Source organism: Falco cherrug, chromosome 13 (assembly GCF_023634085.1).
Source record: "Falco cherrug isolate bFalChe1 chromosome 13, bFalChe1.pri, whole genome shotgun sequence".
Taxonomy (NCBI): domain Eukaryota; kingdom Metazoa; phylum Chordata; class Aves; order Falconiformes; family Falconidae; genus Falco; species Falco cherrug.
In genome coordinates, this window is record NC_073709.1 from 27,674,165 (window position 1) to 27,815,345 (window position 141,181).

General features: G+C 45.2%; 5 protein-coding genes across 12 annotated transcripts; 4 read left to right on the top strand and 1 right to left on the bottom strand.

Annotated features, from left to right (window-relative positions):
* Positions 1-330: 330 nt before the first annotated feature.
* Positions 331-62,613, top strand: MARK1 (microtubule affinity regulating kinase 1). Of its 7 annotated transcripts, none has more exons than XM_055725830.1 (18): positions 331-699; positions 25,374-25,577; positions 26,262-26,315; positions 34,155-34,203; positions 35,366-35,431; positions 36,423-36,493; positions 37,492-37,548; positions 41,387-41,623; positions 41,713-41,832; positions 45,933-46,032; positions 46,607-46,719; positions 47,893-48,067; positions 49,185-49,378; positions 52,027-52,127; positions 54,312-54,473; positions 55,269-55,523; positions 58,331-58,375; positions 60,507-62,613. In XM_055725830.1, the coding sequence occupies exons 1-18, from the start codon at positions 649-651 to the stop codon at positions 60,859-60,861; spliced, it is 2,409 nt and encodes an 802-aa protein (XP_055581805.1). In that variant the 5' UTR covers positions 331-648; the 3' UTR covers positions 60,862-62,613. The 7 variants fall into 7 exon arrangements, with proteins under 7 accessions (XP_055581805.1, XP_055581806.1, XP_055581807.1 ...); XM_055725831.1 differs by having other exon boundaries at positions 55,272-55,523; XM_055725832.1 differs by having other exon boundaries at positions 47,893-48,046.
* A 3,322-nt stretch (positions 62,614-65,935) lies between these two features.
* Positions 65,936-70,150, top strand: C13H1orf115 (chromosome 13 C1orf115 homolog). The gene is made up of 2 exons (XM_055726126.1): positions 65,936-66,238; positions 68,644-70,150. The coding sequence occupies exons 1-2, from the start codon at positions 65,969-65,971 to the stop codon at positions 68,761-68,763; spliced, it is 390 nt and encodes a 129-aa protein (XP_055582101.1). The 5' UTR covers positions 65,936-65,968; the 3' UTR covers positions 68,764-70,150.
* Positions 70,151-77,591: 7,441 nt separating this feature from the next.
* On the bottom strand, positions 77,592-78,163 carry PFN3 (profilin 3). The gene is given in 2 exon segments (XM_014287255.3): positions 77,592-78,043; positions 78,045-78,163. Coding segments are annotated over 2 exon segments (402 nt in total). The 5' UTR covers positions 78,110-78,163; the 3' UTR covers positions 77,592-77,706.
* Positions 78,164-78,806: 643 nt separating this feature from the next.
* Positions 78,807-89,262, top strand: LOC102048579 (mitochondrial amidoxime reducing component 2). Its single transcript, XM_055725902.1, has 7 exons — positions 78,807-79,230; positions 79,398-79,571; positions 82,984-83,146; positions 84,817-84,957; positions 85,967-86,028; positions 86,117-86,188; positions 86,729-89,262. The coding sequence occupies exons 1-7, from the start codon at positions 78,968-78,970 to the stop codon at positions 86,853-86,855; spliced, it is 1,002 nt and encodes a 333-aa protein (XP_055581877.1). The 5' UTR covers positions 78,807-78,967; the 3' UTR covers positions 86,856-89,262.
* A 38,593-nt stretch (positions 89,263-127,855) lies between these two features.
* On the top strand, positions 127,856-132,174 carry HLX (H2.0 like homeobox). Of its 2 annotated transcripts, XM_055726132.1 has the most exons (4): positions 127,857-128,845; positions 129,422-129,601; positions 130,071-130,255; positions 131,080-132,160. In XM_055726132.1, the coding sequence occupies exons 1-4, from the start codon at positions 128,272-128,274 to the stop codon at positions 131,425-131,427; spliced, it is 1,287 nt and encodes a 428-aa protein (XP_055582107.1). In that variant the 5' UTR covers positions 127,857-128,271; the 3' UTR covers positions 131,428-132,160. The 2 variants fall into 2 exon arrangements, with proteins under 2 accessions (XP_055582108.1, XP_055582107.1); XM_055726133.1 differs by lacking the exon at positions 129,422-129,601 and having other exon boundaries at positions 127,856-128,845; positions 131,080-132,174.
* The last annotated feature ends 9,007 nt before the right edge of the window (positions 132,175-141,181 follow it).

The following is a 141,181-nucleotide window of genomic DNA, read 5'->3' on the forward strand; positions in this document are numbered from 1 at the left end:
CCCCCTCACGAAGCCGCACACCTGCCCCAGCCCGCTTCACCGCGGGCCCGGGCCCAGCGCGCCCTCCCGGCCGGCTCCCGCCCTCGCCGGGCCCGGCGCGGTGCCACCCGTCACGGGTGCCGCGGCGGGAGGGACGGCGGCACCGGCGGAGCCCGCCCGCCCGCGTTTGCCGCGCCCGCCCGCACCGCCCGGCGCTTCCTGCGGCGCGGGGCGGCGGAGCCTGGCCGGCGGGGCCGTGCCCGGCGCGGCTGGGCGGGGAGGGGGAGGAGGAGGGGGAGGAGGGGAAAGACGGGGAAGGGAGCGCGGGGCAGCGGCGGCAGGAGGAGGAGTCGGTGCCGCCGGATGCTGCGAGGAGGCGCCGCGGCCCCCCTGCGCTGCCGGCCGCTCACCTGAGCGGGCAGGAGGGAGGAGGAGCCGGCGGCCGAGCTGCGCGGAGCCCGGCGGCGGCGAGGCGGGCGGAGGGGCGGCCGGGCGGGCGAGGCCATGGCGCCGGGCGCCTAGCGGGGCCGGCAGCGCGGCAGGAGGCCCGCGTCCCGCCGTGTGCGCCCGGCTGCCGGCGGGGGCGGCCGGCGGCCTCCGCCGCGGCCTAAACAGAGCGGGCGGCCTTCCCCTCAGCGCGCCGGGCGCGGCGCCGCCGCGGCCCACAAGATGTCCACTCGGACGCCGCTGCCCACCGTCAACGAGCGGGACACGGAGAACGTGAGTGCCGCGCCGGGCCTCCCTCCGCCGCGCCCCGTCCCCCGCCCCCCCCGCGGCCGCCTCTCCCCGGCACCTGGCGGCGGCCCGGCCTGCCCTGCCGCCCGGGCCAGGTACCCGAGGGGTGGGCGGGCCGCGGCCGTCCCCAGCGCCGGGCCGTCCCCGCCGCCTGCCCGCGCCTCAGGCTCCTCCGTGCGGCGCTGCCGGGGCGGGTCCGGCGCGCTGGGCTCCACGTCGCCCCAGCCCGCCCGCGGCCCGGGCCTCCCGCGGGGTCGGCGGCCGGGCAGCCCCTTCCCCGCGTTGCTGGGCGGGCCGGGCCGGGCTGCCCTTATATGTACTTGGCTGGAGCCGGCGGCTGCGGGCGCGCACGGGCGCTTGGCGTCGGGCCCCCGCGGGGAGAGGCCTCCGGCCCCCGCGGGCTGCGGGCCGGGCCCCCCAGCCCCCGCGCTGGCACCCCGGGGTCGGGGTCGGGGCACCCACCCCTGGGCTCTCTAGCTGCCTGGCACTCGACCCCGGCTCGCCGCCTGGGAGTCAGCCGTACTTGGCTCTTTGTTTGCACCTCGAAGGTGGTCCCCGGCGTTGCTGTTTTCCTCTGGTTTTGCTTTGTGTTGCGACTGAGCGGGGCTGTCGTCGTGTGCCCTTGGTGCCTCCCGAGTTGATTGTTTGTTTCTTCCTTTGTGCTGTTTAAACATCTTTCTGCTCTTCCTCTGCTCCACCCGGACTTGACGGAGTAGGAGCATGGCGGTGTTCTCCGTTGTGGTGGTCTTCCCGCAGAAAATAACCAGTCTTGGTGTACCTGAGAAATCTTAAGATCCTGGCCCGTATCTGGTCCTATCTGTCAGTGGTTTTTATTTAAAGAGAGGGTAGTATAGGAGGTGTGAAATTTTTGTTTTAGGTGAGGGGACCAGTATTAAGAGGTATGTTTGGAATGTGTGCTAGGTATCGTTAGTTGCCTTTGGGAAACTGGCAAAATGCACAGGAGGGGAAAAAAGTCATACGAGATTTGGCGCGTGCAGTCACACTCAGCTTCCACTTGGGTGGAAACTGATCAGTAAGAAACCTGGTGGGTTGAAATAGGTTGAAGAAGATGTATGCTTGCATTGCATCAGTCTGAAGAGGTCAACAGTAGGAGCTCATAATGTTTGTTACTGTACGAGCCAAAGCAGCAGTGCCTGATGAATAGGTTACTGAATTCTATGAAAAGTGGATATGAGAAGAGAATTTGGAAGACAAAGGTAACAAGTGAGATAATATAGTTAAAGAAGTGAAACCCTACCTTGGTGTCTTCATTGTAATGAGCTTTTAGTATCAGTCACTCAGTGGAAGTTTAATTGACAGCAGTATCAGCCTGGGCACAAGTTAAAGCAAGTAGATGCATTTGGTCTGTCCTTACTCTTCGTGGACTGATGAGTCCTGTATTACTGTCAGAATGAAAACAAGTCCTTGAGATGAAAAAGAAAGTTTAGATGTAATTAAATGACAAAGGCCAGGTTTGAGCGATACATGTTACTCCTGAGTGTCCATTCAAGCATGTATAGGAATGTAGATGAGAGAAGACAGGAAGGGAAATATTTATGCACATATCCAGTAATATAGTACATAAGACTCGCAAAGTACATTTACATAAGGCAAAAGGAAATATTCTCAAACATCACTAACTTCTGTAGAATGAAAACTTCAGCTACAGTGTTAGTAGTTCATTTAGCAAATGTTATGCTACTTTTGAATGCTCTATTTTGATACCTAGAAATAAGTAAGGATTCTTTTATTTTTATTATTTCAGAGAGTGTGTTGGGTATCTAAAAAAACAGGTTTGTACAGGATATCAAAATACTCTAAATTGTACATTTGCTTCTGAAAATCTTGGTATTAGTCTGTAACCGAATACTAATGAATATAATCCTCCGGTCAGATGAACAGTAAAGAGCTGTGCAGTAGTAAGTTCCCAAATCTGCACAAAGTAATTGTAGTGCTGCTATTAGTATGGCATCTGCTGGGTTTTGGAGCAGAGATCTGGAGGTTGTTGGTTCTGCCTGTCAGGGAGCCTCGGGAAGCCCCTCTTTGCTACCTGAGGTCTTCCTTACATCAGACCTTCTGCTAAAGTGGCAAAATGTGGGTGGAGGAGGTGGTCCGTTGTAGCGTTTGTTGATTTAAAATGGACTCTGTCAGGGTGAGGTGAGACTCTTAATTTACTTTTAATATGCTTCCTCCTGCTAATAAACGCTAATGGACTGGCAAGTGTTTATGCTGATGGGTCTTGATGCGCAGAGTGTAGCTAGTAAGCTCTGGGTAACTGGGGTGGTAAGAACTTGGAAATAAAGGGAGAAGTTATTGGAAGGAGTGAGGAGAGCAGAGTAAGTATGAGTGGTTTTGGCCTGGTAAGTAAATCTATCTTCATAGTGCATATTTGCAGTTCCTGAGTATGTATATTAGCAAAGCTCTCCCAAGTTCTACAGCTAATGGTGATCTTCAGGAGATCGCTCTTTTCTTCCATCTCATACGCGTGGCCATCTCAGCAATGTTGCTCCATTGTGTGACTCTCAAGGGACAGACTGTAGCTCTGTATCCCGGAGAGAGCTGATTGATGGTTCTGAGTACAAACCTACGTACGCGTCCAGCTGTGCTTTGCACGTGGCGTGAGGTCGTTGCATGAAATCATGGCAAACTAGCCTACCACCCCCCCTCCCCGTCTCTTGGCAGCTGCTTTCAGTGCTCTTTATAATAGAAAATAAAAAAAATGTCAGTGTGTGCTTTTCTCAGTGAGTATGCAAGCATATGTTCTGATTTTTTGAAAAAAAAATTACAATAATTGCATATATCACCTATTATAAGAATATACGTTCCTTGAGGAATTACAGGAGTTCCTGGTGGGATGGGTGAAAAACATGCTTATTTCCATAATTCTTTGTACCTTTTATCCCACAGGACCCTTTGAAAATAGTCTAGGAGGGGTAAGATCATGCAACAGATTACTTGATAAGTCTTATCAGAAAGCTGGATGAAAGGTACAGGGACTTTTTGCCGACAATGGACAAACAACAGGTGGAGGGAAACAGCAGTTGTGAAACAGTATGTGTATAACTGATAGGTCTGCGTTACAGAAATTCACACCCTTCTTTTTCTTTTCCTTTTTACTATTCTTTACATCTCCCAGTGCTATATTTAACTTTTCTAGCATACATCCGTAAATATTTTTCATTGAAAATGTTATTTCTCTTTCATGAAATTTATGTTTGGGGAAATGAAATAGAGTATGATTGTCAATCATTTATTCCTGTTGAATGGTTTATTAGGAAACTTGGGGAAATTAATGGGTGGAGGCAGTATGGTAAAGATTATTTTCATGCTTGTTACTGGATTTATTTTTTTCAAGTGAGGGGTGAGAGTAATATTAAAAATAATAATTTTTCTGTGTTTTGATTTTGTACATGTAGCTATTTACAGCTTCCTCTTGATACATTGTAAGTAGGCTGCGGTAGGTATTGTTTCAGTGCATTCAAACACTTGCAGTTGGGGTGAGTTTAGGTAAACTGAGCTTCCCATTTCTTCTGAGGCTGGAGAAGGAGAGGGACACAAATCAAAAGCTTTGAGCTAGAGTAGCTCTTCTGTTTTCATTGAGTTGGTATTAATTGACGAAAGAGAGGCTTTTATGTTTTTCATACTGTGTTGTATCATGTCATTAAGTCGGGGAATGTTTTTTTCTGAATTAAGGGAAAAGAAAAGAAATAAGCTGGTAATACATTCTCTGTATAAGGAAAGACTAGAGATTCAACAGTCAGCTACATACAACTTTAGTAAAATTAATAAAAATGAGAATGTTGTAGTTAGCTTTTTGTGACATAAGGACCTCTTAGTCTGGCGTAAGAATACTATTTTTTTTTTCCCTACAGTGAGTGTAGTTTAATCTTTTGAAGGTATTACTATTATTTGTGAAGGTATTACTCTTTATTTGTGTTGTGATGTCACCCATTAGCTAAGTTTTAAGGAATTATTTTGCTTTGTACTTTTCAGACACATAAAAGTCTGTTAATTCCGTTGCAGAGATCTTGCATGTTTACAGCGGAAGAAAGACCAAACGAGGCAGGAGTGCTGGCTGGTAACACTGGCCAGGGCTGAGGAGGAATGTGGGAATTGTGGTTGGTCTTACCTAGCCAGTGCCGTATGAGAGTGATTAAGAGATGTCATGGCAAAGGGAGTTTTAAGGAAGGATAGTACAGTGACCGATGATCATGTGATTTGCTTAATTATCATACAAATAATTATAATTTTGACACACGCACACCCATTTGCAAGCTAGCGAGGGAAGGGCGATGGCTGGGATGCCAGCTAAAGTAGGTGTGGTTAAAGATGACTTTCTGATAGGGGAGGCTACTGGACAGCTGCATTTTAAAGGGGAAAAAAATTGAACAGGGCAAGAGATGAGAGGATGGAATGGAGTGGTCAGGTCGGTGTAATAATTAAACTATGTTTAATTTCTTTCTCTCTTTTTCTTTTTTTTCTTTTTCTTCCTTCTGGATTTGCTTTTGCACAATAAGAACACATGGTTTTGATTTGGGCAGAGGGGGCGTGGGAGAAAGTATCTGACAAGAATTCTTTCGTTCAGTGCCTTAAGCAGAAGAATGGCCTAGTTTCCAAGCCTTATGGGTTCAAGAGTACAGCTGTATCTTTCTTATCCACAGGAGATGGGCCTTAGCAAAGTAGAGAATGCCTGGGTTTTTTCGTTGTAAGATTATTTTCTTTGATCATGAATACACCATTAGGTGTATGTTTGTTTGAATGGTGTGAACTGGGTATGTTCTTCTAATCTTTATTTTGAAGGTTTGTGTTTTCTCTGTGCAGACTTTTTGGTTTGGTTTGGTTCAGGTCTTGAGCAAGCTCCGATGTTGTGGGGAAAAACGCATTTAGCTAGAGTATTGTGCGCAGAGAGAGCAAGGTTCATTTTGTTATGAAGTATGTTATCCATTTTGAAGTTAATCTTCTGTGTGAATCATAGAGAGTCACGGAACAGGTGGCACAGATGTTTAGTTTCGTTTTCCTTCTGTAAAGAGAAATATTTCAGAACAAACAAGTGAAAATGTAGCTTCACATTTCAGTGTTCTTTCTAGGTGTCATAAAAGACTATAGTGTTGAAGTTCAGAAAGAGTTAATGCAGTTTGATTGTAGTACTTTTTAAATTTCATACTTCATGGGGTTTTTGAGGTTCATAGGTAAACATAGATTGTGGTTTGTGTTCTGAAAACTACTTACACGGTCAGTGGAGTTAAACGCTGAACTAGAACAAGGAGATTATGTTCCATGGAGCCTTGCTGCTATTGGTGGGGTCTCAGCTATCATTTTTCCAATGATGTGGATTTACTGTTTATATTAATATAGCTTTTAAAATTTTCTAAGTCTGCACTTAAAATGTTTTAAACATCAGTAAAGGCAGGATTCCCCCCCCCCCCCCACCCATGGCTCCCTATTATATTTTGAAATTAATGTTTCTGCTATAAATGTGGTAAGTTTCTATCATCACAATTGCGGTTGTTTAGCAGAGGGAACTCCTGCTAACTTCTAATTGACACCAATAGTTTAAACACAGAAAAAGTAGTTATTTAAGTGCAGATAGTGATTTCTGTTAAATTATGTTGTTGATCAATTATTTGTATTTGCAGTTGCAGAGGTTTTTTTCTTGTTCTCAGAATTCAGTATAGACCTAGCCTTTAATATCTTACTGATGTTTGAGAGAGAACTTCAGACACTATTGTCCAGATTCATTGAGAAACTATCCTTTAAAAAGGAGAGATTATTTTACTACTAATGTGGAGCTAGAAATCTGATGCAGCTAAAGCCCTAAGACATTTCTTACAAATCGACCTACTAACAACTTCAGAGTTTGAGCAAACTTTTCAGATTTTGTGATATCAGAGAGAAAGCATTTTATTGCTTCTGTTTAGAGATTATCTTTTAGTAGTGTCAACCTCTCTCTCTCTCATATGTGTTTATGCTCTGTTTTGCCCTCCAGGTTAAATATACTACTTGTAAACTGTTGCAGACAGTGACATGTTTCAAACTTAGCTTATTTGTGTTGTGGTCGTGAAATGATCTATTAAGTTGTTGTTGCTGTTGGAAATGTAATGCTTGCTTTTTGTGGCGTTCTTTGGGTTTGGGGTTTTTTTGACTTTCTGGAATTTCAGAATCACAAAAAAAAAAATCTTTTTTTTTCACAGTATTTTCTGGGTCTTCATCCTTGAATGTTTACTTACCTCTAGGTAGTGGTAAATTAAGAAATGTTCTCCACAGCTGAATGTTTCTGAAAACAGCTATGAAAACAGGAAAGTTCTATTGAAACATTCACATTGTTCAGTGTAATGGATATAATGCAACTCAATCATCTGAGTTTTAATAAGCTCTTTCTCAACATCAACTACCAAGCCTGTTTAATTGTTAACATTTTTCTCCTTTTTTCACATTGAAAATTAACATTTTTTTGTGTGCTCTCTCTGCTCAGTGCTAAATTAAACTTTAAATGGGCCAATTGTATCTCATTTAAGAAAGAAAATTTCTCCTTTTTTGTTTTTCTGTGAATAATTTAGTAAAATAGTAGAATCAAAGGATTGGTGAGATCTCGAGGTCCATTTAAGACTTCATAGCTGTATGTGGTGATACAGTTTAGTCTTGGTGAGCATCCTAGGAAATCTAAGGTTAAAAATTCCAAGGGGATAAGATGGTCCTTGTTAAGGCAAGTTTCCCTGTGCTTGTTTCAGCTTTTTTTTTCCCCCCTCTTCTCTCTAAGTACTGACCAAACACACTATAGCTATCGATGTAAAATAGTTTGAGGCAGAAGCACTGAAAGGCACTCTCTGTGCTTAACATAATCCTGCTGCTTTTTGAACTGATGGCAATTGGAAAAGTTTGGTTGTTTGTTTTTGGGGATTTTTTGGTTGGTTTTGGGTTTTTTTCAGATGAGCATTTTTCCAGGGATTTCTTTATGTATGCTTTCAAAGAAAACACCAACTTATGCTGAAAGACAGATGTTCGTAGTCACAGTAACTGTGTCTGCACAGTTAAATTCAGCTGGGCTACAATTAACCTTTAAAGCAATGAACTGGACGTGCTCATGGAGCAGTGCCATGGCTTAGGCTGTAATGATTGATCAATAGTGTGTATTTATGTAAAACCCAAAAGCACAGGTTTTCTGTGCATCTCTGTAGAATAGAAGATCATTACATTATTCTGAAATTCTCCATCTTAACAGGACAGCTGATTGACAGTCACTTTACATCACTTGAATCATTGTGGAAAGCAGGCACTCTTCTGTTGGAATGAATGAATGCATTGTCTGTGTGTTTTCAAGTTCTGGTATTCTGCAGTTTGTTGTATACGGATCCCAGGAAAAAGGAATTTTCCTTATCTTGCTGTTCCTATGCTTATGAGACACCTTACTACACTTGTTTGGTTAGCATTAACATGGCTTACTATCAAGATGACTTTTGTAAAGACTCCTGCTGAGCTGTTCAAGATTTAAGTGCTCAATACCAATGACTCTTGGTCCTTTTGTGTGCAAACTATTTCAAGTTTGCAATGTTTTAGAAAAATGCAAGACGTGTTATAGAAACCTGTAATCATAGTACAGTAATAAAACATGGTTTGAAAGGGAAAAAAATGCGTTCTTTTTCTTTGCACTTGCATTCTTCAAAAGACTGGTGGCAATATGTCAGAAAGAGGACTCTTGGTTACAGTTTTTAGCTGTACAGGCTTTAGCCATTTTCATTGTTTAAATTTCTAATCTGTATACCAAATCTAAAGAAGCACTTGCAAAAAAGGGAGCAGTAAAACATTCTTTAAATTGTTCAGTCATTTTGAATGCCCAGTAGGTATAATACCTTGATATGTGTTCATAGTTCAAATGATTTCTCAGATAAAGGTTGATAAACATAGTTAAGTTAACCTGAGGAGAGAATGAAACATGTTCATGATTTCACATCAAGTGTCTGCCTTGTTCACCATGACCCTAATGGTGTGTTGGCAGTAAGTACAGTAAAAATCCTGTTTTACATTTAAACATGTGGCCTGTAGAATTCACAAAAGTAGAAAAACATAGAAAAGCAGAGGATGATATCCAAACTTATTGTATATTTTAATTGATTCAACATAAGGAGCTTTGTCCAGTTGTGTTGCTACATAGTTGTGATATGAATAGGTTGAATAATAGGACAGAACTTTATTTCACCTCTGATGAAAGCACTTGTGTAGTACATTGATGTTCACAAAACTGAACATACAGAGTTACTGGATAGCCCATGGCAATCTTTTGCAAGAACAGGTAATGATAATATTACTGGTGACAAAGTCTAATTGTTTTTGTATTATAAAGTAATAGTAGTGCATGATAACTTTTAAAATCTCAAGCAGAGACAAAATTAGGCAAGGTTGTTAGAGGGAAGTGGTACCTTTCATTAGGCAGATGTGGTTGGAGGAAATAGATTAGATTTTGATAGATTAGGCTTTAGCAGGGCTTGCTGTAAAGTCTCCTGCCCAAGGCTAACCTCATGGTAAAACCTGTAGTGCCTCTGCTCCACTGTGCTTCTGTAGGAGGACCCACGCCTTACTCATGATGCAGTAAAACATGCACCTTCTTGTAAGTGGAGGCACAGCCTTAGTCACTGTGATAGAGAGCTATTTTCAGCTCTCTTGGAAGCTTTCCTCCCAGCTTCCGCCTTTCCCTACTGTTAGTTCTTATCTTTGCCATCTTAACCCAATACTTGGGAAGAAAGTTAAAGAAAAATAAAGTAAAATATCTTTCACTTGTCTCCAGGCACCCCCCTTTTTCAGAGGGGAAAAAGGCCATTGATTTGTAATCTTAATGTTAAAGGTTATCACATAGACCATTTTTCTTACCTAGTCCTTCAAATATTTGACCAATTTCATTTTAAACCTGGTGATAGTCTATAACCTGCCTCCACACCAGCTTTATCCTTATATACGTAACAATATTCATCTTTCTGAGATTCCATTTACCCATTGTGAAGTTGCTGGCCATTTAATGTCTGTAATTTCCTGGCCTATCACATTCTTGCCCCTCTCCCCCTTATTTTCCCCCACATTTTGCTTACTAACATGCTTTTGTGCTTGTGCTTGCATACTTGTTGCCAGCTTCCTTATGCTTCTCACTCTTTCTGGGACCTTTTCCAGTTTTGCTCATTTAATGACATAAGCAAAACCAATACAAAGCTTTACTAAAGCTATGTAGTTGTAGCTTCTGTTTATCCTTCAAATAATACCCTTGTGTATGAATCCCAATGAACATTTTAGTATGGGAATAATCTGAACTGTAAAGCTAAAGAAAGTGAAGAAATGCTTTGCTGTGGGTGGGTTGAGCGGAGCTGTTTCTGTTTTGGAGGCTCTTCTTGAAATTATTAGCAAAAAGGATTGTTACAACTTTAAATAGTCATGTTAGATTATGTTTTCCTCACTCTACCTTTCCTTCCCTCCCCCAGTAAAGTTACTGTGCTTTCTTCTCTCAGATAACAGCAGAGAGTAACCAGAGCTTTATAATGTTTATTTAGAAAGGACATACAATTTTATAACGCTCTTTGTAGAGAGAGATTGTCTTAATAAACTCAGTAGATCCACAAGGAATTTAACGTGCAAGAATTGCAGAGTTAGGGAAGTGAGGTGTAGGGTGTACTGCAGTACGTGTAGCAACAGCGTAAATTACTTGCGCTTAAACAGTAAATATCTGAAATTCCTCCTGAGAGTGCGTGCTTGGCTTCAGTTGTATAGAAGTATCTTTCTAATTCTTAGATGTTTCTGTCATTACTTTAAAAAAGCAGAGGCATAGCTCAAAAATTTAGAGAATCATGTGTGTTAAGAAGAGTCCGATTTTTGCCATAGAAATTACCTTATCCTGTTAAATGCTACCTTGAGCTCTTGCAAAGGATATGGTTGTTCTCCACAAATGGATTACGTGTGTAATGTATTTACTCGTATCTCTATTCCAGATAATATCATCGATTGAAGGTAATAGAATTCCTTAAAGCATTTGGGGTTTTGTTTAGTAATTCTTCTTTTTCCCCAACAGTAATCAGATTTTCTTCCCCTTGCAATTATTACAATAAGGACTGTCTACTGGTCCTTAAAAAAAATCAGGAAAATGTCATTACTTGGTGAAGGACTAAAATAGCATTTTCTCCGTAAGATCAGACTTCAGAAGGAGTAACAATTGTAATCATTCAACACAAGGAGATATAACTAGAAAATATTAATAATACTGTCTCTGAGTAGTCTTTGCCAGGTGTACCTATGAATAATAGTTTTTCAAATTTTCTTTTCTTAATTTGATATTAAATGAACAAGGCTGGCTGATTTTAGAGTTCTTCCAGTGATGGACGTAAGATGCATAGGAACAAAGAACATTTATGAAAGCACTTCACAATGAAACTCTTGCTCCATCTACTGCATAGTGCAGAGAAATCTTACCTACAGAAAGTTGGTATGAGCAATGAGGGTCGATCTAATATAGATACTGGAATTAGTCAGTGGAAGACATAATTATTAGAGAATGTATGCCTACAGCAGTGTTTGTAGACAGGCTAAGGGAAATCTAATCCTTCAACCTGTGCAAAGTAGGCTGATAAAATAAAAACTGCATTTAAAGGTCTTAAGAAAATTATTCTTGCTTATCCAGTGATTGCAGCAGTATAGCACTTATATAAAAATAAAATTGGGGGCTTATAAATACTACAAGATAAAATATTGATGATGATTATTAATATTATTATTGCTGCTGCTATTTGTGAGTGTGTGTGACCTTTTGTAAAACTTTATATTTCAGTACTGTGTACAAGGCTCTTCACCATTACTCATTAAACGTCTTTCTTAGTGGCATGTCATATATTGTTTTGATAGAATTATTTTCAAAGTGAGTGGTGTCAGGCATTCTGGAGTAGCATAGAAGAGAGAAACTGGATTCCTGTATCCATCTCTGTTGTTTTCATTCCCTTCACATAACAATTGTTAATTTGAAGCTGAATTAAATGTAGCGGTTGACTGTTACACTAAAGTTACTATGATAAAGTGAAATATTAATGGTGCATGAGCCATTTTCCTAATATTGTCTTAATTGAAAAGATTTCTAAGACTGGCTCAGTGGGTGACAAACAGGAAAAAAAGAAAGCAAACTGGGAGACTGTTGGAGTTAAGTTTACCTCCAGATAATTCTTGAGAAAGAGGAGAAAGCTGTGCCTGACTTCATGTCGGCTGTTGGGTGGTAGGAAAACAGTAGAAAATTAATTTATTCTTTGTTAGCTGCTTGGTGAAATGAGAAGGATATTTAATGCGATAGCTCTCATCCCCTGGGATCAGAAGGGTTCTAGTTAGTTTGGTAAATTAAGGAAAAATATTACAGACGGAGCTTCCAGTGAGCCTGTGATAATTCAGGGATCATAACATGGCACAAGGGGATATGTGATCGTCTCTCTTACAGTGCTGTGGATTTCCTCATCTCTTACGAGGCAGAGAGCAATCTGAGGACTGAGAGGGGCCCTTGGCAGGCTGATGGTGGAAGAAAGAACATAACACTGCTGTCTGACCCATCCTAAGACTTGGAATAATTCAGTGATGTCCATTTGAAGTCTGCATAAGGGTGACTTTCTTTTAAGGTTTTGAGGATGGATTCTCAGTTGCTGGTACAGAGATTGATAGTCCCTGTCACCTGCTGACATTGTCCTTGGGTTCCTGTGACTTCTCTGCTTTCCTGCCTTTTCTTTAAGGCTGAATCAAATTAATTCCTATTTTAATATGAGAGAGCATTGGATTAGGTAAGTCACCTCAATTTGAGATTTGCAGACTGTAAGACTTGTTGCTTTAGTGTTACCCAAACTGTTTTGATGTCCGGCTCAGGCCAGAACCAAATTACCACTGCTAATGGTGGGCTGGAGGCCACCATTGCTGCTACTGGTTATTTAAATCAAATTAATTTAAATGGAATTTAAACTGAAAGAGGGTAGACTTAGATTAGATTTGAGGAAGAAATTCTTTACTGTGAGGGTGGTGAGGCACTGGAACAGGTACCCAGAGAAGCTGTGGGTGCCCCATCCCTGCAGGGGTCAAGGCCAGTTTGAATGAGTCTTGCAACAACCTGGTCTAGTGGAAGGTGTCCCTGGCCACGGCAAGGGGGTTGGGACTAGGTGGTCTTTAAGGGCCCTTCCAACCCAAACCGTTCTGTGATTCTCTTTGCTGTACCTCACAGTGTAGGTAAAGAAGTCTGGAAATGCCTGACTTTGACAGCTTGCAGGCTGGGGTACTGTCTAAGGACCATAGCTGGGCATCTGGGATTCCTCACCCACTGATTGTCAAAGACTCAAGAGAGAAAGTCATACTTTTTGGTTTTATTATTTTTTTTACTTTCTGTTGGATTGGCTGCTTGTTTTAATGACTATATATTTTGAATACATGTTAGTTTTTGTTCAACCCTTTAATCATGAATTCTTTTGCTTGTATTCTTAAGCTTTATCTATATACATGTACATTATTTCTTCCATATTTTCTGACCTTTTTATTTTAATGGGCTGGGGAAATCCAGCATCTATTGTTTTTAGGATTTTCTTTGTATCCTGTGATGTTTTTTCTTTCAATTCCTTTGCTGATTTACATAACGTAGAGTATTTCATTTGTTCATTCTTTTTTTTGTGCTTGGCATTTACATCTCAGCTATACTCACACATGATTTCTGTTTATGGTTTGAATTCAGTACATTGACAGATATCTGCAGTATATGTGTGATTGTCAGTGTTAATTATCTACTGTATTACCGTGTTTGCCGGTGTAAAACATACAAAGAAATACATTCTTTTTTTCTAGCTATGTTACATACTTCGCAAAATCTTTGAGGCATGTTGCTGCTGTTTGCTTTTTCTTTTCCTTTTTTTCAATTTAGCTTCCCAGTTGCATATATTTCTGAAGTGCTAAATCATGGTAGTCTGTGATCATAAATAATTGAAGCTCAAAGGTTAAAATAGGTGGTTGAATAGGGCTCTGAGGAGACTGTAGTCTGAGCTCTCTGTAGAGCACACTCTTTGATCATAAGATATGAGCAGGTCCAAGGGGCATACAGTGTTTGGACAGCTTAAAGTTAAGCATAAATCTGTGCAAGGCTGGGAATGTGTTTGCTGAGTTGAAATGTGGTGTAGCATTATCCACATAAAGGTAAATAGTTACTACAGCCCAACTAAGGACATTTTATTTGTTCTGTTAATTAACACTTATATCAAAAACGGGGCAGAGAGCACTCAGCAGAAGACTGTCTTCATCTTGCTTTGGTTTTTTTCCTTTGAGTTCACCATGTCCCATTACATCAGCTTGCTTGGATACATCATCGTAATCTTGCTCTGTGTGTAAAACATGGGTTATGCTTTCAGAAGACCAAGTTTAGTGAGGTCCTTATAACTTACTTCACCTGTGGCTCCTGCTGTCAGATCAGACTCTGCTAGACTGTTCTTGGTAGACAAAACCATTGTAACTGAATGCTGCTTGAGTGCAGGCTCATCGGTAGAAGTGTCCTACACCATCTTAAGGTGTTTCTTCCTCTTACGAAGGTGGCTGGTTTTGTGTGCCAAAATATGTGTTACTACTCAGAGGCAACCTTTGTATCTATGCTTATGAAAAAAAACCTAATGTCTGCAGAATGCTGAGTCTGATTGTATCCTGGCTTAAATATTAAATTGCATCTCCTTGGCAGATGGGGTCCAGTAGGCACTCTGCACTTCAGCCTTCTGAGGTAAGACTTGTTAATGACATGAGGAGGCCTTGCTGCAGAGAGATGGAACAGAAAATATTATCAGGCCTTGAAGGTGAAGAAACTAAGCTAGTATGCTCTAGTGCAAGAGGCCATCCCTGAAAGTGCTTTCCAGGTGAGGAAGAATTCCCTGCCCCTCCCTTGAAGGCCGTATCTCCTGTGGAAGGGATGAGAGAGGCCCTGGTAATTTACTGTAGGTCCATGCATTTTTTTTCCTCTTCTAATTCTCAAATTAACTGGTTGCCCAACTACTTTAAATACATTTGTGTTGTATGTACTGTATTGTATGAAGGGAAATATTAATTAAGATGAGTCTCCGTACCCTTTAGTTTAGACTTCCGAGATCCCTATGTCAAAAGAATACTGGAAAATCCTCCTGAATATTGGGTAACTTTGTTTGAAGCATAGCTTGACATGTTCCTCAGAGTCCTGTACTGCCCCACAGTTTCCTTTCTAGGACATGTGTGCATCAATTAGGTTATATTGCTATCAGGTTGGATATGTTAATTGATCATCTTATCACTTTTTAGAAGCAGGCTTTACTCCAGATAGTTAGTAAGACCTTGAGGTAAAATAGTCTGCAAAATAAGATGGTGATCTGTCTCGATGGATGTATCATTGGATGAATCCAGTAATGGGGCTGTAAAGACTTTGGAAATGCTGTCCACTTTGCTAAGTAGTAACTTCATTTTCTCTTTTATGTAGTGGAAATGTTACAGGTGCTTTGCCCATGCATGTCACTTCTAAAAGGTAGCTTCTTAAGCTCACATTGTCTGCTCTTCTGTCTCACACACCCAGTGCAGGTAAACAACACAAACAAGCAAGTCTGCTAACTTGTTTGTGGTATTTCTTTTGTTTGGTTTGAGGGTTGGTGGTTTTTGTTGGTTTTTTTTTCTGTCGTCTTTCTGGGGTTTTACCTTGTTTTAGAATGGGAATAAGTATCTCCTAGCTAAAGTTTCACTACTGGTGTCAATTTGCCTCTGGATTATCAAGAAAAGCGGTGTGATCAGTTTTCTTTCCCATGTTGTTCCTGTCCTGACAGTGTGGTTCCAGCAGAGCTTAACATGTGGCCCTCTCTTCCCAGTACTGGATGTTCCCCTTCCTCCTTGGGCCTGCACCGGTGCTTGGGAAACTGTCTGTGGGTACACATGCTCAGGGAGCTGGAGGTTACCCCGGCAGAGGAGTTGCTATGTTTTCTCTGGTTTGCCTTTCCGTCCTGCCACCCCAGTGGTAGTGTGCTTGTAAGTGGGTGCAGGCATGTGAGCAGTGTTGGGTTGGCTTCAGCAGCCAGCTGTCATGGATGGACTGATGCACTTCACTCAGAAGAGACAAGTAGCAATATATTTATTGGTATAAAACAGTGATTCAACAAAGTTTGATAGTAAATGCAACAGTGGTTTAACAAGATTTGCTGGCAAGGTATACTTGATTATTTACTGCACAGAGGACAGGGTCAGACAGAACTGTCAGGGAGGTCCTCCTGTTGAGTCCTGAGGTTCAGAAAGGACGCCCTTGTGTTCTAAACTCCTTCTCAGAGGGGAGTTTAGGTGTGGCTAGGTCCAGACTTAGTCTTAGACTTGGTCAACAGTTTATCAGTCCTCTATGTTACTTAGCTAGGATTTCAAAGTTTAGCATGCTGTTAATCACTTACAGAGAATCTGTTGCGGCAAGGAATCTCTCAGCCTCAAGGAGTAACCCTGGGAGGCGTCCCTACGCAAGGGGAGATCATGGCCTGCAGCCTGCTGCCATGCAGGAGTGCTCAATGGTCCCTGGGCTGTCCACTGTTCATGGAGTAATGGTCATCTTTGCATACTGACTACAGAAGTTAGTTTCTTTCAAACATGGCTTGAGTCAGACCTTGACCAGCACTGTTAAGTGGGCACACTGTTCAGATTAGCCCTTGGCTAGCTATCGTATCGTTATCTATGTCCCCCTGAATCCACTTTGAGTCAGATACAGCCATCCCAACCAGACACATCCATTTTGATGGCCGCAGGTGGTTATCATTTGAGCATTGTCACAGAAACAAAGGTCAGGATGGAGAGAGGGGGGGAGCACACCACCACACTCCACCCCATGACTATAGTCAACTCATCTTACCCTCACAGAGTGGTGGTGTGGTCACCTTTTGCCTCTGTGCCATAAGTAGTATATTCGTAGTTTGTACACTTACAGACCCACAGTAAGTAGATAGTCAAGCACTGCTCTTTGTAATGTGCTAATTTGCATGGTTTGGATGGTTGAAGTTGGATTATATGTTTTATGATGTAGCAGATCTTTATATATAATATATTTATAAGTAACAGACATACTAAAGTCAGAGTTAGTAAAATCATGGCTGAGTGAAACGTGAAATTAAAAAGTCCTGTTGCTGTCAGTGACCATCCAAGAAGCGTTTCCCACCAGTGTGCTCTCCATCCTTCTTCACTCTTTCCAAGACACAGTGTATCTCTTCTGTATCATGATGAATGTTGATTAGAATTTTGTGTCCGTTGTTTTGGACATGTTCTAGCAGTTTACACAGATCATCTTGTTGCAGTAGTTTCTTCATCGATGTAAGGTTCATTCTGATGGGGGTAGGCAATAAATCTTGACTCAGTGTATAGTTAGATTATAATAATTGATAAGAAGCAACAGGGGCTGAATAATTAAGTCACCCCCCATAATTTTAGTAAAGCTACAAACACAAATATTTACCCCCCATAATTTTAGTAAAGCTACAAACACAAATATTTGAGTGATTACTTGTATCTACAGTAATGTTATCTACAAGTATAAAATCACAAAGGGTTCTCATACAAGCACGTGTTTTTCCAATATATACAGGTACAGTTCCAGGGGTTTCATCAGGATGTATTTCTAAATGACACTTTGTTCAGTATGAAGACAAATGTCTTGGGCTTTGATAGTGTTGCTCTCACAAATAAATCCTTGTTGTTCTGTACAATGCGGGCATTAACATCAATAGTTTGCCATTTGTTTCTGTTTCATTGGGCCCATGGTCTGTGTTCTAATGGATGGAGTATAGCTCCATTGTGATTTAATCCTAGTGCAATGATTGCATACATGGTGTATACCAAAGCACTGTGTACTGTTAAGACAAAAGATATGGCCTTATTGTTGATGGGGTCATAAGTGAAAATGAACTAGATACCACCAAGACCATCATGCCACGTGTGGACTCTTCCAGAGTTGTTTTAGGTATGCAGTCGGCAAGGAAGAAATTCCCATTTCATAAACTTTGAGAGAAAGAATGAGTTAGAATTCAGAGCCTGGTCCCAATTAGCTGCATGTACGCTTTCCTTCTGTAGAAAGAACCTCAGCTGGCCCAGAAGACTGGTTGTTTGATCATGAGTGTCAGAGACACTTGGTGCTATAATCAGGTCACTCTTTTGTGAGTAAACCTTGCCTCTTGCTGCTGTTCTCGTCTGGAGGCAAGCCTCAGGTTTCCTGATTGTAGTCTCCAGACTGAAGAAACAGCTTTTCTTCCCTCTGTTTTGAAGTTTGATATTAAAGTAGTCTCCACTTCTTGTATTCCTGCAAATGTTTGAGAAGCTCTCTGAGCTTGACGTAATCCTGAACTGTAAATTTTTTCATGTCTCTCTTCTCCTGCCTTTCATCAGGCCAGTTGAAAAAATGACCTGGCTGCATCATTTGTAAGTGCAATAAAAACTCCTGCAAGCTTCCTTTGCCAGAAGTTTCGCTTTCTGGGTGTGTTCCTGTTCTTGTTTGGTTGGTTCAATTAACGATCAACACTAGCATTTCTTTTTTGTTGTTGTTGTTTTACTGTGGGTTTTTGAGAAAATTGTGAGTGCTGTGGCATTCAGCAGCAGCGCTCTGTAGCTGCCTGTGTTCCCGGGTGCTGGCAGGATGTCCTGGGTCAGTTGGGAACACGCACTGGGAGCTCTGTGCTGGCAGGTTTGAAGATGCAACAAAAAATAGTCAAAGACTGGTGAGGTTAAACTGATCACCTCTTGAGGAAAGGCAAAAAATATTGAAAGAACTCTCTCTTTGTGAAGGGCAGTGTTCAAATGCATGCAGGAGGCTGGAGCAGGAATAGCTTTTCTCCTTCCTTCCCCCCCTCCTGCAAGTGCTGTTCTTCAAAAACACAGGTTCATGTAGGTTTCATGGGTGAAGGATGTGAACTGTTTTATTTTGACAAGAAAGGAAATGTTTTACTCCTTTGCTTGGTAGGGCTGACTGTAGCTTCTAGTATTATAGCAAATGACAAAAGTGAGTAAATGGAAGAGGATTTTAGGAAAAAAATAAATATATTTTTTGCCCCCACGCAGTTCCGCCTGTGGTTTACTGCAGCAGCTTTTAGCTGGCCAGTTTCATTTTTCACCAGGGCTACAGGGAGGGTTCAGTTTTTGTTGTAGCAGTTAATGGAGATGATATGGGCTGACTGTCCTGAATTAGTCCTGGAAAATCTTGTTTGTGTGTTTGGGATGAGTCAGGAAGGAAAGTGCCAGGTTGAAAGAACTGTGCCAATTCCGAGTGAAATGGAACAAAGGCAGGAAGGTCCTGTTCTTCTGCACCTGCCCCCTGGCCAGGCTGAGGGCTGCGGGCCCAGCCAGAGGAGGAAGCGTGTTAGCTGAGTTCGGTGACCAGACCTGATTTAATGCTGTGAAGGCATTTGTTTTTCTGAAATGTTTTGACTGACTTTTCAGGAGAGGACCAGTGCCTTTTTTTGTTTGTGTTTTTATCCTTGAAATAAAAAGTATCTGTCATTCTATGTGATAATGAACTCCACCCTTCCATGAGACATCACTGCTGTGCTTTAAAAAAAAAAAAACAAACCAAAAAACAAAACCGGTGAGCAAGCTTACTACAACATGGACAGGATTTTTGACAGCTTAGTGTCACTGTATGGAAATTGCAAGTATTCTGAAGAACCTTGTGTGTAAACTCTTGAAACAATTAGCTGTGTCTGGCCCTGCACTGGTAGATCATGGGCTCAGTTTTCTGTCCTAGATTGCTTCAAGTACAGAGTTGTAAACACTGCATGCTGTGTAGTTTGTGATTAGAAAAATAATTCTGTCTCCAAGTTAGCAAACTTATTTCTGATATGTCAAAAAAAAAAAAAAGCTATGTTCAGCACCTAAACAAACAAACCCCCCAAACGAAACAAACAAAAAAAAAACCCATCAAAACTTCTAAGGGGCTTAGGTACCATAGTAACAAGCACAGGATAAGATTTACTCGGTGCTCAGTGTAATTTTGCCTATCACAAGTGTGTATGTATGCTTTTAGAAAAGAATCTTCATTGTGTATTGACGTTAAGGGATTGTATTTCACCTTGCTATAGAAGTGTTTTACTATTAGCTTTGAAGATGTTTTGTTGTTTGTTTTTTTTTTAAATACAGGCTATTACAATTGGGAAGAAAAGGAAAGAGATTAAAAAAAAAAGGAAGAGTAAGGGGAAGTTAATTTGTTTAATAACTCACTTGATACTATATATTGAAGTCCATGGTTATAGTTTGGATTTTAAAAAAAGTTTTACAAAATGCTTTTCAGAGTTACAGCGTCAGTTAATTAAATGTTTCCATATGCTTGACTGAGGCCAGCTTTATTCAAAGTCTTTGTTTCTTATTGTTGATAGCTTCAAGCACTTTCAAAAGTTCATGCCTGGAATTCCTACATATTATGTAAATCTGATAGAAACAGCAAGATGCACATGCATGTGTGTGATTATTTTCTGTGTACACCTCTGGAAAGCCTCTGTGAATAGGTTCAGGGTATGCATGTAAGTTAAAGACAAACATCACGGTTTTGTCTGATTCTGTTCTGTCTGGCATGCGTTGACCTTGGTATCTGATTTAAAATCTATATATACTTTTTCCACTCACTCTGTGTGTTTGCTTGTTTCATGGGGTTTTCTGAGCCAAGTCCTTCATATTATCCTGTTTCAGTGGAGTAGGTTGATTGCTTTGGCTTTGGGGTTTTTTTTAATAACCAAGTTTCTATCACACGTTCCCAGTCTAACATGCTTTTAATTGCTGATAAAAATTATGAAAAGAATCACACGTACATGCATTCAGACTTTTAGTTGCCTCCTCCAAAGCACTTTTCACATGTCTCGGAGAGACAAAAAATTAGAGTAGATAGTGATCTATTAATGTTTTGATTGAGATCAGAGGGGCTTTAGTAATTGTAGTATGATGCAACGGGTACATGTGGCAAGGGTAAGCTGTGGGTTTGTGCAGATGTGAGGTTTACCTGGGAGAGGAGTGAATCCCCTTCTTCTGGCAGTAGCTGATGGATCACGTACCATCATCATCTTGTGCAGTTCAGAGTTGCATGATGCTTCATACCTGTAAACCTGACCCTCTGGGTGCTTTTGGTATGTGATGCAGAACAAGCTGATGTGAACATTTTTGTTGGTTCCTACATTGAGGTTTACTGAGATCATTCAAAAAATGTGGTGGTTCTACTTTACTTTGATTGTTACTTCAGAGGGGGAAAAAAAATATTTGTTTGAGGTGGTTTGCTAGAAGTTCCTGGGTCCTAAAGGAATAGTTAGGGATAGCAAGCAGTTAAAACATGAAAACAGCTGGACATCCAGGACATTACTTCTCATCTTTCTCCCCTTTCCTTCCCCTGAATTGTGAATCAAAGCTGTGGCAGATGAGAGCTGTTCAGAAGACTGTCTTCTAAACTCTTCAGCCTCCCTCTGTCTGGGCTAGCTGTTTTGATTACCTTGCAAAACATGACAGCTGTTACAAATGCTCATGTGTATGGCACATGCTTGAAAATGTTTGGAGCTATGAATATAAAAATTGGCTGTAAGAAGCATAAGTTCAGAACTGGAGATAATACTGAGAAGAGGAAGTGTGATGATGTGCTTTTTTTAGCACCTCATGTGCATACTTTGCTTCCATGGGCTGACTGTACCAAGGAATTTGCCTTGCAGTAATTCAAGAAGGGGAAAATTCAGGACTAAGATGTTTGCTTAATCATATGAGGTGTATTTGTAGGCAGGTCAATGTGTAGAAGTTATCCTATTACTCAGAAGGACTATAGAGGCGTTTGGTGTTGTTTGATTGAGAAAGGCTGTGTCGTTTGGTGGCCAGAATGGTTTGGGGGACTATTTCAGACTAAGCTGTAAGCGCAGTTAATATATGTGATGATATAAGTTTAATTATGGTGTATAATCTGTGAGAATACTACTCCAGTGGCTAGGTGAGTGACTAAAGGACGCTGAATAAGTAGTAGACCACACGTGTTGTATCTGCTTGGTGCGGGTATTTATTCTGCACTTTCTCAGAGATAATGTATTGGGCATTGGGTCATCTTGCTTTCGCAAAACTGCTTTGGGGAAGACGATAGCTTTGAGTCTTCGGGAAGCAATGGGTCAATCTCTTGTGATTTTAATGCCACTGACTTTCTGTAATAACACTAATGGAATGTGTCAGAAACAACCTTAGTTAGGAGTAATAACTGTTAATTGAGCTCTCTTCAGTCGCAATCTAAAATTGAATACTAGAATTACTCTTCTGAGATTTCTGAAAAGGTGGTAAATGTTTTGTATGTGCTCTTCCTTTATTTTTTTAAAAACACTTGACTAATGTGAAAAATACCTAAATTGCTGTTCTAATGTACTGTTTCAGCTCTAAACTTTTGTCACTACTGCACCTTTTTTTGTTTAAAATTGCATTTTATTTTAAGAAACATCTAATTTTTATGTGTTTATTTCTAGACATTTTATTTAACAGTGACATAAACAACATACAGGGAGTCATGTTTATGATATCCTAGTAAGACAGTGTTTCCCACTACATTACATATGTACATATAAAGATATATTATCAGTGTAGCTAGAGAAATATCAGAATCCCTAATTAAAATCCTGTGTAGGAAATGAAGGTTGTTAGCTGGAATTGGTTTAGATGGCAGTGAACTTCAAGGAGCATGTTGGTTTTTACAGCCCACTTGTTTCCAGCACCCTGAAAAACTTCTCAGAATTCAGAGTTTTTTCTTCTGAAATGGCGTTTTTAAATAGTCACGTAGTAGCTGATGTGTAATGAATGAATGTATTGTAATGGACCAGAAAGATCTTAAAACTACGTAGCCTGTCTTTCTAGGCAGTGTGGATATTGCATGCTTCTGTGGAATTCAGCTTTAACATTGTTTGGAAATAATCTCTGAGATACCGTTATTTGACCTAACTTGGTTGGTTTTTTCAACATCTTAACTTTGTTATGTTTGGATTTTGTTGAATGCTGATTTCTAGAAGTTCATGAGTTTCTAGTTTAAATTCCTCCGTACTTTCCAACAATAGCAAGCTGTTTATGTGCAAAAGGGAGGCCTGTTGCAAGACTTAAGAATAATAATTGGAATTTCATTCAGTGCTGTTCAAATTCAGAAATGCTATATATATGTGGCTCACAAACTAAGAAACTTGGCTGCCTTTATGCATATTTTCTGTCATCCTTGGGCATAGCTGGGGAGAATGGTTGACTCTGAAGATAAGTCTGTCTAAGAGGGAATAATTAAGAAACTATCCAGAGGGCTTCATTTTTTCTGTCCCGTAAAGACCAAAATCCAGAACTGTCATGACCATGAACCTTCTTTATTTTTTTTCTCTTTGGATTTTGTTCTGTGTTACATTGTCATCATGATTAAATAACTGCTTTCCCTGTTAAATCTGCGTGAAGATGATCTGTCCTGTGAAGCCATCTTTTGCTTTGCCTGTGGCATTGGTTTTGCTTGCCTATCCAACTGTTTATCTGAAAGATACCTTCAGGTATCTACTGGAAGTAGGCTAATCCTCTGAAACGTGTGAAACTGGCAATTGGTATTAGGGTTGCTAGTACTTCTGGTAGGCATTTTATTTCAAGTAGTGAAGATCTAATTCTGTGCATGAACAGGCTTAAAGACTTCTAAAACTTGTTTGTGTAGCATAGTGCTGTAGCTCTGGATGGGGTTCTAGGTACAGCTATAATATTCATTATTAGCACCATACAAATATTGATATTGCAGGGTGTTGTCTTAGGCAAGACTTCTACTTGGGCTCTGGTTTATTGCATGTACGACTAGTGTCCAATGTTGAAGGAATGTTTCAAAGCCTCTTTGCCTGGAGATGTCCTTCTGATCCTCTCTTTCCAAGCCCAAAGAAAGTATTTTAATTATGTGCTTCTAAAGGATAAATACTATTGCTAGCATGTTATTTCATGGTTGAATAAATTTGTCTGATATGCTGAATCTAAACATGCCTGGCTTGCTTGGTTCTGCAGTGATTTGGAAAACAGTTTATCAGTGGGGGTAAAGTAGTATTTTGCAGAGACGTGGGTAATGAAGACCAACAGAAAATTCTATTTAGGACCCTCCTTCTGGCATAGTGAATTAATAATGCTGGAGGTGATGTAAGCAGTGTTGTGCTACATTTGGGAAGAATATTCAGGTTGTGATATATTCCTTGTTTTTTCCGGTTGTGTTGCAGCTGTTTGCTAGTTTTCCCAACTCTACTAGTCCTTATGTCCTGAAATAACTCTGCTTGGCTCAGTGGGACTATCTGTAAGCATGGGTGTTTACAGGAGAGGATTGACTTTGGTCTATAATAAATACACATAGAAGTTGGAAGCAGTGCTTTAAAATGTGTTTTGTGTAAGAAAATAATTACTTGTCTAAGGAATGACAGGTGATATCAGCATAGACCAGCGTTAGGCTGGGGTACTGGGTGGAACAGTGGAACCTCCCAGTGCTGAGGCGCTGAGTGCTCCTCTGACTCTGCTCTCAGCTTAAGGTCAAAGATCTTGAAATCTTTGGTCTGTAAAGGAACAGGCTCAGTTAGTGCTCTGCACAGAGATATTGAGATACCCACTTTTTGATTGAAGCAGTGAATAATGGGAAAATATGAAGGTGCCTTGAGTTTTGTTGGTGCTTGATGCTTAGCAGGAACTGAGTGGCCTAGGAGTAAGCATGGCTTTCTGTTACAAATCTAAAAACTAGTCTGAGAAGACACTGTTTCTACCTACAGTTTTTGCCTGCCTTAAAATCTATAAGATTAGAGGCTAAATTTTACTTGTTAAACATTTGTACCCATCTGCCGCTAATCATAGAAAGCATTTGAAATACTGAAACACTTAACACCCCATTGACATCTTCCTTTACTTTGGTTTCTCCTTGGAACATTTCCAAGCCCCATCTCTATCTTGCCTCTTACATACTTGGAAGTTAAAAGAGTACAGAAGCACTGCTGATTTTGGTGACTAACATTTAATGTGGGATGATGGGTTGGCATGCATTAAAAATAACATCCTTTTAGTTCTTCAGACTTTTTGAGATTTAAAGTATGTTTTCAAGATATTGTGGAGTTTTCTTTTTAAGAATAAATTATTATTTTTAAATAAAGATGTAAGTTATTTGTCACTTGAATGAGAACTTCTGTGACTTCCAAGGTTTAGGGAGCAAAACTTACCTCAAAAAATCTTTCTCGTAATGTTGTTCAAGTGAAGAAAGTTAAGAAAAAAAATTTGAGTGAACCCTTGTTTCCAAATATGCCAAAGTACAAGTATTTTTTTGTACTGTGTATTTTTAAAACACTAAATTTGGTTATGATTAGACAAGTTTATTTGCAACATAGTGGTATAGTGTGTAGCTTGGCATAGTTCCATATTTAAAAAAAGTCTGCAATGGTTTGTTGATTACTGCCTAGATGTTCCTTGTTTTACTTTAGGAGCTGATAGAATCTTTCTGCAGACTTTTTTTTCTTGAGACATGCATCAAACTCAGCCCAAAGACAGCATATTCTGCTTAGGCTACCATCCAAAATTAGTAATTATATGGTGAAAGTAAATAAATTACTTCCCTTTACACCTTGTTATGCTTTTAGTCTATTCTGCTGCAACTGTCTAAAATCCAAGTAGCTAAATTTGCAACTGTTTTATCTGCTTTCCAGCATACCTCTGTGGATGGATACACTGAACCACATGTCCAGCCTATCAAGTCAAGTAGCAGACAGAACATTCCCCGATGTAGAAACTCCATTACGTCTACCAATGAAGAGCATCCTCACATTGGAAATTATCGCTTACTGAAAACAATAGGAAAAGGAAATTTTGCCAAAGTGAAACTGGCAAGACATGTACTTACTGGAAGAGAGGTAAGCCTTCCAAAAAAGAAAAAAAAAATACTGACAGTGTTTTTTATATTCTCTTTGGCTATCTTTATAATAAGTATTTCTGCTATTGTTTTACCTTTCTCTTCTGAATAGAAAAAGCACATTTTTTGTCATCATAAAGGAAGATGCAAAGAGGCTGTTTCAGGATATAGGAAAAGTTACCTGAGGTGCCCGAGTTTTCTCCCTCTAACCACTCGCCTCTTTTTTTAAAATGTAACCTCTTGGTGAAGAGAACAAAAAGTTTGATGCATATCAAGGGATATTTTGGGCCTGGGAGGGCACCTGTTCATCCCCAAGTATTTCCAAAACCAAAGAGAAATCTATTGATAGATAATTTCATTGATATTTATAATCTATAGAACCTTGATATTGAAATCTATTGATACATTGATCTTGTGTTTGGGGGGCCTGGTTTTGCAGTGGACAAGATAACATTGTTCTGTCCAAACACTGACAGAAGTATAAAACTGATTCCTTGGTGGTATCATTGGGTGGCAAAGTTCTGAGCTCCTGCTGGTAGATCCCAATAGGTGAGGAAATTTTGTGTGGTAAAATACATAAAAGCAGATATATATGCATGTCATAGAGGCACATCCATGCAGTATATTTTTGTTCAAACTTTTTTCTGAGTTTAATAATCCATGGTTGGTTGTTTTTTTCCTCAAGGTTGCTGTGAAAATAATAGATAAAACCCAGCTAAATCCTACTAGTCTGCAAAAGGTAAGAAATACACCATAATATCTGAAATTCTATAAACAGTTGAACTGTGATCTTTTATTTACTTGACAAAAATATTTGGTCCCTTTACTTTGCTAAACACCCATCTTTGTGTACATATGGCCTTGGGAGACAGCAGTATGCTACTGTCTTTGCTGTAGTGTGCATGTGCAGTTTTTCTGAGAGCAGTTATTCTGTGTGGTTCCTGTCTAAGCATTGCTTCTTTGCTCTTCCTTCCTCCAAAAGCTTTACTTTTTGCAGACAATAAAATTTGTATCTAATTAGGAACATAAGTAGTTTGTCTTAATACTAAATCAAGATGTAATGCTGTTAAAGATAGTATTTTTCTTGGGTTTTTCTTTAATGTCGTAATTGTTTTTTGTGGACTTGTAAGAGTGACAGTTTTCATGGCTTTAATGTTTGGGGGTTTTTACCTTTGTTTTTATATTATTTCAACTTGAATAAAACATCTGTCAGACTCCAGGGACCTTTGGCATTACTTTTCATGTACTAAATTGACAAAATGACTGAATGTAATCAGAACATTCTTGTTCATGCCTGTAGATAGAAACTCAGAATCCTTCATAACCATTACAGTAACTGTTTTGACAAAACCTTGGGGGTTTTTTTGTTTGATTTGGAGTTTTTTACTATTTAACTATACATATGTTTGGTTTTAGCTGAAGCACAGAAATGTTATACTGGAGGGTGCCTATTGGAAAAATTTGGGATATTTTTTGTTTACAAATACTAGGCTGCTGCTGTCTGTAGCTGTAGAATGAGAGAAAGAGGCTAGGGCTTAATGCTGTTCTTTTATCTCTGCCTGCCATTGCATTTATTTTATTGTGTAACTTTGGTTATGGGGAGTTATAACCAACTTGGCTTTAATTTCTCTTCTGTAGAATTTTTGTTTGAGTATGGGTTCTTTAGGATTATTTTTTTAATTCAACCTGCTGTGCAGAGTCCATGCAAAAGCTTTGCTATCCTTAAGTCCTATATCCCGTATTAAGCAAATCTCTTTGCTAATATTTGAGCTAGTGAAGAGGGACCCACAGATGCAGTACGTGACAGAGCATATTGGGGAAATCCTTTGCTGCTCGTGTAGCTTGTTTCCTGCCTAGCTTGGTATTTACACTTGGAGAGCTGGGTGAGTTTGTCTCATTGGTGAGCAATGAGAGGGTAAAAAATAATAAAACTTTCTGGAAAACTAAGCATGAACACCTTACTTCTGGGATAATTGATTTAATGATAAATATATTGTATTTTACACAAAAATACTAAATAATTCAATAAATCAATCCAAGTATCAATGAAACTTTCATAGCCTGCAAAAGATGCTGTCACACTGTACAAGTAGCGCACAAAATACTCATGTAATAGGACATTGCTGCTGTTAACTTGTTTTTTGAGTGGGAAGTTGATAACGAGAAACGTTTTTAGGTACAGTTAGAAGTATCTTATGGCAGAACTAAGGACAGAAGTTAAATTTAGTCATTTAACCACAATTCCATTCTTCTTCAATAGCTAATAGAAATATTTATACCATGCATCTTCTGCTTACACTGGAAAGTGATAGTTTGTTGTACAAAGTTTTCCTTTGTAACATTTTGATTGTAATTTTCAGAAAAAATAATCTTTGTTTTGAAGCTTTAAATGTCTTCAGCTTCCTACAATTTTCTGAGAATTCTGAGTGAAGCTGAATATTGATTTCCTGAAAGCTTTTAAGTAAGCTTAAGCACAGTTTTTTGCACAGTCATTCAAGCAGCTGTAGTTTTTTAAAGCAAATAAGGGTGGGAGGGTGGTTCATCAGCATGCTTAAAATTACTTCTGCTAGTATTTTGATAGGTCATTTGTGTATTGTAAATAAAACAATAAAAAATTCTTATTCTGTTCTGTGAAAGCAGTCATCTGTTTTTCTTTCTGCACTGAGCTATTATATAAAGTTTGTGATCATGTTCTACATAGTATCACTGCAATGTGAAATTTTATAATTTTGTCATCAGGTTTAACTGTACATAGGATTGTTAAGTAGTCGATTATTTTTTTTTATTATTTCAAGAGGTAATGTTGAGAATACTACAATAGTAGTATTGTTTTAGTAGGAACAGACACTTTTCTAAGGAATGTCTGTAGGGGAATACTGGAGTGTGTTACTGCCACAAAAATACCACTCCTGAGTGTGAACCCATCTAAATTAGCATAGTTGAGAGGACAGTCTCTAGAACTTCAAAGCGGGTAAATTGTATGCAGGTCAGCAAAACGTTTAGGCTTTCAACCACTATTGGTTATTGTTAATCAAACAAGACAAATATAGGGATCTTTGGTACAGGGTCATTCACAAGACCATCCCCTTTCTGCTCACTACAATATAAAGGATGCCAAGTGCAAGTAGGTATCGCCATAGTACTTGCTACTGACCTAATTAAGTAAAATGAGTTGAGGCATCATAGCTTCTCATGCACTGTTCTGTTTTGTAAACAGAAATATTTGAGCACATACGTCAGTTGCTGCAAGTGTCATACAAGCTGGGTCTGTAGTTAGTCACGGGTATGAAAGCAAGGAAAGTGTTTAGTTTGTTCTTCACCACTCCAATGTTGTTTATGCCATATAGTATGGGCAGGGCACTTCACAGATGCAGTTATTTTAACTTAAACCATCAAATGTTAGGAGACAACACAAGTAAGCTGACCTCGTGAATTTTTAACTTTGCATCCTTGTGCATGCAATGCGATAGTCTTAAGTTATATTACATTTCTTGCTTCAGGACCTCTATCTATTTAAATAGATAAACAATGTTGAATTAAGGTCACTGCCTTTTATTTTGTTTTCAATTTGTTCAGTATGTGGTTCCCATCTTACTCGGTGAGCACCTGTTTAGAAGACAAAGCTGGCTTTTTTGTGAACTTGCTGTCTTGATAGTAACATACTGTACTGAGTTAGCTTTTTCCACTGTCATGATTGTAATTTTTACCCAAAGGTAAGTATTGGAGTTTTATCATAACTGGAATTTATATCAAAATAGCTGTTCTATTTTCTGCATGTCTGCTACTTTTACAGTGTCGTCTTGTACTGGCTTCACTAGGGATGTTTCTGAAATAGCATTCCGTTGGTCTTCTGCAGACTGCTAGTGGAATAGAAGGTGCTGCTTTCCTAATAGGTTTTATTAGCAAGTGGCATTTCAAATTTTCCCTTTTTAGGGGTCAGCAGGCTTCTTTTTATTCTTTAAACATATCCAAAGCCTCAAACTTTGGTTCTTTCTGTTGTTAAGAGAAGCAGAACAGAAACAAAGAAGTAGAAGGTTTGGAACAACTTCAATATGTTACCTATTGAAAGCTATGCTTTTTTTGCAACAGCCATTCTCAGTAATGACTTGGAAACTAGAGACATATTCAAGCACATCTTTCAAAGCAAGAAAAAACTTTGGTTAACTGAAGATTTTTATTTTGATTGTAGTGACTTAAAATAGTAAATCTTAAATGTAGATGTCAACCTGACAGCATTTAGAAGTGTTAGCAATGGTGTGACAGAAGGTCTTTGTATTTCTGCAGTCTGTGCCCTGGAAAATGAAACTGGAAAAGCAGGAATCAATTGTTCAAGCCTTGTGCCTTTTCCATAGGTCCAAGTTCTATGAATTGAGTATGGTGCTGGCGGTCCTCTACTGTTAAGTGAAGCTGAGGCTACAACCCATTTGCAACAAGGAGATACTTGTTCGAAAGCTTTTTTGAATGGTAGCACTTGGTTAAGAATGAAGAGCAGTCCTATAAGTGTGTGGTGGGATGGGGGGACAATAGTCAGGGAGCACTTGCCACCTTCAGAGAGAGAAGTATGCTGCTGCTCAAGAAAATAGAGGCATGTGAATTCTGAACACACTATTTTTTTATCAGTAAAATAGAGCATTTTATAATCCTATGGTTTGCCTTGTCGTGAAAGGAGAGCTAATCTCACTGTTCTGTCCAGATTTCTATAAAATTAACAAACTTTTGTAGGAGGTAGGCATGATCTTGTTTTAATACCACTGTACACAAAGGAAGAGATGTATCCTGGGTGTTATTGAGGGGTGTAGTGGCTATTGTGTAAAGATACATCTATTTGTAAATACATAGTTATTGACATAACCAGTGTTAATGACCAGCATGCTTCTACAAGAGGAAAGGTGGCAGCGGGTGATTTCCCAAAGCAGTGCTCCACGGAATGCAGAGTTGTAAAGTAAAATAATGTACTCTGACACCTGAACACCATTAATGCTTTTATTCAGGTGTTATCCATTGTTCAGGGATTTTCTAGATTGTTTCTCTGTTGTGAGAGAAAATTGGAGGACTGAATGCCGGCATTTTTTTAATTTGTATAAATGTGCATTTATACTGGACCAAATAAAATCCTGAATATACACCAGGACTCCAGAGCACAGTTTGCCCAATTTCCATCCCACTCCCCCTCTGCTGTCTGAACATCTGTACTGAAGTAGGCTTCTGTGATCTTTCTCCCCACTCTGCATTTTAGAGACCCTTACACATCCCCTTGGACTGTATGGGCCAGGAACTACACAAGGTGTAATGTGGCTGTGTTTGTGGTCTCTGCACAGTGCTGTTCCATTATTTCAGTTCTTTCAGCCTTTCAAGTAATTTCTTTCTTCCTGGGTTGGAAGGTATTTTGGAAGGTATTTGTTACACCAAGCAGCTTTAGCAAAACTGCTTGACTTAGTGATGTAGCAGTATTACGGAATACCTAAATTACATATGCCTAATTTGCAAGGTGCCTAGACCTGAGTTACTTCAGAAAAAGATCTGAAAATGTCGGTTTCAAAGTGAGCAGCTGCTGGGAACTTGTTAGAATCCAGTAACAACTGCAAAATACAAATTCTGAGGAACATAGGTCTCCCTGTGAAGGTGGCTGCCTTGTGTGCTGTAGTTTCAGCAGTGGGCAGACAGCTGGGAGACGAATTTTGTTTTACCTAAAAGACTTAGGGTCTTTTTTTTTAATCTTTTCTCAGGGCAAGGGATTTAGTCAGCCAGGTACCTGCAGGTAGATTCCAAGATTTCAACTATTCTTTCAATTCTTACTCTGCTGATTTCTTTATTGCCCTGCTCTTATATGTTTGTAGGGAGGCTGAAGCCATCCCCTCTGTAAAATAAAATAATCAGTTTCCATTCAGCTTATGATTGACATGATTTGTGTGGATGAGCATCACCTAAGATAACTTCAGCTATTTCAGCCTTGTCCAGTTCTTGCTCTAAGCATGCAAATGCATTTCGACCAGCATTAAAAGTGCCTTTGAGTCAAAAATCCCCAAAGCAGCAGCTCACCTCTGAGCTGCTAACCAGCAAGAAAATACCCAAATTCACCTCATGACTTCGAGTTCGTTTAGAATTTGCCTTAAAATAGCTGCTCTCTTTCGAAAGACTGACGAACAACTTCCTCTTGATGTACCCATGGTGACCACCATGACTGCGTACCTGCTTTTATATGAGAACATACACTTCAGCTTTCTGAAAAATGTCTGTTCAACAAGATATATAATACAAGATGTTGTAAAGAATTTTATTGGCATTTGTGCAAAATAAACCTAAGCCCATACTTTGGGTCTTGGTGATGACTTCTATTCAGAACCAGAGCAAGTAAGTATTTTTTTCATATAACAAAGTATCTGCATCAGGCTAGAGGTCAGTATTGTTCTGTCTTGAGGAAAATAGACTTATGTCCATTTCCTAGTAGATTTTTTTCCTTTATGGAGGAAAGAATTTGCATACTGTGTGGAACAAACTATATCACTGTGAAATCAACTTGAATCTTAAACCAATAGTAAACTTAAAAATCTGTGAGAATATTGATTACAGTAACGCACTTTTTTATTTACTATGTGCTTCACATTACACGTAAAATTGCTTCTTAAATGATCTTTTTTCTAAATATGAAATTATTTTTTATAGAAGTCTAATATTTTAAGCCTGCTTATGAAGACACATACTCATTGCTGTAACTTTTATACCAGCATTAATACTGTTAATTTATGAAATAACTTTCCAGTCCTCTGCAGAAATTGCAGTTTTCCCCACACCTGCTTAGAAGCTGTTCTGAAGCTGTGCCATCTATTGGTTTGAATTTGTTAGTTTCTGACTAACTGATACTGATTTAGCTGAGAAACTTTTTCTTGTGCAAGACTTTCATATATTTAGCAAAAAAAGGAAAAAAAATGCACAAAGAACAGCCTGGTATGATGTTTTTTTCCTGGAAATAACTGACTTTATGAGGCAACAAGAATTTGCTGAAGTTAATTCTAGTGCACAGTATTACATACCCATGTGTTACATTTTGAACAAACTGCATCATACTGTTCATGTTTTCTCAGAAAAATGCTTTTGTAGTCTTTGCTTCCCTCTGAAATTGTTTTAGTGGCAATTATAAGGTGAGTAGTTAGTAACTATCTTGAAATAATTAAATAATGTAAAACAATAACTGCAATATTACTCTATCAAAAGCTGGATTTCAAAAAGGTTTTGCTCTATAATCTTGTAGAATAACCACAGAATTTTAGAACTGTTATGACCAAGTTGTACAAATGGAGTAAAAAACCATCAATGTTGTCTAAACAAGAGTTTTAATTACTTGTTTAGACAAGTAGGCTTGTAGCCTCAGCTGTCATAAAATAGAAACTAAAGTGCTAGTCTTTGAGGAGGTGTTTGCTCTCTGGCTTGCATCATTGTTTTGCAAAGGTAGCATCCAAACAAATGGGACTGATTTTGAAAATGGAGAGAGTTGTCTCTGAGACATCATTTCTGCATTGAGCCTTTTCTCTCTAAGGAGGACTGTAGTGCTAAAATGTTTCCAAAATGTAAGCATTACGTGGAAGCCAGTGGGCTTTTCTTCCTTCCTTTCAGCATCTTCCTTCAGCCCAATGCGGGACTAAAGAGCATGCAGCAGAGTAAATAGATTTGATGATGGGGATATGCTGTTCACTTGAAGTAAAACAGTGCAAGCTTATCAGTATTGACAGCCTTAAGTATAGAGTAACAGAACTATATAGTCATTTTGGATTCCTTTTGTTTGCCTTCTTCCCTCTGAGCACCTAGGTTAGTCTTGCTTCACCTCTTATTTAATCAATAAACCCAGGAGTACTAGAAATTTAAGAGCAAAGACCTCTTGTTTCTGGTTTAAAAAAAAAAAAAGTAAACCCACCATTGTCTTAAGTATATACACTTAAAACTATAAGTTTGTCCAGTTGTTCTTAATTATGTGACTTGGGATCATAAAATGGTCTTTCATCAATCATAAATCTTCAGGACATCACTGTGAGAGACCCAGTATAAAATCTGGTATTTGTGAGAAAAGCGAACTTGCCTGCTTCACCTCTGTGGAGTGGTAGGACGGGGGGACATCAGGGTTCCTGATACCCCATTCTGTTTTAACAACTGTGCATTTGACTTTTTTGTAGTACTACACCTTGTATTTTCACCCACAGTTATGTTTGTGTTCAGGAGTAGTTAGTTAGCTGAACTTGCAAGTCACCAAAGAAATTGAAGCAGAGATATAACAAAAACTTACATGGATGATCTGTTGGGTTTGGTCAATGTGAAATTCCAGAAGGGGCTATAAAACTTACCTGTGTCTATGTAAAGCTTAAAGATCGGTGTGGTTTTGATACGCAGTTGGTAGTGGTTATTTTTATGTGACATATAAGATGCAGATTAAGTTTTCTGAAGTTCATTGCACTCTATTTATCTGTATTTTATGCTAATGCCATTTTCTGTGGGGTTATGTTGCTTCTTTTTGCCATCTAAAATAGCATATCTTGTGTAACTTTTCCTTAATAAACACACTAAGAAAATTGTCTTGCTTCCTTGACAGTTGTTTCGAGAAGTACGAATAATGAAGATACTGAATCATCCCAATATTGGTAGGGACCTTACATTTCTGCAAAGTCTTTTTTTTTTTTTCTTCTTTTTTTTTTTTAATTATCCTGTTTACATTTTATTCTCTTTGGCTTTATTTGAATGTACTTTACTGTTATGCTTTTGTTCGTTAAACTTTTTTGAGATAATAGGACAATGAGCATTCAGTAAATACTTCATTGTCACTCACCTCTTTTTATTGACTGTGCTTGAAACAAGAATTTTGCTCAGAGGAGATAAACTGCTCAGTCCGAAAAAGCTTTAAAGTAGGAGATGCTGAGCAGTCCAGTCTGTTGAGGGCCCCAACTCCCCTCTTCCATTTAAGTTACTCTGGAGGCCAAAAAGCATGAGTTTCTTGGGTGAAAGTAGCAAAACTCCATTAGTTCAGTCTAGGAAAGACTCCCGTTGACTGATATTTCCAGAAAATTAGAATTACAAAGTATGTAATTTTCCCTTTCTGCTTTAGTTCTTTCACCTACCCCACAGCTTCAGGGCCCTACTTTGTGATGACAATTCTTCTGGCTGAGGAGGGCTGGACAGTCTTGTTCCAGAGACAGTTAATGGTCCTGAATTGGCCAGAGGGCTTGTTGCATACAAGGTATGGATGAGGTGTACAAGTTATTACATGCTAGGCACTCCCTTCTCATCCCTTGAATTGTTTGTTGCTTTTCCAGCATTCTTAGCTTCCGCTGTTTTTTGTTTTCTTGGGGGTGGCGGTGGGCGTGTGTGTGTTTTTAAATGAGTGGTTACTATTACAATCTGAGGAAAGTCTTTCAGACTTAACGTTTCTGGTATCCACTCAGTTTTCAGTTGGTCAGAATCTCAGATTTCTAACTGGGAGCAGTTTACTAGTGAATCCGGGAAGGTTTGTATAATCTTAAAGATGTCTGTGTCAAATTAAACCCTAATTTCAGCATGACCTTGTTTGTACAGTATGCATAAACTTTTGAGAAAATGATGAATTAATGTGCCTTATTGTCAACCGTGATTTAGAAATTAATTTTGTTTTTTTCCCCCTCAAAAGAATGCTAACCTAAAGGATTAAAAGTTTTCCTATGGTTTAGTGTTATCACTGGCCATAAAGTATACTCACTTAATGAGTATAGGGGTTTTGTGCTGTGCTTTTGCTCCCTGCTGCAATCTCTCTCTCATTCATTTTTCTTACAGTAAAATTATTTGAAGTTATTGAAACTGAAAAGACGTTGTATTTGGTAATGGAGTATGCCAGTGGTGGTAAGTAGATTGTTAATTCTGATTTAAGGATAAACTGCAATATAGAAAACTGTGCTAGTTGCATGCCTAGGAATACATGATTTAAGGATTTTATGGTTAAACAGTTATTCCTGTCTGGCCTTCACAACAGTCCTAGCAGACCTCCCAGGGCACACTTGCTTGCTTGCATCACGTTCTGTAACCTATTAGGCTTGTGCTTAAGGGTAGTTCATATTCTGTACTGGAATGCTGGGAGGTAATCTGGTACTGATTCCGGCAAAAACTTGGCTCAGTATTAATCTGCTACATTTAGGCAAGCACCGATGCCCTGTTTTATTTTGAAAATGTGTGCCAAAGCACTTGGAGAGGCAGGCTCGAGGAATGAGAATAAGGAACACTGGAAGGGGGACCAGCAGGATCATAAGAGTGTAAAGGATAGTGGGTGCCCGCTTGAGAAGCAGCTTAGCATCTGAATGGGGAATGTTTGAGTGTGGGAAGGGAATCCACCACAGGGCTAGTGACCAGCTAGGAAAGGCTACTCATCAGACAGTACAAAGATGGGGATCTGAAGGGCATATGAGCAGCTTTGTTAGAAAGAGAAGAAGCAGGAAAAAACAAAAGTAATACAGTTAATTTTGTTAAGTGAAGCCACTAGAGAGATGTGAAACAAATCTGGTACATAAGAAGTTGCCTGTTTCCCAGTGTGTCTTATGCAGTATGAATGGGTTTTTGTGATTAAAGTAAATTATTTTTTTGTTTCGCAGTGTTAAGTAATTTTAAAAATTGAAGAAGCCTTAGTAGGGAGGGTTCCATTTTTATATTTCTTGACATGTCTGAAAAATTTAATGCAGTGCAAACAGTAAAAAGGAATTTTTCCTGGCTGCTTCTATTTCCTTTCTGTTGAAAAAGGGGGGTGGGGGTGGGGGGTGTTTTCAAGCATGATACAGTTGTGCATGACAGTCAAAAATAAAATAGGACAATAGGACTGATGTTTTGTCCTTGTCGTGGTCAGGAGAAGTGTTTGACTACCTAGTTGCACATGGAAGAATGAAAGAGAAAGAGGCTCGTGCAAAATTCAGGCAGGTATGGAATTAACATTCAATCTTCCTTTTGTTTCTATTTATGGTGTTTTCAGATAGAGATGAGTGTGAGCATACTTCTTTTACTTTTAAAAAAATATTCATTGTTGTGATAATGTTTATTAAAGCTAGAATGGAAAAAATCCCTGAAGGGAAAAATAACTGCTTCCTACGTACTATCTAAAAATAGTAACACTGTTGTACATTCTTTTTTAGTGGATGTTCCTAAGAGCCACGTTTTTTATTGTGACTCACTTGAGGTTTTAATCCTTTTCTGAGTATTTTAGAATTTTAACAGATGTTCTATCTAGAGATGTTGATACAATGACATGTATTGCTGTGTCATGTCACACTTTTTATATGAAGGGAATTCTGTAACAAGTTTTCATGTTCTTATTACAAACTTTCTCATCTTAATCTTTTTCTTACCCTGTTTTTAGTGATTATTCTGTGAAAAGCTTTAATTAGATAAATAAACAAAATTGGGTATTTTTCAGAATTAAGTTATGTAATTAGCATGTAAAGAAACTGCTTTTAACTTGCTGTTTCGGACTTGTTTTTTGTTATATATATGCAATGCATGTATAGGAAAATGTTGAAGGAACTGTTCTGTTAAGGATGAATTGCAGAGGTATGCTGCAAATGTTTCAGAAGATAAAATCTGAGACAGTACATCTGGCTGTTGGGTTGGGATGGAATAATTTTCTTCTATAGTTATTGGTATTGGGTGATCCGTATTTAAAATAGATGTTTCTCCTATTACCTTGAGGAGTATGTATTAAACTTTTTTTTAATAAGAAAATAAGCTGCTTTTAGGGACTTCTTAATTTTATTATTTGGGCTTTAATGAAACTTCCATGAATATTTTTCTAAAATGCAAGCTGTTTTTATTAATTCCTTATGTCCTACTGGATCGTATCAGGACCAAAATTACTAAATTATGTATGAAAACTTGTACCGAGATTGAAATAAAGTATTTCACTGATCATCTTGGTGTTTCAGATTGTATCTGCTGTGCAGTACTGTCATCAGAAATGCATAGTTCATCGTGATCTTAAGGTAGGCTGTTACTTATTTTTCGTTTTTCTATTTGGCAGAAATTAATGACTTAATTTCATTCTATATACTTGTCCTTGCTACTGTCTGAATGCCTCAAACATGTGAATGAGGGAATTATGACTTATATTTTATTCTCAGTTTTCTGAAGCACAAAAATGGTGTAGTTTGCCTGGTAGAGCAGGGGAGACAAGAATAGAACATGTGTTACTTTCATTCCAGTTTTGGCTTTAAGAAAAAGACTTGCTCTCCAGAGAATTATAACTGCTGGCATGCAGATATCTACACTGCGAAGCTACAGAAGTTCGGTGATACCAGTCAGCACTACTTAATTAAAATATTTTCAGTTAAAATATATTGCAAGATACTTAAAATGATCTTTTCTTCATGATTCGTAAGAAATATATTAGGTTTTTAATCCATTTGAACTTCTGGTTTATGCTCTAGTGTTTAATTCAGACAGAAAATAAATCAAATGTAAACAGAAATAAGTTGGACTTCCTGGCTGGTTTTTCTTTTTTTGATGCTTTCTGATATATCTATCTGTATAAATGTACCAGACCCTGTTAAAGAGTTCAGCCATTGCAGGTACAACCTAAGCCTTCAACCTGAAGTTGTCTTAGTGCCAGGTTTAGAAACCATGGGACGTGGACACAAGAGCTTCACCTGCTTAAAAGTTGGCTTGTGCTCTTGCTTTCGTCTTGTACATTTACAAAGAAGATATTGGTGTAGGTTCTTTTTTTACTGATGTATCTAAATACTTGTGAAAAACTGAGGTTGAATAATTCCTAAGGGAGTTTTTTTTCACTAGTATCTTTTGTCTTAACTTGCTTTTAATAAACTGCAGCATGCTTACAACCTCTTTCTCACAAATCTGTTCCCTAATACCTGTCAATCTGCCAGCTCCTGCGTGTGCATATGGTGCTGGATAATGCATCTTTTTCTGCGGAGTCCTACCTGCCCCACGACCATTGTCATCTGACAATGAAGGAGGTGCCTGGCCACTCTGAAGTCAGAATGCAAGGAAGGAAAGGGCTGGATCTCATTGAAATCTTAATTAAAAAAATTCCTCCCCATCTTGCATGGTGGTTTGAAGCCCATGAATGTTTTGTCAAGCTCCCTGGAGCTTACTGCAGCCACTGTTGTTGAGCTTTCCAGAAGGCTGCGCCTAGGGACCTATTGGCTTGGCTGGATAAGCCGCTTTCACTGGTTGTCTCAGCCCTGTGCTTGGCTGGCAGTAGGGAGCTAGCCCTCTCTGCCTGCTTATCTGGCATCGGCTTGCTCAGCCCAGCTATGTTAGTGAGCCTTACTGCACTAAACCCTGCAGTTATTTAGCATCCTGCATCTCGCTCTTCCTCCCAGAGCCCGTTACAACCTCCAACCCTTCTCTCATTTCTTAGTTCCATAGCACGCGTACAGCTCACCGCGTTGGTCACAGGACTATCCAAAACCGCTTCGCAGTGTTCGCACAGGATCCCTTTTACCATCTGTCACGAGTCCTCTGCTGCTGAACTCCTTCCTATTTGCAAGACAGGCAGGCAGGCTCCAAAATAATGTCTTTGCCTGCTTTTCTCTCTCTGTCCTCTCTTGGATGGAGTTGTGCTAGACTAATTTGAAAAGTTAAGCGTGGTGCTGTGATGTGATTGAGAGCCATTCAGCCTAGCCAATGAAAAATACATTACCCAAAGAAAAAAGGCCTAAACATCTGGCTTTGAGGAGGTGTTCTCACTTTCTCTTCTTTTCAAATGTTATGTGTTATCTCTGTTTTACTTAAAACTCTTCTCATGGAGCTGCAGAGAAGGCAGAAGCAACTTTAAAGTTGTGTCTGCTTTTGTATCTGCCTCTGTTGACTTTCTCAATGCTATCAGCATGCCGACCAATTGACACTGTTGGTATCGCAGGGCGGATGTCTGGCAGCACTTTGGAGATTTTTGATAAGCCTTTTTGGCCTTAATATCAGAAAGGGTAAATTCTATCAAATGTAAGTTACTTTAAACTAGGAAGAAGCACAAGAAATTGTGGAAGCTTGTCCAGGCTATTCTGGCAGAAGAGGAGTGAGTGCAAGGCCTGTGGGTACTTAAACTGTGTCCTTTTAATTTTCTGTGATGATAAACAGCTTGCATAGAAAGGCCTACAACCAATTCCAACTTGGCTTATCCTGTGATGCACAGAACTTATCTTACCTTTTCAGTGACTGTTAATATTTTTTGCTCTGAGCATGTAACCAACAAAAGCACAGTCTTTGTATTTGGCATATTAAAAAGGGGGTTTTGGTATGTGTGTTTGAAGTAAGAAACCTAAAAGCATGGGGTACTTGGGTAGCAGAGTACTGTTGAACTGGGAGGACTATTGTAATCGCAGAGCAGCTGCACTGACAGTTATGTTTTCACCACAAGGAGAATGAAGTCTTTGTGCAGTAATGTAGAAGGCTGTCAAATCTGGAAAATATCTCTGTGAGTCTGTCTGCAGGCACATCAGCTGGAACCAGCTGAGATTACAGGTCATGAATTGAGAAAATAAAATATTTTCCAGGAAAGTTAGTTTGTAAAAATGGGCTGTGTTTTTTTTCCTGATAAAGGCTGAATTCTCACGTAGCTATTGCCTTGATATACTGGTAGCCAATTGTCTCCTGTTCTGTTCATTGAGTGCAAGTGAAATTTTTAAAAATAAAAACAAAATTTTAAAAAAAATGCATGCAAACAAGATTGTTTACCCTTTTAATAAAAGCAACTAACAAATTTATTGCTGCTTCTCCGATCCTGACCTAAGACTTTTTTTATTTTGTGAGCTCAATTCTGAGTGCAACATCCAATGACAGGTGTCTGTGTTTGCTATAAAACTGATGTTTGGCAATTAGGTGAGTCCTCTGCTCTGGTTAAATGTCTCTGTCCTCTTGCTGAAAAAGAAGGATTCCTGCACTGCTCAGTGCTGCTCCTGTGTTGCTGATAAGCAGATCGGGAGCTGGGTCCCAGTTATACGAGTGAACATGGCCCAGTTCTGCTGCGCTCCTTGCATAGCATCCTTGCGCTGTGAGAAATGCACTTTGGTTTTTTCCGGTAATGTATCAGTATTTCTCTGACCTAGCTCTTTTAATCATCTGACCTACCTTTGATACTAAGTATAAGATTCTGTTTACTGATTCTCCAGGTTCCGGAATACTTGCATCTGTGTGACGCATTGCATTCACATGGTGATTGCTGCACAGGCATTAATATTCTTAGATGTATAATACGTGCATTTTTTCATACACAATGTAATACTTGCGTGTTAAACACCTTGGTGGTGTTACTGCTAAAGCAAACATTGATAACAAAGGGGAGAGAATTTTCTGGTACAGAATGCTAAGATACAGCACGTAGCTTGAAGTGTTTCATCTTGTAAGCAGAAGAGATTTTCTTTCAAAGTCTTAAATCCCTTCTAACGTTTACCCCACCAAAATGGTAGGTGGTGTTTGGGATTAGATTTATGCTCCTTGGCATCAGAAATTGGCATGAACCTGTCAAAATCTGAAACTGCTATTCTGAGATGCCTAGATACTTCTGTCTAAAGCTGAACTAAGTTACTTCTTCCAGAAAAGAAAATCTTCCTAGTTGACTCACTAGCTGACTTAAGTCTGTTTAGCTGCTTTTAACACTTACATTTTCCTGAGTAAACATAGTCATTTTCAATCTTTGTAATGTATTCAGGGGGATTAATTTCTTTTGTTCTGCAAGAAGGATACAGATGTGAACCACTTTAGAAGAAGAAACATCTTTGCATTTAGTGGTAAATGATACACTGTAATATATTGATGTTATTCTGATACATAAATTGTCCTTTTCCTCTTTTGTTTTTCTCTTAGGCAGAAAACCTTCTGCTTGATGCAGACATGAACATTAAAATTGCAGACTTTGGTTTTAGTAATGAATTTACAGTTGGTAATAAACTGGACACGTTTTGTGGAAGCCCGCCTTATGCCGCTCCTGAACTTTTCCAAGGAAAGAAATACGATGGTCCTGAAGTGGATGTGTGGAGCCTTGGGGTGATTTTGTACACGCTAGTGAGTGGATCATTGCCATTTGATGGTCAGAATTTAAAGGTACAGTTACAATATGAAAGCTTGGCTTTTACTCTCTTTAAAACTTCTATGTCATTAGAAGGCTCACCTTTTAAAACTTTGTTTTAAAGGAACTGAGGGAGCGAGTACTGAGGGGGAAGTACCGCATTCCATTCTATATGTCCACAGACTGTGAAAATCTACTTAAGAAGCTACTAGTACTGAACCCAATAAAACGAGGCAGCTTGGAAGTAAGTAATTTCATCTTGGAAAAAAAGGGGGTTCAGATTAAGAAAGGACAAAACAGGATAATTGCTTAAGACTTCTTTATTTTTCACAATAGGTACCTTCTTCCTGTTTTAAGGGCCCACAAGTCTTGTTGAAAAAAATTGAGGAAATGTCCCAGAAACAGTGCAGCTTGAAAATAGAAAGTGTTAATGAATGAAAGTCTAACCTTAATTGCAGCTCACTAAAGACTATCATTTAAGAGTGTTTCAAAGTGCAAACTTCTCCCACTTGTTTCAGTCAGATAATGAAGCTAGTTCAAAATATGTGGAAAGTAGGACAAGATTGTAAATACCTTCTTGGAGTTTTTCAGAAAAACAAAAACCAGCAGCAGGCAGTACCATAAGCATTTATGAATTAACTTACCACTTCCAGCATGACTTCTTAAAAAGGATAGATGCAAGAAGAACAGCTGTGATAGAAAACTATGTGGGGGTTTTTGTGAGTGTTTATCTGTATTATGGCACTAAAACAAAGAACTCTTTGAATGATAAGCTAATAACTGCTAGTTATTTCTGTTCAGTCCTTTCTTTTCCCCCTTCTGGTATCTGTTTTGAGGATTTCTAGGGAGTTACAGTTATTATTAATTTTTTTTGTTAGTAAATTAGGTTTTCTTTTTGTGGTATGCAGAGAAGATCTGTGCATAACTTGTGAGGTGTCTGAAAGGTTCAGTGTTTTTAAGGGGCTGTTTTGTTCAGGATTGCTGTAGTGGTATATACTTGCCGGATAACTCTGAAGCTGATAACAAATATTTTGTGTAGAGTTCACTCTAAATGCTGCTGTGTTCTATTTTCTGAATTCTTTCATGAAGAGAGACTTTTAAATAACATCTATTTACCATAGAGATGAAAGTAGAGCAGAAGATAAATAGAACGGTTTTAAAATAGTATTTGCATGAGTTAATCACCAGTGACTTTTGTTTCATCTTTCTGTGCATACTTGCGCAGCAGTGGATGGTGTTCCAGAGAATAAATCCCATTTAAGCAGCTTTTTATTTGTAGTGGCATGACTTATGCTTCCTGGCATGGATGCTACCTGTGCAAGGAAGCATGCATTCACTGAGCTCTGTCTGCGTGTAACATTTCGAGCTGATGCTGATTTGTTACTTGTTATAAATAGTCTTAACTTGGATAAAATCTGTGCTGAAGAGAATAGTGAATGGTGGCTTCTACTTTACTGATATTCACTAGTTATGTTGCATTTATTACTGTCTAGAGGTCAAAACAGTAAGAGCGTAGTCACTCAAAGATGGTGAAAGATCACTTGTTTCCTGTGGTGTGTTTAAGTTTTAGGAAAATAGATTTTCCTTTTATTGACCTTTCCTCTGGATTTTCAGCAGTTTCTCTTCAGACCTGATTTCACTTTCATTATAGATATTACAGTGTTATCCAGTTCTTCTAAAATTCCTTCCCATCCCTGGAAAAAGGTGTTGGATAGCAGCTTCACTGGAACGGTGTAGTTGTCAGATTGAGAGGAACTAAGTGTTATGTGTAACAGGGGGTCTTGAGCCAGTACCAAAATGCTGATGATAACGGGTATTGATCAGTATGCTAATCTGAGGAAGAGAAGCATCATAAACTTTTTTTAAACTAATGTTCCTGAAATCACGTTTCTTGTATTAGAAAGCTATGATGCATGCTTTAGAAAGAAATTACTATTTCTTCTGTCTGAGCACTTCCTAAAAACGCATATTTACAATGAAAGTTCATATTTATTAAGTTTCTAAAGGTAGAAAGACAACATCACCTTAGGTAGGGGGACTTTTGTGCTTTGTCTTTTAATTACTTGCTCAGTCCCAGCCATACACCTGCCCAGTTCCCATTCATGTTTTTCGCAGACCAATACAATATTTGTCAGTCACATTAGCCTCAAAGCTGAGACTGACACAGGATCAGCACCGTATGAGTTAGGCTTGGCACTTTTCCTCTGGTAAGGACCAGGCAAATCTTATTTAAATGGTTTGCCTAGTCTTTTTCATGGTTGTAACAGAGACAAAACATTTCAGAAGCAAGAGAATGTTGTTGTAAAACAGTCAATCTTCACAGGAAGAGATGGGAAAAATGCATTGACAGAAAATATGTGGACCTCTCTTAATTATCAGCATTTCAACAAATTCCTCCCTGCCCGCCCCCGCCCCAGTCTTCTGAAGCAACACAATGTGAAATACCTACAGAGCAGATTTACGCTTACAAAGAGTAGTAAAGCGGGTAATACTGAGACAGACAGGTCTTGAGCAAGTCCAGGTCTTTATTAGACAGTTTTCCTGAGAATTGAAGGAAACCTCATCAATAATATCTGGTTGGTTGAAATTCAGTTTGGGTTGATCATTAAGGAATACAGTTTGGGTCGGACCTTTTAATACCCTGACCAAGGCTGCTAGGCTACTACTTTTTGATCTGCTGACTGGAAGCCCAGCTGAACTTACACAGATGTAGTAGTGAACCTGGAATGGGATCATTTCTGTCACTTCAAAACGCTTGATTGTAAGAGCCTGTTGTAGGAGTTGTACAGTAACTTAGTATGCCCATGAGATCATGTATTTAAAAGACAGAAGCTAGCAAAAGTTCAGATGTTTAGCAGGTGGAATGCTAGAGCAGATTACATTGAATTATAAATCCACCTACCGAAGAGACATGAAAAACTCTTAAGTGGGAGCTGTTGGGTTAACCTATTAGTTCCAGAAGGATCAAGAAAGGGTGGCAGGATTTGAGCAGTGTGATTCCTGTCATCCAAACACCTCATTGTGCTTAAACTTCAGATTTAACAGTATCTTTAAAAAAATTTGTAATTGTAGATACTATATAGTACTCTTTGGTTACGGATTTGTAGCCTTGCAGTAACATGATAGATTCCCCCAAAGTCTATTGTCAAATAGATTCGTACTCTGTGTGTCAGAAATGCAATATAGCAATGTGTATTCACCATCCCTTCCCCTTTAGCCTCCTCAAGAGCCAAAAAACTCAGTTCTGTGGCAGAACTTTGAACAAATCTTGAAGTCTTACAGTCAGCAAAATGTTAACTGGGCGGAGCGCAAAATTCTGTATTGTTCTTGTAAGGATACAGCTATTTGGGTCTGTAATTTGGCAGCAGCACTACATACAAAGAATTTGGTTATATCAGTGGAAAACTGAGTCTTTTGCTCTTTGTGAGAAATAACTTAATTCAGTGTTTGCGAGGCATATTTGGAGCCTGTGGGAAACTTGACTTGCTGGCACTTGTTTCACTGTTCTGTCAATCTAGTGAGCAATATTAGCATCTGTCCCTAAAGAGGCATGTGTTCCTGTTGCTGTAGGAGGGAAATTGGTTTTAGCTGTTTTAAAGATGAATATGTCCTTAAGGAGAAATTCTGGTGGTCAGAGATTCCAGCTGATCAGTCTTGCAGGCATATAAAAGATCCAGGCCACAGCAGAAGGGAAACTTTGCAAAGAATGCGGGAGAAAATTTTAAAGTAAATATCTGCACGGCATAGATAGAGTTAAGAGGCCTTTCTCCCTCCAGCCAAACTGTGAACGTATTTAGGTCAGGTGCAGTGAGAAGATCCATAGGAAAAAATGACCAGTTGGCATCACAGTCTTGAAATTAATGACTGTAGGAAGCATTGGCACACTCCTGAAATATTCCTTAGTTTCTAAATACTTCCTTTGTTATTATTTGAAGGAGTTATTTATTGTGATAGAGTTGGTATTGCAGTTACATCTATGGATCTTAACAAAGATTAGGGCATGAGTGTCAGGCACTCGGCAAGACAAGATTAAGATATAGTGGAAGTGGAAGAGTACAAAATAAAAAAAATTTGTGTGCTGGAGCTGCAAGTTTTTTCTCTCAGTAGTTTGGGTTTTTTATATTTTTGGTGGAGGGCTTGTATTGTAAAGGGTAAATAGTAGGGGGGGAATGAACTAATGGCAACATAATTATGTGAAAGATAAGAGGAAACTGTAAGATGTGAGGAGAGGAGCAGCATTCAGATCATTGTGAATTTTAAATTGGTTTTCCCCAGACCAGCTAGTACAGATCTAATCAGGTATGGTAAATGGCACATCAACCTAAAGCTCATTTCTTCTCTTAGCAAATTATGAAGGATCGGTGGATGAATGTTGGCCATGAAGAAGAAGAACTAAAGCCATATACTGAGCCTGAACCAGATTTTAATGACACCAAGAGAATAGGTAAGACTTTAACAAGGATGTTGCATCTGATGTACTTACACAATTTTATCTTCTAAGTCAAACTAAACTCTTTTCTCGAATTAGAGATACAAACTCATTGTACAAGTAAAAGGTTTTCTTTTTATTTAAATGAGAAATTTCATTACAGTGCCCTCCTTATAACTATTGTTGTGACTTCACTGAGCTGACGTGAATCTACAAGCACAGAAAAAGGCAAATAAGATTACAGAATGCAACAGGCAGAAGGAAACAGATTTTTTTTTCGAGGGCAACAGTTTTTATCTGCCGTGGCCAGAGAAAGATCCTGTGTTGGCCCTGTAGCTATTCATAATTCTATTTGCCAGTGTTTTACTTGTTGAACTGTGTTGAAAAACACAGTTGAGAGCTTTCAAAAAGAAAATAACAATGAGAGGAGTTGTAGCCTTTTTGCTTTTGCACAGCAAAGATGATGCTGGTTGAGTTGAATCCTAGTTACCTGTTAACTTACAAGTTTTTCTCTGTTTTCATTGTTCTGAAGTTGTCAGTAAACCCAAGCAATTATTCTGCTAAATTATCTAGCTCTTTTTATTTTTAGACATTATGGTCACAATGGGCTTTTCAAGAGAAGAAATCCATGAATCTTTAGTAAACCAAAAGTACGATGAAGTCATGGCTACTTACCTGCTTCTAGGTAGAAAACCACCTGAAGTAAGTGCTGCCTAATTTACATCTTCTATTTTGGACTCTGTATCTGGCTGAGTTGAATATTCTGGTTGTCAATGTTTTTATGAACTATTCTGTAACACCTCTTTTTAAAAAATCGTGATTGATAACTTATTAATGCCTTTCTCTTCTCACATCTTCTTGGATATGTAAATGCTGAGTGTTCTTCCTGTCACGTGTGTTTACAGTTAAAATCTGAAGTAGTGAATTTGACGAGAGCAGTTACTCTTCTCAGATGTGACATCCTTTATTTCCCAGAAATGTACTCACCCTTTCTCACTCGTGTACTGTTTTATAGTATATTGCATTATTTAATAAATAATTGCATCATAGTCACTAATAAATTTGTGATAGAAAATCTTTTGACTGGTTTGGAACTAGAGGGACCTGTAGATTTTGGGGGGGGGACCACAACGTTTTTTCAAGGAATCAAGCAGAGACCAAGGGATTTATTTTTATTAAGGACTTTTTTTTCCTGCTGCTTCCTTGCCCTTCCTTCATTTCCAGGATAGTGTAGATCTGATATGTGCGTCCTTGAGTGCATTTTCCCACAACATCTCTGAACCAGAATTCCCTTGTGATGGCAGAGCATGAAGGAAATTGGTCTAAAATGATTTCTGACTCAAACTTCTTGGAAGAGGATATTTGTCTTTTCCACTGCTCTTGCTTACAGCTTAGGCTTCTTAGATATCAGCAAACTGGTGGCTGAGTTACATCTTATAAATATGTGTTCAAGGCAGTAAAGAATACTTGAATCAGTAGCACTTGATTTTTTTAACCCTTTTAACTCAATGCAATGCATTTTGAAATTGTTCTGAAACTATAAATGCTCTTTAAGCTTTTTGAATAAAAAAGGCAAAAGGAGACATTCTTTGGCTTAGGTTTTAAAATAGGCTTTTGTCATGGTCAAGATTCTTCTAATTTTATTTTGAGCATTTATTAACTTCTTAGCTTTAGCTGCGTGTTTTTAAAGCACATTAAACAGAGATGAAGTGATAAAGTTAATCCTGAAGAAAATTAAACTCTAGAGACAATTTTAAATTTAAAAAATAAAAGGCCTTTGATTGGAACTCTGGGCTTTATTTTGCTGTGAAAGTACCAATAATGTTGAATTACTTTTTTTTTTTTTTTAATGCTTTGAAAAACTTTTTCTTGCAGTTTGAAGGAGGTGAGTCCTTGTCCAGCAGCAACTTGGGTCAAAGGTCTCGTCCTAGCAGTGACCTTAACAACAGTTCTGTGCAGTCTCCCGCTCACCTGAAGGTCCAACGGAGTATATCAACTAATCAAAAACAACGGCGGTTCAGTGATCATGGTGGGGATGACATTCCAACAAGTAAAGTAACATACACAAATTAAGTCTGAATGTGCAGTGTTTTGTGAACCTGGCAGGTCCACCACTCTGTGCATTTGTTGTGTATCTCATCATGCTCCGCTGTGATGCTTTTATTTGTATGAATGCTTCAATGTAATTTACAGATTTGATTTTTCAGACTTGTTACTTGATTGGCTCACTAAATAAGAGCTTGAAGATGTTTCCTGTTTAGGAAGTAATAGCAAAATACTGGTCTGGATAAACTCAAAAGAGCAAACCCTTATGTTTATCAGTATATTTGGAGTTGGGGCCAAATTGTTGGTTTCCAAGAGACAACAGTTTTACCAAGTATTCAGGAAGCATTTTCAGGTGAAAGTGGTTACATCAAAAAAGAGTGCCTATTTAAAACACTGAGGGGAAAAAAATCACCTGTCATTTAAAGAAAATTATCAAATTACTAGAAATACTTCTAAAATCTTTGGCCCTTTTCTTTGCACTGTTATTTGTAATTCTCTCCCCCCCCCCTTTTTTTTTACTATTCTCTATCTGTGTTAGTGTGGTGGTGTTTTTTTCCAAAAAAGTAACCAATATTGTGAAGATCAATAGCTGATTTGATTTTATTTCAAGGGAATGTAAAAATCTACTGATGGAGGATTTGCCTCAGTGCATTTTAAAAAATGAGGGGGAAAGAACTGTTGTTTTTCCAAGTATAAACATGCTTTTAAACAAAGTAGTTCTAGGGTTTTCAGGGGAAAAGGATCTTTCATAGTGTTCAGAGAAAAAAAAATGCAGCAAAAAGTACTGAAAAAAATTGAAAAGTATCGATGAATTCCTTTATTCTTAATATTGCACAAATAGCATGAGCTTAAAATGAGGATGAAGATACTATTTCAGGTTTTACATATTGATGTAATATGGGAACTAGTTCTGAACTGCAAATTGGTAATGAAGAGAGAGTGGGTAAAAAGAACGTAGGCCATCAAAGCTCAATTTAATAGGTTGGTATATGTGCTGAGTTTGCAGTCATAGCTATTCAAATGCTTTTTTTGGACTCGGGGAATTATATTTAGACTATTTTGGCCAAGGAAAATGCAGTGATTATTTTTAGGTATTTATTAATACTGTTTTTATTTGGCAGTTGGTCCCTCAATTCCTCCTGCTGTGTCATACACAAAAAGGGCTCAGGCAAACAGCGTGGAAAGTGAACAGAAAGAAGACTGGGACAAGGATGTCTCACGCAAACTCAGCAGCACTACAGTGGGATCCAAAGGAGAAATGGCTGCAAGTCCACTTGTGGGTCCAGAAAGAAAGAAATCAACTACAGTTCCCAGCGTGAGTGTGTGTGCTTTTGGCTTGTTATATTTATTTTTCCCTATTTAAACAAAATCTGCCACATAAGGTTACTATAGACATAACGGTTACTGAATAAGCCACTAAGTCTATTTCTGGCAACTTTTACTGACGGACAGAAATAGGTTACAGTGGATGTCTTTTAAAATAAACCTTTCCCTTCCCCCCACAACTTTACTTTTTCTAACACTGACATAACAGTAAGCAGGAGAATGTCTGCACTTGGGCAGACTGAAGATCTCTCAAGACAAACTGTGGATATTTAGGGAAAGAATGAAAGAACAGAACCAATGTAGAGTCCTCTTTTTCTGGTTTCTGATGTATGTCTATCTACAAGGAAGTCGAGGGACTTCCTGAATCAGAGATTTCATCTTGAATAATCCTGCATAATATCCCACATGCAGTTTTTCTCTGTAAATTTGTCTGTTTACCCTTCTGAAACCAGTTCATTTTTTTGGACTTCAGAAATGGGGTGAGGGAGAACAGCACACTTGTTCCCTCGTGTGTATGCGTCTTGACGGTATTAGTTACAACCTAGCTCTTGTATTAAGAAATCATTAATTTGCTAGTTCTTCTGTTATAATATAATTTGTAATAATGTTACAATATCATTTGTAGTTTTGTAAACTGCTATAGTATTACTGCCTCAGACATCTTTTTTCCACATAGAGGAATCTCTCTCTTCTGATGTGAAAGTATCTATTTTGCCTTGTGGAAGTTCGTGTGCAGTAGTATCAGTATTTAGGATACACAATGGAAAAATATTTTTTTAAGTGTTTGGGGTTTTTTTTTAAGTTTTAAGGTTTTTAAAGACCTACCTGGGAGCAAGGTTCAAGGGGGGGTGGGTCTGGGCAGAAATATGAATGAATCATAATTTAAGATTCAAGTATACTGTTTGCTATTTAAGAGACATGCTGTATTAAATACAAAAGTTCTGGCTATCTTATAGTACAGTTGACAGGCAGTAGGAATTCTCATTGTCCTTTGGGATTCTATGTGCTGGCTCCCATCTTGAATGTTCTCTGAAGACAATATGCGTTTCTGCTAGAATTCTCTTTAAACAAATTAAATGCTGAAGTTCATTTAACTCTTAATGTTCTGCAGGCTGTGTTCGCAACACATCCACAGATGCAAAAAACATTTTTTTTTTCCTAATTTTAAATGTTTTTTCCCCCCAACAAAGAGTCTTCAAAACTATGGCTGTGTGGGTTGCTTGCAGAAACTTCTAAGATTAGATTTCATATCTGAGCCTTTCTAAAACTATATTGCCCCAAAGCTGATAACAGTCATGTATGGCACAAGCTGATATGTCAAAAATATTTCTCTGCTTTGTGAGAACTAACTAAATGGAGTATCCTTGCTATGAAGAATGAGAAGTGGATTTACTTGCCAATAGCAACTTCAGTATTTGTACATTTTGGTTCTGTTACTATTTTGGGAACTTTGTGAAAGGAAGGCTTTGTATGGGCACAATTAAGCAATAGTGGCGTCTGATGTTACACCAGTAGTTAAGGTTGAGCAGCTTCCACAGAAAAAAAGTTAGTATTTTTAAAACTCGGACATTTTAAATGAACAAAACTAATTTAATGTGGATAATATTTTAAAATACTTCTGTGCAACTTTGGGGGTAACTATGATGTTAGTGAAGGCAGGACTTCTTAAGAACATATTTATCATCTTCAGTCATACTAGTCTAACTTACGAGAGTTCAATTTCAAAAACAGTTACTGCAGTTGTTAACCTTCCTTATTATTTGGCTTTGAAACAGTTTATTCAGTAGTCTCTGCAGGACAATACTAATGCCAAAAAGCTGTAGCTATGGGGAACCTAAACACACAGTAAATCTTGTGTAGTTCATGATGCCCTACAGTACCCAAGCTCAGAGTATTTGAACTCTTTTGCCAGCGTGCATCACTATGTAATGTTAGCCCTTTGCAAACTTCTCCCAGCCCAAATCCAGTATGTACTGTATTAAAAACTGAGAACTGTACATCATGTACTCGAAGTAAATCTTCAGCAGCTAGTCTGTGCATGGCAGGTGGCAGAGGAGAATGTTTGTAGGTATTTTATGAAGTCTGTGCCAACTGAAATTTGTAACAGAAAGAAAGTCCCATCAGTATTTCTTGCTACAAGAGCTATTTGCCATGTTATCTGCATCATAATTTCTGGCTTGACTGACACAGATCAATAATATTTTCATTTTTCTCTTGAAAACTCTTTTGACAGGGGGCAACAAACTGTAAGGCTGCACAGGGAAGCTTTTGATAGATGTGTTCTCTGGAATTCCAGTTTGTTCCTTCAATCCCAGAGACCAGTAATTCAGTAACGCAGTATGTGGGAATTGGATAATAATAATTAGTAAAGCAAGTGTCAGCAAAATTAAATTTCTCTGATTTCTTTTAGCGTGCTGTCACTGGTACAGTAATGAGATGATGAAAGAGCTACCGGAAGATAATAGCTGATGATATATATCATTTGTGTCAATAGATTAACCTAGTACATTTGAAGGCATTAAGCATATACATCAATGGCTAAAACTCTGTCTTGATTTGTTTCCAATGCTTGCATTTTTTAACAACGTAATATACAGTATAAGAAAGTATTTAATTTTAGTCTTAATTTTCTTCTAGAGTAATGTATTTTCTGGTAGTGGAATGACAAGGAGGAACACTTACGTTTGTGAACGTTCTTCAGATCGCTATTCTGCAATACAGAATGGGAAGGACAACAGGTATTCTTCAACTTCCCCTGCTTATTAATTTGGGTGCAATAACTGCGGCACGGAAGCAGCAGGTTATGCAGTCAGTCAATACCATTGTAAAGCTGAAGCATGGTGTGAAATACATGAAGTCTGACTGTATGTTTTCATCTCATTTTCCACCACAATTTCTATGTTTGTGATGAAATATCATAACTAATGGTGTAGATCTGCCTTTGCCTCTTTTTATGGAATCACATTTATTACCAAGGGTTGTCCTCCAACACAAAGTAACTATGCTCACAACTAAGTAGGCAATAACTTGAGATGGATCACCCTAACAGTGTAGCCTGATCCTTTTTTACTTCTCCTAGTAGTCACTCAAAAAGTTTAAATTGTTAAGACTTGTCAATCCTTTTTGATACATTTTTTTTGGCCTAAATAGTATTTTAGTAGTGATGGTAACCATTTTGTATCTGTATGTGGGATGATACTTACACTCAGTTTAGTATATTTTGTTAAATACTATCTTATTTAAGACTGCCACAGTTACAGTTTTTAAAAATATGTTCTTTGTTCATCCTTGGTGTTAGTTAACCCCTATACCTGACTGAAAAAATAAAAAATTGGGTTTAATGGAGAGTAACAAAACCTGGATTTTTTTTTAGTTTAAAGCAATAGATCTTACTCTGTTGGGGGTTTAGGTACTTAAATAAAACAGTTAAGATAAAATGAACCAAAAAATCCCTAGCATGAAATAACATAATCTAGTAAACTAGTTTGGGGTTTTTTTTCTGTCTTAGTGTTAATCTTCTAATGACGCCTTTAATTTTGGAAATAGGAAGAGCATAGGGCTGTTGATCTATAGTAAAATGATGAGCTATGGAACACGTAAAGTACAGCACAGCTATTTAAAGTGCTTTAAGGAGGTATGTTAAAAAACAGGAGACTAATTTTCAGTATTTATTTCAAGTTATTAAATGGGTGTTTTAAAAAGCATCTTTCCAAATTTTTGTGTATAGTTTAAAATATTTGAACAAAGTTTGTAACAATCCTTTTTCAAAAAGAAGGAACATATGCTTTTTAGATTTAGGGTTAAAATACATACTAAAACAATTCTTATGATCTCAAAGATTGATAAAGTTTTTCTTTCGATAGATTTAATACAAAAAACTAATGAGAAGGGATCTTATTTTGAAGTTTTTCATTTTAATGTTTATTTTTTTTAATATTGAAGAGACAGACAACTCTTAATCCCTATTCCTTTCATGAGTGCAATGAATATGCTCAGCTGTCTGAGTATATTTGGAAAAGTGAAGGATAACTTTCTTCTGAGTTGTCTATTTGCCTTTCCTACAACACATTGTGTTGCAGTTGAATTTGGGTTTGATGTAGCTGAACTGCTTGTGTCATCGGATCATTCACCCGAAATCTTTACCTCTTTGCTACAGATATTTTTTAGCTTTGGGACTGTTGTTGCTAATACATTATTAATGCAATTTTGTTTATGCTGGTAGAGGCAAAGCTTTAGTTTGGCTTAAGTCATTTGACTTTTGTTTGAAAAAAATCAGTAACACAGTAGTTTTTGCCACTACTTTCATCTCTTCCTCGCCACTTAGACAAAGCAGAAATAACAGTACCAGTAGAAGGAACTGTATTTTGAAAGGGTTGGCTCAGCCTAGCAGTGGCTGGGACAGTCCAGAGAAGTACAACTTGGTCTTTTAAAAGCACAGTCACTTTCAAGTGGTAATGTGACAGCAGTTCCAAATGTTTCAGCTTTTAGGTGTTCGAGTTTGAACTGAAAATAAGGATGTTCACTTCACAAAAGGAGAATCTATTTAATCAATCTATTCAAATCGTTTGTGAATTTCTTTTTCAGTAGTTTTTACTATTTCCATGTACTCTTTGTAGTCTTCCTTTATTATTTTGAATAATGTGTCTGTAAGCTTTAATCTTGGGAGGAATGAAAAGGCCTAATTTAACACACATGGTGATTTGATTTATGGATGAACATAATTTTCTCAGAATTCTCTATTCTTCACTTTAGCTGACTAAGGCAGCCTGGTCGCTCAGCATTCTGGTTATTTAAACAGTACTTGCTATGTTCAAAAAGAAGAAATTAGTTGTTATTTTCCCTGTTTTCTGTGGGGTTTTACATTAACTTTTCTCTTCCCTTTTCATTTGCCTGTCCCTCCTGCCTTGCTGCCATGGTAAAAGCCTAACAGAAATGTCTGCGAGCAGCACATCTTCTGCAGGCTCTGCAGTAGCTTCTGCTGTATCAGCACGGCCTCGACATCAAAAGTCTATGTCTGCCTCTGGTCATCCTATAAAAGTTACACTGCCAACCATCAAAGATGGCACTGAAGCTTACAGACCAAGGTAATGAATTGATTATTATTTCTTTAATGTTGTACACTTCAAAAATCTTATTGTTCAGTTCATGATAAGCTCCAGTAATCTATTCAAAACTGTCACGTTGTGTTCTGCTTCGAAACAGTAGCTTACTTAAGTGGTGTAGGTATTTAAGCCTGAATTTGTTCATCACGCATGTTTGCATACAGTTAAAGAAGTTCCTTGACTGCCTCCCTCTGGAAGCTTCTGCAAAACTGAACTAGTTGAGTTTTAACTGATACAGCAGGACCGTACAACGCAGACGATCATAAATTCAAATGAAATACTGAAATGTTAACATCTTGGTTTTGTAGATTGCTAGGCTTGTTTCTGTCTAAAAGCACAATAGTATAGTTGCTTTTACTATTAACTGCCCAAACAGCCTTACACATTGTTTTGTGCCAGATAATTACTTATTAAGAAATATCTGTTAAGTTTTTGGAGTGCTTGTGTGTTAAAAAGTTTTGAACATACTTTTCTGGAAGAGGGCTGGGAACACTTTCAGATCTTACTACAGGCTTTTCTACCTTTTTCCTGTGTTCTATTATCTGTGTATATTTTTTTAACTGCTCTTACTACTTGAGATAATTTGATTTTGCAATGAAAATATCTCTTGATTATTTCTAAGTATGAATCATAAAAGCAAATCAGCAGATTCAGGTTTAAAAAAAAAAAGAAAAAAGAATCAAAAGTGGTGTTTCTTTCCTGTCTTTGAGAAATGGTTATCATGTAGGAGGGTTTCTAGCATAGTCTTTCTCTTTATTTATGCTTCTGTTTTCCCAGCAGTGCAACTCAAAGAGTGCCTGCTGCTTCCCCGTCTGCTCATAGTATTAGCACTACCACTCCAGACCGAACCCGCTTTCCTCGGGGGAGTTCAAGTCGAAGCACTTTCCATGGTGAGCAGCTAAGGGAGCGGCGTAATGCCACTTACAATGGACCGCCCGCCTCACCATCACATGAAACCGGTGCTTTTGCACATGCTAGAAGAGGGACATCAACTGGTATAATAAGCAAGATAACTTCCAAGTTTGTTCGCAGGTTAGTACCTCGATTTTTAAGAGAAAAAAATAAAAGCCCAGCTTATAACTAGGGCCATAATTGCAAAGTCATTGAGAATTTCCAGTTCAAGTCTGAAGTACATGTAAATTTAGCTAGAATGCTGCTTGTTTTGTGTCTACCTTCTAGAACCTGCTTTGTTTTACTTCTCTGTGTGCATTGTAACCATTATGTTTGATGAGCTGTTCTGCTGCTTTATGTTAAAGGAGCCAGAGAACACTACTCAAAAGATTTTTTTGCTCATGCTTTACAGCTAAAATACAAAGATGCTACAATTACGTTAAAATCGAATTAACTTAAATACTGAAAGCAGTGACTTAAAAATCAGTCATTATTTAATGTTAATAATACTTCACTTTTTTAATGGGATTTAGTTTTTGGCAAGGGCTATATTTACGACTTTATTGCTGTGCTTAGAGGGAATTGGTATTAACAGATTATTTCAGGGAATTCTAAAATCTGAATAAAAGTTTAGAAGTGGGCAGAAGTCTGGATGTCTGGAAATACTAGTATTTCAATCTCATGCAGCCTCATATCGGGTTATCAGGTTCTTCAAGTGTAAGTTCAGGATTCTGAAAGGAGAAAACCCACACATCCTGGACCTGCGTTCATTCCTGTGATGATGCTAACAGTAATAATACTGTGAGGAGAGGTGCTGGGAAAGATTTTCAAATACATTGTTTAATATCAAGTGACTCTTGACTTAGCAGTTACAATCGCTTTCCCAAAAGGGGACTTAATTTTCAGTTTGCCTCTTTCTAACAGTGATATACCTATAATTTTTAACCCCACTTGTGGATGTGTCCATACTGCATTATTGTGTTTTATAACAGAATTGTATCTGGAAAACCTCTATTTTCTTTGTAGAATCATGCTGTTATGTACTGAACTCTTGTTATTTCTGTGTATTAAAAAAAAAAAAAAAAGACAAATTCAAAGCTAAGTTGAGCTAGTAGTCATAAACTTGTAAGTAAAATATCATGAATTTCATAAGGTGGTATTACAAGGGAAAAAAAGAGAGAAAAAGAGTTAGAAAGCTAGAAATGCAGTGATGTTCTTCATAAAATTCATTTTACCTGGTGAGCTGTTAGTGTGTCAGTGTGTGTCTAAGTAATACCTCCTATGATAAACTAAAAAAAAAAAAAGTATGTGAATTATTTTCTTTTTTCAGAAACCTGAAGATACAGGACTATGATCCTCCATTATTGGTACCTCCAGCATTTACATAGTTGGGGGGGTAGAGAGCTTATTCTCTGGTTTTAAAAAGAAAAAAAAGTTACCATTAAGTTAGTCAACTGTGTTGTCAGTGTAGATTTCCAGATGGCAAGCAAGGTATTTTCTGTTAAGTAACTAACCAATTTCAAGAGCACAGGCTGGTTTTTTGCGTTGTAGCTCATTGTGATTTACAGGGAATGGTATCTTGAACTTTTTTTTTTGAAGAGTGAGGCCAAAGAATTAATTCTTTCACTATGTTAAACTACAGTATTAAAATAATATTGTAAACTATGTATTTAGAATTAACAATGTAAATTGATGTCTTTTAAAATGACCTCTACTATAGAACATTTTTATACAATTTCCTGTTATGTTTTATACTGCTAAAAATACATTTTCCTATAGTGAAGGACATGTAGAGGTTTTTGTTTGCTTTGTTGCTGGTGGATTCTTTTTGTTGTTGTTTTGTTGTGTGTTTATTTTTTTAAAACTTTGGGTTGTTTGAGACTTTGAGTGGCTGGGATTATATGGGTGGAGCTTCAGGGCAGGGGGTTGCTGTTCTTTTAGTTGGTCACATAACTGCATGCTTTTTAACTTCTTACTGTTCAGGAAATTATTGTTTAAAGCACACTTTGATTAGAAGGTGTCATGAAAGAGTTTTTTACTATCTTTTGGCAAAGGTAAATGCCTTTTCTGGTAAGTATTTAAATAAAAACATAATGACAATGCTTTAATGAATAGGGTAATGAGGTATTTTGTATTAACAGTTTATGTCAAATGATACACCTCTGATGTTAGTTACTAAAGTGTTTGTGTTTTGAAAGTATTAATTGAAAATGGGTGCTAAAATGTTTGTACAGCAACACTAGGAATGTACTAGGTTGGCTTATACAATCTATGGATGTTTTTCAAGTTGCTTCAGACTAAAAAGGCATAATACAGAACAGTTACTTGGTAAAGTACAGCTCTAATTCAACAAGACAAAAAAATGGTATGTGTAACCTAAAGCTCACTGATAATCTTACCCAAGTCAGTGTTAACAGCTGATTTGCTTAAAGTTAAGCAGACGTTGAAGTCGCCTTTCTGAACTGGGCTCCAAACATTTGGTCTCGCAAATTCTTAGGCACGTCTTTAATTACTTGAACATCTTTAATTACTTGAACGTGCTTAAGCTTGGGCACGGACCAAGGCCTAAAGGTCTGGCCCAGAAGGGTGCAGAGTGGAGCCCCCCTGCACCACCCTGAGCCGCTGCTCCTCTGTGCTGCTGGAATTACATGTGGCCATTGCTCCGTCTGCAGTAGGTCGACAGCGTGTTAATTTTACCATCAGTTAAAAACACCAACACTAAACAATTACATGTCAGAGTGGAAAGAAGCAAAGGTATTCATAAAGGGAAATTAAAATTACAGCTGTGCAAAAATACTATTAAACAGTATTAGGCTTGACAATATTTTACTGGTTTTATTTTATTTTTTTTTGGTTCAGTAGCTATTTAACATTGCTTTAGATGTAGGTTTTCTTAACTTTTATTTTTCACCTTTATCATTGAATCTCAACCTTAACTTTGTTTTGAGGGATCCAAGTGAAGGCGAAGCCAGTGGCAGAACTGACACCTCAAGGTGAGGAGCCACTATTAATACTTCGCTCCTAGGTCTTTCGCATCAAGGTTTAACTGATTTCTTAAACATTTTTTTAATCAGGATGTAAAATAGAATAGTGCTTAAGTAATGTGCATTTCAAAAATGTTTTTTATTTGAGGGGGGGAGGGGGAGGGGGTTTTGGTGAGGTCCTTTATCCCTCATTTTTGCTTTCTTGCGAAGTATTTAATACAAAATTTTATTTAAGCATATTCCTTTGAATAATAAAGCCCCCTGTAGGAGTTAACCAATCGTTCAGGCACTTAAAACCATGTTTTGGCTTATAAATATTTAATGGTGTTTACTTTTGGTTTCAGTGGAAAATGCAGTATACTGTGTGTGTGTCTGTGTATATATGTATATATTAAATTTTTACTATAGTTACATACTCTGTTCATTACTAAAGCTGCTGTTTGCCAGAAGTAAACACCTTATAGTCCCTGAGAAATGAATGTCACTTTGCACCGAGACATAAGTGACACTCAGACAAAAAGGGTGGTGACTGCTAAATACTGAATTTGTATGGCAACTGCTGTACATAACTCTATAGGTGCTTTGTTAGTAATCAAGCATTCCTTCATATGCTCATTTTCCAGTATATCTGCTCTTTTGCCATGTTTCAGCATTTGGTTCTGCATTTTTGGTGTGCTTAGCACAGTGCATAATTTTTTATTTTTATGCTCTCTAATGAACAGGCATTGTAGTTTGCATTCTAAACTGGTCACTTACAGAAAGTACCAACTTAGTTTTCAAAACAGAAGGCCTTTATTTTAAAAAAAAAAACCCAGCACATTCTTAACAGGATACATTGTATAATACACAATGCGTTCTATCTATGTTAGCCCTTTGCAATTCAAAGTCTATTAGCTGTCGAATTCTTGACATGGAAAGGGAAAAGAGATTAATCAAATGTTCAAATGAAATGAAGTGTGAAGTTGCTTTCAGCTCTTGCTTTCATTCTCTAGCTTCCTCTACTTTTTGTCATCCTACAGTGTCTGTTTTGGGCTAAAAGTCGTTTGAGATCTTATCCCTGCCATGCTCTATCCCTTAATATTGTTGTGGTTCTCTGGGGATCACTCTGAAAGTTAAATTAAAAATGCTTGTTTTGACTCCTCTCTGAATAGCGATGGCTTATAGACTACCAAAATGAGAACAGCACCTTTCCCCTTGTGACGGATGGGGAGGCATTAGGCATCTCAAGTACTTGGGACAAAAACAGAAGTAGCTGGCTGTGGAATCACTTTAAAATAATTAGTGCTGTTTCTCAAAATGATTTCTACAATGGAATAAGTAATCTATTTGGTAGGGAAGCATCAGAGTAAGAATATTCATTGGAAATCACTCCCTTGAAATTTTGTCCAAGTCATTGTGTCAACTGAAAATACTTTGTGTCTACATGTCACTGTTTGTTCTGTGAAAAAGCTGCTGGCTGTGTGCTCAACTGGTTGACAGACAAGCTGTTCACAACCAAATTACAGCGCAAAATTCTGCTTCATCAATTAAACGAAAGCATGTTATCATAAGGTCTTTTTACACAGAGAGAGGTCAAAAATACGTGATAAATGCAAAAGGGGAAAAGGTGGAAAAGAGGGGAGGGAATTAACTGAGGACTTGTGAATTGCAGGGTGGGATTTCTTCTGCTGCTGCTTTTATAGTATGATTTATGCTTCAGGATTGTGTCCCTCAACTTCAGTTCTGTTGGTGTATGGCATGCTCCAGATCATGAAATCAGCAGAAACTCAGTCATGCTTTCACATAGATTCCACTTTCTTTGGAGCAGTACGGAGTAACGTGTGTCTGCTGCAATTACCATTGCACATGTCATCAGAACGTTTTGGAGCAGGGGTTTCCAAACATGCTTTGCTCCTGTGCCGCTACTGGGAGCTGCGCCGGTGCTCTAGCAGCTCCCAGCACTGTGCCAGAGCACGCGCACATGCAGGAGATGGTGCACAGCCGTTCCAGCAGTATCCATCTGACTCTTTGAATTCGCTTTCCTGTGACTAGCGGTGTGCCAATTGCAGTTTAGAAACCTCTGTTCAAGAGCTGTATTTCTCTTCTGTGTCGTGGTTATACCCCTTGTATCTTTGACTGTTCTGTATGTCACTTCTTCCAGGAGTGCTTCTGGGGAGCCAAAAGACAGAGAGAAGGAGGACAGCAAAGATTCGAAGCCGCGCTCCTTGCGGTTCACGTGGAGTATGAAGACCACTAGTTCTATGGACCCCAACGATATGATGAGAGAGATTCGGAAAGTGTTAGATGCTAATAACTGTGATTACGAACAAAAAGAGAGGTTTTTGCTCTTCTGTGTGCACGGTGATGCACGACAAGATAGCCTTGTTCAGTGGGAGATGGAAGTCTGCAAACTGCCGCGATTGTCACTCAATGGAGTTCGTTTCAAGAGAATATCTGGGACTTCTATCGCATTTAAGAACATTGCATCCAAGATAGCAAACGAGCTTAAGCTGTAAAGAGAACCTAAATTTTTTGGGATCAGGGAAGATTCATACATGATCTACACTTTGAATGTACTGGTTGCGCCTAATGTGATTGGCCTGTGAAACCCCCATGTAGAAATTGTCCTTATTGCAATAAGGTTATACATAGTTATTCAGAATTGTAAAGTTAAATCCAGTATGACCTATATTAAATAACTGTAGCTAAAGAAGTTATGTTCACATGTACAGGTAAGTATATAGAGCATTCTGTTCATTTTATGTTCATAGAGTTGTATAATAAAAAGATGACTGCTTAAATTCAGATCTTGTATAGTTGTCTAGATTTCTGCACAGAAATGTATGTTTGATGCTTTGAGTTGGAAAAGTTCTTCCCTATCATTTACATTTTTGGTGGGTTTTATAAGTCTTACCTCTATTGTGCGTTTTTTAAAAAACTTGTGTCCTGAGTCAAATGCACAAAAATAGTTTTCACAACTGTAGCATGACCATTTTTAATTATTTAAAGATCGTTCATGATTTGAACCAGAAGCCGATGAATAATTGGCTTTTGTTCTACACGAGACTGTTCCTGCTTATCTTTGGCTCTTCTCCTTGTTATTGGACAGTGTTTAGTTGAAAAAATACAAACATGTTTACAGTGTTGGCACTTACAGTTTAAAAACGTTGTTCTGCCTTGGGCCAGCTCAGAGCTGTGGGGGAACAGAAACCAGGCGTAGGTGACGTTCTGTCTGCAAATTACAGTGCTCACTCCCATGGCCCGTTAACAAATGTAGCACCAAAATGGAGAACCGTAATTATTTCATTTGAATATCATGGTGTAAAATATCACTTGTTTGCTGCCTTCAGAATACTCGAAATTCCATTTTATGGAAATATATTAATATTGGGACTGTTTAATAGCACAAGATAATCTGAAGTGTTGACCAATTGTATGAGTTAATAATACCACCTCAGGAATTAGCTTGGCTTTTGGAACATGTGCCCCCAAAGAGTACATGCAATTCCACGTAATATTTTACAGCTAAACATACATTGTTTATAATGATAAATTGTTGATTTATGCTTTCGTGGTTGTACAGTTTGTTCCCATGTAACCTGTTTGTGTTTAATATTTTACCAGATTTCTTGTATTTATTCCACATCATTATGCCTGTAATGTGCAGCTTTGTAATTAGGCACTTGCCTACAGAAAAGACAAAAAAGAAAAAAAGAAAAAACACCCACATTTTTTTCCTTCATAATGAATGATTATAAACTATGTAAAACCACTAGTACTGGTACATTTTAATACTTGTTATTTTGTACTGAATTAACCATAGAGGTTGGTTGTGCAATGTTATTTAATGTCGTAATTACTGTAATATCAACATATGGGCCCCATCTGCACACTCTTGTGAAGAATAGAAAGTTCATTAAGAAACTGTCACTTTAAAAAATAAAAATTAAAAAAAAAAAAAAAGATGTGGTAAACTCTGTAACCCTAAGTTAGAAGGCTGTAAGTGTAGTAAATGTGCCATTCTCTAATGGCTTCTTGACCGAGATGGACTTTTACATACTGTACTGTGATGTAGCTTTCCTATGTAACAGTTATGTTCGGAAATGGACGTGTATTGTTGCCTTAGAAAAAGGGTGGTGTTGGAAAGAAAGAACTGTAGCCCCTTTTCTTTTTTCATCTGATGTTCATTGAAACAAAATCTGATGCAAGTCATCTTGATTCACTGGTGCACTCTATTAAAACTTACTTGAACAGTTCTCATACTAAAATACTTGTTGTTTGCCCTTTATAAAAGCGCAGTAATTACTGCAGGTAGCAAAATAGGCTGAAGGAGGCCAGGCTTCATCTTCAGCATCGTGCGAACTCGGGATTAGCATTGCATTGGTTCTGTGGTCCTGTGCTGTCCAGAAACTATCGGTGGTTTAGCACTCAGAAATGGATGTCCACGAGCTTCTCCAGAAATTCACCAAAAGCCAGCCTCAGGAGGGGTTTGTGTGTCTGCTCAATTTACCCGTAAACGTCCATGAATGTTTAGTTATCCTTGAAAACACACCGCTGGAACGTAACAGTGAGGTTAATCCAAGATCACATACGAACTTAGTCATGAAACAAAACCCTTTGCCTTTTCGGAGCGTTCAGTAGCAAAAATATAGGTCATGCCGAGACGGTAGATTAAGCGCTTAGGATAGCGCCCTGCTTTACGTGCCCCGTGCCTACCTAGCTAACTTTGCCCTAGATTGTTGCTGGGTTTCGGCACTTTGTGTAACTGGAGATGTATTAATGTTCCACAAAACACAGATAGCGTTTCCAAAGAACAGGCTACAAATTTTACTTCCACTCTCCCATGAAACGCTGCGCCCCAAAGTGCCGGTGTAATGTTTCTGTATACAGACAGCTTGCTAATGGCAATATTTCCAGCACCTGCCAGCGATGTGAAATTGCCGTGATTCCCCAACCCTGCTGACCTCCTTCCTTCTGCCCTCTTGGAAGATGAGCTGTGAACCACCTTATGCTCTCCCTAGCAAATACACTAAGGAGTATGATCTGTGTGAAGGGTGTAGCTGCACCCAAACTCATCATTTGGCTTTCCAAATCTCCTGTGCCTGGCAGGAATAAGACGGGAGGATCTGAGAAAGGAGCTTTTTCAGAATTGCTGGCTTTATTGGCAAGCAGAGCGTACTTTGTGTGGAAATCAGTGACATGTTGCATAGTGAATCCTCAGTGCCTGTTTTTTGGGTCCCTCAACTGCTGCCTTGTTACATACCTGTTTCGTGTAAGTTACTCCTTGGGTAAGAATGAGATAAGAACATTTGGATCAGAAATGCAGCTTGACTTTCACATGGGAGGGATCAGTGCAGCATTATGTCAGCGTGGCGTTATCCTGAGAAATCCAAAAGACAGTCAAATGCCACGTCATGTTCCACGGCTCTGGGAAGTGATGGGTCTCTGATGGATCTTCAGGGGGCTTATGTGTTTGATCGTAACTTCTTGGCAGCATTTCGGGGTGGGGGGGAGCAGTTGGAATACCACATGGTTCTGCTGGTTTGGTTGGGGTTGGTTTTTTGCTTGCTTTCTTTAAGGTACGCAGACACTTCCAAACTAAGTAGATCCCTTTTCATGCAGTCCAGTTTAAAACATTAACACGGATATGGGTGAATGAAAGGACTATAAACATTTGCTTCTGCTTCTCTGGATGAAAAATAATGCTTGAGCACCAAGTGGCATCATTAATGCTAATTAGTTATGATGATGCTAAGATTCCATGAGCTGTTAAGACACGTGGCTTTGGATACCCAGTGTCACACACCCAAGAGGTGCTCTGGACCTCTGAATCCAAGAACTTGTGGTTCCCCTGGTGCCATGCAAATGGAGACAGTAAATCCCAGCTGAGAGACATATTCCCTGAGGTTTTGACAGTTGAACTCTGGAAAATGAAACAAACTCATGAGGTACAAACCCAGTCTGTGGGGAAAGGTACAAACCCGTCTTGAGAAGACCGCTTACCTTTGACTATCTTTGCAATTCTTGTTTAGGGGCAAAGTATACATGCAGTAATGGATCTATAAATAGAAACCTAGATGCGAACACTTTTTAAAGTCCCAGAAAAAATACTTAATGCATTTTTCCCTTCAAAATTTTTCAGGAGACCTTGAGGCTAACAAGATGAAGGATCCCGTTCAACAGCTGCTTACAGATTACCGATCTTTTATTTCTTGATGCTACTACTTAATCAGAATCTAGCAATTATTTCATCCCTCAAACCATTTAAGGAAGTATCGCGTGCACATCTACAGCAACGCAGCAGAGCATGCGAAGTGTAACTCCTGTCCTTTGCTGCTTCAGGCTGCCGGCCACGGGGTTATCAACAGGCACTCGGGACAGGACCCGTGGTGCTCCTCTGTTTCACTGTCTCCGTGGTGTCGAGGACACACCTGCAGGTGCAGGACATAGGCAAGTTCGGCATCTGGCTCCAGCAGGTTTGGGGAAAGAACTTGGGTGGCTCAGAAAGGGGCCCTGCGGGTGCTGCCGCAGCCGGAGCCTGGAGGAGGGAGCCCGGGGGAAGGAGAGTGCCGAGGGCCGCACGTGGCCTGTGGAAGGTGTCTGGGACAGGTGCACTGAGCATGACACCCTCTCCTGGGTTTAGGTCTCCACTCGACCTCCTGGAGATGTAACTTAAAAAACCTGGTGAGGGTAACAGGAATGCCGATGCCTTTAATATAAAACAGGGGAAAGGATGAAGCACTTTTCCTACGATGACAGACCCGAGACTCGGCCCATGCCTTCTACCCTTCCGAGGAGCGGCCGAGCCGCCCGTTGCAGCTCTCCGGTTGGAGCGGCGGTGGCCAAGCGCTGTCCCCGGGGCAGGTCACAACGCCAGGCACCGGAGGCACTGGCTGAGCCTTAAGGCTGCGTCTCGGGGAAGGGGGGGGACGACACACACACACACACAGACACACACACACGACACCAGCTCGAGGCTTTGTTCCTCGGTAAGAAAAATCCACGGGAAAGGATTAGTCTGAACCCTTATTGCATCTGCTTAGCTGAAGTATTTGCACGTCTATCAAAGGTCGATAAAGTTCGATAAATGACATCGATGCTCCCGACACCGCTCTGCTTTCTTGGCCCGCACCAGCGCCGGGCACGGCCCGCACCCGGGCAGAACCCACGGCGGAGGCTGCCCGTGGGGTGGCGGCTGCGGCACCCCAGGGGTGGCCGAACGGCCACCCGGGGCTGCGGCGGGGACACCGCCACTGCGGGGCTGCCAGGAGCCGGGGCTGCGGGGGGAAGGCAGCGACCCGGGCCGGGGCGGTCTCGGTGTCCCCCCGCGGTGGCGGCAGCCGGGCTGCCCCTCCCCTGGGCCGCCGGCGGAGCGAGCCCCGGCTGCCCCAGCGGCTCCCCGCCGCCCCAGCGAGGCGAGGTGCTCCGCGCCGGCGGCCCGGGGGTGCCGGAGCCCACCCGCCACCCGCCCGCCGCCGCGGCTCCGCCGGCCGCACCCGCCCGCCCCGGCCCGGCTTCCTCGGGCAGGGCCCGCAGCGCCGCTTCCCGCCGCCGTCCCGCCCCGGGGAGGGGGCAGCGGCCGCCTCCAGCCACACCTGCGGCGCGGCGGCGGGCGGCGGCACCATGGCGGTGGGTGCGCGGCTGGGCGCCAAGGCCAGGGGCCGCTACTCCCGCCGCGGGGCCGGCGACGACCAGGTCTCCATCCTGCCCGGCGAGGAGGCGGCGGGGCAGGGGCAGGAGCAGCAGCAGCAGCAGCAGGAGCAGGAGCAGGAGCAGGGCGCTGCCGCCAGGAGGGTGCGCTTCGCCCTCCTGCCCGACTCCTACGAGCCGCTGCACCCGCCGCGGGCCGCCCGCAAGCGGCCCTACGGGCAGCGCCTGAGGAAGTACGGCAAGGTGAGGGCAGGGGGCGGGGGTGGGCACCGGGGGTCTCGGCACGGGCTTTTCCGAGGGGCTGTCGGAAGGGCCTCTGCGTCCTGGGGCGCCGAGCTCAGCCGGGACGGGCAGGCAGCCCCCCGGGCAGGACAGGACAAGACAAGATAGTCCCCCGGGCAGGACAGGACAGGACAGGACAGGACAGCCCCCCGGGCGGGACGGGACAGTCCCCCGGGCAGGACAGGACAGGACAAGATAGTCCCCCGGGCAGGACGGGACAGGACAGGACAGCCCCCCGGGCGGGACGGGACAGCCCCCCGGGCCGGGATCAGCGCAGGGAAAAGCTGCCGGTTGGGAGCAAAAATGACACTAAGCCGATCCATGTGATGAGTGCTTTGCCCGGCTTTGTTCAGCGTTTCCCCCGGCGTCATTGCTTTGACACTGTTCCTTAAAACTTCCCACGAATTGCCCTGGTTTGGGGCGGATTTTTCCTTCTGCCCAAGTGCCCGCAGGGAAGGGCACCACCATCCCTCCCCACTCCATTGCCACCTCACCCGTTGGGTGTCCCCTGAAAATCACTGGTAGGTGTTAAAAGAAAAAAAAAAATGCAACATGTTCTTCCTTGTGTGGCACCTGGTTGGGACCGAAATGGTTCTGTGGCTTTGCGGTGCGGAGCCGCCAGCCCTGCAGCGTGGTGGGTTGTGTGTGGCCCCCCCGGGCAGGTGCCTTTGGTTACAAAAGTGCTGTTGGGAAGCATTTGATTATTTTCCACTTGTTCGTGTCACTCAAATACAGTTAAAGTATGTCTTGGATATCTAGCAAAAAAGAGTTTTGGTGTTAGTAGGAAAAAATCCGTCTGGTGTCAGGAATCCTTTTCCTACCAGAGAGATACCAGTACGAGACATGATTTTCTATGCATTCTTTTAAAAAACGATGATACGCTTGTGATGTCCGACACGCAGAAAATGCTGGTTAGGCTGGCAAAGTTACTCCGAAATTCACAGTGTTTACAGGTGTAAGACATACTCATGAGCTGCCTGACCAACACTACTGTTTCATAAAGAGATGAATATTTCCTCTTTCCTGATGGATTTGATGCTTCGAGTTCCCAGCACTGTGATTTCCAGTAAACCACAGCTTACACCAGTAAACCCCCATCAGCCTCCAGTCCGCCGGCTGATGGGTGCTGCTGCGTCGCAGCCATGCGTCAGTGCGCCCTCGCTGCTGTTGCTGTGTGTGCTGGTGGCATGAGGGCGTCGGGACGGCGTTTAGAGCCCAGGCCGGTTCTTGGACGCCGCGTATTCCCCTCCGTATTGCTCAGGCCACATCCCCCCGGGGCAGGTTTGCCAGTTTGGCTCCGGCGGTGAGGAACGACAGGTGCGGGCCGGGTGGGTGAGCTGCGTGCGGGGCGGGAGGGAGGAAAGGGGTCGCTGGTATGGCGCAGTGGGACGGGGGCAGGTGTGGGAAGGGAAGGCCCCGCGTCCCCTTCTCCGTCCTCGGGCTCGAGCTGCCTTTTGATTTTGCCATCTTAACTCACATCAAGCCAGTTTCCATAGGAGTAAATACAGTGCAGTTCAGCTATGTAATGGCATGCAGTACTACTGTAATCCAGCTACCCCAGTAATCCCAGTAATATAACAGATATTGACTGGATTTCACCCATTTAAAAGTATATTCTCTGTTTCAGTGTTTTCCATATTACAAGAGATGATTTTGATCTAGTCCCCCACAATCAGCGAGTGTTACTAACAGTTAATTCCAATATTCCTCCCAAACTGACCACATTGTATTAATTCCCCAGTCACGAGCAGCCATATGAGCAAAAACGATCAAGAGTGAAACTAAAATTGGATTAAGGTTTTTAGTTTAAGTAATCTGTAGTGAGTTGTCTCTAACACAGTATACGGATGAGTTCTTAAACACATACAGACATGGAACTGGGTCAAAACATTCTTATTTTGACCAAAAAAATCTTGTTTTGACAAAGAACAAGGAAATTTCCGCAGAAGTATTCTCAGTGGTTTACTGCTGCCTTGTTCAGGACCAGTTTTAACAGCTTACATGCTTTTAGGAGATACTAACAATCTTAGAACGTGTGTGTGGGAAACATGTACCTCTACAGACTAGGTATGAACTTAAACTAATTTTATTCTTGAATAGAAGCCCATGTGAAAGCCTGGCTTCCTGTGGAGGCTGCATCCGTTCGGTCTAACTATACTCTGTGGGGGTGTGTTTCTGTATAAAAATAGATGGTAAAATGTTATTCCATGCTCAAGCCCTCATTAGCTACAGGAGAAATTAATTTTCTGGGTCAGTGACGCTGGCTGTCAGAACGATTTTATGTGAAGGTATTTTCCATCACCACTTTTTTCTTTCTTTTTTTTTTTTTTTTTTTTTTAATCCCCTTCTCCCATCTCTCTCTGCAGAACGTCGGCAAAGCTCTGCAGAAGGGATGCCACTACTTGGTGGTCGGCCTGCAAGGATTGGCGACGGCCTATTCTGCTCCCTTCGGAGTGGCGGCTCAGGTGGCATCCTTCGTCCGCTAGCGCAGCTCCACGCACCCCACGGGGGAGGACCTGAGGACATTGCTGCTTTCTTAGGATTAAATCTGAAACCCGCACCTGAGAAACCTCTTGGACAAACATTCCCAGCCCGGAGCCCCTCCACCAGCCCCTTCTCCAGGACTGGGGGCTCTTCTCTGCAAAAACTTCCAGCGCTTTATGAAATCAGATCAGGTCTAAGAAATGCAAGGATAAGGAAATAATCTTCAATTCATTGAGCTGAAGTTTGTTCTCAGATATGAGTTGGCTTTCTAGAGCTTTGCGCTGTGTGTGGAAGGGAGCCAAGGATGGATGGAAAAGCAAGTAGATGAGGGGGAGAGAAATGAAAGAAAACAGAGGATGCAGGAGCAGGTGGGGAGGTGGAGGTCTGAGTCTGGCTAGTGAGAGGAACTGTCAGAGCAGTGGAGGAAACGGGTAACAGGGGATCAGGAAAAGATAAGTCTTTGGGGTTCTGAAGTATTTTTTTTTTTTCCTTCAGAGGGTTAAGATTATGAGTATACTTAAAAATGTACCTGGATAGAGATGGATTGTGGTCTGAGACGCAGAGAGCTTTGCTGCATTGCAGCTGTTCAGTTCAAACACTAGGCATAATGAGTTTGTGTCTTAAGACTGATGCAAAAATCCAGAAAGAAAATGAGGTGTGTTTGTCTTCTGATTTGGGGGCATTAAAGGTTCACTGTGATTAGTATTTCAAACTTTTCCTCTGCTGCTGTGCAATCTGCATGTATTTTTTTGACAGAGCTGGTTTTATATCTGATATACCTGATTCTGGAAGCTGGGGCATAAGAACACCCAGTTCTGTGATGTTCGCCAGGAAAAAAAATGAATGATTAACTACGTCTGCAAAAAAAGTACATACAGCGTTTGGTATGAGAATGTACAACTGTTTGGTGTAAGAATGGGGCCACATAACCTGCCAGCTCCATCTTTGTTTCCATTTGTGGAAGTTTAGCTAGAGGATGTCAACATCAGACGGCTCGGCTCCATGGTGCGGATGGAGCAGCTTCCATGTCACACCTCCAGGGATATAAATTTTGTATTGATGACACAGAAACAAGGGGGTTGATGTGCCTTCAAAATTTTGGGGGTTTGGGGTTTTTTTCTGTCTTTTGTGGTAGGAGGAAATTATTTATTTCTCTGCTACCACTTTCTCTATTATAGATCTTTCTAGTTTTGATACTGGGTTTTGTAATCAAGGCGTTGATTTATCTGGAAAAAAATGCTGTTTGCTTTCTTTGCCTTTTTTGAACAAAGAGGTTTGCACGTCTTTGCAAGCCTCACTAATTCTTTTCAATGTAGCAGATGAAACAAAGGTGGGTTTTTTATTGCTCTTTTCTAACTGGACTGTAAATAAAAGTAAAGTGGTCCATGTCATGTGTTTACCTACGTGTACGAGTAGGCGCACAAAGGAGTTTCTCGGTGGTGGCCCAGGCAGCGAGGGGAAGCTGCAGTGTAAACATCCCCATGGCATTCTGCCGTGCCCTGCTGGAAGGAGCCAGTTGTAGCCCAGGCTGCATGGAAACGCACAGGAAAGGCAGGGTGGGGAGATGAGGCTGCAGAGGATCTAGGGTTGGGGTAGGAATAGCCACAAAGGGATTTCAGTCATTGATTTCATGCCTTTGGTTGTTCCTCTCGAGCTTCCTGGTGGGGACAGATTCTATCCCTTCAATCTGCCCCACCAGCATGCCAGAGGGTGTTGATAACTGCTGTGTCTTGCAATAAGAACAGGGCTGTCCTAACATCCCCGTGCCACACCAGCCTGTATATTTTGGGATTCACTACAGATTTTTTTACAACACTCTATGTTTTACAGTGCTTTTACAACATGAATCATTAGAGCTTTTTTTTAAATGACTAAAGCAGTGCAGGGGGAGATTTGTGTCTCCATTCTTCTGTGAGAAAGGAGTGTCCGTCTATTTGTCCCTGTGTCCTCCAAGTGGAAAGGCTGCTCCCTTGTTGCAATTGCAACACCCAGGGTCCAACCCATTCAATGCAGGGACTTTCCACAAAGGTAAACATGAACTTCAGCTCATGAACCGCTTGCTCAGCACAATTGTTGCCACTGATTTTTGCCTGCTAACCTACGGTCTCTGCCTACCGGGAGCAACTTTAAGGGAGTAACGCGGTTGCTACCTATGCAGAACCCAAATGATATGTAAATGGTGCTTCTGTGTGAGCCTGAGAAAAGAAAAGCTAGATGCATACTGGTGAGTCAGCTTCTGCTGAACAGTGTTTCTAAATAGACCAAAAACGAAGAGGAGAAAGATAAAGTAGGCAAGTAACCTATGCTGTTGCTATAAAACAGCTGGTGATTTGTGCCAGCCTATTTTCCTTCCTCAGAATGAATTGATGGTTCTCACTGAGGCTACCAATTAGTGCTGCTTATCAGTTCTCCTTGAGCAGTAATTTACTCCTCAGCTGGTGGAGTGAATTTGTGAGGCCAAACCTTGGCCTGAGGGTTTGCTGCTCTCTTCAGCAGCCCCAGCTGACAACAGCAGTGTCTAGAAAATCTGAATCGGGGCAGAGGCCTGAGGTTTGATTTTCATTCAGCGGGGTAGATGGCAGAGGGCTGTAGTTCCTGTCAATCACGGCAGCATCCCTGCTGCGCCAGGTCTGGCTTAGCCATCACGCAAACAGGTGGGACAGGGCAGGTCCTGCAGCGCTGTTGCTAAATGTTGTCTCAGTGACGTAATAGGTGAGGAAATATACCCCACCTAGCTCAGCATCGGGCGGCAATCCTGCTGAGCTAGCAAGAGATGGCAACCTCCACCTGAAGTAGAGCTGTTGTGCTAGGAGTTTGCAGGTGACCCGGAGGAGAGGCTGGTGCCGGCGTGGAGGCTGGGCTCGCCGGGGCAGCCCTGACGGCGTGCCAAGCCAGGAGGGCAGCCCAGGATTCACCTGCAGCTTCTGCACGGGCTTCACGTGCTCTTGATGAGGCTGGCTTTGGAGGAGCCACCCCAGCGGAGAGAGCTGTCAACCCACAGGCACAGGCCGGCTCCTTATTAAAATGGGTTCGCCTGGTGCCTTTGAGGAACAAACCAGGCGTTTGACCCTCTAGTAGACAAAGGTGGGATGTGGCAGATATTACGGTACAGCGGGCACGAGGGGAAGCTTTGATGTTTGAGCTGGATGAAATACGTTCCTCCCTTCAGGCACTTGCTTGGCACCTCTGCCCACCACTTCACCTTGCAAGTTTTTGTTTTCAGCGGTGTGCTGTTGTGCTACCCAGTGTGTGTCCCCAGGTTTCCACCCGCCTTTCACCATGTCCTATAACAAACAACAGGATAAATAAGTTCAGGAAGTTGACTACATGCAAGCGTGGCAAGAAGCAGTCAACTGGTCCAGGCTTCTCTCAGGAATGAACTCCACTAACGTGACAGCCTAGCAAGTCGCTTTTAAATTAAATCCCTGGCCATTCCTAGTGCCTGTTCGGTGAGTCACAGAGCAGTATAAAGCTTATTTCTGTTGGTTTTCCAGGGCATTCAATTACTATCGGGCTTACCGTAGGCTCTGAGGAAATGGCAGAGCTATTGTCCTTTGTCCTGCGAGGTTAGCACAAGGAAGCCCTCTTGCACAGCTTGCTTTTGAAGTGCTGTAACTGAAGAGAGCCGTACCACGCCACACCGCGTCACTTCGGTGCTTTGCCAGTCCCCGGCCAAGGTTCCCTTCAGGGATGAACGACCTTTCTGTCTTCTGCCGGTCTGCAAGACTGGCAAGAGGGCAGGTTTTGCACTGGGGTGCTGTAAAACCAGTTCTCTCTTTTTCTGTACCCCGAGCCCCTTGTTAGCTAGGCACTGGCCTCTTCTGAGACAAAACTGCTCCTAAAATGTGTACCAAGCTGCTGCAGTTAGCTGTACAGAGTGCGCTTTGGAAATAGTTTTTCTTCAAAAAGCAACAGAGACCCTAAAAAGGTTGTAGATTAATGAAGATAATTAAATTAAAAGAAAGTAAAGGAATAAAATTCTCCTTTCATTCTCTTCATAGGAAGTAGTATCAGGCTGCCGGGCCTGTTTGGGGGTGAAGTCTAGCCTGAGCTCAGGGAGGGCAATGCTCCTTCCTAAATCCCGCGTCGCCTGCAAGGAGAGGCTCAGGGCTCCGGCTTTGTTCAGCTGCAGGAGGGAAGACTTTGGAGGGACCCAACAGCAGCTTTTCAAGACCTAAGAAGGCATTGCCAACAAGATGGAGCCAGGCTCTTTGCTGAGGTCTGCAGCCAGACAGCAAGAGGCCATGGCCATAAATTGAAACTGGGGAGTTTCCAGCCAGATACGAGGTGGGGAAAACCCAGTAACACGGTAATTATGCATGAGAAGAGGTTAGTTCAGGAGCCTGGGGAGCGTCCGGCCCTGGGGGCTCTCACGGCACATGACTGCAGAAAGTGGAGAGCAGCCTGGTGTGAATTCCATGTTGACCCTGCTGTGAGCAGGGGGCTGGAGGATAAACCTCCTGGGTCCTTGGTCCGGTGGGTGGATTCTGCCAGGAGAGGCAGAAAGCTTATATTTACCTACTGTATGGAGATGTAAGAGACTGACATCCTCACTCTTGCTAAAAACCCAGACACTAAGAGTAAAGCTTTGCTAGGAGCGCCTTGGGAAGGTGGCAGCGCGAAGCACCTGAGGAGCAGTCTGGCCCCCAGCAAAGTTTCCACCGCATCGCACTTTACCGGCTGAAAGGCGATTGTCCTTTAGTGCCATCTCCTGGGAAAAAATCAGATTTCCAGCCTTGTCAGCTTGCCTCCTTGTGATTCATCTCCTGCAGGGATTTCCCGTCCTCCCGGAGGCTGGCCTCCCGGTTTGTCCACACCCATCGTCAGGATGCTGGGTCCCAGCAGTGGCATGTGCGTCTCCATATACCAGTGTTTTCTACCCAGAGCCTCCTGTAAGCACGTGTTTCAATAAAGCCGTAGAACACTGTTCTTGAGCTGGTTTTTTTTTCCTTCAACACATGAAACTGCATTACGCTTTGTCCCGAGGTTCTTGCTGTACCTTAGAAACGTTCATTAAGGATGCTTCAGTGGAGGGACAGGGATGAACCACGGCCACTTCTCGCTTCTGAAGGTCATCCTCCACTGGAGGGATCACAACTGCTTGAGGCAGGACATGTGATTTCAAATGCAGGAGGAATGGAGGTCGGCAGGCTGGAATGACCTCCCCCAGGAGCTGCCTTGGACCCCAGCTCCAGCACGCCGTGCGTACTTGCCTCCTAATACTTTGGAATCCCCCTGTCTGTGCTGCCCATGAAGGAATCCTTGTTCCTTGCTTTCCTGGGACGCTAAGCTAGCATCAGACTGTTTTTTCAGCTGTGGCTGAATCACGGCATGGACTTGCCTGCCCTTGGTGAATCCCATCCTTCCCCGTGATGGCTGCTGAACCATAGCTGCAAAAGTGCTTGTGCTGCAGAATAAATGCACTGCTCCCCGGTAAAGCCTCTCCTCTCATCCTTACCTGCTCTCCCAGATGACATGCAGCTCTACCCTGACTATTCAGACTCCTGAAGCTGCCTGACGGGTATTATAGTCACCTGGAGAATTGCATTTACAGAACATTGGGAGAACTTGTAATGCTAAATTAAAATTAAAATGGTAATTTAATTTTATTGATTAAAATTTTAATGAAATCTAAAAAAATTAAATTAGCCTGTGTTAGTTAATACTGGGACGAACATTTGCCTGGAATAACCATTTCTGTATTGTCTTGGTGAATTTAAAGAGACTGAAGTTTCCCATTTGACTGGAGGAAAAAGAAAAATTTCAATTCATCTTCCTATATGACTGGACAGTGAACAAAGCAGTCTACCAACCTGCCTGGGTTTTTGGTATTATGCTTCTCTGTGTAGAAAAAATCACACACACACACAAAATCCCTTTATCTCATTGCTCTGGCTCCATTAAAAGGCATTTATCATTAATGGCTCTATTTTAAATTCTATCATCGCCAATTATTCATCTGAGATTTTTCCATACATGAATTTCACTTGGCTCATTTCTAGTGCATGACTCACTGAACTCTGATTTCTTTGAAGATTTTAAGAGGAAACAGCAATGCTTTTATCCTCCTCTCCTCTCTATGAAGATCTTTTGAATTTATTGTTTGTTCTAAGTTTGGAAGAAGGATATAACTTGTGTGGGTGTAATATAATTTTCATCATATCTTGTTAAAATCAGCATAGGATGACTGCATGCTTGGCCACGTCATCTCCGCATCCCTGCCTTTTGCTGAACTATCAGATTCACTGGAAAAATAACTGGCATATCCCTGGTGTGGTCATTTAACCCTATTCCTTCACTGAGACAAGCCCAGCCTGCATTTAGCTCCGTCCTAACACTCTGTCACCTATTCTAGGCAAGCATTTTGCTGTCTTTGTTACTGGATTTTTATTTATTTTTTTTTTTAATGCCCATCCAAATCTCCACCTCAGGGTGATATTTTATGCCTTTCCAAAGTACAGCACTGTGCACATACTGACAACCTACAAGACCCTAGTCACTTGTCTTTTTTTTAGTGAAAGCAAGTAAGATCTTTCAACTCCTTCCTCATCATTCATCTTAGACCTCTGGTTGAGCCGCTGCTACAAGAGAGTCCAGGTTTAACTCTAGAAGAATTATCTCCAATTGCCTACTGCATCTGAAGGCAGGGATGTCACTACTTTCCCCATAGTATTTGTTCCACCTGAAAATGTGTCATGTGGATGCTTCTGAGCAGACACCATGGGTTTTTTTCAAGATAGGCCAGCATCTCCCGCTTTCATGACTGAGAGTGCCCAGCCCCAGTTTGCTGTGGGACCGACACTGCAAATCCTTCATCTGATCAGACACATTTTAAGGAGCCTGAGGCAAGAACCTGGTCCAGAGAATTTGAGCATAACTGTCCTGAAGTCTGATGAAGTTCTAAGCAGTTGAAAACACAGTCACTTCCTTTTACCCTGCCCGCTCTGGCTACAGCAAACAGAATTCTGTCACACGAGATGCTGCGTTTGGACTGTAGCAAAAGCAATACCTGCATTTTGTCTGCATGGCTCTGTTCACATTGCTTTACAGCAGCAGGAGTTGGTGGCTGCTAGGTAAGCACAGGTGTACCTGGGATGGAGGATTAAACAAACCTGCGGGTCAAGCTATTTACTGGAGGCTTTCTGAGGTGCCTGGTGTATGGATGAACAGGGCTTTCTTCCAAGGCTGCAGCCTTAGACCTGAAATGCTAAGCCACAACCGTGCTCTCTGCAGCTATTTTTGATTTTACATTCCTTGTATCACAGCAGGAGAGGAGAGATTATGCAGATGCTGCCGCCTTCTGTTACTCCTCTTTAAGCTCTTTCACACCATAGTCTCCAAGAAAAGTCAGGGCTGAATGTGACAGCTGCTTCTTGGGCCTGGGCTGAACAAAATCTCATTAGGCTCCAAGCTGGTAGATTTAGAGAATGAAAATGTAAGGTCCTTCTTGGATTTGGAAAGAAATTTTTCTCTAAATTAATATGCAATTGTTAGCAAAGCTGTTATTTCTGAATTTAGCTAGTCCTTAACTAGTCAGTTTAGTCCTTCAAACTGAAAGAATCTGGTTTTGTATACCATTGTGCTGCCTGTAATGTGTAACTAGGGAGGAGCTGTAGCAATTCACACCACCATCACACTATATAGGTCCATACTTCTCCAAATTCTCATGCCAGCAAAATATGTATACACTCCAGATCTATTTTCTCTCGCACCCAGAAGAAGGGAGCAAGCAATAAATCACCCTAATTTTTTTCCTTTATTCCAAATCCTGTCATTCTGATGCCTTGTAGACCAAAGTTCAGAGGGCAAAGGCTTTCTGCATTTTGTGATTTGCACAGCAGAGCAACACCAGTACTTGAGAAATCAGAGGAGACAGTTACTTACTTTTGCCTTAAGCTTGTGAAAATAAGCATGAATGTTCATCAGGAGTGCCCATGCTTTTTAAAAACCTTGTGGCCAACATAAATAATATTTTTTTTTTCATTTCTTGCATTTGATGCATTGCTTTTATTGTTAGATTCTAAAACCAGTTTGTGGTTTTGTGTTTTTATCCCTTTAGTACTTACGTTAATTTGTTTTGATTCATGCTTGTAAACACTGCTTATCAGGCGGTGCTTACTAATTAGGCAGTCACTGCAGTTTTGTTGAACATTTGCTAATACATTAGATGCCTGGCTCTCCTTACAGTGTTTTTCTGCTCCTGCGGGTGCAGTTGCAGATTAAAGATCTCCATGTGAATTAAATTAAATTACAAAATATTGACTCCATATTAAATGAGAAGATTAACAGTTATCAAAGAGCGCAAGGGGCTCTCAAAGCGGCGTTAAGAAGGGGTTTCAAATTATGTGGAAGGTGAGCAGGTGGCACACTGTCTCTGCACGTGCCTCCCACGCAGTCCAACAGCAGCACAAGGCTCTGCTCATCAATAATCTCCAGAACAAACTGGGCTTGTTCAGGGGGAAATTCAAAATAAACACCAGTCCTGCTTATTCTTAGTGTTGTGTCCTACTTGTAGAAGCAGAAAGGTCTCAAAAACAATGACTGGCATTTAGGGCATGATTTAAACAGCAAAGTGTTGAGCAAGAGGGCACAAGGGTTGCCCTCTCTCCTGTCCTTTCCCAAAGCTAATGTTATCAGAAACCTTCACCCCCAAATCAGTCAGTAAAATGGGAATAACAGGGAGCAATTACCCAAGGTGGCCAGGAGACCACTCAAGTAATACTGAGCATCCTGATGTGGAATGTTCATTTCACTCCCTGCTGCACCACAGGTGGTCTGGTAGACTGCTGGTGTCCCTGCACTGCTGCCGGCCCAGCACACCCTCCCCAAAAGAAGCAGGCAAAGACATCTGCAACAAAATCAGGTTTATCTCCATTCTGGCCTACAGCAATGACTGTGCCCCCCCGCTCGGGCAGATGATGTCTGTCTCTTTTGTGCTGTTTGCTTCATGCTTTCATGTCCACAATCATATCGTGAACCTTTTGATTGAGGGCTCCTCCATGGACTCCCTTCTCACCCATGAGTAAGATCAGGGCTCTGGGGGTCTTGCCAATACAGATGGATCTGCTGTCACTGCCTTTGCTTCTGACATCCAGCACGTTGCCTTCATCCACCAGCAGGCTGTCACAAATCACACCACACTTTTTGCCAGCTACAGTGATTCCCGTTAGCAGGAACATTTTCTGATCCTGACTTGTGATCAAGCCCCCTTCTTGAGGCGAGATGGCTGCGAGGAGCCCCCCTGGCTTGGCCACCCACACACACTTGCTGCCAGAGGCCCCAAACAGCCCCATCATCAGCGTTCCTGCCCGCCGGGATGCCACTGACATAGTACTTCCAGCAACCCATGGCAGCTGGGCTGTCCGAACCGCTCAGGAACGCCCAGCGCCAAGCTTCCCCATCTTCTGCCTGCCAGGGCTTTGGTCTCGGCACACTGATCCTAAAATTTTAGATGCGTGAGTTTGGCCAGATTCCTGCAAGGGGGAGCTGGGGGAAACCAACAGCCCGGGCTCTTGCTTTGCCTGTGAGGTGGGATGTGTGATGGCAGCGGCGTTCGCCGCTCCCGCCCGCGCCATGGCCTCCCACTGGCCTGGCATGACTCCCACCCGCGCCACGGCATCCCCCCGGCCTGGCGTGACTCCCACCCGCGCCACGGCATCCCCCCAGCCTGGCGTGACTCCCACCCGCGCCACAGCATCCCCCCAGCCTGGCGTGACTCCCACCCGCGCCATGGCCTCCCACTGGCCTGGCGTGACTCCCACCCACACCATGGCGTCCCCCCGGCCTGTCATGCCTCCTGCCGCGACCCTGCGATGGGGGGACCCTCTCGGCGGGGCCTGGCGAGTTTGCAGGGAGGCGCCGGCGCAGGGGGCACCCCGGGGCGGCCAAACCCCACGGGACCCCCCAGCCTCGGCGCTGCCCCCCGCGCCGGCCCTTCGCCACCCCTTCCCCCTTCTCCCCGCCGAGCCCGCCCTCTCCCGGCGACGCTGCTCCGAGCGACCGCCCGGCCGCCAGGAACGCGCGGCTGCGGCCTCCCTGCTGCCGTGCCGGGCGCCGCCAGCGCGGCCTTTCTCCCACCGGAGGCCGCGGAGGCCGGGGCGGGCGCGGCCCGCTCGGCGCGTTGGGCCGCGGGGGGGCGGCCGCCAGCCCTCGACCCGCCTCCGCCCGGCCCCTCCGGCCGCGCGCCGCCGCCGCGGCCCAGTCGCCATGAGCGGGGCGCGGGGCGCGCTGGGCCCCTGGCTGCGGCCGCGGCCGGGCTGGCTGTGGGGGGCGGCGGCGCTGGCGGCGCTGGGCGCCTTGCTGGGGGCCTGGCGCTGGGCCGGCGGGCGGAGGCGGGCGCGCCGCCGCCTGCAGCGGGTGGGGACGGTGTTGAACCTCTTCGTGTACCCGGTGAAGTCGTGCCGGGGGATGGCGGTGGCGCGGGCGCAGGTGACGCCGATGGGGCTGCGCAGCGGGGAGCTGCGGGACAGGTACGGCGGGGAGGCGGGGGGCCCGGGCCGGCCCGTGGCGGGGGCAGGCCCCCACCGGCCGGGCTGCGGCATCGCCAGCGCTTCCCTTCAGCCCCCTGAAGGGGCACCTGCGGTGTCCGGCCCGGCCTGTGACGGTGCGGCGTGTTTCTGTCCCCCGGCGCCCTCAGGTTTTGGCTTGTGACGAAGGAAGATGGGCACATGGTCACCGCTCGCCAGGAGCCGCGGCTGGTCCTCGTTTCTGTCGGCTGTGAAGATGGGCACTTGACCTTGGAGGCCCCCGAAATGCAGAGGCTGTGCGTGCCCGTGAAGGTCCCCAGGAAGAATCGCGTGCTGAACTGCAGGTACTGAAGAAGGGGGGTTTCTCTCCCTTCTCTCTAAATACTGCCTCGCATACACGCTTTGCTTTTCAAGATCGTGTGCTAGTTTGCGTTTTCTTACACAGAAATTAGAGGGTGAAAGTTGGGTGGTGCTGCTGCTTCTCTGCATGGGTCTGTGTCCCCATCTGCGTGATGGGGGGAGGCTTCGGAGCAGGGCCTGTACTGGCAGGACAAGGGGTAATGGCTTTAAACTAAAAGAGGGTAGGTTTAGATTAGACATAAGGGGAAATTTTTTACGATGACAGCGGTGAGGCACTGGCACAGGTTGCCCAGAGGAGCTGTGGATGCCCGATCCCTGGAAGTGCTCATGAGGCAGGTTGGACAGGGCCTTGGGCAACCTGGTCTCATGAAAGGTGTCCCTGCCTGTGGCAGGGGGTTGGAACTAAGTATCTTTAAAGGTCCCTTCCAATCCAAACCACTGTGTGATTCTGTGGAATTCTCTGCAGCGTGTTATACAGGAGGCCAGAGCTGATTGTTGCAACAAAAGAGCTGGTCTTAATCTGCTAAACACTGGTGGAAACAAATCTTGAGAAAAGATGACACAGTATTCAAAGACCATATGTTATACATCAGCCAAATGAACAGTGATCTTGGGTGGGCAACTGCATCTCAGCCTGAGTCATGCATATTGGTAATTCTTGATCACCACTAGTATATGCACCAGCATTATTTGGATACATGCTGGCCATTTGGAATTAGTGAGATATCAGAGTTTGGATTCCCTCACCTCTGTGTGCAGGCGTTTAACTGAGGTGCCTAAATTAAAAACTTGATTGCCCAAGGCTCGCTCTGTGGTCAAGGGGAAGGACAGGCATCCCCAGAGAGCCGGTCATTCCCTGTAGGTGCTATCTCAAAGGGGTTTCAGGTGAACAGGTTGCAAACATAGTCATTTAGCTGTGTGCTTAGAGCTTCGGTGTGTAAATGCAGGCCTAGTTATTTTATCCATGTATTGAAATCCATATGGGAAAATTGCCAGGGAGAAGCAGGAAGCCTTTTCTCTGCTGAAATGTCAATTAGCATGTAAAACTAGTAACTGTTAATGGTGTTAGCCCCTACAAAGATACCGATAAGTGTTTTTTCTTTGGGTAGCAGAGAAGGTTAATGTGTCAGCTGCTATTAAGAGACTGCTGGAAAGGAACTGTGTTTGCTAGCTTTTAGCATAAATGTGTTGCTGTGGAAATCCATGGTCAGCATAGCTTAGTATCTCTGTTTATACAAGGCAGGTGCAAGTTACAAATTATAGCATTTCCTATGGAGAAATAGGACTTAAAGTCTTAAAGATCTGCTTATAATGCCTACATGTTAACCAATGGCGTAGACTACAAAAACATACGGTTTTCAAGCTGTTATTTTTCTAAAATTTTTTGTGCCGTTAGAAAAATATTTAGGGTAAATAAATTTCAGTAATGAAAAATTGTCTTGGATTTTCCAACTTCAAATCTCAGTGATTTGTTTTTCTTTTTTATTATTTTTTTCCTTTCTTTGTTTTAAAATTGCTAGAATTTGGGAATGCAAATAAGCAGAAGTTAGATGCGTGTAAATGGACTTTAAAAATAACCGAGTCGTCTGGTTTTGTAGGGAGTGTCATAGGATGTGGAATTAGTAATACCCATAGTTAAACATTGCTTTGTACTTCACAGGAAGAATCCTGAGATTTTGTGTGACTGCCGTGCTTAAACAATTTACCATTTGTCAGCTCAAGGCAGATTCTTTCTGATCCATTCAGCCATTTGTAAGAATGAGGTTTGAGAGTAGTACTATGTTCAGCCAGACGAAGATTTGGCTTTTGCTCCTAGTTTCTTGCCTTCCAGCTTGGGAGTGGGAGTAGCTCTCTTACTGCACAGTACGCTCTGCCAGCAAGGCCCTCTGCATGGACTTGTATTTGCCTTCAGACTGGTGCCAGCTCGTGCCCCGGAGTTCGGAGCTAAGGCAGTGCAATAGCGTGTCTGGCTCCAAAGGCTGTGCAGATGCTGGTCTTTAAAGCTGTCAAGTCCGGTTGCAGATTTTAATGTGGATATTGAAAAAGCCTGTGTTTGAGGAGGTCAAATGTAGGACTGAAGCCATTGTGTAGGTACAGTTTCTATCTGTGCAGATGTTAGAGGGTTTCTGTAGCCCTCTGGTTAAGAAGCCTCATGTTCATTTGTGCCCTTTGTCTGTATGTGTTGCAATACTTAAATCACATTATCCCTATTCCACCGAGTGCTCAGGGTAGATCTGCTTCATGGGTAGGAAACAGTAGTGTTGGAAGCTCTAAGACTCTCACCTCTGTTGTCCTGCCAGCCAGAAGGCACACAGGGAATGAGAGAATGGAGGGAAGAGAAAGGCGGTTGAATGTTGTCTGGGGCAATGGCACTTAATCCCAACCTGTGACACAACAGTTGATACAGGGATCCCAACAAACAGAGCAGGGACATTGCTGCCAGCACCCTTATGATTCATCTCTCTGCCAGCTGAGTGAAGGAGGGCTCCTAGGAGCTGGGCTCAGGCTAGATGGACTGCCAGGGCATCTCTGTGCTTTAAACTGTCCCGGATATGATTGCAGAGGTAAACTGCAGTGCTTCTGGGTCAAAATTGCTACTGTGAAAAGAGTAGTAAAACTACTCATGATTGGTGTTGAAGTTTAATAAAAGGATGAGTTGAGGTTTACCTTTTCTTGCCAAGAAAGTGTTCGTTGTGTAAACTTGTTTGTATTCCACTGCCGTTGGCTTTTTGTGCCTCGTGGACTTTGCTTCCATTATAAACCTTTGACCACGCTTAAGGTACTAAGCTATTCTGTATGCTAAGTTTGGGCTTAAGAGTTTCAGCTCTGGCTAAATTTTTACAGCAGTAAAGTCTGGAGGAAAGTTTCCTTAACAGCTGGGGACATGCACAATTAATAACATTTACAAATGTCAGTTACAGTAACTAACCTCATCCTTTCAAACTGTCATTCGTTTTCTGAAATTAGTTACCTTTCAGTTGATTTCTGGGTAGAAATCTTTTGGTGTTGCAATCACATGCAAACAAACACAAGAGTAGACCCTTTTTTTGCTGAAAGTGTGGCCAGCAAGTAGGTTTGTGACTGGTCATTGATGTGGCAGTTAGCTCTGGGTACCTAAAGGCTACTTCTTGGCTCATTCGTTCACCAACTGGCGTCGTCCAGCCATGTCCATGTTACTTAGCTTTCAAAACAAGGTGGCCACATTTGCAGGTTGCACGCTGGGAATGATTCTCGTGCCAAATTCGTAGACCTGACTTTCACCTCATTATAATCCAGGTGGTTTGTTTACTGTGTCTTGCTACTGCTATTAAAACAAGTTGTTTGCCTTTGAATAATAAGCATCCTTGACCCTTTGGCTTTCAAGCTAACTCGCTGATGCATCTTGTGACTCTTCAGGGTGTTTGGACTGGATATCCAAGGCAGGGACTGCGGAGATGAAGTGGCTCAGTGGATCACCACTTTCCTGAATTCAGAGCCGTATCGACTGGTGCACTTTGAGCCCTCCATGGTGCCAAGAAAGTCAAAGGACATAATAAAACTTTTCCGAAACACAGATGAGGTAATGAATGTTCTTTTTCTCGGAAGTACTTTCTTTTAACCATTTCCCAGCCACCCACTGAAACCTGTCCATTCTGTCATTGGTGAATGACCCCAGTTTAGCAAAGTTTAGTAGGTGTGTAGTCATGTGCTTAAATCACATGAATATTCTCCTTTTCTATGATGAGATGACTTGCTTAAATTTTACTTTAAATCTGTTGTAAGCTTTTGACCATTCACAACTAAAGAGCCTGATACTAATATTTAAAGAGTGACTATTATATTGCAGAACAGCATTCCTGTTGTGCCACAGCAAATAGAAAAAAAAGTTACATTTTTAAAGATGTTTTGATGGTTTAATCTGTGTTGCATGGAAATACTCCATTCCTTATCCCTTGTTAGGTCTAGGAGTACACTGATATAAATTGTCACCTCATATTTAAAGGAACAATGCTTAACCCAGGGGCCTGTAGTTGTGGGCCTAGGAATTAAAGTCCAGAGAAGGTTACAGATGTTTCCTCTCTCTCTTTTTTGTGGGAAAAGGCTTGAAGGTGTGATATTAGAGAAAGTTAATGGAGGTAGGGAAAGCAGGTGCTGTGCTCAGGCATCCTCGTATCACTGGAGCCACTGATGCCCTTCTTTCTGTCTGAACAACTCTCTCATGTGAAGGTGGTTTGAACTGTACCTGATGAGTATAAGCTTTTTAAGCAAATGCAAACTGTGAGTACCTTGCCTTACCGATGTGATGGTATTATCTATAGGACATCGATGTTTTGCTTGCTGTTGCACAAAGAATTCAATTAATGGACTTTTATAGATATGCATTTATTGTGTGAGGACACTGAGACCAATACAGAAGACCAGGTTTCAGCAAAAGGGATGTCAGATTAGGAGGGGTGACGTTCAGGGATCCCAGCAGGAAAAGAGGGCAGAATTATTTGTGTAATTATTTCAACACTCAACTTCTTGTGGTTGTAAAGGCATGTACAGGGGGGTAGAGGGAAGGATAATATAATAGAAAGACAGGAGGAGGGCTGTATACTAACATTATTGCCAAATTTAATTTTTTTTTGTCTGTGGAACTAGCATATTTAGTAGTTTTCTTTTAATACTGTTCGTTGGCCTTCTTTGCTACAATGGCAGCCCTCCTGCTTCCAAGCAAATTTAGACTGACGAATGGACAGTTGCAATTTAGTATTGCTATTCTGCATGTGAAACTCCCTCTGGTGTTGTGATAGGATAGATTAATCATATAGAAAAATCCAGTTAGTTTGTTATGGTCAACCAGGTAAATTCAGCAGGTCCATAAACATCTTAAGTACATTTCATGACGTGTTCTACTGATATACTAGTTCTGTCTGTAACATCCAGAATAAATATCTGGGACATGCATACAGTATTATTTTGTAAGAAGTTGTGGTAGCTTAAATAATTTTGGTTAAGTTCTCTTAAGTAGAAGATTACTTTTACAATTTGAGCAAATGAAACTTGCCGTGGTTACTGAAATAGGAAGGGGTATGTTATTTTACTTGTTAACCTACTTCCAGGAAAATTAAAACGTGAATGAAGCAGCCTAACGGGCAGGCTCATATGTGGCCACTGGTTCCAACATATCAGCCCTTTTGCCATTTAGTAACTTTCCTCGCGTGTTCTTACAGCAGCATTAGGATTTGTTTGTGTTTGTTTATGCAGGTTGCCTATCCTGACTGTAGCCCAGTCTTGATCCTCTCAGAAGCTTCACTGGACGATTTAAATGCCAGGCTGGAGAAGAAGGTTAAGATACAGAACTTCAGGCCAAATATTCTTGTGACAGATTGCAGTGCTTTTGAGGAGGTAAAATAACGGTCTTAAATGTCTTTTTGAAGGCTTGGTTGTGTTTCTTTGTAACTCAGTTTCCTTGTGTGATGGTGCCTACAAGGGTGAGGAAAGCTGCCAGCCTGTGATTTTTACAGCTGTATTCCAGAGAGATACAGCTGCTGCTCACATCAGTGCATATAAAAGATTGAGGGAGGAGACGGGTCTGCGAATGCTTATTTAGCTTAGCAAAGGATAAAATATGTGTATTTAAATGACAGGTTTGTTACTGAAAACTCGTCTTTTAAGTGTAAAGTAGGGAAAGCTGTGCATGCTGTAATTGATCAATTAGTGATATCACACTGTCAATTTACAAATTGTTAATTTATATTTTATAGCCTTTGGCACAGGAGTAAAACCGACCTTTGCAATACTGCAGTCTATCACTGCATCTCTGACAATATGCTAGTAGTTCAAAAAACGCTACCTAGGAAGGTATCTGGTGATGAAGTGAACTTGTAATGCTGGTGTTTACGTGTTTTTATGTCATGTTGCTATTTTTCCAAAGAATTTGCTCTGCATATATTTGATAATTTCCCAAATCTAAGAAGTTCCTAAAGTCAGAATGGGTTTTTGTCTTCCAAGAGAGGTTGCAATAGAAAGCTTGTGTAGACAAGAAGTGAAAAGTTACTTCTAAAAATTTTCTACCTGCAAAACTGGTGACTTAACAGACGTCACAGTTCAGATTATCATACATACAGTAAGAATAAGCTTGCTTTAGGTTCAGACAAGTGCACACTGCAGAACGGGATTTATTATTTGCATATCTTTCTTTCCAGATATAATTACTAGCTGTTCCTGAGTTGGATGAATGCAGTAACCGTAGGGTTTTCATTAGAATAGTGCCGTAATAGAACTGTACTTACTTTGAAGGTACAAGTAAAGGTACTCATCTGGAATGATACTGCTTCTAGGAATGACTGTGGTACCCTGGCAAAAATGGTTGCATGTGGCTATGCCTAATCTCTGCATGTTTACCTTCCTTCAGGATACCTGGGAGGACATTCTCATTGGTGATGTGGAGATGAAAGGGACGGTGTGTTGTGCCAGGTAGACATTTGAGACCATTATTTTATATAGATGTATAGAGATTTATGATAAGAAGCTGTTACTGATTTGGTGCTGTCTGTCATTGCAGGTGTATTTTAACAACTGTTAACCCAGACACTGGGGTCCTGGACAGGAAGGAGCCTCTGGAAACACTGAAAAGGTTGTAAAAATACCAGTGCTTCTTAGGCTGTGGGAGTGGATTTAGGCTAGATCCCAACAGATGTTAGACTAGTGTTTTAAAAGTGGTTTGAGGTATGTGTGGGACATAATAATGCAGTGTAAAGGTCTGTGTGTATTGGCTTCTATTCTACTTTCTGCAATTCTATATAGTAAGAAAATTCAGGAAGTTTTCTCTTTTTTCTCTCAAACCTTACATTCCTTGTCTCTTTCATCTCTGCTACGATGAATGCCTGGGGTAACAGTTGTTTAAGGTATTTAAAGGTCTGACTTTGCAACTTTGGCAATTCTTTTTAGAATGTCTCTTGTATGTGTATTATAGACAGATGTGTGCATACAGACAGGCTTTTCTTCCTCTATTTGAACTGCTGGGTTCTCTTAATTACAATATTTATTTGATTTTTAGTCTAGCGTAGTGGCCAAAACAGGGCATCACTGCTCATATGTCCTCTCGCTCATCACTGATATTTTGATGTTTAAAATTTGCTACCACTGATTCTAAAGGGGTGCTCTCTCTCTGCAGTTACCGCTTATGTGATCCATCTGAGCAACACATATACAAATCCAGCCCTCTCTTTGGGAGGTACTTTGCTGTTGACAGAACTGGAACGATTCGAGTTGGCGACCCTGTGTACAAGATGGTCCAGTAATGAGAGAGACTTTGATCGGAAGATGCCTTTTCACTTTGATATGCAAATTGTTTTCCCATGAACATAGTCACCAGCATAACTTTTTCTTATTCTTTGCAGTATTTTTTGTGCTACGTTCCTAAGGTGCAGGGTGGTCTTTGAGGTTGGGAACTGCCAGTCATTTCAGATCATGTAATCTACTAGCACGCGGGTAGCAACCATGTCTTTAGTTTTTCTGGAGGCTGTGATAGAGGAAACTGATCCAAGACAGACTTCACAGCACTACTGTGGGTATCATGCCTCCTAAAATTTTATGTCAGGCTCAATATCAGAATCCAAAATCATGTACAAGGGCATGTATTACATACGTTCAGTGCCTATGAAGAACCACCGAACCAGTCATGCCAAGCATTAAGTAAATGCGTTGGTTACGGAACTGCCTTTACAAGTGAATGTGGAGTGCAGGTGGCAAGTCTCTGTGTTAGATTCCACCCTTCTTTGATCCCAATCATCTTAACCCTATCTATGTATGGAGGTACTTTTTTGCAATGTTTCTTACCCTGCAATTGTTTTCTGAAGATTGCTACTGTCTTTCAAGCTTGGAGCAAATCAGAAGGAGGATTGCGAGCTGACTGAATGCTGCTCTAGTCTAGAGGTGGAAACACTGGCTAATGATGTGTAAGGCTGTGGGTTTGTTTAGTTTATGACCTCTGCTTGATGGAGTTTGAACCGTTGATCTTTTTTCTCCTGTGAAGCATACTGTAACACCGAGGGTGTAGGGGAGTGATGCATTTGGTAACGTATCAGTAGAACTTCCAGTTTGACTGAAAGAATTAGGTGTTCGCTGTGTCAGACACTTCACGCACATTGGAGGGGAAGAAAAGCTATTGGGATGGATCTAATTCTGAGCCTGCCCCACTGAAGCTGATGCCCAGGCCAATATTGTGTGGCTCTGTGTTCATGCATAGTTCCTCTCTGGCTCAGTGCATCTCTTGCTATAGTAAGGCAGGCTGCTAAGCAGATAGTTGGAAAGCTGCAGTTTTAGGCTGAGCGTGTGGACCTCCTTGCTGGTTATGCATTTAGATCTCTGGTTGCCCCCTCCCCTGCCCCTGTTACAACTAAAATGTCAGCCATTTGTAGGAGGCTGATAATTATATTTTCTGCTATATTTTATACTGCATAAAACAGAGAGGGCAGGAAACTAGTTGGATTATGGCAGCAGTACTTTAAATATTATATGACTTTTTTTAAAAAAATAAGTGAACTCCAAGACAAAAGCCAGCCATCTTTCAAATGCCTGTTGCTTTGTTGTGGATTACTAGATCTAGGAAGTGTGTTAACTAGACAAAAAGAGGAATCTAATTAAGTGTGAAGAGGGATAAATAAGACACAATTTGGTGTCTAGAGTCTTTGTTTTCTGTTATGAATATGAAACTGCAATTCTGCGGCATGTTCAGAACTCAGACCTATAAAATGAAAAGCTGTTAAGCCTTTGAGCAAATTCAGACAGAGGTATGAAGCATGAAGAAGGCATATGAGGAAGGTAGTTTTATTTGTGAGCTCAGTGTTGCTTCGAATATTCTTTTATTAGCAGAGTGCTCTGTAAGTGTTAAGTTTTTCTGTGACAGATAAGTGCCCAGTTCAGACTGCACGATGCATCTTTGTGTATTGTTATGCCTGATGCAGAAACTAGTGGGAGGAAGTAAGAGAAAAAGTGTCTTCTGAAAAGGAAATAATCCTGAAGTTCAGTTTTGAAAAGCGTATGTTAAAGATCCTTAATATTAGAAGCTGAAACCTTGGGGAATTCCTAATGGCATTATTAAGTAAAGACAGCCTGCTTAAGTGTGAGTCTCTTCATTAAGTCAAAGAAGCAGAAGGAAAAGAAAGAAGAAAAGAGCTGAAGTTTTGCCTCTAGCCAGAAAATTTTTTTTCACTGTTGTTTTAGCACCACATTAAAATTTATGTAACCTAAATTGTGTGGAATAGGCTATTGTCAATTGGACTAATTTGGAAACGGAACTGTCTTTCCAATGAGAAACTGCATCTGCGTGCCTGTTAAGAAAGTGCCATGGATCTAAAACTGATTTATCCCTGTAAAAGCACCTTAGAAGCTAGAATCCTAAATCAGGTATGCCTCTAGTGTACACCACCTGCCACAATGACACTTAAATCAATTATGTGATGAAAGAGGGCTGTTCTGGGAAGTGGAGAGCATAACTTACAAACATTACAGTATAAATGTATTCGTATAAATGTTGAACTGCTGTAACTGTAGGAATTGTATTTGATTTTCCTAAGCTGTTCAGGAAATCGACTGAAAACATGTCAATCATCAAACACTTTTTAAAATTGTCTACTTAAAAAATGTTAATTGCTTTTTTAACTCTGGAGGGAGAAAACAAAAAGTATCAACTTCTATGAATCCAAACTCTTCTAAGGTGTAAAATTTGTGAATCTTCTTTTTTCTTTTGTTTTCTGTTTCTGTTTCATATTTAACTTCTGCTGTTTCCAGGTCCTCATATATAATTAACAGTGATGATTTATTTTTATTTTTTTAATTCTTATTTCTAAGTTCAGGAAAATACACAGTTAACCAGAGGAAGCTATATGCATAAGAGAACCATCAGATTTAAGTAGTCTGTTTGCAGGCTATCTTCTTTTTTCCACAGACACATGAAACTAGGTCAAAATGGGTTTGAAAGCAGAAAAGTTTTGCACACTCAAGTCAACAGAAGGTCGTGTTTCCTATCTCAGGTCTCTTAAGTATAAAGCTAGAACTTTTTTTTACAGCACTTAATTGCACCAACATAATTCTTGCAGAAGACCATCAGAGAAGACAGTCCTTGCAGGCAGAAATTTCCTGTTTGGTTTAGATTTGAGGTGGGTACATCTTCAGGCATGTCTGCCCCCCACCCCAAAAAAAAAAAAAATACTGAGAAATATCTATGCTTCTGCATCTTAAGGAGGAAAAAAAACCTTCCAAAGCCATTGCTGCACTTCTCCCTAAGAAGAAAAGGGATTCCTGGCCCTTGCCACTACCAGTGGAAAAGGTTTCAAACAGGGCTGCCACAGATTGATCATTTCTGGTCTGTTCTAGCACTTTAAATTGCCTTATTCTCATTTGAGATCTGTAAGAAATGCCCTGTGCTGGGCCACTGCAGGGCTGAGGACTACAGCCTTTGTTTCTTTTGGACAAGGTTCTTAAAAGATAATGCAGGCATCAAACCCACATGTTTCAGTCTTCCCTTCAACTGGAAGAGAAGCAGCACTGATACCTCATAAAGGTTATTGTTTCTATATATTCTACATAGCCGTTGTGTTAATATTAACAATCTCTACTTTGAGTGTCACTGTTGCTAGTAATTATTTTTGCATTTTACCTGGAGAAATTGGTGAAGTCGGTAAGGGTTTCAGACCTGGGCCGCCTCTGAAACAAATCTGCTTACTCAGCATGATGATAGTTGGATTCTGGAGCCAGAATCTTCACTTGTATTGAGTTTCCAGGTATGGGACAAGAGGTTTCACCTATAGATGTACTTATAATTTTCCTCGCTTTTATTTGTTGGTGTTTCTTTTCAAGTATCTTGCAACAGTGCCATGCCAGTCTGCTAGCAGAGCTGCTGCCTGGGCAGTGTATGGAGGTGCCGAGGGGAGTGCTGGATGTTGCAGCGTGACTGCATTGTGTTGTGTGGAAGCACACGGTACTGGTCAGTGCTGGTGAAGCAGGGGTTAATACCTCTTGGCTCATTAGCTGGGAAATGCCTCTTTGGGACGGTTACAACCAGGATGTGGGCAGTCAAGCCTAGCAATGAAGCTTGGACTGAACTTGTGGTGAAAGCGGGTATCATCTGCCACGGCTGAGACTGGCATGGAGCCATGAAGCAGAGAGCTGCGGAGGTGCCCATCTACAGCGAAGGGAAGGGTGGTGTCAGCATGGCAAGTGGCAGTTTGTTGGTCAGGCAGGCCATGGAACAGGGCTGGGTGGAAGGGTGGGTGAGGCTCAGGTGTGTAGAGGGGGGGTGTCAGGGCTGGAGCTGCAAGAGACGGGGCTGCGAACCAAGGCAGGGAACAGGGTGGTTGCACGTTCTCAAGGTGTGTCTGTGCAGACAAACTGAGAATGAGCCTTAGTTGTGGGGTAGGTCAGCTTCCGATATGCATCACAATGGCTTGTAGCCTGGCCTGAGGAATGCCATGCTCCCAGTGGGCAATGGCTCATCACATTGACTTCAGGAGATCAAAACACAAGTGAGTAATTGAGCTAAACAGCAGGTGGGGACTGTCTCCTACCTGTGCAGACAATAGACCCGCAGAAGGCTGTGGTACGTCATCGTGAAGAGTTTGGGTGAGAACTTCTCATTTTTCTGCCCCTATGTAAAGCTAAAGCATCTCTCCTTCACCCTTGGACCATTATGCACTAGGCACCTAGCCGAGTGAAACTTTGCTTTTCTCCAGGGTCGGTGTTGTAGAGAAGAACTGTATCTGCTCTAGTGCACAAAATTGCTCTGACAGTTTATCACTGCTTGTTTACCAGCTGACTGTTCTCACTCTCTTTAGGGGCGAGATAATAAGCACGGTGAAGCAATTACCAAGCTTCATTGATGCACTAACCCTTATAACCTCTTTGCTGTTAACTCCAAAAACCAGTTGCATTCACTGTTAATTGAGGTTTGGATTCCAGAGATTATGAAGAATGATGATTCTTCAGTCATAGCAGGAACCATTATATGCACTGACTCGTGGACAGTTATTTTTGACAGACCTACTTGTATCACCTTGGCGCGAGTAAGAGGTGATCGCTAAATCTCTTCTCTTACCAAGATTTCACTCATGGAAGTGTAGGACTGAAAGAAACTAGACAGATCACAGAATGCAGTCTTCTCTTAACTGCAGAAAACAAAGCAATAGACATTAAATTCAGGCTTGGAGAATTCCTGCTTCATCTGGCTTCACTTATCATGGGCCACAGGGCATTGCCTGTAGTGCTTTGGAAACTTTAGGTTTTTAGTGAAAGATCAAATGCTACAGGAATAATTGGACTGCAAGCAGATCATGGGAGAGATTAATAAGAGTACCAGCAATGTCCTACATGCTTTCAAAGGTAAAGACTGAGCTCAAAATACAAATTTTCCACTGTGTTTGCAGTTGTGTGGTTTGATGGTCAATATTAACTCTCCATTCCTTGGGTTTATGTAAGGTAGAGCAGAATATCAACCTTTTTGCAATTAGCTCAAGGGACAGGTGATACAAAGTTTTTGTTAGAGTAAATAAAAAGATTAGTGTGCTTATTTAAAAAAAAAACAAGTTCCCCTTCTTTTATTCTGTTGCACTTGCCAGCTGTAGAGAAACTGCAAACACAGATGGCATAGGTAAATGTTCTTGCACGGAGAGCAGAAGTGGTTAGCTCCTGCACCCAGAGAGGTCCGAGGTAGCAGTGTATCCAAAGCGCTGTGCTTCCAAAGCCTGCTTGCAACTCTGCTGCTGCTAAAAGTACTCTGGGACCTGGGCATCCGTGGCCCTGGCTGAGAGCTTCTGAGCCCCAAATGCCACCGGATCTGCGGGCAGGGTGTGAGGCAGATGGCAGCTGGGATTTATTCGAACACTCCAGTACAGCAGGTTTCCTCCAGCATGGCAGGAGGCTGAGCTCCAACTGTACTCTGAAAGTGGTGCTGCACAGGTATGTTAAAATATCATTCATTTTACTTAAAAAAGAAAAAACAAACTTTAACAAAACACCCCCCCAAAAAAAAACACCAACACCCCAACCCCCCAAGAAAAAACAAACCCCAACCCCTAAAACCAAAAAATCCTGGGGGGTTGGTTTGTTTGTTGTGAAAAGGATTCCCAACAACACATCTCCAAACAGTAGAAAAGACCTATCGCTGATCGACAAGTAGAGTCCTTAATACATGTAATCATCATCAAGCTATCAACCAGCATCTTTTTACTAAAGATGCGTTTTCCTAAAAAGCCCTGTCAAGTTTAGCGTCCTCACAAGAGCTTTGGAACACCAATGCTTAGCTTGCATTCCTCTGACATTTCTGCAACCCAAAAATAGCTGTTCCTACCCTGCTGAACTTTCTACATACATAAATATATTTGATGCCAGCTACGATTGAAGAAAATAGAGTATATTTAAAGCTATTAGCATCACGGATAGTTCCTGCCCTCCCCGGTCCCCTTGGGATTGTTTGCCCTTTTTAAAAGGAGTAGGTTTGGGTAAAGTATGTGTCTCTGGCCCATTCTGAAGGGGCCTCCCACAGGTGCTGTTTAATATATCCTCTGTTAATTCAAGTAGGAGAGGTCAGTGTATTTTATCTGTTCATCTAGGTGGAGCTGTCAATGTGGATTTGGAGCTGGATTTGAAGACATCAAGATGCAAATTTAAAAGGGGGGAAGGGAAGCATGCCCACAGGTGAGTCTGAATACAACCACACTTAACCAAGCTCGTTTATTCCTTTGAAAAAATAAAATTTGGTTGTGCATTATTTATAATAGGCTTCAGATAATGCTTTTGGTTTTGTTTAGGTTTTATTTGTGGAGTGTCAACGTTTAATCTGCATATTCCCCCTAAAATCACAAAAACCTGAAGTTCTCCGCAAAAATCATACAACACAGATGTGGGTTTGAGAAAGCAATTCAATTCTTCCAAATTCTCACTTTCTTTAGGGGGTAATGCAATATGGACATTGCATTTGCATCCCTTTTAAACCCTTACTGTGGTCAGCTGTTTGCAGAGTGTGTGTGTCTAGGTGTATATATGCATGCATGCATATTTATCGTTGAATGCATAAGAAACCAACCTTTGTTTCAAAATGGCATGGTTTGCATTCATACTCAAATACTTCATTTTGTCAGGCTCCCCTGCCCCAAACACATGTTGGAAGGCATCTCAAGTTGGCAAGATAATCAGCTCTGACCACTTTATTTCCATTCCTGATTGCTTACTTTTTCCCATGAGAAAATCCTTTTGAATGACATATTTAACTTGTGTAAGGGAATGGAAGCTCCGTTCCTGCAAAATGTGAAGGTTCCCTGGCTTGCTATTCTGGTTTCATGTTCACCACAACCTATTATAGATGCTTGCATGGATTTTTTTGTTCTTTTTCCTGGCAGGTTTCCACTAAAAAAAAAAAAAAAATGGAGGCGTCACTTTTGGTACATCCTTTGGATTAAAAGTCTCCTGGCATCAGTGAAATAAAGCAAGATGGTACGTAGTGTCCCAGCCCTGGATGAAGTTGTGATTCTTGGCTGAGTTTTCTTTCTCCTTTCTCCATCTTTAGTGACTGGGAAGTTACCTAGTGTCAGGGATCTTAAAGGAAGCTTTTTCTAAATGTCTGGCCTCAGTGCTTCCCTGCTGCACTTCATATCCCTCTCTGTCATACAGATGGTGCATCCCTTAGTGTATTTGAGTACTCAGTCACCTTTTCTGCAAGTTGAAAATCTTTCCTAGACCTACAGTGGCTCTTGGTGCGGTTGCTCACATATTCTCTCAGGGTGTAGTGCAGTCGGGTGGGAAGCAGGTGGTGGGATGGCACTGGGACTCCGCTCACCTTAGTGTGTAGTGAGGTTAGGGGAAGGAAAGGGAGAAGAACAACGATCATAATTCATTAGAATGGGAAATAGTTTGATATAAGGCCCAGGGGATAATGTGTTTCTGCTGGATAAGGGCATGTTCTGTCGAGAACACAGGACCCTCGCCATTGCTGGCTGGTTTCCATGTTTTACCCCGGTGTGCCTGGCAGGTTCCGAAAGAGATGAGCACATGGTCGTAAATGCAGCCCCATCCTGGAAACACCAACCCCCAGTGCCTGGTGGGCTGCACCTGGCTACGTCGCAGGTGTACGTGCTTGTGAGGGAGTCTGTGATGCTGGGGTGAGCTGGGGTTTCCACCAGCCATCCCAGTGGCATCTGCGGGGGTAACTGTGCACGGAGACAAGGAACTGGTCCTGCAGCCTTCCCCTGTGCTGTGGAGCCGAGTGACAGCTCCAACATGTGCAGATCTGTGCAGCCTTGTAAAAGAAGCCTCTGCATGCTGGATGGCAACGGGTGGCATCCCCAGAGGTATCCAGTGGAACTGGAAACCGGCCTGGTGGGTGCTAATGGCCAGTTGCAGTGTGTAGTCTGCTTTAGCTTTTGCTGTGACTGGGAGGTGCTCTCTGCGGAAGGCTGTCTTCTGGCCTTCTCTGGAGAATGACGTTGCTTATCTAGGTTTTGCAGCTTCAGTAAATCTTTCCCTGTCTTTCCCAAGTGATCTCTTAGGTGCACTGTGCTGGGACGTGGGGTTTTCCAGTGCGATACGCTTTCCTACATGTTGATTGTACCTGTGCTGTCACAGAAGCTTTTGATTAATGTTATCACCTGGCTTTACTGTAGACGCGTGCCAAATAGCTACCTCTTGAGGATGATATATACTGAGAAAGAAAGATGCAAAATCAGTTTGGGATGTAAGATGTCCCAGGCTTACTGGGTTAGAGTGAATGTATTTATGTGTAATCCCATTGGTGTCAGGGGTTCTGCTTCTCTGCTTTGAATCTCCACACCATATTGAAATTAAAAAATCTTGGCAATCAGCAGCACCAAGAAATAAATAACGGACTGAGATTCTCTCTTCAGAGCTGTCCCAAGTGAAGTTTTGTGCATGATTATTTTTGTTTCGGTTGGATCTGTGACTGGAACCAGTGCTTTAGGGAGCCTTCCTTCAACTGCATGGGACAAGCCAGGCAGAAACACAAGGGTGAGAATAAATGCATGAAGATTTCACACAGATCAGCTTCTTGGGGGGAAAAAAAAAAAAGCTGTGCACACTGTCAGTCTCTGAAAAGGAATAACTACTTTAGGCAATATCTTGCAAGCTGCTTTTCTGCTTTAAGATACCCTCACAAATTCTGCAACAGGGACTAAACAAGTGGGAAAGCAATCATCTAGATCTCTGGGAGCTGCTCTCAAGGCAGGCCTAAGTGACATTGCAGAAATGACGCTTCGTTCGACAAAGCAGTTCTTTCAGGGAGTCTTTCCTGGAGTCAGGGGGGCAGGATTTATCTGCAGTAACCTATGGTTGCTGAATTGACATGTGAATAGTTGCAATAACTGAGAAGTTATCTGTGGACACGTGGGTGCGTAATGACTGGGCAGCGCACCCTGAGCAAGGGTGCTGGGGTACTGGTGTTCCTGGGGTGTGCAGTACTGGAGAGGGGCATGGCTTCCTGGAAGTGGTTTGCCTTCTCACATGCCTTCCTTTTGGCCAGAAGTTCGGTGTTTTTAACATCATTCTTTTAACATCCTTTTGATGGATCGGAAGACGTGGAAGAAAGCAGTCTGTGCATGTTACAAAAAAATAAATGGGCTTCCACTACATTTTGGAAGAGCCCTAGGGAAATCCCTCCTCTGGGCACCAGGATGCATGGCTCAGCCCCGGGTACCATCCTGCTTGGCACTGCTGCCCAGCAGTGCTGTGCTGCCTGTGTGTGCTGGAGGTGGCACCAGCGGGGGGTGGAGGGATAAGAGTCTCCAGTCTCTCTTGGTTTTTATCTTGGTGGTAACAAGCTCGTGAAAATGTTGTTGAGTGGGCAGGAGACCCCTTCTGAATTAGAGCCAGGAGTCACGTAAAATACTCCAGCGGCTGCCCCGCAAAGGGCTTGCAGCACCGCGGGCATGTTAATTCTGCACCTGGCAGCCGTTGGGCTTCTTGCGGCCCCCAAGGGGCACGGGCAACCGTCCTCTCTTGCTCGGAGAGGGGCAGGGTGAAACACGAGCGGCAAAGTGCTCTGGTAATGACAGCCCGGCTCCTGCCAGCATTTCACAGTCAGAAAGCAGTGGCTTCTGGAGGGCTGCCAGGCGATTTTTGGGCACCGGCAGTGCATGGGGTGTGTGCAGTGAGCCGGCAGCATCCAGGAGCCCCCGGCGTGCCGGGGGGCACCCTGCGCCAGACCTGGGTCCGGGAGCCCCGTGGTGGTGCGGGGTGGACCTGGCACCCAGGGTTGGCTGGGTTGAATGCAGCATGGACATAACGTGAATCCTGCTGAAGGTGTCTGCTTGGTGCTTGGCTGTGCCGTGAGACTGGGTTGGTGCTACAGAGGACATTTTTGCCTTGTACTTGGCTTCCTGGGGTAGAAACACCTTTAGCTCCTCTTCCCGTGAGGTGTAGGCTGTAGTTGTCTCCCTTTCTGAAGCAAAGACTGGTGATAATGGTGTGTCACCGTCATGGGTTGTCAAGGCTGATCCACAGCTGCAGTGGATCCAGCATTTTGTTCCTTCAGGGAGGAGGGCAGAAGGCTTCTGTGCAAGATGTCCCATCTTCCTCATTTTGCTGCAGCCCAAGCAGCCTGCCCTGATAAATTTAGGGCGTAAAAGGATTTAAGGAGACTTGCAGGTATGGCAGCCCTAGGTCTGTGGGTAGCCGAGCAGCAGAGCTCATCCAGGTTAGGCATGGGGAGAACGTTTCTGAGTGGCAAAGGGGGAGAAGCTGGACTGGATTTTGCTATTGGAGATTTTTAAGGACAAGTTGGACAAACCTTGCCCAGAAATATCATAGTAACCAATCCTGCCTTAGAGCAGGGATGAAATTGGATGATTTATCACAGTCCTTTCCATCCCCTTGTTCTATTTTTTTGCGTTGCTGGTTTAATTTGTAAATTCTTTCTGGATGTGTAAGTGCAGCACTTACAGCAGTGATGTCCTTTCCCAAGGGTGCTGGCAGCACAGATGTGTTTTATGACGTCCCTCTTCCCTGCTTACGAAAACACGCTGGCCTGTGCTGATGCGTTCTTCCAACTGTAGAAGTGGTCTTTGGGCGATGTAAGAAAGAAGTATGCATAGGTAGGTATGGCCCAGCAGGCATGGCCTGGAATGGTGTTTAAAACAGTGTATCCTATGGGTTTAGCCACTTACAGTATAGATCTGGCATTTTAAGTCATTAAAAACAAATGCTAATTCCTGCCTATGCTGGAATAGATAACTTTGGATAGAAAACTCCGTACAAAGAATAGACAGGCTAGAAGTGATTTAGATTGTTATTGAACTCTTGCACCTTCTGGGCAAAACAAAATAAAACAAAAAATAACCCAACCTAGAGCATATGTCATCTGTGGACACAATGAAAAGCTGAATGAGCCTTGCTTATCCAGAGAGCGCAACAAACTGACATGGTTTCATTTCAGCTTTCATATATATTTGTCAAATCGCACAGCACAATATAGTACATTTTCACCCTCCCTTTCCACTGGAAATTGCTTCTAGACCGACTCATTCCTTATTTGTGTTCTTTTTGTGGTTCCTGACATGTTCCACAGTTCAGTAGCTCTTCATTTGAATACACACAGGCTGAATCACAGGCATTTTTAGCACAGGCATTTTTAGTTATCTTATTTGAACTGTTAAGGTTTTGTAAGCCCTAAGAAGCCATACATCCAGCATCTCCAAGAGTGAGCATCTCCAAGACCTGAAACTGAAGACTGATTTCACCTGAGTAAGGTGAGTAGGATTGGACTTGAGATCTCAGTGTGCTACAGATGCTCTTTGCCTTTCCCCTTTCTTCGAGATGTTTTTGTTGAACAATATCTCAGGGATTTGTGCTGTTTCTTCAGAGCTCTGGTTTTTTGTGAGCTGTTTAGCCTGATAAACTTCCCACGCAGGAGCATCCCTGGTTTTGTTACTGTGTTATTTATATTAAAAAATGGAGCACTGGAAACATAGCACTTTTGCTGTGAGACCTGTTCTAGCTGACGTCCACACTCCAAGAAGTCCTGATGTGTTGCGCTGCTGTGTACCTGCTCACTAGAGTGTCTGTGTGGATAAATAAGGACTGTGTCTGTAAGGGACTTCAATGAAAATAAACTGAACTCTGCCCATTTTCAACCATCTTAAAAAACTCATAAACTTCTCCCAGATAAAAGAATTCACCCTGAGCTCTCTAGCCTCCCTTAGGACTGTGCATGAACTTTAAGCTCCCATAAATACAACAAAGCGTAGGTTTCTAGGAAAGGGAATCATTAATTTGAGGGACTGATGTCCTTTGCTGCATCCCAGATGACAGATTCAGCTGAGGATTCTTCGCTTTTGCCTGGAGAGGTTTTGCGTTTGGCAATGCGGGGTCCTAAATCTGTGCTAGCTCTGCAGTTGTCAGCAAACAGTTCTCCTACCCCTATCCTTTTCCAGATGTTCAAGAGGTAAAGCTGCATTTTACTCTTATTGTCAGCTGTTTGACAGTGCTGCTGCTTTTTAAATAAATAAAAAAGTTAAGATCTTAAATCACTGGTAAAGTATAAATTCACTTTAAACCCACATTTGAATCGAGTCGCTCTTGCTCACCTGTCAGGGCTCTGTTGCCGTTACTGGAGCTCAGATCACCCTGGGCTGAATGTTTCAGGGAGCTTTGCTTCCCTTAGTGTATTTGGGGGTGTTGGTATTACTGGAAATGAAACTCTTCTGGCTGGGATCCTAGGAGAGATCTTCCTCTCCCATGTGCTGCTTGTTTGGGGTGTGTCTGCAAACACCCCGCTGGTTGTTTTACTGTTGAATTGCCTGCCCAGTGTATCAGTGGAAGTTTTGCCATTGTTTTCAATAGGAAGAGGATCAGACCTTTAACAGTTTGATTTTATGTGCTTTCCTTGTTTCAGAGCATTTCAATTCACTCACTGAATGAAAAATGTATAATAGAAGCGGGGAACAAGGCCACCCATACTAGGCAACCTGTGGCCTTTCAGGTTCTCCCAGATACACTTCTCTGCTCCTTGCAAATTCCGAAAGCACCCAACTCTTCTGGCAGCAGATGAGGGGTTTCTAATGATGAGCTGGGAGAGAAAGCAAAGCTTTGCACATCCACAAGCAGGCATTGCCAACACATTATGCTGCAGTATATTTTGCCCTCTTATCACGGGGGGAGGAAAAGTGCCAGCTAAAAACTGTGTTTAAGAAACAGTGTTTCTGCTTTTCTGCTGATGAGTTTAACTTTTAGTGGTACTCAAGGTACAGCTTAAATGATCCTTCTCTGAATCATCTTAATAAACTGGTTTCGCTTCCAGTGAGGAGGCTCTTTCTGAAAGCATCAGCTGCTTGGTGATGCCCTTCAGCATAGACATGCCTTCCAGAAAACTTCCCACCTAGCTGCAGCGTCTGGAGGAGGAATCTGGAGTTACCAGGGCCAAACCATCCTCAAGAGGTGCCTCTGTCTTTCCGGTTTGAAGAAAGCAAAGATAATCTCATACATGGAGTTGGCTGGAGGGAATCCAGGCTCCCACTTAAAAACTGAGCAAGGGAATACATTTCTCTTGAAAGCTATCTGCAAATATTTTTTTCCAAACTGTATTTCTGAAATAACTACCATATTCCCTTCTCATTTGGGTTTTGCATCACATAGACTTCTGGCAAAGTATTATCCATACACAGATCTTAGGACTTGACAAACTTTATTTATTCTTTCCTCTCATGTCACCAGGTGATATATCCGTGTTCAATCTTCAGGTTTTCTTTACAGCATGAGCTTGCTCCTTCTAATAAAAGAACAGTCCTGAAATGAATATGAATTTTATTTCAGAGTGTATTTTTATCTGGTCGGTGGGGGAGTGAAACAGAAGGAATATGACAAAGAAGGCAGTTCTTGTTTACGGTACTTTTTCTAGCAGACCAATTCACTAGAACACAGGTTAGATGAGAGAAATTTGCTTTCTTTTCTGTGCAGTTACAACTTGGGCAATGGCCTGAAAAAATATTCTCAACCAAAAAGAATGCTGTTAAATGGTTGTGGCAAGTCACTTAGTCATGAGCATCATTATCTGTATTGTGATAGTCTTTATTAATTTCCTTTCCTTGCCACCTGTCTGCTTCCCCTGTGCTAATCTGTCCTTGTGGCTTTACTTTGTCTTTGCTTGCCGGTGCTCGTGTGGTTGTTCCTTGCCTTTGCTGTCTCTCCATAACACCCATGAGCTACCGACGTGCCTGGTGATGGATAATCCCTGCTCAGCCTCCCACTGACTTCCACAAGACCTTGTTTTCCCCTGCTTTTCCGAAAGGCACAGATACTCCAGCCAGCGCTAAAGTGACAGAGGGTGAGTGCCACAGCGCTGGGCTCTGCTGCTCCCAGAGCGGGGCTGAGCATCTCGGGCAGGATGCGGCCAGTGCTGAGCTGGAGCTCGCTGTGCCTCTGGGCAGGTGCCGGGAGGAGATGCAACCTCCTGCAGCCCGTACCCATCGCTGCCTGTTTGTGAAACCCTAAAGCACTGAAGGTGGCTCTTTCCATGAGCGTGGTGGTGTGCAGGACAAAGGAGGGAAGGGGCAGGGTGGTTTAGCAATGGGATATTTAAACAAGCAGTGCTGTGTCAGCGTTTGAAACCTAGCGATTCTGCTGCAGTGATTATAAGATCAGCTTTTATCAAAAAGGGGCTGGAAACTGTTCTGAGAAGGATGTCCAAAATTAGGCCACGGATTTAGGATCTCCCAGAGCCAGGAACCAGCCACATGGTAGCTGGGTGGGTGTCGGGGCTGGTTTCCAAATGAAGAATATATTGGGGCAGCAGCTGGCTACCACTGTATTGCTGATGTGCCACCTGTAGTCAACCCTTCCTCAAACTGGGCTGCTGGAGAAGAGTAGTCAGAGTGCCAGGGAAGGTTTAATCATCTGTGACAAAAATGGCTTTGGGAAAAGTGAAAGAAATCAGAAGATGGGGATTTCATTTGCATTGCTCCCAGTTAGCAGTTTGGGGCAAAGAAGGTGAAGGTGGCAACTTTACATTCACCCTAGCGCAGCTCCATTAGTGTAGCATTATTTGTTTCCATTAACTTATTAGAACTGTATAGAAATAATGTCATGTCGTGTCATTATTTCCATGGAAAATTAATTAATATGTAGTGTAGGGGCCCTTTCTGAGAAAAGGCTTTTTTCATTGTCTGGGTGCCAGGTTGCAGAGTGATTACACCTGAAAATGTAGTGAGGAAACAACCAACACTAAACGTGGCGCTCTCAGCTCACCTGCAAATTAATTCTGTGCACACCTGTGTGCAGTGAGGGGCTGCCCAAAGCCTCCCACAGCTTAAGTATCGGGGAAGAAGAGATCTCCTCAGATGAGCAGGGAGGGAGTAAACAGCTTGGTGGAGTGTGAACTGGCTGCAAAGGTGCTTTGCTGCAGGTAGGTATATTCTAGAGCAAAACTTGGGTGGATAAGTGATTATATATCTGTATGCAATTGGGGGGTCTCACTTGGGGTCTGTGCCTTCATATGTCACAATGTGGGATTGATTTTCCAACTAACTGCATGAAGTATTATACTACCTGTTGCAGATAGGACTGTAACTCAGATATTCCGAAGGTGGAGACCCTTTTGAGGAGAGGTGGCCTTGGGAATGTTCAACCTTTTGTGAGTGATAACTCTCACTCTTTACTCGTGACTTCTTCATTCTTTGATCTGAATAAGCAGCTCAGACCTCATGCAAATGAACAGTGTGTATACTTAGAGTGCATTTCACGTATAGGAGCTCAAATCAACTGAAATGCTAAAAAGTTTGTTTAAATGCAGTATTTATTTTTTTTAAAAGCAATCTAGATATACATGGCTTCATGTTATGCGTTCTCATTTTTATCAGCTCCTGGTCTTTGTTACGTGTGTTTTGTACACCTCCATCCCTAAACTCATATATGCACAAAAAAACCCCAAACCAAACCACAATTCTCAGGTGACAGTCACACGTTTGACAGAAGAGGCAATTGCTTTTCAAGGCGGGTCTATCGAAAGCAACGTTGACTCTTCCTTCTACACAGACTTTTGTATTAGATGGTTAAATACCTTGAGAAGTAGCCCATGGTGTAGAGATAAATGTATTGGAAGGGTGGTGATACACATTTCATCCATCTGTTTTCTGGCTGTAGCTTCATGATTGGAACCAGGATTTCCCTATTCTCCTGAATTTCCTCTTTGTAGTGGCTAATGCAGAAAGGCAGCTATTCTCATTCGCTTTTTGTTTGTTCACAGTGTATCTCTTCATTTTTCTGTTAGTGAAAGTAGACGGGGTGGGATTTTACCTATAGACAGCCTATAGCTCACAGGACTGGCATAATCATTTAGAGGAGAGTAGTGGGGTGAAACAGCTGAGACTTTTGTTTAGGCAGGGATTCTGTTCCTAGCTCAGCCTAAAGTGACCCTGCGCAGCCTTTCTGAGCCTCCTGCATTTTAGCTTTGACGTAGGTGGATTGATACTCACTTTCCTCATAAAGCAGGAAGACGGAGCTGTGCTTAGTAATAAACTATCTGAAGTGTCAGTATCGTTAAGCATAATTGGGGGAAGAAGTAAAAGTAGGACTCCTGGGTCCTCTCCAAGCTTTTCCCTGGCTACCGAGGCACTCTAGCAATCCCAGCTGCTCTTCCAGTAAGTGCAAGATTTTGCTGATTTTTGTTCAGTTGTTTTTATAAATGATGGAGGAGGGACACTGGGTTCGAGCAACATGTGTAGGGTGGGTAGGTAAAGCACTTAGAAATGCTAAAAGAGCCTATGAAAAGTGAGATTCTTCTTTATTCAGCGAGCGGGTTTCACAGCAGCGCCTCGTCACCGCTCAAATCCTGCTGGAGGCTCTTCTTGACAAATTCTGAATTCTTGCTACAAATGCTAGGAATATAACAGGCTTTTTAAAGAACCATAGAATAATCTAGGTTGGGAAGGACCTTTAAGATTATCGAGTCCAACCAATAAGGTATGCTGTTAAAACAGTGTACTTTCTACTGCCCTTATTGCTAGAGGTGGATGCAATGTAAAGGGTTAAACGTTTCCTAAAGTATGCACACATTTTTGTGTGTTCTGTCTGAAAAAGAAAACAAAATTAAGCTGAGGCTGATTGATCAGGGTAAATATCAAAAGGTTAAGGTAGGATTTTTGATTTGCTAGCAATTTTGAAAAACTGAAATCCCCAACTCCATAATAATTTCTCTTTGGTCTCACAGATGGCATCTTGAGAATCTACCCTGGACGTGATGGGCACGTTCAGCATGAAAGACTTTACTGTTCCAGGTTTTTCTCAGTTTTGTTTCATCTAGAAATATTAATGGAGTTCAGATGTAATGTGGTAGAGTCCCATGTATAAACATTTTTCTGCTCTCTGCATTTATCCAAAGCTTTAGCGTTCCTCATAGCTTTAGCATGTAGAAGTAACTGTTTAAAAAAAAAAAAAAATTTAACTCCACTCAGATCAGCTCTTTTAATGTGCTTGCTTTGCACTTGATTGCGCTGTGTTTATGTCCAGATTTTCTCAGTTCCTTTCATGTGGCAGTTTTCCCTGGTTTGGATGGGTCGTTCGAACCAAAAAAGGTAACAAGAACATAGATTAAAGAGAGTTGAAGGTGCGTTATTTAAACCTCTTTAAATCTTACTCATTTGTGGTTGAAAAAGATTTCAGTGTAACAACTTTGATAGGATCTAGGGTAAACAGTCACTACAAAATGAGAAAAAAGTAACTTAATCAGAGTGGATTATTTATGTGTATTAATGCAACCAAGATGTATCCCTGTATCCTCAACATGCCACGTACAGGACAGCTCACTTGGGATTTTGTGTACTGCGTTTTGAGCAAGAGCTAGAGTTTTGGTTGCTTAAACCATCCTTTTCTCTGCCCTGGTCTCCCATCTTACCGTCACCCCAGCCCTGGGTCTTTGATATTTTGACACCTGCTGGGTCTCAGGTTGAACCCACTCAATTAATCCATATATTGTTGTTTATTTCAATAAAAATACCAGATTACTTACAGAGAAATTAAGCAATCTTTTCAGCCTCTGAGTGCAGCCTCATGGGACAGCCAAGGACAGCTGTAAAGTTCTTCTTTTTAAGAAGTTCTGGTTAATGTCAGCTGAGAAAGCTCTTGGTAAACAATTGAATAATTGATTGCTCAGCTTTCACATAGCTACTGCGTTTCTGGGCTCACATGACTCATTTGTGAACCATTCCTGTCGTCCTAATGCCATAACATTGGAGAAATGATGATTGTTTCTTGGAGGATTCTTCTGTGGACATAGTTGCCAAGACCAAAGCTGTAATGGTTTGTTATTATGACCTCTGTTATTCCATTAGGCTCAATAGCTTTAAAAAAAATGATGTGTGCATACTTTAGGAAAGTTTTTACCCTTTACATTGACCTGACATCATAGTTTATGCTACAAAATGTATTAATGACAAAATAGTGTTTTCATGTCAGGAGGACAAATTTTAACAACTATAATCTGCCCTTAGTCATCATAAATACAAATGTATTGGTAAAACAGACCTTGTTAATGCAGCCAAGACAAATGCTAGACCATATTTCAAATCAATTGAAGCACTAGTCTATACACTCCGCAATTTTTTGTGTCTCTTCAAATACATTATTGTCAAACCACTGTTAACATGCATTTTCCAATGGGTATTGTAGAACAGTAATGACCCATTAGATGCAAACAATCTCGGTCGTTTTTCTGGATTACTTGAAGATGTGTAAATGTCTTTGAGGATATGGAAGGGCATAGGGAGCATTCAATTAATACTGTTTCGATGGGGTTTTAATACTTGAAAAGTCAACAGTAAAAAAACTTGTGAGCGTGACAGTGCTTGCAAATTGCTTTGTACAGTAAACGGATTAATTTGCAATAAATTCTGCGCGTTATTGTTAACTGAAGTGCACCTTATTCGGTGCCCCCTGCTCACTGCAGTGATGATATAAAATAGGCTCGCTGTTTTCAATTGCTGGAGCACTTCAGAGCTGATACACTGTCCGCAAGCACTCCTTTCTGGTTCTGTTGCCATAAATTCATTAACTCTATGCAAAAGGCAGGTTTGCTTTCTTCCTTGGCTTACACCCTTTCTTGGGGACACAGGTCACTTGCGGGGCATGATGGGACCCTGGAAGAAGCTTTGAAGCAGGAGGGCTACCTGTTTTCTTCCAGCTCCTGTCCACGTTTCCAAGCTGGCACTTGAAGGGCTCTTGTCATGTGGATAGACCTGGTCTGAGAGGTCCTGGGGCAGTGTGTAAGAAACTTGTGGTCTCTGTTTTTCCAGTGCCTTTCTGGGGGGGTGGGGGGGGAACTGTCACCATACCTATCTCTGACGCCAGCGTGCTGCCAGTGCAATTGAATCTCCCCTCCTGGACACGTTGCTGCAAGGTGTTCATGCAGAGCAAGGAAAAGAATGAACTTCCAAAATGCCGTCACAGATTTGCAAGGAAGCAGAATGGAGGCAAATTTGGGTATCTGTGCATAGGGTTGGGGCAAAGGGAAGTTTCTGGACTCTGCTTGCAGATGTTGAGCTCGGGAGAAATGCACCGGAAGGTCTCATTCCTGTTAACTGAAGAAATATTTCTGTCACTTAAAATGACACTGCAGTAAGTCAAGTTTGAGAATACTTGTTAGGACAAGTATCCAGAATGTACACTGAGGAACAGGTATTGTACAAAGTGATGAGGAGTTCTTACTGCCAGAGAGCAAGAAGAAACTTTGCTCAGCATCTCTCTGCAAGGAGAAAATATCCAGTGTGTGTTGTTATCCCATGCAAATGGGTAAGAGCATATTTAGAAACTCATCTTTCTGGTTTTAGACCTAAATCCTTGCAGAAAACAGTATGTGTCTTAGGAATCCTGGATGCAAAATTATCAAGCTTCTGCTTGGTGCCATTTAACTGCTGAATTAATCAAGTACAATTGCTTCAGGCCCTGGAAGGAAGGATGTAATAAATCTTGGGAGTATTTGTTCTGGTTTATGGCTGGGAGAAGCTGCATAACATTAAATCAGATGTTATAAACATTTGCAATGGCACATTTTCCTTACTCGGGGCGTTGTGGCATGAGTCTTGAGAAAATAAAGAGGGTATGTCCTAAGGGCTGGATGCATTTCTTTTTTTTTTTTTTTTTTTTTTTATAATTGATGGCATTGCTTGGCGAGGGGTGGGCTTGGGCTGGGCTGCTCCAGCCGCGCTGTACGTCCCACGCCGCCGGGTAGAGGGCAGTGGGATACAGCGGACGGTGCGGGGAGCCCTGGGGCTGAGCCTGCTGTCCTGCCCGGGGGCTAGGCAGTACCCCCATCCCCCAAACCCTTCCACTTAACGAGAGAGACAGGGAGATTGACTCCTTGTCCCTGGCCTCTGATGTTCCTCTGAAACTGGACAAATTGCTGATGGTTCGTGGAGCTTCTTCAAGCTGGGAGCGGGAACTGCAGAGACGTGAAACAACCGACTGGAAAAATTGTTCTCCCTTAAATATGCATCTTCCCAAGTTTCAAATGGAGCTGCCTTCAGCTGCTTGCCTCGCTGCGGTGGGGGACAGCCTCAGAGCGCTGTGCTGAGCAGAATGTGTGCTGTTCTCATGCTCGGCACGTCCTGCCCTCGGGGACCGCGGTCACTGGAAGCAGAGTGAGCAGGCCAGTCTTTCCCCAGAAAAGACACGTGCCTGCCATTCCGGCAAAGGGAGCCTTGTCCACGCTGTGGGGGATAATGTCCAGAGATGACAGCCATGGGGGGGGGGGGGGTTTCTCCTAATTTACAAGTACCTGAACAGGCTGGTTGTACCGTGCTTGCTCGCTGCGTGCTTTGCTCTGAGCCCTTCAAGGCTGCTTAGGACCTTAGGAAAGTGTAAATGGCGTCAGCCTGGGTAAGGGGCCAAGGCCGGAGTCCTCTTGTTCCAGGGAGGAGAGGGTGAGCTCAGGTGTCTGGGTTGAGCCCTGGAGGACCAGCCCTCCTCTTTCTGCTCCAGCCAGGGATGGGTGAGCTGCTGCTTCTGCCCCTGTGCCCTGGCCACCCTGCGGGAGCCCCTTGCCGACCTGCTGGGTGAAGCAGGCGGACGGGCGGTGCTGTGCTGACCGCATTGCCCTGGCGCTCCGTGGCCCTGGACCTGGTGCCAGGAGCTGTTGGTGGTTGTATTCACGCGGAACTCTGAAGGCCTGGGCTGTTCCTCAGGGAATATCAGGCCCCTGTGGTACAGGGTCGTCTTGCTCAGAGGTTTGAGAGCCTCTGGATGCTGGGAGGATGCAGCTGCTGGAATGGCTGGAAGGGGTCACTTGTGCGATGGCTGCAGAACCTGCACTGCAGAATTTGAGCTTTTATTGTTCCGCTTGTTTGAAGGAAGGCAGAAGGTGAAAGGCAACCAGGTTTTTGTGGTGGGGCAGAGCACGGTGATCCCAGTATAAATCCGTGTGTCGTCCTAAGTCTTGAGTCTGTGGCCAGCCTGGAACAAGGAGCGAGCAGCCCTGTTTACCTCAGGGCTATTTAAAAAATGTCAGTGCTGTCTCTTGGCTTACTGCTGGGAGGAGTAGCTGTTACTTCAGCATTTTGGTATTTCACGGCCACATTGTTGGCCACAAGGTGGATGGTGGGCTGGGCAACCAGGGACACGTGTCTGCTGCCGAGGCTGAGCAGCTACTCATCAACTTGGACTGTGAAGGCCCAGCAGGGGACTGGTGGGATCACCTTGCTTGCACCCATATTGAGTCTGGTCCCAGTGCTCCTGCGTGTGATGGGCCATCTCACCCAGTTTCCATGGGCTCCCCAGACCTTCCCAATAGGAGCTGCATAGTCACTGGGCAGTGTATCAATGGAGAAAGCCACGCTTTCAAAATGCAGCTGAAAACATAATAAACAATGCGGGATGGAGCTGTGCCTGGGGAGGGGGCCAGGGGCTCTTCTGCTTCACACCTTGCAGTGGCTGCAACATAAAGCACATCCCCAGAGCTGCTCGGAGCAGGAGCCGCCTGCTGCAGCGACCCTGCAAACACCCTGGCCAGCCGACTGCGCCCAGCTGGTATTTGAAATCTCATTAGGAGAGTGCTCCCAGTCGAGGGGCTTTAACTCGTCAGAGTGATATTTGTGTTGTTCCTGCTGGGTTGGTGAGAGCGTGGTTCTCGAGCATCTGGACCTGGTTGGGCACCGGAGGGACCTTCCCCTCTTGGCAGCAACAGCCGGGTGGGAGCTGCGCTGCTGAAGTGCCTCAGGGTTTGCCTCAAAATCAAACAAACACGTTCCCAGCTCTGTGCCAGCAGTGCTGGGGATGCTGCCAGTGCTCGTGGGCGCAGCCTCGGCTGGTGCCTCCATCGCTCTGCTCCCGGTGCCTGCCCTCCTTGTGCCGGTGCACCTGGGCTGCCTGGACCATGCGTGAGCATCTCATGTGTGGTGCCTTAGTCCTGACAGCTCAACACCACACCGGTTTTGTTTGCAACAGCTGTAGAGAGCAGCAAGGCCACACCATGAAGTATAATCATTTTTTTATTAGTACAATTTCCTGGGGAGCACTTTTTTTTCTTTTTTTTTTTTCTCCCCCCTCTTTTTTTTCCTTCTGTAATGTTGCTTCAGGTTTTAAGAGGGGAAGGAAAATAATAAATAGTCTCGAGAAAAATAGATTGACGGGATCCTGTCGTATAACACTGGAACAAAGGGGCATTCAATGAAATTAGAAGGTGACAAATTCAAAACGGATCAGAGGAAGTATTTTTATCTGATGTGTCCAGGCTGAGGAGCTCGCCCTGCTGCAGGAGACAGCAACGGCCAGCAATGTGGAGGGTTTTGGAAAGGGCTGGTGGGTGTTTGGATGGACAGTGTGGATGCTGAGACACTGAAGTCAAGAGAGGGCACCTTGTATTAATTGGGTAGAAATGCTAAACTTTCAGGCAAATATGACCTCTGATCATTGCAGGCTGGGATCTGAAGTGGCATGGGTTACTTTGGCACTTGGTAGGACTCCAGGAGCGGATCTGAACTTCACCAGGTCAAACCAGTGGTGCGGAGAAGGTCATGCAGGGAGCCTGCAGCGGCATCAAGATACAAGCACAGGTCCCCTGGGTGCCAGCCAAGGGCCACCCTTCCTCTCGCAGCCAGGCTCTGGCTTTCAGAGGTGCTCTCCGCATGAACAAGGTGAGCAGGGCTTGGCCACGGATACTCTGGACTTGCCTCTGGTGAGAAATCGTAATTGCGAGGGTCAAGAAACCTGGGTTTTATACTTCTGCTTCAATGTTATAAAAATAAATCTCTTTGGAGATATTCATAAAAGTTAATGGAAGTCTTGAATAGAGCTTTTTTTGCCTCCTACCAACCTAATAAAATGTATTGCTTTTTCTCCCAAGTATTTTTATATTAGCAGGCGGTGGCTGCTGCTGGAGGAGAACCGTTCTAGTGCTATAAAATGACTCCAGATGGAGACCCTCTGGCCGGCCACTGACTTCAGGCCCAAGCAAAGCTGAAATGTAATGCTTGCCCTGATGGTCACCATCCTTGGCCAGGAAATACAGAATGTGTTTGGCTCGAGGAACAGCAGTGTTCTCCCCTTACAAAGTCTGATTTATTGCGTGTCTGTTAAAACAATAGTTTTGGAATAATTTTTAGATTTGCTTTAAGAAAAAGGAAGAAAATGAAGATGAATGAAATGGGACTGGTGCTCTGGTCTTGACAGCTGTAGCACAGAAATCAGTCCCTGCAGACTTGGTGCTGAAAGTCACACTGAATGTCTGGATCCAGTGTTCCTGGGAGATCATTTTTCCATCTGCTTGGGAAAGTCACCACCGCTCTCTCCCAACAGCTGATGCAGAAATGCAGCCAAAGCTTCCTCCTGAGCTGAGCTGGCCAGGGCTGTGGGTGCCTGCCACCATGGGGACCAAATGCCATCAAAAAAATTAAGAATATAAAACTTGAGTGGCACCCACTGTGCAGGGAAGGAAAAGAAACCTTTTCCCTGTGTGCAGAGGTGCATCACTGCTGCAGGGCAAGGGGCCGAGCAAGCCCGGGGAGGGGCTCAGCCCTGCTCAGGATATCTCTGCAGAGCATCTGATGCCTGAACGAGCTGCTGCAGCGCCAGGAGGGCATCCAGGCTGGAAAGACAATACCTCTGCCAGGGTACGTAGCAGCAGTAAGGGAATAAGGATTTTCTGTGCTTTAGTGCTGACATGGTTCATGATTTACCTATCACAGTCTTAAATCAAAACAAAGAAATTCCTGGCTGTGGTGAAGCAGCAAACAGATGCTGCTTCTTGTTCCTCCTGCTCTGGAGAAGGCAAGGGAAGTTATCCGTTAGCTGATCTGAGCTCAGGGTATAGCACAAAGGATCTTTGCGTCATCCCCGGCTTCTGCTCTTGCAGAAAACCCACCCTTTCTCATCTGTTTGTGCACATTGTGTGTTTTCTTTGGAAATGACCTGCAAACACAATTTTGATTCTCTTTCTCTATAGTCTGCCAGGTTATTTGCACTTCTCTAAGTGACCCACACTTAAACAGCCTGCCCTGGCTGCAGTACCATCGCTCTGCACACGTGTGCGGGCGCTGCGATTGCTGCTGGACTGTTGGTCTTTTGATGGTGTGTGGCTTGAAGATGAAGCCTCAATGAGCCAGCACCGCTGGCTCCACGTGGGTTTCCCTCTCCTGCAGCAGCTCAGCCTGGCAGGGGACTTTGGCATCGTTGCGCTGTGTAGGGCTATGTGCACACATAGGAGATTCACAGGAGGGATTTTCTAGGCTTTCCTTTCCCGGTGAGTGATCTGTAAACACGCTGTCAAAGCCAAGTATTTGATTTTTCTGTCGTCCTCGTGGCCACGTGCTGAGGATCAACTGTGTGCCGTGGGGTTTACGCCCTTCAGAAACCCAGGAGATTTTAAGGAGGTGAATTGTAATCCATTGTTGGATACCAGTACTGTTAGGTTTCCTTCTCTGCCGAAAACAGCCGACAGGAAAGTACTTACAGGAGCAGATGTGACTTGTGACGTAAATGTTACTTCTGGTTTAGTTTTTATTTAAAAAAAGTAATCCAGTGGGGTGATTCCAAAGCAACAGTCAACTGGTATGTGAGACATGTGGGCCTGTGGTGGTCGTTGCAAGCTTTTCCTTGACTCAGTCAGGTCCAGGGACAATTGCCAATACCTTACAAGTCATCTTTTCAAATGGAATTAGCAAGTAAGACAAATTTTTGGAGCAGCTTCAGTATATGTATCCTGTGTAACTGCCTGCGTGAACCCCACTGCTCTGCCTGTCAACTTACTGGTGTCTCTGTCCTGAGCAAGATACTGAAGTATTTCTTGTAACGGTTTTGGAGTAATAAATCAGTAAGTATTTTGCATCTCATGTTTTTCTTAAGGACAAGTGAATTCCATAGTCTAAAGTCTGGAAATCAAGCTGGATCAAACTATTTAGGTCTTTTAAATCACCTCAGTTTCAGGATATCGTGTAATTTCTTCTGAATCAGATGCAGCTGTAACAGTGTAAGTGTTTGTCACCTTTCCAGACGCACACTTGCCCGGGTTTTTTGTAAGGATGAGCACAGTGAGATGTCACACTCGATGTCCCTGTGTGCCCATGCAGAGGCCAGCAGTCCAGCTGACTGCTGGCACCTTGGCACAGCCCCTCCCCCGAGCGGTCTGCTGTCAGTGGGTCACTCTGGGGCTGCGAACCATCCCCCCAGGCAGCTGCAGCTTGTGTCTTCCTGCACCAACAGCTGGATGCGTCCCTGAGCTTCCTCGGTGCCAAGGCAGCAGCGTCTTGGTGCTGTCCTGGGAGGCTCAGAGAGCGGTAACCACAGCTGCTGGAGCCCCAGGAGCTGGGCGCTGAGGATGCTCCTCTCTTTATGCACAAGGCTTCAGTCCTTCCCAAACTCACCTGGCAGCATCTTCCCAAAGCTCATGTGTCAGCTGGGAAACAGCTGCACAGGCTATCACCGACCGGAGGACCAGCAGCCGGTGGCAGAGCCGGCAGTAATGGGCACACATCTCACGTGGGGGCTCGTATCACTGCGTGTCCTGGAGACGGGGGGGAGAGCATGCCCGCTGCCCTCCTCGCTGCTGCCCGGCGCCGCAGGGTCCCTCTCCCTGCCCACCGCCCCAGAGCACTGCACCCATCCAGAGACAGGAGAAATAGTAGTGGACATTATGCTGTCTCATGAAATAGGGCACTTGGAAGCTTAATTTATTTCATGCCCTTCGTTGGCAAAGGTTCTGCTTTCATGTTCTGGAGGGGTGGCCAAGGGAAGGAGGTTGGCAGCCACAGCTGGCAGGGGCAGCCACCAGCGCGCTGCAGCTCCAAGTGGCACCTGTTTATACGAGGGTTGACTTCATCTCACGTGAAGTTATTCATACGCTCTTATTTCTGGCCAGAAAAACGTTCTTCCAAAATGTGCCCTGCCTCATTAACAGTCCCCACCCAGGGACCTCCTTTCAACCTCGCCAAGCTTCCCAGCACCTCGCCGCAGGGACCGGTTGGGGACACAATAGCTCCGGCATGTTTATTTCATTTCACTTTTCCTCTCCACTTGGCCGGCAGCCAGCAGAGATGTTCTTTGCAAAGATAATAGTTTCAACTTAATCATTCACCTCTTATGTGTCTAAAAGAAGTTAAGGAGACTGGAAGTTTCCAAGAAAAATAAATGAACAGAACTCATTTGAGGGGGCCTCTTTAAGGCTGTTTTATTAAAAAAAAAAAAAAAAAAAAAAAAAGAGAAGCAGCAAGCTGTTCCGGCACATCACCCATGCCCTATTTATTTTTTAAATGTGTGTTTAAATTTGGAGGGACAATCACAAATAGAAGGATTTTGAAGTGTTTCTCTTTGCAAAGGGATTTGCAGCATGTTTGGAGAGATGCCTCCAGCTTGAAGTTCTAGTTGTGTTTTTTCTGGGGGTTGTAGAGCTGGATCTGGACCTTGGGGGACTCCTTCGTAGGCCTGCGTGTGGGTGACAGGCAAAACCTGACCCATTTATTTGGGTTGGTTTGTTTGTTTTTAAGGGGACTGTGGTTCTGTCTGGTTCCTTTTGTCACACCCCAGAGGTCCGATGTTTCAGAAAGCTGGAGGACCCCGTCCCTTAATGATGCATCCCACTGTGTTGCCTGGAGTTAAGCAGCCACTGTCACCAATTTCTTTTGGAAATAAGGCCTTTGTTTAAGGCATAGAAAAAAACATCTTCCTTCCACCTGGCCTGGCTGAGGGACAGTGATTAAACCCTCGTCTTTCTCACTCACATATCTTGTCCACAGAGCTGCTGAGAAACCTTGTGTCCTTGGGAACTGTTGATAAAAATGAAAGGTTTCTCTTTCAACAGTGTTTAACATGCACGGACACTTCCCAGTTTTACTGAAAACCTGAAAAATGGGATGTTTTTGGTGAAGAAGCAAGAGAAATCCCTGCTCGCTTGTAGCTGGGGGTGGATGAAGACACCAGCAGTAAGCCTGAAGCTGAGGAATGAGCTCCTAAACGGGCCAGCTGCAGCGGAATTCAGGCTTTCATCTGACCCTCAGACCAACAGCAGCGTTACAGTCGACCCAAGTCACAGGAACGTGCCCTGGGAGAAACGGCTGCTGGCTGGGAAGGCTGGGAGGACCCTGGGCTCAGGGTAGGCAGCCCGGCACGGGGGCTGCTCGGCTCCCTGCTCGGCTTTCCTGGCTCTCTGGAGCGAGGTGGGGGGTGGCTTCTCCCCAGCATCTCCAAGAGGAGAGATGGCTCCTGCCATTACTGTCGTTTCAGCCAGGGGTGGGAGAGGCAGAGCCTGCCCCTGCATAGCCGCGGTGGGAGCAGCCTGCAATCCACAGCAGGGATCTACTGTAAGCCAGTTGAACTGGTAAGGTGGACAGATCCCTTTTCCACCGCCGTGTCTCTGTGTTCTGGCGTACCTTCAAAGAAGCTTCTTTCTGGAAAAGAGTGAAATACCACAATCCCTTCCTCCATTTTCATTGCCCTGGCTCTGTCCTCCCAGCTGTGTCTTTGCGGTGCTGCCCTTTGCCCGTGCATGCGTATGTGAACATATATGTACTTAGCACCCTCTCCCCACAGGTGCGGAGGGTCTCTGCCCGATCACACCTTTGGCAAGCGGGCTTTCTTGTGGGTACAGACTGGAGGACTCACTTAAATCTCCATAAAACAGTGGAAAAGGAATAAAGTTGTAACTGTCATCACCTATTCAGAAAAATTCCTACAGCACAGACACCCATTTTCCAGCCTTTGGTGACTAGGGGGGAAAATTATCTTGCCAGGTGGAGTGTGATTTTTAAGTTCTTCAGCACATGAAGGGCTGAATTTAGCAAGTTTGGAGTGAGATGGAAGCGAAAAATCCCTCCTTCTCCTCCCCCTCTTCTTCCCCTGGGCAAGCAGCACCCTTCTGGGTAGAGGACACATCTTCACAGACGTGTTAATTTTCGTAAGGCCATGATGAGGCTCCGGACTAGCCTCGTGTTTCCCTTCCCCCTCACCAAGTGCTCCAGTAACCACATTACCCAAGCCAAGCACTTTCTGCATGACTCAGATATTTTTTTTTTAAGAACTAGAATCCAATGGACGTTTTCCTCACTGATACCACTGGGACTAGAAGGTCTTTTTTTTCCCACCAACCTTAAAAACATGCTGATACACTGCAATTTTTTTTTCCTTTTCAATATTTTGTTGTTATTTAAACAGCACCAAGTCCCACAGCACCAAAGGATGGGATGTCTCCTGCACTTTTCTCCCTTCCTCAACAGCTAAGGGGAAAAAAAAAAAGGTAATTATCCATAAAAGAAAACATTGGACCATCCCTGATGGCTGGGCTGAACTGGGGGTGCTGGGGGTGCAGGATGGGGCCATGGTACAGGTCCCCATCTCCTGCAGCTGAACCACCCCCACCCTGAAGTGCCACTGTGAGATGGAGGAACAGCCAAGGATTAGCATCACACCACCACCACCACCATCCTGACGATGGGTCACGCTGGACACAGCCTGTGCTCCCCTTAGACCTGTAGCATGCGACTGAGCCTGAGCACGTGTCGCTCATGCCGGGTGAAGAGTGGAAGATGCCTTAGGCAAGGCAAAGGCAGTGACCTGCAGTCCCTCTGCAATCCAGGACCTCAGCCCTGTATCCAAACAAAAGTGCCGAGGGGATGAATAGATTGAACCACAGGGCAGTGAACTCCCATACAGAGGTGTCTGAAGCCAAGGAGAGGGGTTTTACAAGGGCAGGCACCAGTTTTGGTTGCAACATAAGGCAGCACGTACAACTCACATGACCTGCTGCGCTGGAGACGTCGCTCTGTGGTGGGTGCCCAGGCGGGCACACGCTCGTGGGGGCTCGCAGCAGGGATGGGGTGACCCAGCCCTGAGCTTACCCTGAAGCCACATGTGGAGTCAATGTGGATTTTCTCATGTGAATCTTGACAAGTTCAAATGAACAGGTTTGGGGCCACAGTTCCCATCTGACGTTGACTGCTTGACGTGATTATTCAACCCTGAATTCCTTCAATTGACAGCCGCGCTATTTCCAGTCTCTTAGTCAGCATATACCACTCCGCTTCCCAGTCTGATGAGACCTGGATTTTCCCACACTCCCCCTTAAATGGAAACACATTGTTCATCTTCATTTTATTTATTTATTTGGTACAAAAAACCAAGATACTGCTATAACTTTGAAGTGCTGGCTCTACAATGGTTGGTTCCTTTTCGGAGCAATGGGTTTTCCTAAAAGCCACTCTCAGCAAGATCCTTATCAAACTTTCCTTAGCGGGAGACAATGAACATTTCACAGCATGAAGAGAAAAAAAAATAAAAAGGTTGGTGAGAAGACAAATGCTCTATGTGAAGAGAGACCAGGGTACAGATGAGCTCCCCTGGCCTTGTAAACACAGATTATTTTCTGTCTAATCTACAACTTTGGAACGTTTCTCTGGTTGAGTCAGCTCCAGAGTTTATTGAGGGGTGAAAACAGGGACCTGAGCATCATCTGGACACTTCCACCTGGGACCCATAAACCTCAGCCCGATGGTCCAAACACCAAAGGCCTCCCTGCCTGCAGCTGCCAGCGGTGGCAGTTAGGATGGGGTCTGGGGGGACACATGCCTCTGCAAGCTGCTGGGGGTGACCTTCCGCGACAGGTCACATCGGGACCAGTTTGTTCCTTATGGGCTGTGAAACCAGTGGGTGACCTGTGTGGTGGCACCGCACTTTCCTGCGGCTTGGGATGGTGGGGAAAGAAAGAGACCTAGGAAATCTCCCAGAGAAGCCCAGTTACCAGATCCCATGGGGAAGGGGCAGCGTCTTCTCCCACAGACCACCCAAAACCTCTCCTGTGTCAGGCAGGTGCCAAAGGATGCTCTGAGCAGGGACAGCCTGGGGTCAGCTTCAGACCTGACCTTTCCTAAAAATGCCTGCAGCACTGGACAGTGGATCTGGGAGATGAGCAAGGACGGGAAGGGGTCATCCTCACCCAGGACCTGCCAAATTCGAGCCGTGCCTGCCAGCCCAGCTCACAGGAGCCTCCGTGGGGGCAGGCACTGGGGTGGCTGGTGCTTTGGGTCTATCCAGGGGCTCGGGTGGTGGTCTTGCTGGGGGCGATCACCGCTTTGCTCTGGCTAAGCTGAAGCAGCTCCGTGCCGGCGGGTGGCAGCTTGGTGTGTCTCGGCTGGCGTCTTCCATGTTTGGGTTTTTTTTTTTTCTTTTAGCCTAATTGTATTTTTAATTATTTGGCGGATGGTTGCGAGCCAAGAGTATGCAATCAGTGGATGTTTGCGGGTTAAAATAGAAGTAAACACTAGGTTGTATAAACACAAGAGCGCTCTGGTTTATTGCCCAGGGATAGCGCCGGCATTGTGGTGTGAATCCTCAGCTGAAGGCTTTGAAGATTGCTGGCTCTATTTATTTTTCTAAAGATGGCTAACTTTGTTCTATTTGCTCAGCTTCTTACAGGCTTGAGTAGACAAGAGGTAAAGTGCGGTAAAGGTGGGTCTGGCTCCAAAGGGGCCTGGAGGGAAAATGTGTTTTTGGATTCTGATCTCATCCAAAAAATGTCCCACATTTCAATACCCTTAGATAGCTTACATGTTGGAAATGCCAAGGAACCGGAAACTTTCGCTCCAAAATCAACTCTACTTTCATTAATAATTATTTTAAGACGGCGTTCAGAGAACAAAACAGTACTATATGGACCAGAAAGAGCCCCATGGGGAATTCAGCTCGAGCTCAGCCCACCAGCCCCACTCTGGCACTGAACGTCAAGGATTAGCGTCCTGAGATGCAGGCGAGGCATTCGGGCGAGGTGACGGCCAAGGGGGGAAGGAGAGCTGCCCTGCGAGTGGTGACAGCGACAGCAGAGCCTGGCCGCTGCCGGGGGAAGGTGGCTGGTGGGATGGCAGGGCTGTGCACCCGGGGCTGGGGGTGGGCTGAGCCTGGCTCAGAAGACCCCTGGCACGCACAAAGGCAGTCCAGGGCGCACGTGTCCTCCTGATTTCTTCAGCTGGTGGGGATGTGGGCTTGACCCCATTCTACAGATGGGAAAACCCAGCCACAGAACATGAAGATGCCCATTTTGTTGACAAACATGGGACTCGACTTTTTCCTTTTGGCCTGACCTGGGATCATCCCTCGCTTCATTTTCCTGTCGTAAAGTCACCATCCCTGCCTGTAATCTGCATCTACAAGTCCCGTGGATCATTACAAATAGTATCAGATTTATCACTTCTGTACATAACGCGCCAATCCTGGCAGCACATTTTGAAAGCACAACAGCAACAAGAAGCATATGTTCTGAGACTCAAGTTAGTGGGATTTTTTTTTTCTGCCAAGGACAATAATTTTTTTCCTTTTTTTTTTTTTTTTCAAAATAAACATCACGCTGGAATGTGCTGCAGCAAATGGCTTGGGCTCTATTATATTTCATGCAGCTTTCTAAACAATTTTCAACCCTGCTGGCCCGGTGTCAAACAGAAGGCAACCAACAATAGCAAAATCCCATTAAAGCTGAGAAGGTTCCTTCCTGAGGTGAACACGGCCAGAAATAGTAATCTTGGCTCTCTTTTCAGTTTGGCATTGGGGACTAATAATGCCTGTTCTCCTAATGGAAATTATCTAATTTCATCCAAGTGCAGCTCCAGAGAGAGCTAGGCTGACGCACAAACAGTCAATATAACAACATTCTTCTTGAAGAGCTGAACAATGGGGCTTTGGTGGGACCGTGATTAACAACGTCAAACTAAGAACAAACAGAAGGTGTAAAAATAGGCATCTGAGGAGTTGACACAACGGACTATTTTTCATCTGTAAGGCCAGAGGAGAATAGCTTGTTAAATTGTATGCTTGGAGCACTTCATCAGATGTTGTGTGGAAGGACAAAAAAAAATAATAATATCCCATTTCCCATCTGGGTCTGAGTGTACTAAGGAACTGCACATGCTGTATTAATATAAATCACGCTAGGAGTCTAATTCCCATTAGCATTAAAGAACCATTTTTCAATGAAATACTCTTGCAACAGGAACACCTAACGGGAAATAATGATGTTTGCTTCATTTAAAGAGAATAGTAAAACACAGTGTGGAGATGGAGAAGGTAGAGAACCGTTTCTTCTCTCCAGCGCTATGGGTTTTTGCATCTGTTGTAAGATATCCCCTCTCCTGCGCAGCAGGGACGTATCCGGCCACGGTGCAGACGCCCCCGGAGGTGGTAGGGAATGGGGATGGGGGCAAAGGGCTGCTCTGCAAAATTGGAGCATCACTACAAAACGCTGCTGCCCTGTTTCCCACAGGCCTCCATGGCTGCTCGGGCTGGGCAAGGGAAGGGGTCCAGCCTCCCTCCACCCGCCCCTGCTTCCTCCCCAGTGCAGCCTTACATCTGGAGAGTGCTGAGATGGCTTCAGGCCACCTCCACCCCCTTACCCGCACAGTCCAACCTCACCCTGGAACTCCTTGTCGTCCACCTAAAAATAGCGCTACCCAAAACCAAATTGCAGCCCCAGCCGTTATTTATCACATCTCGAGAAAAAGCGTCGCTCCCCACACTTCCCTTTGGTGCTGAAGCCACAGCTGGACTCACAGCATGCCCGGTACATTAAAAAAGAAGCGGCATTAGAAGTAGGTAACGCCACCGCATAGCTCATTAGGTCTGGTGCCTTGCCTGCTCTCCCCGGGGGCTCTGGCTTTGGTATGTCCCTGTGAGGAGCCACATGTGCCCACAGTGTACACTCGCCCCAGCTGTGTGTGGGCACACGCCGGCTCCCGACCCTCAGCATCACCTTGGCTTGACACCGAGGGATTTACTCTCCTTCCCTGGCTTAAGCGCTGCAGCTCCCTCCTAGTTCTTAATGAAAGGAAGGTCTAGCCTTGAAATGCTAGAGAAAATTTCCACCTCTGGTTAACCAGGTATGTTTTTTTTTAATTTTTGCAAAATCTTGAGTAGCCATTTACTCACTGTTATTTTTAGAGCGTGAGAGAGGAGCTCTGTGTTTTTATAAAATCCCTAGATGCGTGCCTGGGCGATGGGATTTTGTGCAGGACACAACACAGTTACCCTGCCTCCGTGTTGTGGCCGATGGCATCCAGGAATGACCCCGCGCTCCCCCTCGCTCACCCCACAGGCCACCCCCTGCTCGGGGTCTGCCAGAATTGTGTCGTTTTCTTGTTCTCCTTCCTCCTAACGACAATAAAACTGATGAAACCTATGGAAAGAGCTAGTAATGAACGAAAAGTGCACCAGAAGTAATACAACACCGTGTTGCCCTCAGTCTTTGCTTTCACACCCAGTTAGTCCCCAGCTTTAGCACAGACTTTCCCAGCACCTTTCTCTGTGTGCAAGTCCCAGTCCCCCCTCCCCACGCCAGCCCTAGGCTCAGCCCCCTCCCTGCATCAGCTGACCCCTTGTTCACCCTCTCTTTTGCCCCCAGTCCTTTCCAACCAGGTAGGATCCCTCTCACAGCTCTCAAAACACCCAAGATGTGACACAGACTCCTGGCAAGGAAAATTTCTCACCTCCAGGCTCCGGCAGGCAGCAGCATCCCATAGAAAGGAAAGCAGCATGGCGCGATGGTGAGTCCATGCCTCCTGCCTGCGGGCGCTGCTGCTGCCTGGGTCTGCCAGACACCTGGGCCATGTTCAGCATCCGACGGGTGCCCAGAGCACCCGTTGGGGGTCCTAGGGAGGAAATCTGTGAAAGATTCAGAGGGCAGGAGGGAGAAGCCCTGTGGCTGAGCTCATCCTCAGCGGTCCCAGTGGTGAAGCACCAAGACTGAATTTGACCCGGGAGAGTTGTTGTTGTTGTTGTTGAGGATTTCATTGTTAGCTTGCACTAGAGGGTGCTGCTTCGTTAGTGTTGGGGAAAGGGCGCAGTAATGAGACCGTCTTCGATGTCTTTATTCCTTGCAAAAGTGAGGCTGAGGCTTTGTGTTGAGATTTGTGTTACCGTTCAGCGTGGCCTCAAAATGAAACAGATTGCTTAGCTGGGAAAATGAGAATGTCTTGGCTTGGAAAGGAGTTTATACATCTGGGGGGCGAGGGTAAACATTTGGGTTAGACACAGTGACAAATGAAAGGAAAAACTAGTCAGCCTTGCCTTTTTTCTCTCCGTTTCACAATTCCAGGATGAATGGATGCCTCAAGGAGCTGAGAAATTAGGAAAAAAGCTGAGGACAGGACAGTGAAGGCAGACATGGGAGATAATGAACCTTTGGGATTCACTGCTGCAGGACAGATAATCAAAATCTCATGATAAAGTTTTCTAGAAGAAGTAAAAGCAAAATACATTTTATGACCACTACAGCCTTTTGGCTAAGATAAAGGTAACCAGATCCCAGGCATCGAGATACAAAATGATGTGTTAGAGGTATCAGTAGGAAATTACTTCCCCTGTGTGCTGTGTTGCTCCGTTGACTGTGCCTCCTTTGTTTTCGTTTCCATTTGCCAAAGGCGTGGAGGAATGGCTATTGCTGTAGGCAGCATCCCAGACCCGCAGCGGGGAAGGGGATACCTTACGCCACGCTGCTCAGCTCCGGGAGCATCTCCTCACCCTCCCGGGTATTTCACAGGGAGGGGACCTGGGTCTTCCAAGGCCTGGCACAGGGAAGCCGTGAGCTGCCCACGGGGCTGAGAAGTGATGGCTGGGCTTCATCTACGGCAGATTCGGTCCTGGTGTGGGAGGCAGGTCCGCAGGGTGTGATGTATGTGCTGTATAATCTGGCATGCTTGCTTATGGGACTGTAAAACTTCCCTGGCTGGCACTTGCATTTGGCATCCACCAGAAAGCACCTCTCTTGGGCAAAAACGGTTAAAATGAGATGTTTTTTTAAGGGCTCTGATGGCATTATTCTGCTGGGATTCTATATATGCTAATAGTAAGGAAGGAGCTGGTTTTAAAGCTGGACTGATGTATACTTACTGCATTTAAGTCCACTTAGAACATGAAAGGAGGGTTGGAAGAAAAACAGTAACTGTTCTCAAATCCAGATGAATTTTACAGAGTAATTTTCTTCTAGAAACCTGACTTCCTTCAGGGGTTGATTTTGCCTTTCACGCGACTGCATTCTGATAGCTTTATTTCCAGCTTCCCCACATTTTTGACCACGGTTGGCAAGAAGGAGGAAACTGTTTCTTACTAAAACTTTTATTAGGCAGTTATTAGTATTTCCTTCTTCAATAATGAACAGCTTTTCTGCACTGTGACTTCGATGTGCTGCTGCTGGAGGGTGGGCCTAAAGCATTAGCCTGGTTTTGTGGAAATAGATGGGGTTGCTCTAACAAGATCATAGGGGTAGTGACCCACTATAGGAATAGAAAATCCCTCCTTCAGTTTCCATCTGTACTTGCACCTAAATATGCAACTTGAACCAAGTTACACTGAGCCTGTCCTCAACAGAGCAGTTTGCCTCGGTTAAAGAGCTGCCCCTTTGGGTCTCAGCTGAAAACAGGTGTAATTATACTCGCCTGTTGGATTTAGGAAATAACCTGTGGCTGATCTTTCTGCATTGAGAGTCGAATCGCCATCATTTTATGCGACGATGCTTGTTTTCAGTCACTGCCGACTGTGCAAACTAAATGTGGAGCGTGCATACAAATGCTTCTCTCATCGGCGGTTGCACATTAGAGCAGTGGGTCAGCACTTCTGCACATCACCTTTAATCAGCTACTGGGGGTTAATTGCAGACCAGCTCTCTGCAGCCCTCTCTGTTGGTGTGGTCCGAAGAATCGCAACTAGCCTGCAACTAGCCCGCAATAACTCCGTCTGCAAGCAGATTACAGTCTGACCGCAGTGTAAAAGTGGAGTAACCTGTGAAGTCAGTGATGCTGATGGAAATGAAAGCAAACTTGGGGTCGTTCCAGGTGAGAAGGACCCATATAGACTGCAGAAAGCAGTTCCAAGAGGCAGCACTTTAATTAATGGGTGACTGTCCTGTCACCCCCCCTCCCCAAATATGTGTTTTCCCCAGCTCCCTCACCCTGGCTGGCCACATGATAAAAAAGTTGCTTTGGGGAACTATGACAGCAGAAAAGCTTTTCTTACTGGCAGAGTTAATTTTCTGCAGTTTGACATTCCTGGGTACAGGAGCAGCCAGGCAAGGATGGAGCAAGTGTGGGAGACTTGGCACTTCAACCTCGAGCACCTTAAACCTTTACAGCGTTGCAGGCTCACAGTGCCTGGCTCCCGGCACAGCACCAGATGCCTAAAAATGGGCTTCACAAAAGCCAGGACAGCAGGCAGGACCTGCCTGCTCTAACTCGTAGGAAACCCCGAGGAAGGGACCGTCCTGACCCTTCCGCTCCTCAGAACGCAGCCTGCGTTCCCGGGGCTGTGCAGAGGCACTTCTTTCCAACTGCTATTTATTACCCTGACCCTTCTTTAAGATTTATGTATCTGCAGCTTTTCTTGTGGGGAAAAAAAAAAAAAAAAGGAAAAAGAAAGGAAGGAAAGGTCACCCCTTTCTCTTGTAAACATGGCTGTGGAAAGGTGCGGTGTCCTCCCACATCCCAGATCTCCCAGCCAGGCACTCAGGGACAGAGAGGAGTCCGTGTTTTCAGGTCCCCTCTGAAGGAACTTGAGGGACTACACAGCATTTGAAGGAATGCAAAAAGTCTCTCCACTCGAAACCCGTCAGCTTCACGTGATCTGATGCGTTTCATCAGACCAGCAGTTGAAAGAAAGACACGGAGTGCCCATGTGCAAGTGTGAGGACCAGGCTCCAGCTCAGGGGCTGCCGTGCTGTCCCTGGAGCTGGGTGCCTTGGGGTTTCATCCACTCCAACATACAGACTTATATCCAGTGGGACCTATTCTGCCATATCACATGGACAATTCTCAGGGCTGCTTATGTGCAGAAAACCCCGTGGAGCTTTCAGACATCTACAATATACACATTTCAGAGATATTTTTGTGTCAGAGTCATTTTAGCATGCTGCATGGACTCAGTTCTCATCAAGGATACCTGCTTGTGCATCCCGAGACCTCCCTGTGATGCAAAGCTGCAGGTGATCAGGATCAGGTGATTCCCTCCAAAAGCACACTCTGACCCAGACTCCAATCCTGGTGCAAATGCACCTGCAGGAGACTTGAAATCCCACCGTACCGCATGGAAACCGGGATGCTGCCTGTTTTCGGGCACCTTCCACTCATGCTCGGCGGATGACATAACACGAGTGGTTACTCACTGACACAGGTATTCGACTAAGTAACGCGTGAAACAATAGAAAGGAAACGTCGAGTTGCTGCGCCACTTCGTCACTGCATTCACTTGCGGTGGCGGGCAGGTCCCGCCTGCCGCGCCGGGGCTGCTGTGCAGCCTTGCAGGTACCGAGCCCGCATCCAGCCGCGGCCCCAGTGCTGGGGCGGGGGGGCACCGGCAGCAGCTGCCAGCCCCCCCGCACCCACCCCCGCCAGTCTGCAAAACGCTCCTGCCCACCCTGCACGCTTTGGGCGGCTGGAGCTGTGTTTGGGTTTGGGGGTTTTTTTGCGCTTGGCTCGCAAAATTTGCTCGCTGCCTGCTCGCACGGGGGCGGGGGGAGTTGGGGGGGGCAGGCAGGTCCCGGGGGTGCCGGGCGTGGGGGGGGCCGTGTCGGCAGGTGGCGACAGAGAACGGGCTTTGGGGCGGGCCGGGCGCTCGGCGCAGCGCGGCCGCGGGCGGGGCGGGGCGGGGGGGCGCGGCGGGACCCCGGCGGCGGGCGGGGGGCGGCAGCCAGCCCAGTAACGCCACCCCAGCAAACCGCCTCCCCGAAGGACTTGCCACGAGGTGTAAATGGTTGCTTTTAAAAGGACTGCTAGGGAGAGAGAGTAGGAATTGTAAAAAATATTTGCCTTGTGCTTTTATATATTGCAGATATATGTGCGGCTATACAGATAGAGGTATGAGCAACGCCTACAGGAGCCTGAGAGCCGCCGGGCAGGGCGGAGGCGGGGGGCACCCCGCAGCAGCCTGGGCAGGCTCGGAGGGGCGCCCGTGGCTCCCCGCCCCCCCGGCAGGGAGCGCGGCCGGGCCGCCCAGCGCTGCTTGCAGCCAAGGGAAGGCCCCGACCCCGCGGGGGCCGTGCGGCGGGGCGACAGCCCCCGTCGGGGACCGGCACCGCTCGGGGCTGGCAGCCGCGGGGAGGCGGTCGGGGGGCTCCGGCTGCCCCGGCAGGGTCGACGGGCTCGGCCTGCTCAGCACGGGGAGCTCGGAGGGGCTGGGGCGGCCGAAGGAGCGGCCCGTCCCCCCGGTGGGGCGCGGGCGGGCAGGGCCCGGCCCTTTCCGGGATGCTCCCGGCCGGCTGCCCGCCGGTGGGGCCGCCGAGCTACAGCGCCTCGGGGTTAGCGCTGCTATTTTCCCCTCGTAAGGCTCGTATAATTTTTTTTCCACCTCCTTTGTCGGCCTCGGGGAAGGAAAAAAAAAAAGGGGTCCTTCGAGACTCCATTCCTCAAAAAAAAAAAAAAAAAAAAAGGCATCGCTCCCGCCTGCACAGTTTATTCGCCGCCTCCTCGAGTCCCTCGGAAAGCAAGATTAAAGGGGAAAGTCGCAGCTGTATATTTATGTTTTCATTGCTAGAAGGGAATTGATTTCCTTGCATTTATTTTTGTAGTTGCAATACACAAGGGCGGATTTGCGTCACCAAAGCAACTTGCTGGTCGAGATAAAGTTGCACAAATATTGAAAAGGGAAGTGCTCGCGCTCATTATGAAGTTTTTCTCCGGAAGAAATAAGGATTTCTGCTGTATCCTAAAATACTAAAGCCGCTTCTATTTTGGGACAAATCTCGCAGGCACATCCGCTCATTTAGTCCGAGTTGGAACCTCTCAAAAAACAGGAGATGACCTGGACTGCAGCGAGCCCCGGGTTTCCTGCAGCCTTCTCCCTCCTTGCGCGGGGAGGAGGGGCGGCCGCCCCCCCGGCCAGCGCGGCCGCGCAGCCCTGCTCCTCCCCGGCCGCCGAGGAGGAAGGTGCGCGGGCAGGGAGGCCTGCGGGGGCCTTTGGGACAGCCCTGTCCCCCGGGAGAGGCCCGGGGGGGGGAAAGGCAGGTGCGCCTCGGTGCGCCGGCGGGGGATGCGCAGGGGCGCAGCACAGCGCGGCCGGGCGTGGAGCGAGCGGGCCCCGGGGAGGCACCTGCCCCCCGGCTCGGGGTCCCCCACTGCCTCGTCCTCCCCAGGCCCTGCCGGGGGGGCAAGTGCTTTGCTGCGACGGGTTCAGTGTTCCCTTTGGTGGCATTTCGGTCCCCGCGGGGGGACAGCGCGGAAGGAGCGCTTCTCTGCGCGCCAAGCACCGGGACCAGCGCGCTCCCGGGCACCGGCAGCGCCGGGGCAGCGCAGCTGTGGCCGTGCCCCGGCTTGGGGCTGCCCGGGGACCCCGCAAACGGGCGCTGCCCTCCGGTGCTGCTCACCGCCGGGCGCCGCACGGCAGCGAGGCGAGCGGATCTCTGAAATAAGCTCCTAAAATAATAACAACCATAATAATAATAATAATAATAATAATAATAATAATAGCCAACACAAAACGCCGTGGTGTGGTTTTCCTCCCTGGCGAGCAGCCCCGGTGCCGGTGGCAGTGCCGGGGCGGGCTCGGGAGGCGGCGGGCGGGCGGCTTCGTTGCGAGGGGGAAACACGGGGGAAACTGGAGTCGTTCGATCCGGTTTGAGAGCAAGAGGCTGGCTCTCGGGTCATAAATAAAGGGCCGGGGGATGCAAGGAAAAGGGGCTTTCCGCTGTCGAAGCAGGAAAAGTTCAAACCTAATCAAGCCTTTCTCTAGCCGCCGTCGGTTTCGGGACGCGCTGCGGCAAGCCAGCCCGTCTTTATTTTTCGGTTTCGTCTCGTTAATAAAAACCGAAGCGAAGCGGTGCCTGGCTTGTCCGGGGGAACCAGCCTCACCTTTGCCCCTGCGCGGGATTATGGCTGAGGACCGCGTTCCCCTCGCTCGCAGGTGGTTTCAATATTCGCACAGGAGCTACGTCTTCATACCTGGCGAAAGAAAAATACTTTGCCTTTCTGGCGGTTCCCCGACAACCTTCAGAAGTCGGGAAGCTATTTAAAAATATATTATTTTTTAAAAAACAAAATCAAAGCCAACCTGCAATCGTCCGACCCGCGAGCCTGCTCAAAACGGCAGCGACTCGTTTACGTATATGAAAACAAAAATTAAATACACGTGTTTATTAATTAAACGTGTTTTTTCAGAGTCAGGTCGGGACAAATGTGGGTGTTAGAGGGGAGAAAAACAGGGCAAAAGACGCTTTGATAAATCTGTCCCTGAACTACTGCAGTGAATAGATTGTGTTCTTAAAAAAATGGGGGTAATTCGGTTGTCAAAGGCTTGTAAAATGCAAACTAGTTTTTAATTTGAAATTGGTGTGGAAGCAGATGCAGCCACCAGGCTGGAGAACACGGTAAAAATCTATAAAATTACACTATCGACAAAATAAAATTAATTAGTCGCTGCTAATACAGGATCCAACGTGCCCTGGGCCCAGAAAAACTCAGAGCTCTCATCAATACGTATGTTGCGTGCATGGAAGAAAAAGAAAAGATGATTTTCTTCCAGGCTATCCAAGGCTCATTTATCCGGGAAGGAAACACATTTCCTTGGGAATAATTTCTAAGAGGGCGACCCTGCTTGCAACGGCCAAGAATTTTCTTGCGCGTTTCTTTCAAACGCTTGGAAACAGCGGCGGCAAGAGCATGGAGGTGTTTTGGTGTTGGTTTTTTTTTGGGGGGGGGGGGGGGTTAATAGTCGAGGGGGGAATTTAAGGAGGTGGGGGGAGGTGGGTACCTTGTGGGGCACATCGGGTGGGGCCGGGTCGCGGGTACGGGCCACCGCGCCGCCAGCGCGCAAATTGCGCGCTGGCGGCGCGGTGGCCCGTACCCGCGACCCGGCCCTTGCGTGGGCGTGTCGGCGGGCGGTGCATCCCGGCCCCGCGGATCGTGGATTGGGCGTAGGGAGGGAGCAAGGGCTGCTCCGGAGCCGGGAGTGTCGCTGCCAGAGAAAGTTTTGGGGAGGGGTGGATATTTTTTTTTCCCCCAGTACGAGGAAAGGGGGTTTGGTTTGGGTTTGTTTTGCTTGCGCCGCTCCGCTCCTCGCCCGCTCGCTCTTTCTCGCCGTGGGTTTCTGGGGACTTTTTCCTTTTTTTATATTTTTTTTTCTTTTTTTTGTTGGTGGCGGTTGGGTTTACCCCCTTCTTGCCCATCCGGCAAGTGCTCCGCCAGCCGCCTCTCGCCCCGCCATCCCTCCCCATGCGCCCGGGGCAGCGGGCAGCCCCGCGGCGCGCACCCGGGAGCTGAGCAGCGGCAGCGGCGCGTCCCCTCCCCGGGCAGGATGTACACGGCCGGGCTGGCTCCTTTCTACGCCTCCAACTTCAGCTTGTGGTCAGCGGCGTATTGCTCGGCATCGGGGCCGGCAGCCGGCGGCTGCTTCCCTCTGGACGCCGCGGCGGCGAAGAAGCCGTCTTTCTGCATCGCCGACATCCTCCACGCCGGCGGCGAGGCGGCGGGAGGACCCGCCGACAGCCTGCCCGGAGGTCCCGGCACCGGGATGCCGGCGGCGCTGGGAGCCGTCCACCACGGCGCTCCTTTCCACGCCGCCGCCTCGCCGCTCCGGCCCACGCCCGTCGTGGCCCCCGACTCCCCCGCCGCCGCCTTCCCGCCGCGCCTCTCGCCGCTCTCCGCCGCCTACCACTCCCACCACCACCGCCCCCCGCAGCACCGGTCCCCCGCGGCGGCGGCGGCGGCGGCTGCGGGCGGCGGAGGCGCCCCGGCCCCCGCCCGGCTGCCGGGCGGCCATACGCACGGCTCGGCGCCGGCGCCCGCCAGCAAGGACCTGAAATTCGGCATCGACCGCATTTTATCGGCGGAGTTTGACCCCAAAGTCAAGGAAGGCAACACGCTGAGAGGTAGAGAACGTGGCTTGCCCGCTTTGCGCGCTCTTGGGGCTCTCTGATTTCTGCTGTCGGTGCTGGTAGCGAGTAGAACCGCGGTGTGAACGCTGCCCCAGCTAGCCGGGAGAAAGAGTTACTCACCAAAGCCTTAGAAAGCCGAGTCTCTAACAGCGCTCCCTAAAACAGCCCCCCCGGCCCCGAGCAGGGCAGCAGCCCGCGGCACAGGACTTGCGCCGCTGGGGAAAATAGCGATAGCGTAAAAATAGCGAGTGAAACGGCCCCCGCGTCCCAGAGCGGGCCGCGGCTCTGTGCCCCGAGGGCGCAGCCCGTTTGAAAGGCGTTCGCTGCAAGCCATCTCCCCCCGCGGCGTATAAACACCCTCACCAAGGGAGCGAATCCAGCGGGGATGCCCGACGGCCGGGGCGCGGCCACCTCCCCCGAGCAGAGCCCTGGGGCGAGGAGGCGATGCCCGGTGTCGTCTCGTCCCGTCCTCCCGCCCAGCCCCTCCGGCCGGGGACCTGCTCCCCCCCGGCCCCGTCGCCCGGAACGGACCGCGGTGTAACAGAGCTCTCCTTGTTCCTGTGCTCACAGATCTGACCTCCTTATTAACTACCAGCCGCCAAACTGGGGTTCATCTCCCCAACTTGCAGCCTTCCGCCGGCCAGTTCTTCGCGTCTCTAGAGCCCATTAACGAGGCCTCTGCTATCCTGGGTCCCTTAAACACAAACCCAAGGAGCTCAGTTCAGCACCAGTTTCAAGACACTTTTCCAGGTACATCTCGTCCCTCGTCGACCCTCCCGTGGAGCAGGGCCCTCCGTCCCGGAGCAGCCCCCCCGGCCCCGGCGCTCTCCTCCCGGAGGGGCTCGCCAGACTCTTTTGAAAGGCCAGGGCGTACGTTTTCTAGCGAGGCTCAGATTTTGGGCGAAAGTCGGGCTGCGAGGGGGGGGAAGGAAGAGCTGGCTAGGGCCTGACCCAGAGGACCGTCCCGTCTAGGTCAAAAATAATAGCTGGGCCCTGAGAGCAGGGGCGGGCGGGGGGCGAGGAAGGGACGCGGGGGTCCGAGCGGCTCCATCCCTGCCCCAGGAGGCGCGGGCTGGCGGGGCGGGCAGGCAACGGGCCCGGGCCTTCCCCGCACGCCGCCGGTATTTCCATCGATTTAAGGCTCCCTTTCAGGCATCGGTATTAATAACGCCGTCTCCCTCTCTCTCCCCCCACCCCCCCCCACCCCCCCCACCCCCAGGTCCATATGCAGTTTTAACCAAGGACACGCTGCCCCAGACGTACAAGAGGAAACGCTCCTGGTCCAGGGCTGTTTTTTCCAACCTGCAGAGGAAAGGTTTAGAAAAACGGTTCGAAATCCAGAAATATGTCACCAAACCGGACAGAAAGCAACTGGCGGCGATGCTGGGGCTGACAGATGCTCAAGTAAGAACGGCTTCGGGTTTATTTCAAATCTTACTTCCAGTTCGGAGGCGTACGGCCGGGGGGGGGAGGGAGTGGGGGGTGCGGGTGGGCTGCGAAGCCTTTTCACTTCCTTAACCTCCGCCGGGGCTGGCTGAGGAGCGGCACCTCGGCCCGGCCGCCGCCTGCGCGCAGGTTCTCCGGCGTTCCGCGGCCCGGCGCGGAGCTTTCGCCTTCGTTTGGGCCAGCGCGGAGCAGCCCGAGCAGGGCCGGGGCGGATCAGCTGTGTGCGCTTTGCTGAAGTGCAACTCGCTGTAGGAGGCAGTTTAGGTCAAAGGAAGTAGAAAAGAAGACACTATTTTTAATGTCCCTTATTTTTTCTTCTATTCTGTTTTTTTGGTTTGTTTTTTTTTTTTTTTCTAAATCTCTCCCCGCGTTGTGAAATCCTTAGTTCTGGGGAAGTGAAAATTCTTCTTCAAACGGAATCATTAAACGCCACTCTGTAATGATTCCACTATTGAGGGCCCGCAGCGCACAGAATTGTATAACGCTGTGGTTTCTTGAGCAAGATTTGGTTTCCTGGAAGAAGAAGCAGAAGGGGGGGGGGGGGGGGGGAAGAAAACGGCGGGTGGAAGGGGGTGTGCGTTTGGTATTTAAACACACGACCTAGAAGAAGAAAAAAATTAAAAGCCACCTTGGTCGCGGTGTGGGCAGGGGGAGGTGAGGCCGGCGCCTCCTTTTCTCCCCGCGCTGCGCGTCCCCGGCGGAAGGCGGTGCGGTGCGCGGTGCGGAGCGGTGCGGTGCGCGGTGGGGGCCATGCCGCCCGTCTGAGGGCGGCGCGGCCGCAGGTGAAGGTGTGGTTCCAGAACCGGCGGATGAAGTGGCGGCACTCCAAGGAGGCGCAGGCCCAGAAGGACAAGGAGCCGCCGCCGGAGCCGGAGCCGGAGGCCCAACGAGCCGCCGCACCGCCCGCCGCCGCCGGGGAGCCCGAGCACAGCCCCAGCCGCTCCGAGGGCGACAGCGACAGCAGCGACGCCGAATCCCTCGACATGGCCCCCAGCGACACGGAACGGACTGAGGGCGCCGAGCGGAGCCTGCAAGCCGCCGGGCTCGGCAAGCCCTCCGCCAGCACCGGCCTCCCCTCGCCGCCGCCCGCCGCCGCCGCCGCCAGCCCCGAGCCGCGGAGCGGCCTATAGACGGGGCGGCCCCGCGCCCGGGACCTGCGCGCTAATTTATCTCCCTTCCTCCGCCCCGGGAGCGCGGCGGGGCCGGCCCGGCACCGGCCCGGGGCGAGGGGCCGGGGCCGCGGGCGGAGCGGGGAGCCCCGGCTCCGGGATGGCTGTGCGTGAGGCGGCCGCCTGCCCCTCCACGCTGCTCGCAGGAGAGCGGGATTTCTCTTTTTTTTTTTTTTTAATTTTTATTTTTAATTTTATTTTGTTCTCCATTTCCCGCCCCTTGTCCTCTCCAGGAAAACCTGAGCGAGGGACTTCGAGACCTTGCTCCGAAATCCCTCCCTCCCCTCCCCGCCCCCCCAACAATTTACAATGTGAAGTATTTTGCCAACGTCCTCATCGGTTGCAACGTGTTGCTTCGAATAATCTGGCCAAGAAATACTGCACTGACAAAATATATAAATATATATCTATCTATCTCCTGTAAATAAAATGTTTGCTATGGTTTGTAACCACGTCAGTCTGTTGACCAGGGCCGAGGGCTGGTGAGGCTGCCCCAGCTGCCCTCGCCCCGCTCACAGGCAGCCGCTGTCTCTCCTCGCCTCGAAAAGCCTCCCGAGGCAGCCTCCTCCTTTTTTTTTTTTTTTTTTTTTTTTTCTTCTTTCCCCCTTCCTTTTCTAATGGAGGCGATGACAACGACCGGATTTGATTACGCAAAATTGTGCCTCGCTGAGAAAGTTGCCAATTACATCTGTAGATGCACATATATGTCCCTCGCGGGGCGGCTGCCGGGCTGCGGTGCCCCCCGGGCCGGGGCTGCCCGGCTCGCCGCCACTCGCAGGGGCGCTGCCACCAGCTGGCGGGGCCGCGCTGGGGTGCGGGGGGGGTGCGGGGGAGGGGTGCGAGGGGGTGTTTGCATGTTGGCTTGGCTTTGCTTTGGTGTCGCTCCGATTTGCCGCGCATCCCCCCGCAAACCGCCGCGGCGGGGTGGGGAGGTCGTGCTGTGACGTCACAGCGTGACTGTGCGGCCCGGGGGGGCGCGCTGTGACGTCACGCAGGCGCTACGCGCGCGCGGCGCGGTGCCCGAGCGCAGGATCGGGCCGCGGCGGTGGGCGGGAGCGCGGCGCTGCGCCGGCGGATGGGGGAGGGTCGCGGCGGCCCCTTTTCCCCCTCGGCGGGCGCTGCCGGGCTGGCTGCCCTCCCCAGGAGGGAGCGTGCGGCCGGGCGGCTCTGCCGGGACTGCCCTGGGGTCCAGGCCGGCGCCCGCCGGCTCCGCTCGGGTTCATCTCCCGCTTCGCTCCTCGGAAGTGTGTAAAGCGCCGGGGTGCTCGGCGCTGGCGGCTGCCGGGGCTCGGGGGAGGGCGAGGAGCCGCTTCTCGGCCTGGCTGCTTCCCCCTCCTTCCAGCCCCAGCAGCGTCGGTTAAAGCCGCAGCGGTGAGGAGCCCCCGGCCTCGGCGCTCCCGGTGGGGCCCCCGTCGGAGCAATCCCGTTGCCAATGCGCGCGGGGCCGGGGCAGGCCCGGTCCTGCCCAGGGGCGTTAGGGCTCGGGCAGGCGAAGCGAAGCCCTCTACTAGGCCGACGGGCGCTGAGCCTGTGACACCGCCAGAAAGGAAGGGGAGAAGGAGAAATAAGGCGAAAGACCGAAAAATCCCCAGTGTCCTCCGGCGATGCGGTGGCGAGGGAGCGCCTGGCCCTCGCCTGCTGCTTCCCTGAGGGCTTGGGCGAGAAATCCTCTGGGGCCGGGGTGTGTGTGTGTCTGCTGGGGAGGACACGCTCCTCGAGGCCACCCCTGCTAGCAGGGGGACACTGGCACGAGCCAACACCTGAGGAGGGAGGAGGCAATGCCGGCAGCATCCCCCCGCCACAAGCGCTAGGGGGAAAAGAGCTGGGGCCAGCGGCGAGCCCAGGGGCCGTCTGGCTGGGCGAAGAGGGGACGGGTGAAATGGTAAATTAGGCGTAACGGAGCGGGCAGCGGCTCCGCCAGAGCCACGACGGGCTGGGACATTTCCAGGAGGGGCGCGCACGAAGCTCTGCTGCGCCCCTGGACGCACCCGGGGCGCCGTCCCCGGCCGAGCCCTGCTGGGACAGGGAAGCGGCGGGAAGGATCTGGAAGGGGCCTGTAAATCGGTTCTGCCTTGAAGACACCGTCAGGGAGGAAAAGGGGGGTGTCACGGCTTTTCGGGCGCGGAGCGGGCCCTGCAGTTCGCTTCCAGCCCCAGAAAGCGGCTGTTCCCGGGGAGCAGCGCGGGGATTGCGGCGGGCCGTGCCCCCCCGCCAGCACGGGAAGCTGGGGACAGATGTCCAGCGAAACGTGACTCTTTGGCCTCCGATAAACCGCCGTGGTGCGGCTTGGGGACACGCAGGGATTTATTTGCCTCTTGGTTTTGCTTCCTAAAGACTAAGCCGTGCGGAGAGAGGGGTGTAAGGTGGCTCTTGTCAGATGAGAAAGGAAAATCGAGTCGGGAAAGTGGTTTTTCCCTTTGGGTTAGAGGAATCCGCACCTCCAAGCGAAGGGGGCAGGCTGTACACCCACCGTCCCGCCGGGCTCCCTAAATAACGGGAGAGCAATGCCCGCCTGGCCCCCGGATCGGGGAGAAAGCAGAAACAGCGCCTTTATGGCACCTTTTTAAGATAACGCGGTGAAATGGGGAAAAAAACATTGTTGGGACTCAGGCTACCAAGAAAGATGCTCAGATCCGAATGAAAGGCTGGAGTAAATTTCCTTCGCTCTGCCCCTGAATTTGCCTCCGTGCACCCCCGCCCCACCCCCGCACCCCTGCCCCCGCCCCCCGACTTTGGTGCTCCGCGCACCTCGGGCTGCTGCTCTGGCCAAGCGGCGGGGCCGGGAGGGAATTTTTTTTTCCTTTCTCCCACCGATAGGGAAAAAATAATCTCTCTCCACCCATTGCTCCCGTTGTGCACTTCTTCGGGCAGGTAGAGCAAACCCACGAAAACGAGTTTAGTGAAAGATGAACGGGTGGAGGGATTTGTGCCCGTCGCGCCAGGGAAAGGAGTTTGCCCGGTCCTGCGAGGCTGCAGTTGCTGCTCCGTTTCTGCGGAGAAAAGTCTGGATAGTGTCGTGATTGCAGGCAGCCCGGCCGCCGGTCGTCGGCGAAGTCGACCTGTCCGTAGCTCAATGCACCACCACCCCCCCCAGACAGGTCCAAAAAAAATTCGGGGGGTACCCCTTTTTTGTTTGCTTTATTATCGCTGGTAACACGGAAGGATTTTGATGCTGGTTATTTCTGAAGGCGAAATGCCCGAGCCCGCGGTTCCCCCGCCGATCCGGTTCCTCGACGATCTTTCAACTGGGGGTCGCAGCTTTTCGGGCGGTCTCTTTACCCCCCCTAAATCCGTTGTGACTCTGTTCAGACCTGTGCCAGCCGAACCCAAATCCCATGGGCTACACCCAACCCGCAACGGGTCTGTGCTGGCGCGGCTCCCCCCGCCTGGCCGGGGCCGGGGTCCCCTCGGAGGGGCCTGGGGGGCTTCCCCCGCGCTGCCGCCCGTCCCCGCGGCCAGGACAGGCTCTTCAGCACACGCTTCCCCTCCCCGGTGCCCGGCAGAGATTTTTCGGGCTTATTTCAGATGAGAGCTTGTACGGGAGATCAAGACACGGGAACGATACGCATTGCCGAGCGGAGGTTTCCCTGCCTCCTCCCTGCGTGGCATGTGTGGGAAATCGGATTAATAACGAAGCGGGAGGCCTCTCCGTGCCCCTCCGGCATCCCAGCCCCGTCTACGAGCATCCACACCCGCAGAGGTGCGCAGCCGGGCTGCTCAGAGCCAGCTCCTGCTGAGCTCTTTCCCGGGGAGCACCTTACCAATAATCACCACCTTCCCCGGGCGCTGTATTAAGTCCAACGAGATCCTTTCCTTCTCGCCCGTTTTCTTACCAAAAACCTCCCATCTCCAAAGAGACTCGAGTCAATCTGGGAAATAACAGCCGCGTTAGAAGAAGACGAGAGAAATAACAATAATAAACCAAAACAGACGGAATGCTTCAAGCGAGTGATTTACGGTACGAAAAGGGCCAGGCGAGGAGCTCGCCTTGGGGTCCACCGCTGCCCCGCCCGGGGGGGGTGGGTGTCCGCCGCAGCCCCCCGGGTCGGCGCTGCCCCCCCCGCAGAGCCCGCGGGCGCGGGGCCGGCGGCAGCGAAACCTGAGTTCGCCTCCCTCGTTAGCTGAGCGAGACCGGCCCCGCTCCTTAGGAAAATATTTTTATTTTATTTTAATGTCGGGCTTAAGCTGATGTCTTAAAAAATAATTGTTTTCAGACCCCGGCTCGCTCGGCATCGCCGTTTCACACTCACAGGCACACACAGCTTTCCCTGCAGCTCATGCCTCGGGACTGCCTGGCGTCGGCAAGACAAACTGCAATCTCCGAAATGTCAACTTTTGCCACAATCTCGACTAAAAAAACCACCCCCTTCTTATTGCTGTTGAGCGCTCATCAGAAATAATGGCTGTTTACACAAAACCTTTATTCACTTTCTTAAATAAACACTAGTGAATTCAAATAAAGCAAACCCTCAGCTATAATTCAAGCACAACGTTTGCTGTGTGTATTCTCGGCTGCGGACCTGGAGAGACTCCTCGGAGAGAAATATGAAGTCTCCTTTCATCGTCCACCTCCATTAGCTAAATATTCTAGCTCACCTCGGCCGAGCTTACCCTACCCCAGCTTTCCTTCCTTCCTCCTTTTTTCTCTTTTTTTTTTCCCTTTTTTTCCCCTGTTTTTTGTTTTCCCCTAGCAGAAGCGGAAATATTTCTTCCCTTCTCCCCTTTTACAGAGGTGAGGTCTGGACGCTGCTCTTCCTAAATCGATGTGCAGAGCCCCTTCCCTCCCCTTGCACAGCCGCGGCGGGGGCTGCTGTGCTCGCGGCAAGGCGTTCCCCCCTCAACCACCCCCCTTCCCCCCCCCGCCACCTCCCGCTGCCCGACCTCCCGGGGATGCTCGGGGCTTGGCGGGCCGGGAGTGCTCGGATCAAGGGGAAAGGGGCGGTGGTGGTGGTGGTGGTGTGTGAGCCCGGCGAGGCGACGGCAAGGTCTTCTTGATTCGAAAGAGGCGGCTGAAAATGGGTTTTGCTCGAACCCACGGGCTCGGACAGGTAGGGGGAGAGCCAGGTACCTGCGGGGGGTACCCGCCCCGCCCGGTCGTCGCCCCCCGGGGAAGGCAGCCCGTCGCTCCGCGGGGGGAGTGCTGCCCCCCTGCTCCGCTCAGCCCCCCTGCTCCCAGGCCGGGACCAGCGGCCCCAGCCCTAATGAGATCCATTAAGCGTATTATTGATGTGGAGGTTTGCTGTGAGGTCCTGGCTGGAGGGAAGCGGAGCTCTGCTGCAGATACAGGCGCTCTGATCTGCACCACCTGGCTGAAACCAGAGAGCCGCCACTTCATTAATGGGTTTAGCCTTTGCTAATTGGTGTCTTTAGGAGCCTTGCCAAATTCTGCTCCGGGATCTTTGGAGGCAGCTTTTGTTTTTCCTTCTGCCGGTGACATTCGTTGACGGCAATTAGACCCGATACCACTCCTGCGCCGGCGGACAGCCCGAAAGCCCCCGAAGGGGCGGGCTGCGCTGCCGCTCCGGACACCCCCCGCCCGCTGCTGCCTCCTTCACCACACCACCACCACCATCATCATCATCAAAAATGGGACCGCCGTAGCTAAACCTCGAGGTAGGGCGAGCTAACCCACCCTCCTCTCGCCTCGGTGACGGCTGCAGCAGGTGACACGGGTGGAGGTGGGGCGAAAGGCTCCCTGCGCCCCACGGCCTCCCTGCAGAAAGCCAGCGCAGGGGCCGGGGCTGCCCCTGCCCGCCGGGGCAGCGGGGAAAGCGGCCGCCCCCGCCCTCCCTTCCACCCGGGCTATGCCCTGGGGGCTGCGGGAGGCCGAGGCGAGGGACCCGCAGGGCAGTGCCCGCGGCTGTGCCAGCCCCGCAGCCGTCGCGGGTCTCCCCGGCCCGGAGAACCGGCGCCGCGGCCGAGCCCCTTTCGCCAACCGCCCTCGGGGTCAGCTTCGTCCCTGGCCCCGCGGGCCTGACCGGGTTTTCCGAGACTCAAACGGCCGTAGTTAATGAAATCCGCTCACCGCAAATCACAGACCTCTGCCGTACGCTATAATCAAATTTCTGCTTGCCTTAAAAAACCCAGGCCACCCTCCTCCACCCCTGTTCTCCAGGCAAACCCCAAATCAAAGGTTTGCAGCCATCACACCCCTCCAGCTATGCCTGATCCCAGGCCATCTCTCCCGGCCTTCGTTGCCATCGCCTGTTCCCCCCCCCTCCACTGCGATAACCAGCGCCTAGAGGAGGAGGCTGCCCGGGACCACCCCGTCGGCCGGGCCGGGCCCGTGGGGGTTACCCCGGCTGCCTGCATGCGGGGGATGGGGGTGATGGAGGGGACGGGGATGCTGGGCGGGACGGAGAGGCAGGAGGTTTCCTGCGCCCAGCAGCAGAAAAGAGGGGAGGGGGTTGGGGAGGGGAGGGGGTTGGGGGGGGGGAGGGGGGGCACAGACACTCCACAAATCACGCCAGCCCCATTTCCTGGGTAATGTGTCACCAACCATGTAAGTCAACTATTCAGGGGTCAGAGACGGCTGATAAATCACGACAAGCGGGGATTTAACCCTCCTCGCGGCACCGCTGTCCCCGGGCTCTGCTGCCCAGCTCCGCCAGCCGTGCCCCGGCACCGGCCCCGGGCGAGGCGGCAGCGCAGATGCCAAAGCCGGAGGCACTTTCTCCACGCCCCCCCCCGCGCCTCCTTTCCCGTTTGCTGGCCCGAGCGGCAGCCCAAAGCCGTTTTCCCTGGAAAAACGCCGCCTGCCACGGCGACTCGCGGGCAGCGGGCGCTGCGCGGTGCCCCGGCCCGGGAAGCGGCGGCGGGGTTACCGGGAAGGCTGCAGCCGGGGCTCCCCCTTTCCCCCTTCCCTCTCCCCTCGCCTCAGGCACTCTCTCCCTTAGCCCTTCGGCGGGCGGGCTGCTGCAGGCGGAGGGGCCCGCCCGGCCCTGCCCTGCCCGAGCCACGCCGGGCTGCGGAGGGCGCTGACCCGTGCGGGAGCGGGACAGACCCCCAGCCGCGCCGGGACTCCCGAGCCTCCAGCCCGTGCCTGGCCCCAGCCTCGGAAAGCGGGAAGGAGGAGGATGGGATGCTGCACGGCGCCGGCCCGTCTCCCCGAAATTTTCGCTCGCCACACTGTGTTTCCAGGGGCAGATCCCGGTGCGGACGGTTTGGCCCGAGTGGCCCCTTCCCCCGCCCTGGAGACCCCCTTCCCGCCCCCCACCCGCTGGTGTCTGTCAGCGCAGCCGTGGCCAGTTAGCCGTCGGCGGGTGCGGGCTGGAGGGTCTCTGCTTCCTTCTCAAGCAAGCCCTTGGGGACGCCTCCGGGGGGTGGGAGGGGTACAGCCCCGATGGCTTTCCCCGGGCTGCGGGGTGCCTCGGCCCCCCCGCCCCTCGCTCCCGCAACCCGCCCTGGGCAGGGAGGGAGGCCCCGGCCGGATCGGGCCCCTCTCGCCGGCTACAGTAGACGTGTTTATTTGTGCGAGCACCCCTCCTCATGAATCCCATCATCTATAATCATTATCTACATGGAAACTTTTGCCCCCTGCAGCCCCAGCCCCGACCCCCCCCCCCCCCCCCCCCCCGCCCTACCCCCAGTTAGCGGTGATGATTTTAAAAGCATGCGATGATCTAAGCCCTAATACTAATATTATGCATCATTTGGACAGGATAACCATGCCACCTTGTCAAACGCTGCCTCTTTACACAACCCATTTGCTGCATCGCAGAGTCATAACGGCGGTGATGGATGGGCCGGGGACCCCCCCGGCGCCCCCCCCGGCGCGGGCAGGAATGCGGGCGGGCAGAGCCCCCGCGCCCGCGGCCGGCCCGCACCCCGCCGGCGACAATTTATAGTCTGTATATATTTGCTGGCTCCAGATATCGGCAGCGTAATGGATGGTTATATTTTATGAACCCGGGGCTCGGATGCAGGGACTCGGGAGTCCCTTCCTTGTATGGTGCACTCCCGTCTCGCCCTTAAGCCGCCCGGCAAGCAATAAACTTCCCCGCTAAATGCGCCGGGAGATAACAGCCAACTTTTATTGATTACCAGAAAATGCTCGAAACTAAATAAAGGGGCTTTTATGAGGATCCCTGCGAACAGCCTTTTCTGCGCAAGCATTAAGCGTAATATCGGCGTTTTACTGTGTGTAAACTGTGAACTTGTTTAGCTATAAACGTTGGAGCGGGTGAAAGGCAGATGAAGAGCAAAACGCACCAGCGGTGTTTGCCGAGGGGAGCCGGGGCTGCAAACCCACAGGGTGCCCGGCCACCCTCCGGGCTCCCTTCTGATGCCTCTCTCTTCTCTCTTGATAAAGGCATCGGTGCGGGAACGGCTCCCAAACCTAAAGCATGGAGCGCTGGGGAGCAGCGGCAGGGATGCCGGGCAGGGATGCCGGGCAGGGATGCCGGGCAGGGATGCTGGGCAGGGATGCTGGGCAGGAGGCCATTTCACACTAGCGTTTGAAGGGGGGGGTCCTTGGCAGTGTTATTGCCCGGCAGTACCTGGAGGGGAGGGTGCGGGGGGGTCCACTCGCGTTATTAAGTGGGTGATGGTGGGAGGTTTTCCCCCCTTTCCCCCGTTCCACAGGCCTGGCTGGCGAAGGTGTGAGAGGAGGGGCGGGTTTATTTGGGGGGTTCTTTTAATTCCGACTGCCTTCTTTAGAGCGGTGTAAGAGGTGCTAAAGTTTCAGCCTGGAAGAGGGATGCTACAGGGGGTCCAGCACCAAGCAGCCGGGCTCTGCCCCGGGGGGCTTCAGTCTCCCCCGGGCCTACCCATCACTACACCCCCCCACCCCCCCCCAGCCAAGGGCAGGGAGCTCTCTGGGGGAACCGGCTTAAGCAGGACATGGGCTGGGGACAGGGGACGGGGCTGCCAAAGGCATCAGGGAGAACCCCCCCCACCCGTGGCAGGATCGAGCCCTGCCTTTGAAACAACAGCGATCGTGTAATTTTTGTGGTGGAGCTTAATACTCTGAGCACAATCCTCACGTAAACTGCTCAAGATGTTCCGAGGCTTCATTACTGTTGTTATTTCTGTCCGTAGGCGGCCGGCTCGGAAATCACAAACACATTATTTTCTCCTGCAACCTCCTTGCCAGCCTCCCAGAGCAAGGGGCAAGCATTGGTTGGGCTTATTTTCTCCTTGTTCTTCAGTTTGCCACACTTTGGAAAGGTAACTGTAAAACCACTCGGTGTCTGCGCGTTGTAGCGCATTTTACTGCAAAGCTATAAAACCGTTCCATTCCCTGATGTTTCTCGATTAACTTATAAGCATAAAGGAAACGCCTGAGTAGTGTTCCTTCTGCAGTTTGCTTCCAGCGAGGGGAAGCCAAGGGAAGATGCTAATATTGTCATCTTATTTTACAATTTATACTGGCTGCCCAAGCAGTGTGTGCATACAAACAAAAGGGCGGTGGGGTTCAGTTTCTTCAGTGCAGTCCGTATATTTCAGAGATCATACTCGTCTTGATAGCCAGCCCGGAGAATTATTTAGCCTGCCTTTTATTGCTGTTAAAACTTGGGCTTCCATTTAAATAAACAAAGTGATCCAGAGCTATTTATCAATTCCACAGAGGTCCAGTTAACAGGATGTCCCGGCAGCGACAGTGTGTGCTGACCCCCCCGGCCCCCCCCCTGCACCCCCTCCACGCTGCCTCTGCTCCCACCGTACAGGATTCCTGCCCCCCCCCCTAATAACCTGCACATGGGACCTTGGTTTC

What these genes read in the sequence shown, in the direction of transcription:
- MARK1 (XM_055725830.1), top strand. Translation starts at nt 649, where the DNA reads ATGTCCACTCGGACGCCGCTGCCCACCGTCAACGAGCGGGACACGGAG. An exon ending in TAATGACACCAAGAGAATAG is followed by an intron (nt 46,033 to 46,606) that starts GTAAGACTTTAA and finishes TTTTATTTTTAG; the next exon opens with ACATTATGGTCACAATGGGC. An exon ending in AATCAACTACAGTTCCCAGC is followed by an intron (nt 49,379 to 52,026) that starts GTGAGTGTGTGT and finishes ATTTTCTTCTAG; the next exon opens with AGTAATGTATTTTCTGGTAG.
- C13H1orf115 (XM_055726126.1), top strand. Translation starts at nt 65,969, where the DNA reads ATGGCGGTGGGTGCGCGGCTGGGCGCCAAGGCCAGGGGCCGCTACTCC. An exon ending in GCCTGAGGAAGTACGGCAAG is followed by an intron (nt 66,239 to 68,643) that starts GTGAGGGCAGGG and finishes CTCTCTCTGCAG; the next exon opens with AACGTCGGCAAAGCTCTGCA.
- LOC102048579 (XM_055725902.1), top strand. Translation starts at nt 78,968, where the DNA reads ATGAGCGGGGCGCGGGGCGCGCTGGGCCCCTGGCTGCGGCCGCGGCCG. An exon ending in AGCGGGGAGCTGCGGGACAG is followed by an intron (nt 79,231 to 79,397) that starts GTACGGCGGGGA and finishes CGGCGCCCTCAG; the next exon opens with GTTTTGGCTTGTGACGAAGG. An exon ending in AATCGCGTGCTGAACTGCAG is followed by an intron (nt 79,572 to 82,983) that starts GTACTGAAGAAG and finishes GTGACTCTTCAG; the next exon opens with GGTGTTTGGACTGGATATCC.
- HLX (XM_055726132.1), top strand. Translation starts at nt 128,272, where the DNA reads ATGTACACGGCCGGGCTGGCTCCTTTCTACGCCTCCAACTTCAGCTTG. An exon ending in GTTTCAAGACACTTTTCCAG is followed by an intron (nt 129,602 to 130,070) that starts GTACATCTCGTC and finishes CCCCACCCCCAG; the next exon opens with GTCCATATGCAGTTTTAACC. An exon ending in TGGGGCTGACAGATGCTCAA is followed by an intron (nt 130,256 to 131,079) that starts GTAAGAACGGCT and finishes GCGCGGCCGCAG; the next exon opens with GTGAAGGTGTGGTTCCAGAA.